At 42.1% G+C, this 122,526-nt stretch overlaps 1 protein-coding gene across 1 annotated transcript; it reads right to left on the reverse strand.

The window, feature by feature from the left end:
• Positions 1-18,292: 18,292 nt before the first annotated feature.
• Positions 18,293-103,410, reverse strand: GXYLT2 (glucoside xylosyltransferase 2). Its single transcript, XM_070359055.1, has 7 exons — positions 102,968-103,410; positions 79,886-80,078; positions 73,865-73,996; positions 40,748-40,999; positions 39,533-39,656; positions 27,956-28,128; positions 18,293-23,126 (listed from the first exon to the last, which is right to left on the reverse strand). The coding sequence occupies exons 1-7, from the start codon at positions 103,240-103,242 to the stop codon at positions 22,944-22,946; spliced, it is 1,332 nt and encodes a 443-aa protein (XP_070215156.1). The 5' UTR covers positions 103,243-103,410; the 3' UTR covers positions 18,293-22,943.
• Between the last annotated feature and the right edge of the window lie 19,116 nt (positions 103,411-122,526).

Here is a 122,526-nt window from a genome sequence, read left to right on the forward strand (position 1 = left end):
CTTGAGCTATTTAATCAGTCCCTCTGAGCCTCCCTTTCCCCGTCTGTACAATGATGGGAGTAGTATGAACCACTCATTACGGTTGCTGTGAAAACTAATTGAGACTGTATACACACAGAACACGCATTAAAAAAAAAAAAAAAAAAAACTCAATATCGCTAGTAATCGTGGCAAAATTAACTCCCTGCCTGAACCCAAAGCACCTCAATGGCCCAGCTTAGAAAAGGAGTAAACGCAGCAAAAGCATGAGAAGTTTAAGCAGTGGAACCAACTGAATTTAAAGTCCAACGCAACTATTTATTACTACTACTTGTGTGACCTAGTTGCTTAAACTCACATAGCTTCTGTTTTCTCATCCACAAAATGGAAGTTGGTGAAACTGCGACGATAAACCATTGAGCACATGTGGTGCCTAGAACATAAGCACTCAAGTTCATGTGGCTGCTGTTTTTATTATTATGGTTTTGATTACATTACATAAGCGCCCAGGAAGTTAGGGCGGAGACCTCAGAAGTCCTCTCCCAGCCCTGACATCTCACAAATGGGATAGCTGAGGCATAGAGACATAGACTAGCAAAACAGGAGAACCTAGAACCTCTGGCAACCAGCTAGTGTGTGAACGTTTTTATTACTCTCCCTTGTCTGTGAGCTTTTCAAGAAAAGTTACTGACTTGTTCCACCATCGCTTCTCAAAGCCTAACACAAAGGAAGGAAGGGAGAGAGGGAGGCAGGGAGGACAGAAAGCTAATTCTTGACTGGTGTTAGAAAGTGCAAATTTAGATACAGCCATCACAAGTGTTGACCCTCTTAAAAGATAGTGGCTTTGACCCTGACCGTAGGTGGCAGACGTAGGGAAAACCCCCACTACAAAAAAATAATTTCTTCAATTTTGCCATCAGAGAACTAGTCCCTAGTATCTTTAGACCCTTTCACTGTTCTAAGCATCCTGTTCAGTTACAAAGAGCCTTGTAGATGTATTAGAGTGGTGTCTTCACAGTGGGCCAGTGCTTTAAATGCGCCCATGCTTGTGTTTGGTTGCTTCAGTCTTGTCTGACTCTGCAACACTCTGGACTAAAGCCGACCAGGCTCCTCTGTCCATGGGATTTTCCCAGCAAGAGTATTGGAGTAGGTTGCCACGCCCTCCTCCAGGGGACCTTCCCCACCCAGGGATTGAACTCACATCTCCTGCATCACAGGTGGATTGATTATGGCTGAGCCACCAGGGAAGCGGGTTAAATACACTGGATTTAGTTTATTGTCCCCTGGAGAAGGAAATGGCAACCCATTCCAGTATTCTTGCCTGAAGAATTCCAAGGACAGAGGAGCCCTTCCAGTCTGAAGGGGCCTGTCCTCTACACAGCAAAGCTTAGCCTCCCTCTCTGCCACCCTGGACTGTCTTTAAGCAGGGGTCTTCTGGTAAGACCTGTGTGGAACAATACAGTCACCACTAGCCATGTGTAGGTATTTAAACTTAAATTAAATAAAATTTAAATTCAACTCTTGAGTTGCTCAATATAATTCCTCAGTCACGCTAGCCACATTTCCTGTGTTCAGAAGCCCCACGAGGCTAGTGACCTTTGCATTGTACAGCAGAGAAAGAAAATTCCATGATCGCCTAAAGTTCTGGAACTTTCTGGTAAAGAACTTACCTTGCTAATTTCTTACACCTTGCTCTGTCCCTTTTCATCAGCTGTTCCCCTCACTTGGAGATGCCTCCAAAGCAACTTCTAAAAACTGGATAAGGTCCATGAAAGGAGATAAAGTACACACAGCAGCCACAGCCTAAGGGAATCAGGAAAAGCTTTCCCTAGAGGAAGTAGTTGTGTTTAAGCTGAGAGCTGAATTTTGAAAGGAAAGTAGCCCTAGTGAAGTGGAGAGGAGAAGCTTTCAAAGAGAAAAACTGTAGATGTGCACAGGCCTTGAAATGAGATCGAGGAGTGAGGTAGTTTGAGTCTGGCTAAAGCTGAGAGTGCAATGGAGGGAGAAGCAAGGGATAAGGCTGAGGAAATATTTTATTTAGTTCCTTTCTTCCTTCTTCCTGGGAACTTTTCTCTAGCCAGCAGTCATCTCACTGTCTGCGATTGCTAGAGCCTCCTATTGGTACTCACCCACTTAGAGCAAAACAAAACGTGGTGTCCAGCCTCTCCGATTGCCCCCCAAGATCCTTGCTTCCTGGAGTTCATGCCCTGGTGTAGTCCCCTCCCAGGTGAATCAGAGCACGTCTGTGAACGGTAAGTGTGGTGGAAGGGATGGTATTTGACTTCTGAGGCTAGGTCATAAACTGTTCTCTCTAGAAGAAGCCAGCTGCCATGTCACCAGAACATCAGAGCAGCCTGTTTAAATGCCTGAATGGAGAAGACTGATGGCTTTAACTTGAGTCTTCCCACCCCAGGTAATCTGCATAATCTGCAGCCCCAGCTGGGATCTGGACCACAGCCTTGTGAAGGATCCCAAGCCAGAACCACCCAGCTAAACTGTGCCTCAAGTCCTGATCCACAGAAACTATGAAAGATGAAAAATGTTTCTAATTGTTCTCAGCTTCTAAATTCTGAGATAATTTAATTACATAGCACTAGATAACTAATGCAACAAAGGAGAATATTAATAGTAACTAATAATAATAGTAATTAATATTAATAGGCTAACATGGAGAAGGCAACGGCAACCCACTCCAGTACTCTTGCCTGGAAAATCCCATGGATGGAGGAGCCTGGTAGGCTGCAGTCCATGGGGTCTCAAAGAGTAGGACACGACTGAGCGACTTCACTTTCACTTTTCACTTTCATGCACTGGAGAAGCAAATGGCAACCCACTCCAGTGTTCTTGCCTGGAGAATCCCAGGGACCGGGGAGCCTGGTGGGCTGCCATCTATGGGGTCACAGAGTCAGACACGACTGAAGTGACTTAAGAGCAGTAGCAGCAGCAGCAGCAACAGCAGCAGGCTAACATTAAGTATTCTCTATGTGTCTAACATTCTTCTAAGCACTTGAGAAAAATATTTAATTTAATCCTTGCAAAAATCCTATAAATGAGATTATGACCCCCACTAAAGAAACTGAGGTATAAAAAAGTAAACTAACTTGTCCAAGGTGATACAACTACCAGGCAAGTGACTGACCCATGATTCAAACCTGGACTGATTTCAGAGCCTGAGACTCTCTGTTGTACTCAAGAAGGTTGCAAACGACCAGGGGAAATAAGACAGAAGTATAGACTCTGGTGCAAAGTAGAAGGCAAACACGCAAATCAAATGGTCAGAGGCCAGTAACATCTCTTCCAGGCAAGGATAGAAGTTACGTTTTGGAAGAGACTAACTTAACAATGGGAAAATATTTGTACCACAAGAGAAGAGACTTGCAGGCAAAGGGGATGGTATTAACCAGGCAAACAGTCCGTGAGGGCTTCCTCTGTGTTGCAGAGAAAACGTGTGGAATTTCTTCCTTGCACAGAGACTAGGTATAATAGAGATGTCCCTTCAATAAGTGTGAATATGCAAGAAGATTAGCCCGTTCCTCTGGGGGTACACAAGAGGGAAAAAGCCTGACAACACAGAGGAGGAGGTGGAAGATGGAGACAAAAGAATGGGAAAGAGAAAACAGCTGGGACTGTGTCAGAAAAACATGTGCAAGGATCTTTTTGTAACCCCAGAGAGAATGACTTGAGTTTGGGCCATCCCTCTGAGATGATCCTGTGGAAAGCGAGAAGAGGGGATTGAGGAAAAGTATAGAGAATTCCACACACCATCTACAAAGCCGGAAGGGCACAGAACAGGCTGGATTAAAATGTCAAAAGAGAGACTTGGAGGCTCTTTGATGTTCATGGTCTTTTATTCATGCTTTTTAGTCCTTATTTGTAGATCACAGTGGGTTCCAGAATGAAGCTGAGGTAGGGGAAGGTGGACAGTAAGGGTGAATCCAGTTTTCCAAACAAATAAGAGAAAGTGTCACGTATCATCAAGGTTAACTTTTTCCCAGAGACTTTCAAAACCTAAATTCAAAAAACGTTTTATTTTATAATGAAATATCAGATCAGATCAGATCAGTCGCTCAGTCGTGTCCGACTCTTCGCGACCACATGAATCGCAGCACGCCAGGACTCCCTGTCCATCACCAACTCCCGGAGTTCACGGAGACTCACGGCCATTGAGTCAGGGATGCCATCCAGCCATCTCATCCTCTGTCGTCCCCAGGGTGATTGTTTCGGGTGCACAGCAGAGTGACTCAGCCATACATATACATGTATCCATTCTCCCCCTAACTCCCCTCCCATACAGAGTTCCGTGTTCTATACAGTAGGTCCTTGTTGGTTATCCATTTTAAATACAAAGATTGTGTTTTTTTAAACATTAGAAACAAGTGCAACAAAAAGTCTGTTCTAAAAGAACCAGGGTTGTTTTCTGTGATGCCACAATGGTGTGGTGGCAGCTGGTGGCCACGCTGGGGTGAAGACCAGAGTTAGGAGAACAGACTGGCAGGTACTGTCTGGGTGGCTGGCTTCATGAAGTTTGCTGCAATCCTGGGGGTACACTTCAAACTGTGTGAATGAAATGGGAATTTATGAGGAGGGAAGGGCACTCCATTGGGCTTCCTTGGTGGGTCAGTGGTAAAGAATCCGCCTGCCAGTGATAAGATGCTGGTTCAATCTCTAGGTAGGGAAGATCTCCTGGAGAAGGGAATGGCTGCCCACTTCAGTATTCTTGCTTGGAAAATCCCATGGACAGAGGAGCCTGGTGGGTTACAGTCCATGGGGTCACAGAGTTGGACACGTCTTAGCAACTAAACAAAAACAAGGGTAGTCCATAGGATCCAGGACACTTAGTTCTGGAGAACAGGAGTCTGAGATCAGGATGTAAGAAGGCCCATGATCCCTCTGCAGGCTCCACAGAAGAGTCAGTTCTTTTGCCTCGCCCAGCTTCTGCCAACTGTCAGCATTCCTAGACATGTGACTGCATGCATCGCTCCCATCTTTGCCCCTGTGGTCATGTTGCCTCTTGTGTCTATCACATCTCTCTTGACCTTACTCTTAAAAGGACACTAGTTATTGGATTAAGAGCCCATCTGGATAATCTCGGCTGATCTCCTTAGCTCAAGATTTTTAAATTACATCTACAAACACTCTTTTTAACAGGAAGGTAACAATCACAGGTTCCAGAGATTAGGATGTGGACATATCATTTTGGGGGCTACTATTAAGCCCATGATAGTAATTTAAATTGTTTTGTGAGAACTGTGAAACTTTGCAAATATCCCATTTCTCATCAGATTTTTCACTCTCAAGTTTTCACCTCCATTGATGTTACTTGACTGAACTAATTATTATGTGCATGCTTTTAGGCTAGGTTGCTACAATGATGGAGAATTTCCTTGTAGTCCAGTGGTTAGGACTCTGAACTTTCACTGCAGAAGGCCTGGGTTCAGTCCCTGGTCGGGGAAGTAAGATTCTATGAAGCCACATGGCAAGACCAAAAGGGAAAAAAAAAAAAAAAAAATCACTATGCTGGTTGCCAAATGGTAGTTTTCTAACTCCATTATTCTTTTTACATTTATCAGTTGGATTCCTACCATAAGCAAAGAGTCATCTCCTCTCATTTATTCATTTTTTTAGTTATAATAATTTTGACTCACTGATTCCTATTTTATCCAGTGGGTTAGTTCACTGCTATCATTAATTGATACCTAAATTGGTCTAGACTTGGCCAATGAGACCTTCTTCAAGCTGGCTCCTGCATCCTTTTGACATGTCTCCATCATTCTTGGAGCACTTCTTTATTTTCTGGTACAAAAAGGTATTTGAGGCTCTTCTTGCATCTCCCTTTCCCAGCCCTGGAAGTAAGCATTTCTCCAAGAAGTCCCAATTCCTTTTGGTGGAGAATGCTACTTAGGAATGTAGCTGAGGTTGCTAGGGTGTTCACGGCCATTGGGATGTCATTGCCGGGCCCTCTTGGACCCAGATAGATCCATATGTTTATTTATTTCTATATCAATATCTATAAAACTAGGAGTTCACAGCTTCCAATTCCAACCTAACACTGGAGGATTCATTTTAGTTTTCTCCTTTTCTATACACATCACTGACCAACAGTAAACCTGGTTGCCATTCTCCTCAGTATATTCTTTTTTTTTCTTTGTAGGTTAAGAACTTAATTAAACTACAACAAGGTCAAGGGCAAGAATTGCAAATCCATGTTTTCTGAACTTCAGAGATTTACACCAAGCTACCCTTTTAAATTAATACTGGTTTACTGTCCCAATGCATAAGAAATTCACTGACTCCATAGACATTTGTTTGTATACTGAAGCCATGTCAGGACAGATCAAAATCAAATATTCAGGTGCCTGCTGCTGCTGCCGCTGCTGCTAAGTCACTTCAGTCATGTCCGACTCTGTGCGACCCCATGGACTGCAGCCTACCAGGCTTCTCCTACCATGGGATTCTCCAGGCAAGAACACTGGAGTGGGTTGCCATTTCCTTCTCCAATGCATGAAAGTGGAAAGTGAAAGTGAAGTCGCTCAGTCATGTCCTACTCTTCGTGACCCCGTGGACTGCAGCCTACCAGGCTCCTCCATCCATGGGATTTTCCAGGCAACAGTACTGGAGTGGGATGCCATTGCCTTCTCCATTCAGGTGCCTACTATGTGCCAAATCCTGAGTGAGATACTTCATGGGCTTTTCCCACATTAAAGGCTTATAATAGCCTCAAAAATGATTTTTGACAAACTCATTCTTCACTCTCAGTATATTCATTTTTTCTATCAATCTCCCTAGAACTCAACTGACCAATCACCAGTCCCTGTAACAGGTTCCTTTCTCACTTCCCTTGGGCTCTGACACCCTGCACCAGGCTACTTTCCCCCAGCCCCTGGCAGATACCTACTTTTCTTGGCCACACTTAACTGGTTGGAGATTGAATTATTCCAGAAAAGTGAAAGTTGCTCAGTTGTGTCCAGCTCTTTGCGACCCCATGGACTGTATACAGTCCATGGAATTCTCCAGGCCAGAATACTGGAGTGGGTAGCCTTTCCCTTCTCCAGGGTATCTTCCCAACCCAGGAATCAAACCAGGGTCTCCTGCATTACAGGCGGATTCTTTACCTACTGAGCTATCAGGGAAGATTCCAGAAGGAAGGGTAAATATTATTAGTATTTATAATAATAATAGTAATTTAAAATTTTTCAAATGTCTGATAAATAGTATTTTATCAAGCAATTCAAAGACTACAGGGCAAGCAAAAAAATCTCTTAAGATGTTCTCCCCCACCCCCATACCCACCACAGCTAGGTTGAGCTTCATGAGTTTCTCGTGAATCTTTTCAGATGTTTATTATGTGTTTATATGTCTCACCTGTTGTATTACAGCTGTTCTACTGCCTTCTGTCCTGGTTGTTCAGTCACCGAGTTGTGTCTAACTCTTTTGTGACCCCACGGTCTGTAATCTGCCAGGCTCCCCTGTTCATGGGATTTCCCAGGCAAGAATACTGGAGTGGGTTGCCATTTCCTTCTCCAGGGGATCTTCCTGTCTCCTGCATTGCAGGTGGGTGCTTTACCGCTGAGTCACCAGGTACCTTCCAACAATTTATTTTCAACACAAAATTGTTAGATGCTCAGTCATGTCCGACTCTTTGCGACCCTGTGGACTGTAGCCCACCAAGCTCCTCTGTCCATGGGATTCTCCAGGCAAGAATACTAGAGTGGTTGCCCTTTCTTTTTCCAGGGAATCTTCCCGACTCAGTGGCTGAACTCGGGTCTACTCCTTGGCAGGCAGATTCTTTACCATCTGAGCCACATGGGAGCCCCATTTTTAACACAACTCCCAGGGTTTTTAATAATAAGAGCCTATCATGCTCCAATCCAACTAGTTACATTCCACTCAGAGTGAAAGCCACAGTCCTTGCCATGGGTCCTAAAAACACAATCTGCCACTCCCCTGCCTTATCTCCTACCATCACCCCTCCCCCTAGCCCTTCTTCAAGTCCTCTGGCCTCATTGACCTTCATGATGTACTCTTTAAGGAAAAAAAAAAAAAATTATATTTTTAAATTTAAGGAGAAAAGGAAAGATATAAACGTCTGAATGCAGAGTTCCAAAGAATAGCAAGAAGAGATAAGAAAGCCTTCTTCAGCGATCAATGCAAAGAAATAGAGGAAAACAACAGAATGGGAAAGACTAGGGATATCTTCAAGAAAATCAGAGAGACCAAAGGAACATTTCATGCAAAGATGGGCTCGATAAAGGACAGAAATGGTATGGACCTAACAGAAGCAGAAGATATTAAGAAGAGATGGCAAGAATACACAGAAGAACTGTACAAAAAAGATCTTCATGACCCAGATAATCACGATGGTGTGATCACTCACCTAGAGCCAGACATCCTGGAATGTGAAGTCAAGTGGGCCTTAGAAAGCATCACTACGAACAAAGCTAGTGGAGGTGATGGAATTCCAGTTGAGCTATTCCAAATCCTAAAAGATGATGCTGTGAAAGTGCTGCACTCAATATGCCAGCCAATTTGGAAAACTCAGCAGTGGCCACAGGACTGGAAAAAGTCTGTTTTCATTCCAATCCCAAAGAAAGGCAATGCCAAAGAATGCTCAAACTACCACACAATTGCACTCATCTCACACCCTAGTAAAGTAATGCTCAAAATTCTCCAAGCCAGGCTTCAGCAATATGTGAACCGTGAACTTCCTGATGTTCAAGCTGGTTTTAGAAAAGGAAGAGGAACCAGAGATCAAATTGCCAACATCTGCTGGATCATGGAAAAAGCAAGAGAGTTCCAGAAAAACATCTATTTCTGCTTTATTGACTATGCCAAAGCCTTTGACTGTGTGGATCACAATAAACTGTGGACAATTCTTCAAGAGATGGGAATACCAGAACACCTGATCTGCCTCTTGAGAAATCTGTATGCAGGTCAGGAAGCAATAGTTAGAACTGGACATGGAACAACAGACTGGTTCCAAATAGGAAAAGGAGTTCGTCAAGGCTGTATGTTGTCACCCTGCTTATTTAACTTATATGCAGAGTACATCATGAGAAACGCTGGACTGGAAGAAACACAGGCTGGAATCAAGATTGCCAGGAGAAATATCAACAGCCTCAGATATGCAGATGACACCACCCTTATGGCAGAAAGTGAAGAGGAACTCAAAAGCCTCTTGATGAAAGTGAAATTGGAGAGTGAAAAAGTTGGCTTAAAGCTCAACATTCAGAAAACGAAGATCATGGCATCTGGTCCCACCACTTCATGGGAAATAGATGGGGAAACAGTGGAAACAGTGTCAGACTTTATTTTTCTGGGCTCCAAAATCACTACAGATGGTGACTGCAGCCATGAAATTAAAAGACGCTTACTCCTTGGAAGGAAACTTATGACCAACCTAGACAGCATATTCAAAAGCAGAGACATTACTTTGCCAACAAAGGTTCATCTAGTCAAGGCTATGGTTTTTCCTGTGGTCATGTATGGATGTGAGAGTTGGACTGTGAAGAAGACTGAGCACCGAAGAATTGATGCTTTTGAACTGTGGTGCTGGAGAAGACTCTTGAGAGTCCCTTGGACTGCAAGGAGATCCAACCAGTCCATTCTGAAGGAGATCAGCCCTGGGATTTCTTTGGAAGGAATGATGCTAAAGCTGAAACTCCAGTACTTTGGCCACCTCATGGGAAGAGTTGACTTATTGGAAAAGACTCTGATGCTGGGAGGGATTGGGGGCAGGAGGAGAAGGGGATGACAGAGGATGAGATGGCTGGATGGCATCACTGACTCGATGGACGTGAGTCTGAGTGAACTCCGGGAGTTGGTGATGGCAGGGAGGCCTGGCGTGCTGCGATTCATGGGGTCGCAAAGAGTCGGACACGACTGAGCGACTGATCTGATCTTATCTGATTTTTGGCTTTGCTGGGTCTTCACTGTTGCTCAGGCTTTTCCTTAGTTGTGGCGAGCAGGGGCTACTTTCTAGTCATGGTGTGCAGGTTTCTCATCTCAGGGGCTTCTCTCGTTGCAGAGCACAGGCTCTAGGGCACAGGCTTCAGTGCTTGCAGCTCGTAGGCTCAGCAGTTGCAGCTCCCGGGCTCTAGAGCATAGGCTCAATAACTGTGACACTTGGGCTTAGCTGCTCAGCATGTGGGATCTTCCCAGATCAGAGATTGAACTTGTGTCTCCTGCATTGGCAGGTGATTCTTTACCACTGAGCCTCCAGGGAAGCCCATGATGTACTCTTAATCTGTGAGTACACTCCTTAGGAGGGTGCCCAGCTCTTCCATCTGCCTAGATCCCTCTTCCCTGGGATATCCATGTGGCCCTCTCATCCCCTTGAGTACCATCTTCTCAACAAGACCTCCTTAGGCCTTGTCACTAAGTAACATTGTACTTTCCACCTTCCCCTGAACTCCCGACCACCTCCTTTCTTCCCTTACCCCACTCTATTTCTTTTGCTCCCAGCTCTTTTCATCTCATGTCATTTCCTTTCAAAATTATGTGTATTACATTTCTCTGCATCACTAGAACATAAACACCCCAAGACAGAAAACTCTTTTGTTCACTGGTTTTTCCCAAGGTGCCTTGAAGCCTTGTGCAGCATCCATACACCATAGGATCTCAATAAATAGTTTGTTGCATAAACATACACTGAAGTAGTTCTTCTTGGCTTAAATTTCTCTTAAAAGGTAACATATTCTTCTACAATTTTTTTTTTTTTGGCTTTTTACTCAAAAATATGTCTTGGGGGTTTTCTGTTTTATTTTAGAGATACTTAAAATCTTATTTTGCTTAGTACTTTGAAGTATAGACGGAATATTATTAACTAGTCTCTATGAATCACATATACAGCTATCCAGTTTTTCTCTATTAAAAACAAGATCTTCTGTAATTCAAATCTCAGGGTCCTCCTTTAAAAAACAGAGGCAGTATTCATCTCATAAAAGACTGAGGATTAAAAGTGATCCTAGGGTAGTACCTGGCAAATCTTTTATTGTGTTTTTATAATTATTATTAGCTGTGCGGTAGCAGCTACTACCACAAGCCTCTACATGACCATTTCTCTGAAGAGCAATTTCTGGATAGGCATGTTTTTAAGCAATACTGCCAGTGGACCTCCTTGAACAGAGCTGTCACCTTCTCAAAGTATGTGACTGTCCAAGCACTTGCGGACTCAGAAATTTTCACCAGTCTGAGGACTAAGCAGAAAACCTCTGTGTTGTTTTGATTTTCGTTTCCAAGATGTATTTGTCAGTTGGAACATTTTTTCCTTTTTTCCTTTTTTTTGGCCAAGAGTATATAGTTTCATCTTTTATTCCATCTTAGTGAAGCCCACAAACTTTCCAGACAACTCTAAATCACATTGATCGGATCTATCTTCTGGGTTGACACAAGGTGTATCACCTCGGCAACGGCCTATTTGCATGTGGATTTTGTTAATGTCATCACTCAGAAATGTGGACTAGGAAGGTGGGGAAGGGGTCAGCTTCCATCATCAAAGTCACAGACTTAGACTCTAAAGCTGAGCCCAGGAAATTCTTTGAGTATTTTAGGCCAGGAACTGGTCTGTAGAGTTAGTGGTGAGCCATGCACACAGGATCTTTGCCCTCCTGGATCTTATTGTCTAGTGGGACAGAGAAACATGAAGGAAGTAGACAACCAAGTAAAGGCCCAGGATTTATAGATTGTAGTAAGTTCTAAGAAGGAAATATACAGGATAATATGGTATGAAAGCCATGTAGGGAAGCCACGTTGAGTGAGGTGATTAGAAGTCTTTGAAAAGACAATGGTTCAGTTGAGACTTGAAAATGAGACTTTGTACATACCTTTAACATAGGAGCATGAAAACTTTTTTTAACCAAAATCAGAAGGAAAAATTCATTTTATATGGCAACCCAGTAAACATACACTGATATACTACATAAAATATGATTACATCAAATCAATAAAACATATGACTTTGTAAAATAATACCTATCTTAATATGTACTCTGATATTATATTTTTTTAAAGCTGGCTGTGACTTTTTAAATTGTTTGTAGTATGAAACACACAGCTTTGGCTCATATTTCTCATATGAAATTGCAATTATTTTTATATTTATCTTCTCAGCTAAAGTGTAAACTATGTGTAGATTGGGGTTGGATCTTATGAATCATGTGTCTCCAAAGCTTACTAGGGCACTTAATAAGACAGTCAGTAGATATTTATTGAATGAATAAATGAATACAAGGGCCTATAGCTTTTGATTCTCCTTTTCCAATATTGATCCAAACATTAATATTTAGCTAAACACAAGTCACTTGGGTAAATTGTTGAATCAACTGGATGCCTGAATGGAAATTGATGAGGCTTAACTCTCTCCATACCTAAAACTTAATTCAAAATACATAATGCATCCTCACGTGACTGAGAGAGCAATAGTGTTTCTTGTGTTTCTTCTTAAAAAGGCATTAATCTACTCTAATGACCTAATTGCCTCCCAAAGTTTTAACACCTTCACATGGGGTTTAGGATTTCAACATATGAATTTGGACTGGGACATAAGTATTTAGTCCATAACAGTATAAAACTTAGAACTATAAAATTTCTGGTATAATACACAGGAGAAAAATCTTTGCAACTTGGGACAGGCAATCATTTTGCACCACACAAAACATAAAACAAAAAAGAAAAAGCTGAGAAACTGAACTTTACCAACATAAAGTCTTTTGCTCTTATGAAGACAAATTGAGAAAATAAAAAGACATGACACAGGCTAACAAAAAATATTTGGGACATGTGTATCAAAGATTTGTATCCAGAATATGTAAAGAATCCCAAAACTTCAGATTAAGACATGAAAAACCAAATTTTTAAAAAATGGACAAAAGGTTTGAACAGAATTTTTTACCAGTGAAAACATCTGAATGTTAAGCAAACACAGGAAAGGATGCTAAACATCATTGCGTGCGTGCGTGCTAAATGGCTTCAGTCATATCCAACTCTTTGTGGCTGGAAAATGCAACTTAAAATGAGGGACTACCCTGGTGGTCCACTGGTTTTCTAAGACTCTGTGCTCCCAATGCACAGGGAATGCTCAGCCCCTGGTCAGGGAACTAAGATCCCACATGCCTCGTGGCACAGCCAAGACAAACAAACAACAATGACAACAAAAAAGAAAACCACAATGAGATACTTATACTCACTAGACTGGCTAAACTTAAACAGACTGTCCACACAATCTTGGCAAGAAACTTGGAGAAACAGGAACTGCTAGTGAAAATGTAAGTGGTACAAGCAACTTGCAAAACAGTTAAGCAGTTTATTGAAAAGTTAAACCTACATTTACCATGGAACTCAGACATTCTAGTCCTAAATTTTACCTGGCAGAAATGGAAAAATAGGTCCAAAGACATTTTCATGACTTGTTCACTTGTTCGTGTCCGTAACAGCTTTATTTGTAATAGTCAAAAACTGGAGACAAGCAAACCCATCGATAGGAGGATAAAATAAAAAGGAATGAACCAGGGATACATGCAACAATATGGATGAATCTCAGTTACGCTGAGTGAAAAAGGCCAAGCAAAATAGAGTACATAATGTATGATTCCATTTCGGGCTTCTCAGGTGACGCTAGTCGTAAGGAATCTGCCTGCCAATGCAAGAGCACAGGAGACACGGGTTCGATCCCTGGGTTGGGAAGATACCCTGGATTAAAAAAAATGGCAACCCACTGCAGTATTCTTGCCTGAAAAATCCCATGGACAGAGGAGGCTGGCAGGCTACAGTCCATGGGGTCGCAAAGAGTTGGACATGACTGAGCATGCACGATTATTATTAGTCACGGTTCCATTTATGCAAAATCTAAGAACCTTATAAGTAGCTATCGTTTTAAACATTTAATACACCAAAGTTGATATACGTCTTTTTATTTTTTTTCAACTCTGTGTGTTTGCAATCATTTCTTTTTTTTTCTTTTGGCCACATTCCCTGACGAGGGATGGAATCTTGCCCTCCACAGAGAAAGCATGGAGTAATAACCACCACTAGACTGCCAGGAAATTCCACCCCCCTCTTTTTTTTTTTTTTTTAAACTCTTGTTTTCTATTTTTTTTTTTGCAATTATTTCTATCAATAGTCATTTAGATACAAGAGAACTCAACTTCCTAATGTGACGTTTAGACTCATTTTTTCACTACAGCCAAAGCAGATATCCTGAAAAAGGAGGTGCTATTATTTGGATAAGATCTAAATGCTCAGTAAAGAGACAGGCACGAGTATTCCTAGGAGTCTCCTTATAGTCACAGCCTAAGAAGACACACTTATGTGTTGCCTGGTCGCCTCCACAAGTCTATGGGAACCTCGGCAGTGAGGAATGGGTGGTAAAGCACTCTTGCCCAACAGTTAATGAGATTGTATCGTCCTTTCTCCACTTCCTACCCCCTACTCCAACTCATTCACTCATATTGGATTGCCGAATCATTTCTGGTATGAAGGCTTTATTTGCTTAATGGCAGTTCTCAATGAGGGAGGGTGGGGTTTGAAGGAAGGATGATGCATTCTCATTAACCATTTGGCAAGTGCTTTACCATCATTCCTCACCTCAGTTACTTTACAATATACACCAAGAGAACAATTTTCTTGATATTTTGACCCATGTTGACAATATTGTTTTTCAGTTGGACATAGAGACCATGTATTTTTCCACAGTTGAAATGATTCTATTGGAATGACATGAAAATTTTATGGCTGGAATCCTAGAAGGATGTATGGTTTTCAATAAAATATTAATGAAAAAAGCACTGTTAGAGTCACACATTTCCCTTGGATCATTTAAGCCTTTGAATCCAGAGCTATTTCTGGGTTTTTCACTCACATGAGCCAATGCATTCCCTCTCCCTCTCTCCCCCTGTACCAATTTGAGTTGTATTTGCTGTCACTTGCAATTTAAAAAGTTTTTAACAATACAGAAATTGGCACCAGGAGTGGGGTTGTTTCTAGGCAGTCAAAATCCCACAAACGTCCAAAACAGAGACATAAAAGAGAGATTATGGAAACGCAGAACATTCAAGTAGAAAGGAACTCAAACATCATCTGACCTGACCATGTCATTTTATGGACAAGTAAATAAATTTCCAAGGAATTAAATAAATCACTATACTTTCAGTGAATGAGACTTTAAAAGACAGGTTATTACAAATTGACACCCTGAGCATTTGTAGGAGAGATAGCAATAGTTGTTGAAAACAACACTTAAAATAAATATAGTGTGTTTTATAGCTTCACTGATAGGAACTGGTCCCAGTTCATGGTGCAGCAGAATCACTTATTTTCATTTAATATTCTTGGAGCACGAGAAATGCATTAGCTATTAAAGTAGGTAATGCAGAGCAGGGAACAAGATCAGCAAGGACTGTACCCTCACAGAACTTTGTATCTAGTGCAGGAAGACAGAATATTAACTCAGAGTTTTACCCAAATAAGTGCTGTTGCTGTGATAATACATACTGCAGAGAAAAAGTCCAGGATTCTATGAGGGAATATAAGAGGGAGAACGGCCTTTATGTGGGGGATCCAAGGAAACTTCCACAAAGAAAGGAAATTTAAACTGAAGGATAGTAGAATTTGCAAGGTGAAATTTTAGGGTAAATGATTCCAAGCATGTGTAAAGCCCCTTGATGGGAAAGAGCTTGGCTTCCTAAAGGAACAGAAAAACAAATGTGCATTAGTGAACATGTTTAGTGTTCATTAGTGAAACATTAGTGAAAACTCAGAGTTAATTAGTGGAGTGAGAAAGAACTCAAATGTAGCCAGGGAGATAGGTAGGAGGTAGATGTGCAGAGACTTTCTGACAGCTTTGGAAAGGAGCTTGGACGTTATTCCAGGAGCAAAGGGGGATAACACGGAGCAGCTTTTCGCAGGATGGGGGTGGTTTATGGTTTGGAAAGTTCCGGACCGAATTCAGAGCAATAAAAAAAGGCATTAGGACAACAATCCAGGTCAGAGAGAACAGAAATCCAGGAAGCTACAGTTTGAGTAGAGACAACAACAAAAAGAGAGGAAGTTGACTCAGTGACTGTTCTGGAGGTAGAAGCGTACACCTTTTTTTGTACTAGTTTAGGTTGTTCGTACTATCACTTGCAATTGGAAGAGACGCACAAAAATTGGTTACCACGAGTGGGGTGCTTCAGTGGGGACATGAGGATTTAGTGATGAGGGAGATATGAAATCAGAGAGGGAAGAAACAAGAGTGATGAGCAGGTTTCTAGGATAAAGTATGGGGGCGGGGGGTAGATGTTGGTGACATTGACAGACTTAGGGAATAATGAAGGTGGAGAAGGATGCAGGACATTATGACATCATGAACAACGTTAGAAAGGCTACCTGTGAGTTATGTAAGGGCTAAAGGGTGTGATAGGAACAGAAACAGCATAGCTTTGGGAATGGTAAAAGCACTGATAGTGAAAGTCGCTCAGTCGTTCCAACTCTTTATGACACGATGGACTGTAGTCCATGCAATTCTCCATCCCAGAATACTGGAGTGGGTAGCCTTTCGCTTCTCCAGGGGATCTTCCCAACCCAGGAATCAAACCCAGGTCTCCTGCATTGCAGGCAGCTTCTTTACCAGCTGAGCCAGGGAAACCCAAGAATACTGGAGTGGGTAGCCTATCCCTTCTCCAGCAGATCTTCCCGATCCAGGAATCAAACCGGGGTCTCCTGCACTGCAGGGGAAGTCAGAGATATTTAAGCTTTTCCACCCATGTTCCTCTAAAAAGACAAGAAAGGCAGAACTTCAGCATGTGGACCCTCTGGTGAGTAAACATCTAATCCCATGGCAGATTAATACATAAAAATGCCATTTTTTTCAATCTGATATTCTTTAAAAATCCATCCACCATTTGTTTACTGGAGGCAAGGGAGCCACAATGAATTTTGGGAATTTTGAAATTTTGTGTTTGTTCCTCACAACAATCCATGAGGAACCACTGGCCCTGTTCTAGTGCGTGGGAAGTTTGAAGCACTAAGACAGTCAAAAAGTTTGCCTAGGAACTTCCCTGGCTGCCCAGTGGTTAGGACTCTGTGCTTTAAATGCAGCGGGCGCGGGTTCAATCCCTGGCTGAGGAACTGGGATCCCGGATGCTGCGTGGCTTGGACAAAACAAAGTTGTCTAGGTCACAAACAGTCAGAAAATGACTGAACTAGGATTTAAACTCAATGCTGTCTAAGTATAGAGCCTGACTCTCATATCTAACATAATTATTTGATGTGGGGTCCCAGTTATTCCAGAAAACCTTATCATATCCAGATACCTTAGCATTTTTAAATGTTTTAAAATATGAGGAGGAAATTCACGAAATGAACAAAATACCTTCTGACTTTTAAGAGTCTAAGGATTAGAGGAAAAAAAATACTTTATACAGACTCGAAACTCTTGGTACATTATTTTTTCATTATGTTTCTAGCTAATAAGTCAGATTCAGTTTTTGCAAAATAAAATGTAAGAACATGAGAACTATTTTCACATTTTCTGATTTTTCTTCATTGTATATCAAACACCAAGCACCTTTAAAATCCAAATAACATAACTTCCAGTGTGGTATTTTATAAACAAAGAAGATTTTTAATGATTTTTTTTTAAAAAGGCAAACTACACGCTAAACCAAATTTGTTTAATAGCTGAAAGGACTTAAGTATTACTATTTAATATTATCTTACAAAAGAAAAGAAACACACTTCCAAAATAACACCAAAAGACAAGACTTTTTTTTAAAAAAGTTTTTAATTAAAAAAAGTAAAACAGGAAATGGCATTTAAAAATGACAAGATAGGAAGTCATGTATCAGTCCTTTTAATTTGCTGTAATAATTCCTTTTCTATTGGAGTGTTCTTTATTATGCTCATTTTGTCCCAAAGAAAAATCACTAAAAATAAGTTTTCCAACATAAAAAATGCATTCAGGTTCTCCTTGGGAGCAATAAACAACGGGTGCACTTTTCAGTGACAACACAAACACGTAAAAGTGATGAAGCAGAAATTGCATCGGATTCTTACACGTCCGTGCATATGATGATACAAACACAAGTGCCTATATCTTGAAGACTCAAGAGAATATTTCCAGTTTTGACTTGTGAAAATTTCTGCAGTTGCCAGAGAAATCTCATTAGCTTTATTGGGTTGGACAAAAAGTTCGTTCAGCTGTTTTTTGGGTTTTTTTTTGGGAGGGGGGGCGGTTAACCCAATAAATGCCAGCGCAGCAACTGTGAAATGATTTCAGCTCAGGTGTCACTATCATTGATTCTTCAATTCGCAGAGTGCAACAAATGCTGGGTCTTTCTTTAAAAAACATGTGAGGTGCGTGTGTGTACATATTGTGCAATTTTTAAAAAGTTTTTGTAAAATTGTCACGGTAAAGATTTGATTTTAGGATTAGAACTTAGTTCTGTCCGTACAGGGATTCCCCAAGTGCTGTGGCTCTGCATCTTGGTCCCACTGAGAAGCTAACATCGAAGACAGGAAGGGAAAGGCAAAAATGAAAAAGAGGAAGATGAAAAAGCAGGAGAGAAATGGAAAGACATAAAAGCGATTGCTTCCCATACTAATAAACGAAGATATCACGATTTATACTCTTATGACATTAAATATAATTCTGAATTCAATCATGAAATCATGTTCATGTTGGTTTATCCAACACATGAGATTCATCTTTTTTGTATAAGTATTAAGCAGTATTATATCTAATCCTAAGTTTGTATGTATGTTGTACCATCTTCAGGGTGAGTTGGAATGATTACTCCATTATTAGATCACTATTCTGTGACTGTGAATAAGGTTTTGTATGGCTTGCTTGTTTTATAAACACCATAACTGCAATGAAATAAATACAAACCTCTACAAGTCCATATAAATATCCATGTCGACAACAAATTCAGGAAAAGTCACAACCATTTGGAGTGGAAGCACTGAATACGGAATAGACATTTCAAATAAATAGTTAAGCTTGGAGCAATATATCCTAAATACTAAATTGTTGTTTTGGAAGTTGAAAGAAAACTTAGATTTTCTAGCCAATTTTTCAAATATTGGAATTTCTAATGTAAGTCACAATTCCAGAGATTTATATTGGGAAAAGAAAAACTCAGCAAGAAAAATATGGTCGGAATTTCTAGTGATTTGCTATTGAAAGTCTCAATATCCATGCACACAAAAATATTACATTTTGCTATTAAAAAGTGTTCTTGCATTCTCCAATGGTACTCTGCAGTCATGCATTAAGCAGAATTTTAAAGGAAACCAGGAAAGGACAGGTCAAGATAGGAGGGTAGAAAGAACCCAGTCTCAAGCTCATCCCACAGATGAGCAATGTGCCAGATGGGACAGTGTCACTTTTTGGCAGGCTTCAGACCACAAGTTTCAGGAGTTCGCTGTATTAAAATCTGTGGTTATCATATTTCAAAGGCGTTAATGCAGTAGTTTCATGGGAATTATCAAAAGTAGAGAAAATACTGCCACACGGGTAACATGCTAACTATAGAAAATAATTCGCATTTTTAGGCAGGGGGGTTGGAAGATCAGTTTTTCTAAATTCTCCACCAAACTCATCTAACATTTTTCAGAATACAGCAAAGGAATTTCAAAGCAGAAAACCACACTAAATTCTAAGGATTCATGGTCTCATAATGCATCATTCTAGAATGTTCTAGAGTCTTATCACTGATCTTTGCTGGAAACCCTATTGTGTATCTTTAGACTAGAACCAATAATTGAAAGTTGTGGGTAAACCTGGCTCATGCAGGAAAATGCATCGCTGTATTTCAGGTCTTTACAAGCAGATGTTTTTGTGGGGCTTGCCAAGAGAGGAAAGAAACTACTTCAGGTCTATGCTGCTGCTGCTGCTGCTGCTAAGTCGCTTCAGTCGTGTCCGACTCTGTGCGACCCCAGAGACGGCAGCCCACCAGGCTCCACCGTCCCTGGGATTCTCCAGGCAAGAACACTAGACTATAAGCCACCAACAAATCTGAACAGCATCGGTGGGGGTTAGAGGCCATATTGAACAAGCAGGAAGAAAACTTGAATGGAAGTCAGGGAATCATCTCACATCCTGGCTCTTTGACCAAAACTCCATTTGTGGGTACACAGGATACATTTTCCCCATCCAAAAACAATCCAGAAATTCTCCCACAGGCTTTAGAAATCAAATAATGCATGATGTCACCTTTAGTGGTAAAATGAGGAAACATAAAATACAACAGCAAAGATAGAGTTTCACATCATAATGGTAATTTCCCTTAACATAAATAACAAACCACAGGCCATCCAACTTGTCAAAAGGAAAGTATGGGTTATTACTCAACCATTTTAGATTTAAATTTGTTACTACTGTACACTGCTACAGTAGTGTTGATGATCCTAATGTTGATTGATCCTGATACATTCTTTGGTAGTGCTGAGGTTTTTGTAGTTTTTTTTTTTCATGGTAAGACTTTTTCTGCTGTTATAGAACCCATCATTCAGTTGTGTCCAACTCTTTGTGACCCCATGGACCGTAGCCTACCAGGCTTCTCCATCCATGGGATTTTCCAGGCAAGTGTACTGGAGTGGGTTGTCATTTCCTTCTCCAGGGGATCTTCCCAACCCAGGGATCAAACCCGGGTCTCCCGCATTGTAGGCAGACGCTTTACCATCTGAGCCACCAAGGAAGCCCTATGATATCCTACTGCCTTCCAATATATAGGATATCTATCATATTTGCATTACCAAAACAAAACATTTTCCTTTTAAACCTTCAGATAGCTGTCTGTGATGAAAAATAAAAATTTTTGTTCCTCAAAATTTCTCTGTAAAACAGGATGTATCTTATACATATCTATGCATCTTATAGAACAGTAATGACATTGGATATGTTTCCTTGTATTACAATTTCCTTATTTGCCCAGTGGAGATGATGCAGGTCCCTACCAAGTTCATTAGGCTGTTGCAAACATCAAGGAGATCAATTATGCACATGTTTGGAGAGATAATAAAGCATTATGCAAAATGCCCTTATGCTAATAGCAGCCACTAGGGATTAAGTTAGATCCCTTTGGGTAAAGAATATAGAACTTCCTGTACTGTAGCTAGGTGATAAGACCTGCCTGGTTCCTTGGCTCACAGCTAGATAACCCTAGAGAAGGAAAAAAAAAAAAAACAACTGAGATCTTTCTAAGGCTGGCAGGAAGACGAATTTTCTTGCCAGTGGAATCCATTGAACTGTTTATTTGTACACATTATATTCCAACTTGGCCTTTAATTTCCACCTATTGCCCAAGAGTTTAAAGAGACACAGCCACACCTACCAAAGTAGAGATAAAATGCTTTTGTTTGGCTCAGACGGTAAAGCGTCTGTCTATGATGCAGGAGACCCAGGTTTGATCCCTGGGTCGGGAAGATCCCCTGGAGAAGGAAATGGCAATCCACTCCAGTACTATTGCCTGGGAAATCCCGTGGACAGAGGAGCCTGGTAGGCTACAGTCCCTGGGGTCGCAGAGAGTCAGACACAACTGAGCGACTTCACGTTCACTTTCACTTTCAAACACAAAATCACATCTCTGCTAAACAGACTGCTTAGGTTTAACATCACTACTGAATTTCTCCTTTCAGAGGCTGAATAGACATGTCTTATGACTGGGGAAAAGATGCTTGGATAGAATCACTGACTCAATGGACAGGAGTTTGAGCAAACTCCGGGAGATAGTGAAGGGCAGGGAAGCCTGGCATGCTGCAGTCCTTGGGGTCTCAAAGAGTTGAACACAACTTGGTGACTAAACAACAACAAACAATTTTTCTTAAAAAAAAAAAAACCCAGATAGGCTTCACCCTTTATCACTGCCCAATTAGCTAAAATTGAATGCTCCTCCCATATTATTTTTTAAGTAGAAAAGGATAGCTTTATTACTTTGCCAGGCAAAGGGGGACATAGTTGGCTCCTGCCTGAAAACTAAGTGCCTCAACCTTAAAGAATTGATGAGGGGTTGACCTGGGTTCGATCCCTGGGTCGGGAAGATCCTCTGGAGAAGGAAATGGCAACCCACTCCAATACTCTTGCCTGGAAAATCCCATGGACAGAGAAGCATGGTGGGCTATAGTCCATGGGGTTGAAAAGAGTGGACTGAGCGACTTCACTTTCACTTTCTTTATAACAATGGTTCAATGGTGGGATCTCTGACAAACCTAGGGTGTGTGCACAGCTTGTACTCCCTTAATCTCATCTCAAGCGGTCTCCTAATCTTGATGAGCTTCTCTGTCCCAGACACATTTTAAATAAAGCACTGTAAACATAATCATTTTGTCTAAATTTTTAGTCTCCTACATAATAAATCTCAGCATAGGGTTCAAGTTTTACTTAGACTACCTGTTTTAGATACGTTATATGATGAAAAAGACAAGCAGCAAATAAATACAGAAGTAGGGGGAAAAAGGCTAGATGAGACTACACTAAAAAATCTTTTCCCTAGTTGATAGGATTATGGCTAATCTCATCTTGATTTTGGTCCACTGACCTATAGACCCTCTAAAATTTTTTAAAGTTTGTTTGCTTTATAATAAGCATGTATTACTTTTATAACAAGAAGTGGGGGGGGGAACCAATTGCATAGAAAGAGTCTCAAGAAAATTGGATAAAATACACCACAACAGATGTCACTGCCATTGTCTCTTGACACTCGGGAACTGGAGGGCTCACGAGAGTTCCTTTTCACAGCTAGCTCAACCTGCTTCAACAATGTTAAGTGAGCAATAATACCACTAAAAAAAAACAACAGAGAGATAAATAGCATATTAGGAAAAACCTAAAGCATATTTCCTTTTAGGGGCAACTAATTTAGCAATATTTAACAAGGCTTTTAAAACTCAATTGTCATAGAGCACCATGAAATATTCACATAAAAGAGATCCAGGCAGCTTGAAGATGAATGTTTCCTTGTTCATGAGATGCCTAATTGACTTGTGACTCAGTGCATCTGGTTGGGGCCAACATGGATGATGACGTGTTTCTCATAGGCCCTTTTCATTGTTTTCTCAATTTGCTTCAGAAAAACTTGTGGAATTCGTCCACATAAAGTGTGCACAGTCTCCAAAAACTTCAGCTGAAGAGGGTAATACATGGATTGAAAGAGATTGTCTTGAAAGGGAAACTGAAAGATGAGTGGGAAAAAAAAAGGAAAAGTTTATTTTAGTTACTCAAATGCCATTTAAAAAGGAAATAACTTACTGGGAAATGACACAGGGAATTACTGGAAACACGCAGTCACAGTTGGTATGTTTTTAGATACAGTGGAAAGGACCTCCCAGGACCAAAGTTCAAACCCCGATTCAATCCTGTGCAACCCCAGGCCATCATTTACCCTTTTGGGAGCTCAGTGTCTTTACTTTTTTTTTTTTTTTAAAGATGATTTATTTGTGTTCTAAAAGCTCTTAAAATTTAAGAGTCAAATATTGGGTTGACAAAAAGTTCGTTTGGGCTTTTTCCATACCATCTTATGGAAAAGCCCAAAGGAACCTTCTGACCATCCCAATGTATTTCCCAGAACAGGATATTCGATATACCATGCTCTTGCTGAGTAGATCAAGATTTGAGTATAAACAACAAGATCTTAACTGTACAGCACAGGGAATTATATTCAATATTCTGTGACAAACCATAATGGAAAAGAATAAGAAAAAAAAACACGTATGTATAACTGAATTACTTTGCTGTACAGAAGAACACAACATTGTAATCAACTATATTTCAATAAAATTGAAAAAAAATTCAAGTATATACTTGAAATCTACTACAATAAAACACTGAATTCTTCATATTTCTTTGCCTTTATAGCAATCTTAATAAAGGAACTATAGTGATCTCATGAAGTCGAGTTTAACAACTACTAGTGAAATGTATCATCAGTGAACTGAATATTTGTTGTTGGTTTTATCTCACTTCATACTTTAAAAAGATTATCCTGCTTTCCTATGGAATATGTCTGTATTCTCCCAAACAAATCTTTCAGACTACCTAATCATAAGCATGAGTCAAAGTTTTATTACAATCTCAGCAAAAGGGAAAAGGCCTCCCATTAGGTCAAGTCAAAGATTCACTGTTGGAAAGGACATTTTAAACAAAAAGACTAGAGAAAGAAAAAAAAAAAGGAAAACAAGAATGATGAAAAGTCAGAATACTATTGCCTGACAGCAGAGTGGGTGGGTGTGTAGTTTCCCAAAACAAGTTTTAATCCATTAAAGTTTATCAGAAATATTGCTTAACCGAGTTTATCAGAAATGTGATTTTCTTCCCAAAAGGAGGTTAAGGTTCTGTCCGAGACTATGTTTGGAACACTTTTTCTTTCACAAAACAATTTAGACCACTGAGAGACTTCTTCTGCAGTTTCCCAGATGGCTCAGCAGTAAAGAATCTACCTGCAGATGCAGGCAATGCAGGAGACGCAGAAGCCGGTTTGATCTCTGGGTCGGGAATCCCCTGGAATAGGAAATGGCATCCCACTCCAGTATTCTTGCTGGGACAATCCCGTGGACAGAGGAGCCTGTCGGGCTACAGTCCATGGAATCACAAAGAGTCAGATACATTTAGCATGAATGAAAACTTTCCACTACTGTCTCCCCCAGTGATAGGAAAAGAGGTCGAAACAATGGATTCATCTCTGATTCCTCTCTTTCCCCATATCCTTCATCTAGTCCATCAGCAAGTGCTGTCAACTCTGTCTCCGCAACGTATGTGGAATCCGGCCCCTTCCTCCCATCCTCCTAATACCGCACAAGTACCTGCTGGCCCCCTCTCTCACCTGGATGGTTGTAATCAGCCTCATAAGGAGCCTTTGAGTCTTCACTGTTGCAGCCCTTCCACCAGTTACCAAGCAGGTATTTTTAAAGCATAAATCAGAGCACATCATTTTCTTGCAGGGGCTTCCCACTGCAATTAGAATAAGATTCAAACTCCTCTCTTTCCCCAGATGTTCAATGAGATCTGGAACTCTCTATGCTCATCTCCTGCTCATTCCCCTTTTCTGGTCATTCTGGTTACTGCAGCCTCTTCCCACAAACTTATTCCTGCCTCAGGGACTTTTCCGCATTATTTCTTCTACTTGGCAGGATCTCTCCCTAGATTTCCCCAGGGCTGCCCCCAGGGATCAAGGCTCAGGCTGGGCAGAGGCATCCCTGAGGACCTGAGCTTGTGAATCCTCCTCTCCATCCAGGATAGCCATTACCCTGCTCTGGTCACCTTTTAATCTCTCACTGTCTGAAAGGACTTTTATTATTTCTTGGTTTATACGAATATTGTCTGGCTTCATCCACCCAGAACATATGCTTCATGAGAAGCAGGTTTTATCGTTTTTGGTCTTGTTGATTTCTGAGTTTCCTAGAACCTAGACTGTTCCTACATTAAACAGGCTCTTCACAGATGATTGTTGAAAAAGTCACTGGCAGGATGTCTGCTTGGTACCTAACTTTCCTTGGGTCATAGTGCGAGCAGATCATACTTCCCCTTCACAGAAACATACACCCAGGGTTAGGGTATGTGAACATGAGTTGAGGGGAGAAAAGGGGAGGGGATGGGATGGTATAGGAGGAGGGAAAGAAAGAGAAGGGAAGGAAAGAAGGAAGAGGGAGGAGAGGGGGATATTTTCAGAGAAGAAGAAAGAAAGGAAAAAACGTAGAGTGAGAGGTAAGAAAAAAAAAGTGTGACCCTGTTATCAGGCAAACAACTTCTACTAACTGTTGAACACAACTCTACATCAGGCACTGTACTGAAAAGTGTAAACACCATCATTATGTTGAATTCTAACAACACCTTTTAGAAAATATTATCTCCATTTCACAGATGAGGAAACTGAGGCCCAGTAAGGCAAGAAGAGGATTCCCTGGTGGCTGAGTGGTAAAGAATCTGCCTGCCAATACAGGAGATGTGGGTTTGATCCTTGGTCCAGGAAAACTCCCCTGGAAAAGGAAATGGCAACCCACTCAAGTACTCTTGCCTGGAGAATCCCATAGAGTCTAGAGTACTATAGTCCATGGGGTCGGAAAGAGTTGGACATGACTTACATACTGAACAATAACAGCAAAAGGCAAGAACAGAGAGCTAGTAACTAAGCAGCAGAAAGTGATAATATTGGGATCTGAACCCAGGTCTACTGATGCCCTGACCGGATTGCACTATAGTACACAGTGGTGGAGTGAAGAAATATGTCTTTTATGATGAAGTCTGTCCATCTTTACTCGAGTTTCAGGATGGAGTTAGTGACAGTCCTGATTGAAATGAATGAGAATTGAAGAATTGTCTTTTTAGGCCCAACTGAGGAAACTCAGTTAGTGTATTAGCCAGGCTCCTTTATGAAACATTTATTTGGCCTATTTTCTGATCCACCCAGAAAACAAACAAGACAGATTGTAATTCTAGAAGCACAGTTGCTCAATCCCAGACCAGGGCTGACAGATCACAGAACAACCGAAGGCGTGGTTCTGATGTCCACGTCTGCAGCAGCTTTCTTTAACTTCCATGTGTACTCCTGAATGGGTTTGCATCTGGAGTCAGTGTCTGAATACCGAAATGTGATATACTAAGTACAGAACACATTTTCTATGTAATTAAATCAGCAGGAACCTGGGGAAGAAAGAATATTAGCTGATAGGTATGTGAAATATTTTCCCTCCATAGAAGACAATTCTGGGGATTCTAGAATTGGAATTCTCTGGGATTCTCTTTGCATGCATGCGTGTTAAGTGGCTTTAGTTGCGTCCGACTCTTTGTGACCCTATGGACTGTAGCCCACCAGGCTCCTCTGTCCATGGAATTCTCCAGACAAAAATACTGGAGTGGGTTGCCATGCCCTCCTCCAGGGGATCTTCCCGACCCAGGGATTGAATCAGTGGTCTCTTATGTCTTGCTTATTGGCAGCTTTGCAAAATGCCTATTTTCATACATGCAAAAATGTATGAAATATTACTATATTGCAGGGCTCACTCCCACTTCACCCCTACCAAGCCCGTTCATGAATCATGAGGGTTCTTGGAAACCCAAGAAAAAAACCCTCTAATAAAATCTATAGGCTATATGTCAGGGATTGGCAATTTTTTGCTGTAAAGGGCTAGACAATAAATGTTTCAGATTCTGTGGGTCATACAGTCTATCACAGTGACTCATTTCTGCTTCTGCAGCATAAAAGTGGCCACAGACAATACATACATGAATGGTTGTCACTATGCTCTGACACGACTCTATTTATGAATGAAGAAATTTGAATTTCACAAAACTTTCTTATGTCACAAACTATTCTTCTGTTCATTTTTTCCCAACTCTTTAAGAACCATTCTTACCCCACATGTCTTACAAAAACAGACCAGATTTGGCCCAATAATTGGCCCAAGTTGGATGACCCCTATAGTCCTGTTTTTTGGAATGAAAGTTTCAAAAGAGAAATCTCTGAAAGTAGCTGTTGCTGGTTTTCCCCCAGCAACTTCAAGGTGAAAGGCAATGTGGAAAGCTGCATTTCCAAAGTATGTGAGTTATAGCAGGCAGGACTTGACTGTTACTTCGGTTTGGCTCCTTGCCTAACTGACCACCTTGACACTTGTTCATTCAACAGGCTGGAGCTGGCAACCAGGCAACATGCTTAGCTTGAGTTGAATAATATAATTTTATTTTTATTGTATTAATATTATGTTTACCCTAACCTATGATCCTTCATTATGGCCAATGGCACAGGGTTTCTCTTTCTGATAGGACATTTCCACCTTCAGCAAACTTATTTCAGGGGAAAAAATGAGTGACTTACTTGGAAATAGTAAGTCAAGAGTGAGTAAGGTACAGTATCAGGTAGCAAGAGGCGTAATGTGACTGACGTTGGGGAAAACTGGTGTAATTCAGTGCTTCTGAGGAATTATTTGACCTTCAAAGTGATGGGTGACCAAAGTGCATGCACTGCATCACACTGATAAGCCTGCTGAACGGGGACGGGAACACACTTACGTCTCGGATTGCCTCATAGAGTGCTTTGAAAGTTGGCTGCTTCTCGTCATGGTAGACACCTCGATTCCCATGCAGGACAGACACACCTTCCCGCTCCGCCTCTCTGCAATTGCTTCCATACATGCAGTGATCAGGACGGTAGTTCCACTGGCAGGGGAACACGTAGAGACACTCTGGAGGTGACAAGAGAAAGACACAATCAGTGCCAGTGATGAAACCAACATTTCCATAAACTGCACACCACACAGGATTTCAAAGCACGTGAGTGAGTGGTAACTCATAGCCCAGGTTTTGCCATGTTTGTTAACAGTCTGAGTTCAGGAATTGAAGGGTCATGCATTAGTGATGTTGGGGGCCTTACCCCAAAGAGGAGGGTAATACAGCGTCTTGGACAAGAAGGCAAACAATGGCAGCAGACAGCCTGGGAGAGAAACCCAACTCTGTAGATCAAAAACAGTGCAGCCCAGGTCCAGTGACTTAATCACCTGTGTTTCAGTTTCCTCATCCACAAGATGGATGTAATAGGATTGCCCTATTATTGATGATTCAGTTTTTTAAAAGCTCGTGTAAAATGCCAAGCATTCATCTGTGGCCTATGGTGTTAGCAGTTACAATCAACTCTTTGAAAAGGTTTTGTGAAATGGACCAACCCGAAAAATTAGAGTCAAGAGTGAAGCAAAGGTTCCTCTTCAGATTAAAAGGCAAGCAACCAATAGAAACAAAATGAAGGGAAACAAACAAACAAAACACTACAATAGCAAAACAAAAAACAACCCATCCAACGAAAAAGCAAACCAAGAAGAGTTCTCCAACCCTCCCCCAAAAATGAAGTCCCATGTCCCGGTGACTATGTACACTGTGGGTGAGCATGTCATGTCCGTTGTGTACTTGTGTGTCTGCATCTCTAAGTCACAGGTTCTTAGCCAGGGGTGATGCTACTCCAGTCTCTCAGGGCCATCTGGCAGTGTCTGGAGGGAGACACTGGTCATCACAGGGTGAGGCTGCTATTGGTGTCTAGTGCGTTGACACTACGGATGCTCTAAACATCCTCAATGAACAACACAGCCCCCACCACAGTAGCAGTGCCAAGGTCAAGAAACTCAGCTCTGATCCTGTTGGACTCAGTAAATTTCCTCTTGGTGACTAGGATTATAAAATTAGCAAAAAGTTCATAACCCTCAAGCTTCCTGGCTCCTCCTTCCTGTGCCTTTAAGGGCTGGGCCTAGAGGAGGATGAATCAAAGTTCTCTGCAAACATGCGTCACTCATCATGAGAAAGACCTTGTGTGAGAACACAGGAGGCTTGGAACAAATCAATTACCCATGTCAGAAAAGCATTATAAAGATGTGTTGTTGGTTAGGTTGATGGTATTTCCTTCTTATGGAAAGGACTGCTGCTTAGAGGTTATTTACAGAAAGCTTCAACATGGAAAGCAAAGAATGACCCATCACTATACATCCCCCCTGGCAGACGGCGTGTAGTATTTCCACCTCAGAATTTACAGGCCACTGTGGAATTCCCTGGCAGTCCAGTGTTTAGTACTTGGAACTTGCACTGCCAAGGGTGCAGGTTTAATCCTTGGTCCGGGAACTAAGATCCTACAAGCTGCATGGGGCAGCCAAAAAACAAAACAAAATGAAAAACTTACAGACCACTTTGACACCGAAGCACCTTCTAATCCCTAACTGTTCACAAAACACTGTGAGATTTTCCTTTTCTTGGGAGAACTCCATCCCACCATGATGCTTCTCTTACTTGCATTCACCTCCATGCTTGCACGTATGTAATCCACACCTGGGGGAGAGTGGTGCTCATCCTGAAATCATACTATCAGGATGTGAATCCCAATTCCTTTATTAGCTGTGTGACTTCCCTGTACTTGAGTGCAGAGGTTGGATGTGAGGATGGTGGGAGTGAAAATATCTAAATGTACTTTTGTGCTTCTGAACTGCAGCCTGACGCCAGCACAACAGCTGCCCCTTATAACCCAAAGAGTCACTTCACTCCTTTCTGATACCTCCCTAGTCTTTTGGATTTGCAGCCCCTGCTTAAGCACCTGTCAATAATCTCTGCTGAATGAACTGCCCTAGACCCTATCTCTGATTTGGTAAACACATGGGTTGATGGAATCAACACATATTTATTGAATGCTTGCTATGTGTACAGGTCCTGCCTTCATGGAGTTTAAGGTTGGTGATGAATGTTTTTGCCTCCTCCTAAGTAGTGAAAGGATTCTACTACTCCTACACACACACACACACACACACACTCACACACACTCACACAACCCCCCAAACAAACAAACAAAAATCCCCAAATTTTTCCTCTCTTTGCAGCCTTAGAAGACCAAGCCCATTTAGGGCATTGTTCAAAGGCAAAACACAAACTCCCGGAGGCTAAACAATATGTTACTAAATAACCAATGAATCACTGAAGAAATTAGGAGGAAATTAAAAAATACCAAGAGACAAATGACAATGAAAACACAACAATCCAAAACCTATGGGACACAGCAAAAGCAGTTCTAAGAGGTAAGTTTATACTAATACAATCTTACCTCAACAAACAATAAAAGTCTCAAATAAATGACCTAATCTTACACCTAAAGCAACTAGAGAAAGAACAAACAAAGCCCAAACTTAGTAGAAGGAAAGGAATCATAAAGATCAGAGCAGAAATAAATGAAGTGGAGATGAAGAAAACAATAGCAAAGACCAACAAGACTAAAAGTTGGTTCTCTGAAGATAAAAACAAAACTGATAAACCATAAGCCAGATTCATCAAGAAAAAAAGGGAGAGGATTCAAATCAATAAAATTAGAAATTAAAAAGGAGACGTTGCAATGAACACCACAGAAATACAAAGGATCATAAGCAACTACTATGAGCAACTGTATGTCAATAAAATGGACAACCTAGAAGAAACGGAGAAATTCTCAGAAAGGTACAACCTTCTAGGACTGAACCAGAAAGAAATAGGAAATATGAACAGACCAATCCCAAGTAGTGAAATGCAAACTGTGATTAACAATCTTCCAACAAAGTCCAGGACTAGATGGCTTCATAGGCGAATTCTATTAAACATTTAGTGAAGAATTAAAATCTACCCTTCTGAAACTTCCAAAAGGATTTGAGGTGAGACAGATTCATACATTCAGTAGGTTCAAAATGGACTTCTACCATCTTCTAGCTCTAAAACCTTGGGTGATTTGCTGAAAAGCTTGACTTCAGTTTAGGAGCACTTGTTTAGTTGCTAAGTCATGTCTGACTCTTTTGCAACCCCAGGGACTGTATCCCTCCAAACTCCTCGGTCCGTGGGATTTCCCAGACCAGAAAACTAGAGTGGGTTGCCACATCCTTCTGCAGGGGATCTTCCCCACCCAGGGACTGAACCCTCGTCTCCTGCATTGACAGGCGGATTCTTTGCCACTGAGCCACCAGGGAAGCCCTTATCATGTGTCACTCACAACCTAACAGCAGAGAGGCTGAGAGCAAGTTCTGGAGTCAATCTGTTAAGACTGAACACCAGCACTCTGCCATGAGTTGCATGAACTCAAGCAAATTACACAATTTTTTCTGGGCCTCAGCTTCATCATCTGTGAAAGGGGGAAGAATTGTACATATCACTTGTAGGATTTGAGGGCGTATTAAATGAGTTCATGTCTAGAAGTACTTGGAACAGTGCTCAGCACATAGGAGGCACACCAGTCATGTAAGCTGCAATCATTACTATTAACACTGTTATTGCTATAACAAGTACTACCTCATTAGGCTGCTAGAAGGATAAAACAAGATAACTTACACGGAAGGAGCCTAGCCCCTAGCATAGTTCCTGACACAGAGTACGTGGTTGGTAAATGTTTTTCAGCAATTGCCTCTAGACCCGCAGGTGGCCAGGCTTTTGTAACCTTTTAGGAGTCGCAGACCTCTCTGGGAATCTCATGAAGGCTTTAGATTCTGCCTTTGGAAAAATATACGAAGAATATTTGCTTACAAGTTTAGGGTTGTGTAGATCTCCTAAAGACCAGCTAAGAATCCCAGCTATTGAAAGCCACATGTGAAATTTGGCCCCAGACAGAATTCAATTAACCTGTTTACCTTCCCTTCAGAACGTTCCAGGGAAAGAAACACAAAACACATTGAGAACAGAATTGAAACACAGATTTGTTCACCACAATGCAAGGCACTGGTGTCAGTGGGTGATAAGGCGCTGCCTCTGCCCTTGGGGAATTTATTCTCTTGTAAGGGAGATAGTATAGAAATGAACACGTTTTATCAGAGTTCATAGAAAGGAAGGCATTTCAGTAAAGCTTTATTTAAACTCAGACATATAGTAAGGATAGGATTCTGACAGAAATAGAAGCCTGGAAGATTTTTTAAGGAGGAGAAAATAGCCTGATGATGGTGAAGAGTTGGGACATCAGAGTGTGTTTTAGAAAAGATAAGGCATTTAATTTTTCAGAGCAACTCAATTTCTGCAAAAGGGTAAGCTAATGGTAGGATCGTTGTCATATAAATAGACTTCTTTGACCTAAGATAGTCAAGAAATATAAATCTATGTATTAGGTTGCAAGTAACCAACTGTAATTCTAACTTGTGAGGCAAAATAATTTTTTTCCTTTGGAAAGAGAGGAGATAGCTCATTTAAAAAAAAAAAAAAATTGGTTTCCCTGGTGTCTCAGATGGTAAAGGATCCACTTGCAATGCGGGAGACCTGGGTTCGATCCCTAGGTTGGGAAGATCCCCTGGAGGAGGGTGTGGCAACCCACTCCAGTATTCTTGCCTGGAGAATCACCATGGACAGAGGAGCCTGGTGGGCTACAGTCCGTGGGGTTGCAAAGGGCGGACACGATTGAGCAGCTAAGCACACACAGCACAGCTCCTCAAATCAGAGAGAAAGCTGGACCAGGGCAGTAAATGGGGCAGCTCCCGGGATCCAAGACTAATGAATGTCAGCTTCTCAGCACTGCTGTCAGGATGAACCAGCCTTGCCTACATTCTGCTCTTGGAGTCCCAGACTCAGGTTCCCAGGAGATGGTCTGATGGTTTAGTGCAAGTCAGGGCCGGGCAGGCTCTAAGACTGCATGGGATGGGGAAAGAGTTCCCTGAGAAATTCCCCTGAGAAAACCGGGTGCTGTTAGTAAAAGAAAGGGCAATCAAGTGTGCACAGGCAAAAATAACAGATGTGCGGCCTGGGTGGGAGGGGAGTTTGGGGGAGTATGGCTGAGTCCCTTAGCTGTTCATCTGAAACAATCACAACATTGTTAATCAGCTATGCATACGAAGTCACTTCAGTCATGTCCGACTCTTTTGCGACTCTATGGACTGTAGACCACTGGGGTCCTCTGTCCGTGGGATTCTCCAGGCAAGAGTACTGCAATGGGCTGCCATGACCTCCTCCAGGGGATGTTTCCAACCTATGGATCGAACCAGTGTTTCTTACGTCTCCTGCATTGGCAGGTGGATTCTTTATCATTAGCATCACCCGAGAAGCCCATAATGAGCTATATTCCAGTATAAAATAAAAAGTTGAAAAAAAAAAAACAGATGTGCTTTTTTATTCACAGATATATTTGATGTGGGTTACACTGTGAAACCTCCAAGTAGTTAATGTGTGAAGGAGGAGGAGAAGGGGTACACCAGCATCCTGGGGTGGGTTGAAGATGGTAAACTTCTAAGATCAGCTGATGAACATGTCGTATGGATTACTCATGGTAATTTGGCACATAATCAATAACTATCCCAAAATGAATCTAGTTTAAGCAAGATTATCACAGCTGTCAAAACCTAATGTTTAAAAAATGACAGCACCATGAAATGTGCAAGTTATTTTTTTTTCCACTGTTGAGGAAATAATCGGAGAAGGCAGTGGCACCCCACTCCAGTTCTCTTGCCTGGAAAATCCCATGGACGGAGGAGCCTGGTAGGCTGCAGTCCATGGGGTAGCTACGAGTCGGACACGACTAAGCAACTTCACTTTCAATTTTCACTTTCATGCATTGGAGGAGGAAATGGCAACCCACTCCAGTATTCTTGCCTGGAGAATCCCAGGGACGGCAGAGCCTGGTGGGCTGCTGTCTATGGGGTCGCACAGAGTCAGACACGGCTGAAGCGACTTAGCAGCAGCAGCAGAGGAAATAATACAGTGAATGGTTTTTAAATTCCAAATCCCCAGTGCTTTAAACTGCTGCAATTTATTAAAAAAAAATTTCCAGCTAATCTCTCTGGGTCTTTGCTATTTTTTCTCTCCATTATATATAGATAAAGCAGGTCATTAATTGATTATTTATGAGATTAAAACACCTTAGTGATCCCTTCAGGAGTCTACATTTATTTCCACAGCCTTCTAACTATTTGTAAAGGACTATGTGAATTGATCACTCCTTAAATTTCTGATCATTTCCTACTCTTGGAGTCTCTAAGATGATTGAAAAGTTTGATCATTTTTAACTTCCTGGTGAAATAAGCTTGCTACTTACTATATTCTATCAACAGATCGGAGGCTGTTTGCACTCCTCAGAGCAATTTGTTGTTTTGTTTTTTAATGTCTTATTCTGAAACTAAGCTTTCCCAGCCTCCTCTTCTTCCTTCTTCCAAAATGCACATTGTTCGAGAAAAGGGCAATTCGTTCCTCCATGAAGTAACCTTTGATCACACAATCTGAAGAAGCAACCCTTTCTCTCCAGCCCTGACAGTAGCTCACTCAACCCCACACTTGTTTCCTTCACAGTACTGATCACAGTTGGTGATTCTGAATGACTCGTTTCTATTCTGTGCAAGTCAATCTCTCCCAATAAAAGGTTGCTGTTGCTGCTGCTGCTAAGTCACTTCAGTTGTGTCCAACTCTGCAACCCCATAGACAGCAGCCCACCAGGCTCCCCCGTCCCTGGGATTCTCCAGGCAAGAATACTGGAGTGGGTTGCCATTTCCTTCTCCAATGCATGAAAGTGAAAAGTCAAAGTGAAGTCACTCAGTCGTGTCCGACTCTTAGCGACCCCATGGACTGTAGCCCATCAGGCTCCTCCGTCCATGGGATTTTCCAGGCAAGAGTACTGGAGTGGGGCGCCATTGCCTTCTCCAGTAAAAGGTAGGTTTCGTAAAAAGAGGAACTCTGTGCCCTCTGTTTGCTGCCATACGCCCACTGCCTAGCCCTGGTGCTGGCACCCAGTAGGTACTCAAAAGATAGCTGCTGAATGGGAGAACAAAAGCTTATACCTTCCTCTAGCCTCTGTATCTCTCCCCTTTCTCTGCTTTCTTCCTCTCCTTTCTCTTCCCACCATCCCTTCCTTTCACATTCCTGACTGTGCTCTTTCTCTTTGATTTCCTTCCCTCTTTAACTTCAGTCTATTAATCCCATTCCTCCAACCAGTCAATACACCTCTGAAGACCAACTCCATTTGGTCTTTGAAGCGCCATTTAAGGTGCTAAGACTCGCACTGCAATCACTTGATGAAGACAAAGTAGACACAACGCTCTCTCACAAGGACCCAACAATCTTCATTCTTGCACTTCAGATCAGAGTTCATGAACTTCCCAGATAATGATCTGTTATCAGTTTCCAGGACAGGCCTAAAACCAAATAACTGGGCCTGTCCACTCCAAAACACACGCATAACTGCCAGCTGTTGGGTGTTTTTGGTGGGTGAGTAAATAGTGTGGCTGTCCACCAGGTGCTAAACCCCAGTGACCCAGACAGGATGAGAGAACAAGGCCTGACTGGGCCTCTGAAGAAGCTTGTTCCATGTGACTGGGTGTCTTGCTCCCTGTGGCCCCAGAAAATCCTCCTGACTCCTTTGTATCAGATTCAACTCATGGACGATCTACGTACATACTCCCCTTGTGTTTCAGCTCCTCTCTCTCTTCCGGGACAGAACCCTACCGCTTCTACTGTGGTGGGATGTCCTGCCTTGTCATCTGTACTTAGCTGGTTTCATTTCCTCTCCTGCCCACACGCACTGTTCTAGAAACTGTTTCTGAAGAAGGGACAGATCCAGGTAGTCATGTTTGAGAGAGGAGAAAGGCACGTTCTTGTTCCTCTGGCCCCTCATGACCGGAACAAGGGCAGTCTCCTCATCCGAAAAAATAAAACTGGTTTAGAGCTGGCTGAGAATCAGCTGATAGGCTGGACCAGAACAATCTCCCTCTCTGTCTTTCTCTCCTTCAAGAATCTAAGACATAAAAAAGAAAAAAAAAAAAAAAAACCCTATTATCACTGGTATGGACTTGTAAGGTTCTGTTGACCTGATGTTGGGCCATGTACAAGCAAAGAATATTGCTGGAGAGATGGAATGGAATCAGATGAGCAGAAGCAATAAGACAGATATCCCGAGGCCTCTGAGGGATGAAGAAATCAGCTTTGGTCCTGAGCAGCTGCCCAGAGATGGTTCTCATGAAGTATGGTATGATTTGACCCATGTGTTCATGGGACTGGCACCTGGACCCCTACTTAGTTGGTCTGAGTAGAATTTTATTCCCTGAAACCTAAGTATATTTGAATCTAAGCACATCTTTCTAAATAGGGTTCTCTGTGAGCTCTTGTCAAATTTACCCTTTCTACAGAACTCTGCTCTTGACTCAAATTCACCTATAAAGATGTGAGTTCAGTCTTCCATTTCTTGATGAAACTGCCTCGGCTCACTGCCAGGAAAAGTCCCATGGGATGAGTTACCTGTGTATCTCCCATGGGCTTCAGCTGTCGCCTCGTGAGTCAGTTCAGTACTCAGCATGACAATTACACACCCACAGGCATTTACTATCTAACTATAGCAAGAGTTTCAAAACATTTTTAAGCTAATGACTTGTAGACCTGTTTTAGTGATATGATTGGCTACAGAAAGCTATAAGAATGAAAATATTCTAGATATGGGCTCAGGTTTTGTGTGTATTGCTTCACCCATAGCAACCCAGAGAATCATAACAATAAGCATGTTTATTTCCTGAGTCATGGCCAATTTTCTCTTCCTCTCTCCTTTCCGGGATAAAGGTAACACCTTTTTTTTTTCTCTTCAAATACTGTTTGTTCTGGTTTACAGAAAGTGCTTCCAATCAATATAAACAAAGAAAAACCTTTAATATGATGGATATCACTGGATTTCAGGTCAAACAGCTCATGTTTGATAAAGGATCTGAATAAAGCATGAAAGATCAAAGGCAAGCCATACAAAAGAACGCTCAAAGAGACACCTAATACTTATTGACCTAAAGTTAGGAAACTCAGTTATTTACTTGCTACTGCTCAGACTCAGGATTCAGAACAACTTCCTAATTATTTTATAAAATCCTGTACTCAATGGATCTAAGATGGGCAGTGGGGCACCATTAAATTCAGCTGGTTTTCAGATTAATTAAAGACAAGGGTCTTGGTCTAATGGCAGAGCTGCTTGTGACCACCTTTGAGGATTATTTACTCACTGATCATATCCTCAAATACTCTGCAACAGGCTAAGAAGATATCTGGGGAGGCAACTGCGCAGATCTTTTGAATTCCTCAGTTTGGGAATATGGACAGATAGGCTATGGAAGAGAGTTTAAGCCACACAACAGAGAGGGAAAATGCAATAAAGCAGTGGTCCCCAACCTTTTTGGCACCAGAGACCAGTTTTGTGGAAGACAATTCTTCCATGGACCAGGCTTGCGGGGGTGTGGTTTTGGGATGATTCAGGCACATTACACTTATTGTGCACTTTATTTCCATTATTATTACATCAGCTCCACCTGAGAACATCAGGCATTAGATCCTAGAGACTGGGGACCCCTGAAATACAGGACAAAATAATGCAGGAGAGAGACACATTTGGGGAAAACTGCACAGCTCTTTAGACACCCCCCCTCAACTAGGGGACCTTCCCCTCCCCCTAAAGGCATGGGGCTGGAGTTGGAAAGGCCTGGGCTTGTACCCCTGCTCTGGCATTCATTAGCTTACGCCACAAATTATTTAACTCTCTTTCATTTGGTACCATTGTCTGTAAAATGGGGGTTCTATCATAGTTCCTATGAAAATTAAATAAGAAAATGCTCAGAACTACACCTGACACGCAGTAAATAATCAACATCAGTCGTTATTCCTTAGCTTCAGGCTCCTGGCCAACATGCTGCCAACATCTGCTTCCTCCCCCCCAGGAATTTGGAAGTGGGATGAAGTTAGTCTTTCCTTGTGGCTGGACCTGGAGAGTGAAACTGTGGTACTGTGCTATGAGCACAGAATGAGAACCTTCGAAGAGAGGAATGCACAGCCTCAGTGGGAGAAGGGAAGTCCTGCCTGGGCTGCTTAGCCTTTTCCCTTGCCTGTTTCAGGTCTTCCTGTTCTAGGTTTCTACAGAACACCAGTTTGCTTATTAAAAAAAGTACCCTTTGTGTTTAGACTAACTCCAGGGGCCTTTTATTTGTAGCCAAGAGTCCTACTCACTATAACTAGACCTAGAAAAAAAAAGATGGAATCTGCTTAAGAAGAAAAAGGAGGAGGGGCTGACTTTAAAGTCCCTGTTGCCATCAGAGTGAAATGGATTAAAACACACCACAAACCAACAGCCAACACACCCCCTTCATCACAAGAGTTAGTATCGGGAATCTTTCCCGGAAATGAAGTCCATTATGTATCAACCTGCTTTTTCTCTTTTCCAGGATTTGCTCCTTTTTGATTCAAAGACATATGAGATTAGGCTTTGTTTCAGAATTTTATAAAAAACCAAATACAGGTACATACAGAGACAGAAGTCTTAGAAAACAGGAGCCTCTATTTCAGGATTTTTTTTTTGTTTTTTGGTCACATCGCATGGCTTATGGGACCTTAGTTTCCGAATGGGGATCAAACCCTGGTTCAGGGTGGTGAAAGTCCAAGTCTTAACCACTGGACCACCAGGAAATTCTCTATTTCAAGATTTTTAAAGACCAAGGAGAGTCCTAAGTAGGTTATGGTGAGAAGTGATTTTTTTTCCCCAGAGATCTTTCTCAAAGAGAAAACATGGTTTCGATTTCAATCACATTAAGTAAGAGTGTAGTAAAGATGAAAGAAAACAAGGAAATGTTCAGCTTTAGGCGTCAATATAAAAACACAGACCAGAAACTTACATCCCCCTTCCTTCCCCAAGTCCACCAAATCACTGACTTGAAAAATTTCTTTGCTCCAGGTGGAAAGAAAGAGGGATATGTATTCTTGGTCCCTCTTCTACATTGTTTTAACCCTGAACAAGTCCCTTCACTGTCAGGATCCCAAGAATCAAGTCTCTTCAATCTAGCAATTGTTCAGGCTATAGAGGGCCTTGCACTTAGATTATAATGTTTTCATTTAGGTCTGTGCCACTCACTTATTTTGCCTGTACTTCTTCAAAGCATGGCATGGAAAAACCCAAAAGATATTTTTGAAAAATGGAGCCCAGTGTTGGAGGTTTCAACATTTGACCTTTTGTGCTGGCAGCGAGAGGACGACCCACGTGAGACCCCAAGGGCGGATGAAAAGGCCCCCTTTGCAGGGGACACAGGCACAATTCAGGCTCCGCCAACACAGCCCAGGCTGGAATGTGTTCTGTGGGGTGAGGTGGGCGAACTCCTCCATGAACCACGTTCTCAAAAGAGAACCTACCTGGGTTGAAGTAAAAAATAATATTTAATAAGTCCTGGTCTCCCCACGTGATGGCATTCTTGTACTTCTGGTAGAGAGGGTACAACATGTCCTCCCAAGCCAAGCCTGTTGAAATCATGCTGTTCTGGAAAAGACAAAACCATCACAGTGGCTACGGTATGACAAATACATCTGATCTGCTGAGTATCGGTGTACAGGGACAAGTTCTGCCCTGTACTCTCTGCCCCCCAGAGTGAAAATGACATCAACAGAGGAAGCGTCCTGCTGGCCTCAAGGCATAGGACAAAGCAGAATTAGGACTGGAGTGCGTACACACGGATGGCAGACGGACCCGGAACTAGAAGCAGGCCTATGGCTTCTCAGAAAAGCAGGCCCCGGATCAAACCCTTCTTTGTTACACTGAATTCTTGCCTCTGAAGTGAAGGAACAAAATACAGATACCATAATTAAGGTATCTTAAGGAAAAATACCTTTTCCTTATCTCACAACAATTATTTATTTTTAAGACAAAAGCAACGTATTCACACTAAATATTCAGACAGCACACAAAGATGTAAAAAGTAAAGATATTTTTCCTTCTGCTTCCTACAATTCACATTCCCACTTTGTCTAGATGGAGCCACAATTAATGGCCAGTTTCTTAGGTATTCTTCTGGAAATTTCTAAGGCATAAAAGGAATCACACCCTATGGTACCATGTTTTGTTGCATTTAAATTTTTTCACTTAATGTTTTTTTAGAAATCTTGCTTATCTTACTTATAGATTTGACCTAATCCTTTTTAGTAGGAGGATAATTCTTTTTGACTTGTTCTCTATTGATGTTCACTTAGGTTCTTCCAGTTCTTTGCCAAGATAAAAGCTGAGGCCTTCTTCATTTATCTCTGTATATTTGTGTAAATTTATCCCTAGGGTAATTCCAAGAAGTTCTCCAAAGTTTTGGAAGGCTGAGATACACACAGGGTTTAAAGATGGAATTCAGAAATGCAACATAATGTTCCCGAATAGTAACTCTGTTGAAGAGCTTTAAATTCCATAATCACCTGGGATTTTCCTAAACCAACAAATATTCTGTAACTTTCCAAATGCCTTTCTCTTCCCTGGCTTTTTCTACAAGCCATTTACTTCTAAAGTCAATACACTGACACTCCAGGAACATCACGCTGAAAAGACAAAGCCTTGATGTTTAAAAAAGGAAATATAAACTACTTTCTTACCTTGAACTGGGCACTTCTTATCCGAGTTAAATTCATTAGCATGACTCCTGAGTTAACCCCCGCGGAGCCATAGAAAGGATGCCGGGCAAAGCGGCTGTACCAGCCAATCTTGGGGATTTCATGCTCGGGGGCCATGGCTGCAAGCTGCGTGGAATTAAATTGCCTCAGAAGCTTCCAGATGTCATCAACAGGTCTCAGAAAGAGAACATCGGTGTCCACGTAGAGAAGGGAGTCCACGTCCCTTAAAATTACCTTTGTATGTATTGGGTGAGGAGGGAAAACATGACAAGTCAGAAACAAAGGAAGTGGCCCGAGAGGTCAACATTGACACTGATTTCATTGATGAACGCTAATCCTACAAAGGGTATCACTCTTAGCTCCCATTCCTTTCTTCTCCTTGGACTTCAGGGAGAAGTGTCAATCAAAGCCTAGACGCTCAAGGAAAGATCAATCTTGAACCGGATTGGTGCAGTTCCAGGACCCTTGACTATATTTGGTAAGGGTTAAACTTCCCAGGGAGTGAGAATATCAGCAAATGACTACTTTATTCTTCTTCTTCCATCCTCCAGTAAGGCCATCTGTCTTTCTCTTTTAGTTTTTTCTTGGAAAATCTAGGGCAGGCATTAGAAACTTGAAGCTGGACAACTAGGCTAGTTCATGCCAGGCTTTAGGGTAAATCCTCTGTCTCTGGATCCATTTCTTCCACTGTTGGTGGGTATGGCTCTGCATCTTTTCGAAATGATATTTTCAACTAAGGTTTAGACTTGGGAATAGGCAAAGCAAGTCATTGGCCAGCTTTGTCTGCAGGGACTGGCAAATGCTTTTCTCTACATGGCTAGGGAATAATATTTTAGGCTCTGTTGCAGCTTCTCAACTCTGTTGTAGGATAAAAGCAGCCATGGACAATATATAAACAAATGGGCATGGGTGATTCCAGTAATACTTTACTTGGGAACACTTAAATTCAAATTACATATAATCTTTAGATGTCACAAAACCTTCTTCTTATGTTTCTTTTGTCAACCATTTGAAACATAAAAGACGTTCTTGACTCAAGGGCTCTGGTTTTTCCACCTCTGTTGTAGATCATTCAAGTCAGCCACCTTAAGTAAATAAGTTCTCCTTTGCTAAATGCTTATTTGCTTACCAGAATTGTGCCCTGGGGTCTGAGACTTCAGAGCCATTGTTATTATCGTAATGGGGTTATTTACCTTGTTTTGTTATTGTCCCGCCAAATTTAGAGGTAGCTTAACCAAAGAAGGATCATCACCCTAAAACTATAACAACACTTGTTATGGCCTGAAAGAGTCTTTCTAAAATGCATATGTTGAAGCTCTAACACTCAATGTGATGGTATTTAGAGATGGGGGTCTTTGGGAGGTAATTACACTTACTTGAGGTCCTGAGGGTAGAACCTTCAAGATGGGATGTGTGTGTGCGTGCTCAATCATGCCACCAGGCTTCTCTATGGGATTCTCCAGGCAAGAATACTGGAGTGGGTTGCCATTTCCTTCTCCAGCAAGACAGGATCCGTGTCCTCATTAAAAGAGACATCAGACAGCTTGTGTCTCTCTCTTGCTCACTTGCTCTTGCACTCATCTCACTCTCGCTCGCTCTCTTCCTGCCATGTGAGAACATAGTGAGAAGGGCAGCAGTCTGCATGCCAGAGAGAGGGTTCTCACCCTGATCTCAGACTTCCAGCTTCTAGAACTATAAGAAAATACATTTCTGTGGTTCAAGTCACCCAGTTATGGTATTTTGTTGGCAAGTTAAGACATTCCACTGAGATCCTAATATTTAAAATTGATGAACATGGGCACCATATGACACAGCCATCATAGAGATTTCAGTTTTGAATAATTTTAAAACTTACATGATTAGTTGTAACATTTATCTTTCCTTCCTCATGTAGTAGAGGAATAGAATTTACATGTCAATAAAATGAAATAAAAAACAATGATCATCTACCATGTCACAACAGATTATCCAAATTAAAAAAAAAAACATGTAACCTTGTTAAATACTTTGTAAATACATTAATCATTGCTGGGAATTCCAGCACTTATCCCAGGAAAAGTTCTGTTAGTAACAATACTGCTGCTGCTGCTGCTGCTAAGTCGCTTGAGTCGTGTCTGACTCTGTGTGACCCCATAGACGGCAGCTCACCAGGCTCCCCCGTCCCTGGGATTCTCCAGGCAAGAACACTGAAGTGGGTTGCCATTTCCTTCTCCAATGCATGAAAGTGAAAAGTCAAAGTGAAGTCACTCAGTCGTGTCCGACTCTTAGCGACCCCATGGACTGCAGCCCACCAGGCTCCTCCATCCATGGGATTTTCCAGGCAAGAGTACTGGAGTGGGGTGCCATTAAATTAGAGAATTTAAAAAAAAACTGAACTGAGATATTCAGTGATAGATATACAAGAGATTTTAAAGACATATTAAGGACATTAAAAAGCATGTCAAACATCTCATTATGATTTTATAATGATTATAGGTTGAAATGATAAAATTTTGGATATACTGAATTAAAATGTTATTAAAATTAGTTTCATGTTTTTTTCTTTTTCAACATAAATACTACCGACTGAAAAATTACATAGCTGTGAAGATACAATTTCCTTTTACACTACAAATGGTAGCAGAGCACAAACAATGTCTCCAGTCTTCTTGCTTTCTTTTTATTTTGTATTGGGGTATAGCCAGTTAACAACGCTGTGACCGTTGCAGGTGAACATCAAAGGGACTCAGCCATACATGTACATGTCTCCATTCCTCCTCAAACTCTCCACCCACCCAGGCTGCCACATGACATTGTTGCTTGCCTTTTTATTAACCAAAACAATACATGTAGGAGGGCTTTCCATTCAGTACACAGAGATTTTATCTACTTATTTTTATGTATAGCGTTCTATTGTGTGGATCTACCATAATTTTTTTAATCATCTAAATAGAACATTTAGATTCTTCTCAAGCTTTTGTTATCATAAACAAGGTCACAATGAAAAAAAAAACCCTCATCTTAATTCAAGTGTACAACACTTTGGTGGGCTCTTTTGGGTATACAGATCATATTTCAAAATAGACATCTAAAAGTAGACTAATGATACATCTCAGGGACAGCACAGCGGATAGTCCTTAGGAATCTTGACTCTGGCATTCCTGAGTTCAAATCCTGGCATCATGAGCCCTGTGGCTCTGGATGAATTCCTTGGTCTTTCCAGGCCCCCGTTCCCCATCTGTAAAAAGCAGAAAGCAAGACCTCTACCACTACCACCCCTGTCCCCGGATTGTCACAATCATCCAGTGAGTAAAAGACACAAGGAACTTGGTACACAGTAAGTACTCAATAAATAGCCACACAGCCTGGATGGAAGGCAGTTCGGGGGGAGAATGCATACATGTATATGTATGGCTGAGTCCCTTCACCGTTCACCAGAAATTATCTTGTTAACAATCAATTATACCCCAATACAAAATAAAAACTCAATAAATAAATAAATAGCCACACTGCTACTATAAGAAGTCTCTGTGCTTTTTCTTTGAAAATGTTGACTTAAAAAAAAAACTCGCAACCTAAAAGTTGAGAGTTATGTTTTATTCGGCAGAAATTTCTAGGACTGAAGCCCAGGAGGTAGCATCTCAAGTAGCCCTGAGAGAACTGCTTCAGAGAAGGTGGGAGGATGCAACGGGGCGGGGGCGGGTGAGGGTGGGGTGGGCAGGAAGGAACCAGGTTATACAGAAGTTTGCAACAAAGGCCATGCGGTTTGAATATCAAAAGAATTTTTGTGATTTAAAGAAAACCAAGTATCTCAAGTTAAGGAATTTAGCGCTTTTCTATGTATGCTGCTGCTGCTGCTACTAAGTTGCTTCAGTCGCGTCCAACTCTGTGTGACCCCATGGACTGAAGCCTACCAGGCTTCTCCGTCCATGGGATTCTCTAGGCATAGGAAGATGCAAGAGTCTGGCTCACTGAAATCATTCCTTTCATATGCATCTCAGTTATCTGGGGCCAGTATCCTGAGTTTTTCCCATTCTGAGATCCTCAGTGCTCACCTTAGGGAGTGGTTGCAACCTGAGGGTTGCCTAATCTCTCAGGTACTCTCCTTCCTGAATGCCCATGCTGCTGCTGCTGCTGCTGCTAAGTTGCTTCAGTCGTGTCCGACTCTGTGTGACCCCATAGATGGCAGCCCATCAGGCTCCTCCATCCCTGGGATTCTCCAGGCAAGAACACTGGAGTGGGTTGCCATTTCCTTCTCCAATGCATGAAAGTGAAAAGTGAAAGTGAAGTCTCTCAGTCGTGTCTGACTCCTAGTGACCCCATGGACTGTGGCCCACCAGGCTCCTCCGTCCATGGGATTTTCCAGGCAAGAGTACTGGAGTGGGGTGCCATTGCCTTCTCCTCCTGAATGCCCATAGAGCTCAGAAATTCACATTTGGAGGGCTGGAATGGCTGATGACTCTGGCATCCTTGCTTACTGATATGGCAGGAAATATTCCATTTCTCAAAAACTTCAAATGTAGTTAGTTACCATTTGCATCAGTGGCCATAGTACTTCAAAGCATGTGTTGACCATAAAGTGTTTTTTAAACAGGCAAAGTCTCGTAGAGAAAAAAATGGAAGTTTTTGAACCTTTCTAATAGAATCCACTTATTACTTTGACTGAAAACAAGAGCACAAAGGTCTCTTTACTCTTTATCTGAGAAAAAAAAAACAAAAACAAAACAGGAGAAAAACCCAACTCCTTCTATAACACTGCGTCTCCTGAGGCTAATTCTGCAGCAATTATTGGTGGTATTAATTTGAAGAGGATCACTGTGGCCACGTTTTAATGGTCAGAGGAATACAAAAGGGTATAAAATCAGCCATTCTAATTCTCTTATGGAAATTAGCACTAGAAATGAGGCCTTTGGTTTCTAAGAGAAGGGCAAAAAGAGGCATAGGCACAGACAATAGCTATTTGTATACAAAGCTGCTCTGGTTCCATTCATCATCCCAACCTGGGCAGCTGCCTCGGGGAACCCTGCTGGCTCTCTGTGCTAAGTAAGGATCAAAGGCTGGCCATGGGCAGCAAGATTATCAGGGGCCACTGGCTCTCATTCAAGTTCATTATCTGCTCCAACCTTACTCTGACTTTGACAGCACAACTCTGTGGCAGGAAGTTTTGGCTTTGAAATCTAATTACTTGTGTTCAGATTCTGTTTCTACTACTAACTGTGGTCTTGAGCAAGCTGGTTCGAGCCTTCTAAGCCTTATTTTCCTTATCTTGTAGGTGGGATCGGTCACTCACTTTAGAGTGTTGTTGGGATGATTAAATGAGATAATGCATGTGAAGCCCCTGGCACACACACAATGCGGACTTAAATGCTGTGTGATAGTCTTACTGTCTCACTCTCAGGAGGGCTAGTTCCTTGATTCACAGCCCATAACTGGCTGCCATAGTGGTAGCAGTAGCAGCAGTAGCAGTAGTAGTAAAAGAATGAGGCATATTATCTGTTCTCAAGGAAGTTTAGTTGGGAAGGCAGATAAAGCAAAGAAAGATGTGCTAATGGTAGGGGTAGCACAGAAGCACAAATAAGGTCCCCCTAAACCAGTTTGGAGTGAAAACAAGGAAGGCTTACCAGATGAAGTGACATCTAAGCCAAGAGATTAGTAGTGAAGAACAGGGCAAAGAGTGTTAAATAGAACAGCATGTGAAAAGACCCAGTAACCAGGAGAGAACAACACATAGGCAAGTTGGCTGATGGGCCTGAAGCTTAAAGCAGGAGAGCCAGGAGCCAGGGGTGGGGAGAGATTAGGCTGGTCAAGTGGGCAGGGGCCTGATCAGGACCTACGCAGACAAATTTGAACTTGACCCTGAGAGCAATGGGGAGATGTGAAATAATTTGAACCAAGGCAATGGCACCCCACTCTAGTACTCTTGCCTGGAAAATCCCATGGACAGAGGAGCCCAGTAGGCTGCAGTCCATGGAGTCGCTAAGAGTCAGACACGACTGAGTGACTTCACTTTCACTTTTCACTTTCATGCATTGGAGAAGGAAATGGCAACCCACTCCAGTGTTCTTGCCTGGAGAACCCCAGGGACGGGGGAGCCTGGTGGGCTGCCGTCTATGGGGTTGCACAGAGTCAGACACAACTCAAGCGACTTAGCAGCGGCAGCAGCAGCAGCTTCCTCTCCTACCCTCATCGTTCACATCCAATTCTCAGCAACTCTCATGCACTCTTCCTCCAAAATACACCTGAATTTGCCCATCTCTCTTTCTTTCCGCTGCCTCACCCTCAGTCCAAGGCACCATTATAGCTCTCCTAGAATTCTGGAAAGGTCCATTCACTGGCATTCCTCCTCCGATCTATTCCTAACAGAGTAGCCAGAACAATTTTTTAAACTCCAGTGTCATTTCTTCTTGGACCCATGGGTTATCTACAAGGCGGGGGGGTGCTAATTTCCAAATATTTGGGATTTTCCAGGTACCTTTTTACTGTTTGTTTCTAATTTAACTTCCTTATACTCAGGAAGCATACTCTGCATGATTTCAATCCTGTCCCTTTCACTGAGACTTGTTTTATGGCCCAGCATTTGGTGAATGCTGAATGTTTATCCTGCAGTTGTTGGGTGGAGCATTCTATAAATTCTATAGCTACTGATTAGGTCAGCTGGTTGATAGTGTTGTCAAGGATTTCTAGGTCCTAACTGATTTTCTGTTTACTTATTTTAACCACAGGAGCTCTACGGAGTTCTATCTTCAGACACAAAGAGAGGAGAAATATGAAATTACTGCAAGTTCATTTACGTCAACAGATATGATCTGGGAGCCATTGTTAATTTTCACACTAACAAACAATTACCAAAAACAAAGAGTGCTGAAGTCTCCCACACTAACTGTGGATTTTTGTAGTTCTCCATTTCTCTAAGCATGGTTTTGCTTTCTACAGCTAGAAGCTCTGTTATTAGGCTTTTAGGTGCATACTCATTTAGAGTGGAAGTGAAAGTATAGAGTGAAAAAGTTGGCTTAAAGCTTAACATTCAGAAAACGAAGATCATGGCATCTGGTCCCACCACTTCATGGGAAATAGATGGGGAAACAGTGGAAACAGTGTCAGACTTTATTTTTCTGGGCTCCAAAATCACTACAGATGGTGACTGCAGCCATGAAATTAAAAGATGCTTACTCCTTGGAAGGAAAGTTATGACCAACCTAGATAGCCTATTGAAAAGCAGAGACATTACTTTGCCAACAAAGGTTCGTCTAGTCAAGGCTATGGTTTTTCCTGTGGTCATGTATGGATGTGAGAGTTGGACTGTGAAGAAGACTGAGCACCGAAGAATTGATGCTTTTGAACTGTGGTGTTGGAGAAGACTCAAGTCCCTTGGACTGCAAGGAGATCCAACCACTCCATTCTGAAGGAGATCAGCCCTGGGACTTCTTTGGAAGAAATGATGCTAAAGCTGAAACTCCAGTACTTTGGCCACCTCATGCGAAGAGCAGACTCATTGGAAAAGACTCTGATGCTGGGAGGGATTGGGGGCAGGAGCAGAAGGGGACGACAGAGGATGAGATGGCTGGATGGCATCACTGACTCAATGGACGTGAGTCTGAGTGAACTCCAGCAGTTGGTGAGGGACAGGGAGGCCTGGCGTGCTTCGATTCATGGGGTCGCAAAGAGTCGGACACGACTGAGCGACTGATCTGATCTGATCTGATGCTCCTGATGGATTGAGCCTCATATCATTATGAAAGATCCAGAGGGCTTTTTAAAAAACATATTAGATGATACCACTTTCATCTTTAAACCTCTTCAAGAGTTTTCACTGCACTTTCGTTACTCATGAACCATGGTCCCTAAAAGATAGACATACTCTGTGACCCTAGGGGGCACCGAGTTCTTATCAGTGGTGATCTTTCACCTCCTAGCACAACTCTGGCTTTAAGACCTTCAGCTTTTCATTATGGCTCAATTACTGTCAAAGTCAACACAGGGTAGGGAGCAAAACAGACTTAATAGGAAGCCAAAAACTTCCACTTCTCTTCCTGCCTATATATAGCCAGAGTTTCCACTGTCAGAGACACACTTACACCTTTGCTTAGTTAGAAACTAACACATAAGTCCCCCATGTTCAAAAAGAACACATAAAGTAGAAACTATCCCATTTAACAAAGGAATTATCTTTTGGAAAAGGATTTGTTTGTTTTTTGGTTTGTTGTGCTTTGTTTTTGGCCGTGCAGCATGGCTTGTGCGATCTTAGATCCCTTATGAGGGATGGAACCTGGGCCACAGAGCCCTAACCACTGGACAGCCAAGGAATTCCCAGGAATCATCTTTTGATCTCTCTAATGATCTCTCTCACTTTATTCCCTAAATTCAAAGCACCCAAGGTGAAGGAGATAAGGTGCTCAAATCTGCTGAAAAACAGTGCATCTATAATTTATGAAATACATGTGCAGCTCTGATGCTTTAGTTAGTTTCAAGGTTTGTGAGCTCTTGTTTTAGACAATTGCCTAAAGTATCAAAACTGTGATTAGTGTGAAATTAATGATGCCCCCAAATCATATCTGTTGATATAAATCAGTTAACAGTAACTTCACATTTCTCTCCCTTTCCTTGGCTCTCGAGATTAAGCTCTAGGGAGCATCTGTGATTTAGGATAAATGTCATCCCCAGCCTGTGAGCAAAGTGCTACTAACAGATTGCCACATGTGAGGCAGAGCTTTCCACTTACCATTTTTGAATGCCCAGCTCCAACTCAGCCTGCAGGTATGAGCTCAGGTGTGACCTCCTCAGAAATGCTTACCCAAGAGCCTCCTTCCTCTTGCCTTCCAGCCTCTCCATCACCCCACTATACTACCTCTGTCCACAACCAAATTATTTTCTCATCTCATTGCCTTCCCCAATTAGAATAGAAGTTCCATGAGGGCAGGGACCTTCTAGGTCTAGTGAACTTCTAAAGTTTGTGGGCCTAGTGTAATGCCTAGTAGACATATTAGGCAGCAATAAATATTTACCCAAAGTAATGACTTCAATCACTGAGCTGTCTCAAAACCATTGTAACTTTAAATATCCTTCAAGGCTGATTGCAGAAAAAAGGAGAGGTCCTGAGAAATGAGAAGGTCTGTGAATAGCTGAGGAATAAAAGAACCACGTTCCTGAAGAGAAAACCAACACAACACCTACTGTGCTGAATATCATTCTTTTGCTGGTGTGGTCCAGTGTATCACCCTCCAAGTCTCTGTTAATGGGGCAGCTAAGTTGCTAAATATGTATAATATCCCATTTCCTTACCGCTCCAGGATTTTAAAAAGACCCTAAGAACTGAAGGAATCAAAAGGGAGCTGAAGGAGGCTAAATGGAGCAGGAAACTATGGTTCTTGCCCCCTGTGACCTCTGCCTGCCTTCTGTCTGTGAAAAGAGTTTAGCTAAAGAATAAGTTTAATCCGAGAAGTGAGAAAATGCAGAAACAAAGGAAAACAGTCCGATGAGATGAAATAATCGTTTCGTCACTAGGTATAATTAAGGATCTTTAGTTCCTTCTCAAGGCCTATAGATAATATTTTGAGCTATATCCTGTGAGCTGTCTTCCAGACACTGAAACCTCCACCAGGTGGGAGAAGTTAACTACATGATGACCAGACCGTAGCCACGACATCCGCTGCCACAGTTCTTAGAGATGGCCTCAAGGAAATGGGAACAGACCGGAAAACTAAAGATAAACTGTACTTCAAACAATCAAGGTGATACTGGTCAGACCACTGATCACCAATTTCATGATGACTGTCAGACCAGACTGTGCAGTTTCTGCACCCCCCTCCTCTCTGTCTATAAAAGCCTCCCCCTCCCCCCAGCCCACCATTGCTGGCATCCAAAATAAAGCAAACTTTCCTATTGGCTTTTGAGTGGCCAACTGTGGGACTCCCCATTGCTGGTTACAAAGGGAAAGGGCAGAACAGAAGCAAAAGCAAAAAAAAGCCATGTAGATTTCAGCAGAACTGAATTCCAAAGGGGGGATCTTCGGTAAATGATGTTAGTGATAATCAGGATAGGGTTAAAGAGAGTTAAAGGAGAAGATGGAAACAGAAGAGAGGAAAAGACATCTCAAGAAGCAAAAAAGAAACACATCTTTTATTCTAACCAATGGAAGACATCTACATTTATAAAAAACAGAGACTTGAATATAATTAAAATAGCAACAATTCATTTGTACAGTCTACAAGTCACAGTCTCCATATACAACGTTAGATCATGACTAAACGGATGATGGTCTCCATGGAAACACAGAAGAAGAGCAGACATTGTTTAACTCTGGGAAGATGAAAAAGTTCTGGAGATGGTGATGGTTTGCACAATGTACTGAATGCCACAGACCTGTACCTTAAAAATGGTTAGTTAAAACATTTTACATTATATGTACCTTGCTGTGTGCTTAGTTGCCCAGTTGTGTCTGCTTCTTTGTGACCCCATGGACTGTAGCCCGCCAGGCTCCTCTATCCATGGGATTCTCCAGGCAAGAATAGTGGAGTAGGTTGCCATTTCCTTCTCCAGGGTTCTTCCTGACCTGGGGATTGAACCGGAGTCTCTCACGTCTCCTGCATTGGCAGGCAGATTCTTTACCACTAGTGCTACCTGGGAAGGGGTTAGATTCTGGGACAAATGTTTATAGTCCCCAAGCCCTTCTCATTCTACAAAAAGACAAACTGGATAGAAGAGGATTTCTGGGGCTATTTGGACTTTTTCCTCTGGAACCAAAATTCCTGTTTCCAAATAAAACTCAGAACAAAAAGAAAATCTTACATTTCAATACATATATGCAACTTGATCAAAATTAATTCCTTTTTCTTCCACCATTCTATCATATCCTTTTTCAAAAAACTTACACGGACCTATCTTGAAACTATTACAGAGAAAATAAATTTGGGTGAAACGGAGAAAGACAGGTAATGACAAAGATGTCCATTGATGGCTGGGTAACCTCTGAGAGATCCTCTAGTAAATAGAGGTGGCAATCTAAGAGAAGAATTTATGATTTGGAATAATGCTGAAAAGTTAAGAAGTGAACTCGTTCAGAATGCAAAGGGCCCTGAAAAACCATGCTGAGGGGTTGTCCCGACTTGATCCTATAAGACAACAGGAACTCTGGGCTGAGAATCCACATGAGAATATCATTCAAAAACTAAAAAATCTATGAGTGGCATGCAGGAGGGAAGGGACACTGATGGCAGGGAGACAAGTAAATAGATCAGTACAATCATCATTTTCTCTATTATAATTGTAGCATTTATTGTTTGTTTTAATGTAAATACACCCAGAACCAGAATACCTGGTCAGAAAGAGGCAAGCAACTTCTGTGATCCTCTGTAATTCTGGCATGTCTGTATATCCTTGCAAATGTGAATAAAAAGTTTCCATACATTATGAAAATTATTTTTTTCTATTTCTTACTGGTTTGCCATTTTAAAAACTGGGTAAATTATACAAACTCATGCTTGTATATTATAAAAGTATGGACAATTCAGCAATCCACAGAATAAGAAATTCAAATAGTTCTTTTTCTGCCTCTCCCCAGCATCCCATCACTCCATGCTCTTATACCCTTTCTTCTTTTTTAGAATTAACTAACCATAACAGTTCAGTGAACTTCACCCCACCTCAGGCAGTTTCTACATATTTAAATATATATACAAAAATAACCTTTTCAGGGCTTTCCTGGCAGCTCAGTATAAAGAATCCACCTGCAATGCAGGAGACGCAGAAGACTTGGGTTTGATTCCTGGATCAGGAAGATTCCTGGAGGTGGGCATGGCAACACACTCCAGTATTGTTGCCTGGAGAATCCTCTGGACAGAAGACCCTGGTGGGCTACAGTCTATAGTGTGGCAAAGAGTCAGACACGACTGAAGCAACTGAGCACGCATGCACATGACCTTTTCAAGGCCAGGAATTCAAATCTCAGCCCAACTGCGACCTCCTCAGACAGCCCCACTCCCCAACATTCCTAAAATGCTTTAATTTTTTCTCATTATTCTTAATACTATCTGAAATTAGTTTGGGTTTTGTAAGTATTGTTGAATGAATGCTTTTATATATGATGCACATAGTTTTGGAGTTTTCAGAATTAAAGTAGGGTTGATTTACAACGTTGCGTCTTACTGGTGTACAACACAGAGTGATTCAAATACATATATACACACACAGTCTTTTTGATGTTCTTTCCCATTATAGTTTATTATAAGACATTGAGCACAGTTCCTGTGCTGGAGAGTAGGACCTTGTTGCTTATCTACTTTGCATACAGTAGTTTGTATCTGCTAATCTCAACCTCCTAATTTATCCCTTCCCACCTCTTTCCCTTTTGATAACTAACCATATGTGTGTTTCCTATGTCTGTCTGTTTTGTAAATCATTTCATTTGTATCGTATTTTAGATTTCACATATAAGAGACACCATATGATATTCGTCTTTCTCTGACTTGCTTCATACAGTATGATAATCTCTAGGTCTATCCATGTTGCTGTAAATGGCATTGTTTCATTCTTTTTTACGACTGAGTAATATTCCATTATATATATGTACCATATCCTCATCCACTCATTTGTCAATGGACACTAAAGTTGTTTCCATGTCTTGGCTCTTGTAAATAGTGCTGCTATGAACATCAGGGTGCATGCATTTTTTCAGATTAGAATTTTCTCCATATATATTCCCAGGAGTCAGATTGCTGGATCTTATGGCAACTCTGCTTTTAGTTTTTTAAGGGACCTCTATCCTGTTTTTCACAGTGGCTGCACTAATTTATATTTCCACCAACACATACTTTGTAATTATCTACTTTGAGATATTTCCCCTTAGTTTTAGATGTGCAGAGAGCAAAGAACTTTCTGTTTGATGCTATATGTTCTCAAATATCCTTTATACTGTTAAAATAGTTTAAGATAGGGGAGAGAATTATGAACACTTGGAAAGTATCACTCCTCTATAGTGCTCTTTTGTCCTGTTTCATTGCAAATCTGTACAAAAATAAATATCCACTCGATTAAATAGTGATTCACCACTTACACTGTTTTGAGATTTTAAAAGAGGATCACTAAACTGCTAGCTTAAAATGCACAGGAGATCAGCTGGGTGCTCTGTGATGACTTAGATGGGTGTGATGGTGGGTGGGGGGTGTGGAAGGTAGGTCCAAGAGGGAAGGGATATGTGTATAGGATACACTTCCCTGTACAGGAGACACTAACACAACACTGTAAAGCAACTGTACTCCAAGGGGGAAAAAAAAAAGAAAGCATTATAATGCCCTCATTCTGAAAAAAACAAAAACAAACAAACAAACAAAAACAATAACTTATGTACCAAAGAGGTCGTTGTGCTTGTCTGAAAGTGACAAAAATGTTTTAAAGGTGTCATGCCAATAAATAAATAAAGCGTACAGGAGAAAATTAAAGTATAGCAATTTTTATTTTTGCTTCTGTTGTGCCCTCTTGTGGAATGACATATAACTTGCATATTCATTTTTGTGAAGTTTTAACAAAGAGCAGATTGTATCCGTGTCCTTGCTACATTTACACATGTTCCTGTTAGGTAGTTAGAAAAAGGAGTCCAAGCTGGTGTCTGGAAGAATCACGTAGAAGGCAAACAAAAGAAAAAGCCCAAGAAAGAGGAAGTCAAGAACCAGAGTGAGAAGTGTATGTCTATTTGCATTCCCTTCCCTGATTGGTGGCTGGTACAAGCCCTATTTAGAATAAGGCTGGACCAATCAGGCTCCAGGGGGAGGTGACAGAAAGTATGAAAGAGGAAAGCTAACAGAGATGGAGGCCACTCTTTTGGGATCAGCCTGTTTCCTTTGGGGTCAGCCCAGTCTCATGTCTCAAGGGTGTACTATATGCTGCCTGTTTAACAAAATTCTGCCTGCTTGAGCTGTAGCTAGTCTGTTGTTTCACATCATTGCTACAAGGAGATAAGAATTGAAGGAGAGAAATAAACTGACTTGATGTTCCCATCAATGAAGTAGACTCTTCCAATCAGTGTAATCTTTGATCACCATACAAACAAGATTCAGACTGCCTCTGAGTTGAGCAAATCAAAGATGGCTTTGTTCAGGATGGTTCTCCTAAAATTCTGACTTGTCAAGCTTGTGTTTGGTCTTCGATTTCATCATCTCAGCTGTGGGGCCAACTGTTCTAACCGCATGCAGGCCGTGTTGCACAGGCCTTGCATTCCTGAAGGTGTCTGGTTTCTCTGGCGTGCTCCGAGATACTGGCTCTCTCAGCTCTTTCATCTGCTCCCATCATCCCTTTGGCTTGCTTCCTCTTCTTACCAGGTGTTGCAATCCCAGCCAGCAAGTACTTACTATCTTCTCTTGCTCGCTGCAGACATCCTGTTAGCCATGGCAACTGTCCTTTAAAGCAGAGTCCAGTGTCTGAGTCAGATGGTGCCTTCTTTGAGACTCTCCCCTCTGCTAGGGAGTTGCTGGAAACAGGATCATTGGGTTGCAAGCAACTATAGTTTTCCACTTGAATTGGACTGGTTTTCAAAGGATATTTTCCTTTTCCTTGTATATGAGAATGAAATTCAATTAACATTTACTGAATATTTACGGGGTTCAAGTCTGGGCACTTAATAAGCACTGAATCTTCAAATCCTCTCTAGGACCCTTTGATGAACTTGGTAAAGCCCTGCCCACTCATTCATGCATCCAATCATCCAGCTTCCCTCCTTCCCTCTCTTTCCTCTATCCTTCCTTCCTGCTTTCCTACCTACCTTCCTTCTCATCCATACCTTCCAAACAGTTTTACTGAGTGCCTTCTGTTAATATGTACAGTGCACTATCTGTTGGAGATCAAAGACTTTTCCCCTGGTAGGACTTAGATGCCAGTGAGAGAAAGCAAAAAATAAAACAAGTAAAGTATAGATGAAACTTTGAAGATAGTAGCAGAGAAGGAAAAACAGAGTGAGGGAGAGGAGCAATTTTAAATACAATGGCCTCACTGAACAAGTGAGTCTGAACAAAGACATGTGTACTATTTTTATACCCAGTTAACAGATGACGATGGAAGATTCATGGGAATCTTCCAAAGGAGGTAGTTTGGAATATCCTGGGAATCTTTTCTATAAATACAGAAGAAAAATTTGGCATTTAGAGATTGCAGGAAGTCAGACAGAATGACTACACTACGGGATAAACTTGGGCTTCAATCCAGGCTCTAAGATATAGCCCAGGAAAAAAATAAGGTAAACTTCCCTTAACTTCAGTTTCCTCCGTAGAAAAAAATGTTACAAATCAGTACATTCCTCACAGAGCTGAGAAGAATTGACAAAATCATCAGTCCGAGGATCTTTCATGCGTTTGTGTAACAGTCACTGTGTGGTCTTTGTGGACCAACTATAGAGTCCCCTCCCTTCAGTGGCACATCCTGAAGACCTATCTTAAAGCCTCATTTCTCAAAGTATTTTCAATTGTACCCCACAGTAAGAAAGGCATCTATATCCCAATACTAGAATGTGCACACACAAATACATAAAACAGAAACATTTTCAAAAATATTATTTGTCTTACTATAGTAATGCATGTCCCTTACTCAATTCTACTCTTACTTATTTAATTTTTAAAAGAGCTGATTATTATCTACAAAATTGATTTCAGGAATTACTAGTGGGGGACTTTCCTGGCAGTCCAGTGGTTAAAACTCCAAGCTCCCATTGCAGGGGGCATGGGTTTGACCTCCTGGTCAGGGAACTAAGATCCCATACACCAGGCAGCATGCTCCAAAAAACCCCCACACAAAGAGTTCAGTTCAGTTCAGCCGCTCAGTCGTGTCCGACTCTTTGCGACCCCATGAATCGCAGCACGCCAGGCCTCCCTGTCCATCACCAACTCCTGGAGTTCACTCAGACTCACGTCCACTGAGTCAGTGATACCATCCAGCCATCTCATCCTCTGTCGTCCCCTTCTGCTCCTGCCCCCAATCCCTCCCAGCATCAGAGTCTTTTCCAATGAGTCAACTCTTCGCATGAGATGGCCAAAGTACTGGAGTTTCAGCTTTAGCATCATTCCTTCCAAAGAAATCCTAGGGCTGATCTCCTTCAGAATGGAGTGGTTGGACTTCCTTGCAGTCCAAGGGACTCTCAAGAGTCTTCTCTAACACCACAGTTCAAAAGCATCAATTCTTTGGCGCTCAGCCTTCTTCACAGTCCAACTCTTACATCCATACATGACCACAGGAAAAACCATAGCCTTGACTAGACGAACCTTTGTTGGCAAAGTAATGTCTCTGCTTTTGAATATGCTATCTAGGTTGGTCATAACCTTCCCTCCAAGAAGTAAGCGTCTTTTAATTTCATGGCTGCAGTCACCATCTGCAGTGATTTTGGAGCCCCCAAAAATAAAGTCTGACACTTTTTCAGTGGGTAATTTTCTTAGTTCCCTGACCAGAGCCCTCAGCAGTGAAAGCACAGAGTCCTAACCATTGAACCAGCAGGGAATTCTGTAGTGGATACATTTCTTCTAGAATCACAGGGGTTGAGCAGTTAATGAAGGCTTCGTAAGTAATTAAATACAGACAGACAGACATACACAAATAAATAAAAAATAATTTTCCTGCCACATTTCCTCCTCCTCACACCAAACAACCAATTTCAATTCTTTGAGTATGTACCTTCATGTCTCTGAATAACACACTAAAAGAAAAAACTTAATTCTTTGAATTCACAGCACTTCTGACACCAAATGTACGAGGCTTTTCTCCACACCAACTAATTTCCCAGCGCTTCCTTTGGACACCAGCTGAGCATCCTACAATTCAATTATGATACTATCTGAATTAGTAAGAACTACCACAGTTAGTTACCAAAGGTTAAGGGCCCAGTCCCACAAGAATGCCGGCCCCCTTCAGACGCTAATCATAAGTAGTGGTCCCCAGGTTGCTACACTTCTGTCTGACTTGACTACAAATCAGAGGTTCCCATGAGCCCCTCCTCAACTCTGATGACTTGGTGTAATGGCTCACAGAATTCAGTGAAACACTTATTTTTATGGCTTGTTATACAGAATATAAAAAAGGATACAGATGAGCAGCCAGAAGAAAAGGTACATAAGGGGAGGTCCAGAAAGGTCCTGAGCCCAGGAGCTTCTGTCTCCATGAAGTTTGCCCCACTGTCCCAGAACATGGATGTCTTCATCAACCCAAAATCTCCCTGAACCTCCTTGTTTACAGATTTTTATGAAGGCTTCATCACACAGGCATGATCAATGATTAACTCAATCTCCAATCGCCCTCTCCCTTTCCTAGAGAAAGGGGGTAGGGTTGGAAGTTCTAAGCTTCTAATCACGGCTTGGCCTTTCTAGTCATCAGCCCCTATCCAGAAGCCCACCAAGTCATTTCACTAAGACAAAAAGACATGCCTATTACCCAGGAAATTCCAAGGGACTTTAGGAGCTCTAGGAAGATATTTCTTACTATGTCAGATACGTCTCATCTACTGACTTCCTACTTTAGAAGAGAATTCAGGTCCTTTTCACAAAAACTATCAACTCCATAACACTGCTCACATACATACCTCATCTCCCAATTTAGCAACATCAAAATATCATTTTCATCAACACACAATGTTATTTTATGATGATTATTTAACATGATTTCCAATTAAGCCATGGAGCAAACCATGTGACTTTCCCTTTCTGAATAACTTTTTTTTCCCTGAAAGTAATAACTGTGTTTTTTTTTTTTTTTTTCCCTCTGTTGTGAGTTTGCTTAGTTGTCTATACTTTAGGCAAAGTTTCTTCCACAGCTTCCTGATTTGCTCTGATCAGGATGCTCTGCATCTCCCTTCCCCTGAGACTCCTCTCATGCCTCCTTTGTGTGGGATTGTCTGCTTCCTGGATCTCGCATCTTTATCTTTCTGAATGTACTCCTTCATTTTGGTGGAACACATTATTCAGAGAGAAGACTGAAGGGGGTAAATATTTTGAAACTATGCACATCTAAAAATGTCTTGATTCTACCCACATGCTTGATTTGTAGCTTGTCTGGTAGGGAAACTAGGTTAGACATAAAACTGCCTCTGAATTTAAAGGCATTGCTCCAATATTTTAGCACTTCCCCCACTGCTGCTGACAAGTTTGAAGCCTTTCTGATTCCTGATCTTTTGATGTGAACATCCCCCACCCTCCACCTTGCTGCTAAGTCGCTTCAGTCGTGTCCGACTCTGTGCAACCCCATAGACGGCAGCCCACCAGGCTCCGCTGTCCCTGGGATTCTCCAGGCAAGAACACTGGAGTGGGTTGCCATTTCCTTCTCCAATGCATGAAAGTGAAAAGTAAAAGTGAAGTCGCTCAGTCATGTCCGACTCTTAGCGACCCAATGGACTGCAGCCTACCAGGCTCCTCCGTCCATGGGATTTGCCAGGCAAGAATATTGGAGTGGGCTGCCATTGCCTTCTCCACCCTCCACCTTACTGACACCTAATACATTCTTCTTTTTCTCACTACTGATCTGAAAATTCAAGTTTTTTGTTTCACTCGATCTAGTCTGCTGTTGAACCCCTCCATTGAATTTTTCAGCCCAGTTATTGTATTCTTCAGCTCTGTGAGTTCCATTTGGTACTTTCTTATATTTTTCCTTTTGGTTTAAAGTCTCACTTTGTTCATGCATTGCTCTCCAACCTTGGTGAGCATCTTTATGACTATTACCTTAAACTCTTAAATCAGGTTAATTACTTATCTCCATTTCATTAAGGTCTGTTTCTGGAGTTTTACCTTTTCCTTTTGTTCGGAGCACATGGCTCTGTGTCTTCACTTTCTTTGACTCTCTGTGCTGGTTTCTGTGCATTAGATGAAACAGCCATCTCTCCAACTTTTTTGTTTTTAATATATATTTATTTATCTGGCTGTACCGGGTTTATAATGTTGTTCAAGTCTTTTATTCCCTTGTTGATGTTTTGCATACTGCTTAATCCATTACTGAACGTGGGGCATTGAAATCGCCTAATACTATTGGTGAATTGCCTATTTCTTCCTCTAATTCTGTCATTTTTTGCTTCAAGTACTCTGGGGGCTTTTACATTTTACATAAATGCAAAAACAGTGCATAAATGTTTACAACTGTTCTATTTTCTTAGTGGATTAACACTTGCATCATGGCAAAATATGCCTGTTTTTCTCTACTAATGTTGCTTTTTAAATTCTACCTTATCTGATACTAGTATAGCCAGTCCAGCTTCCTTGTGGTTGCTGTTTGATTGACATATCTTTTCCAACTTATTTGCATTTTGAACCTGAGGTATGTCTCCTGTAAACAGAAATAGTTGGATTGTATTCTTTATCATCTATCTCTGGCAATTTCTATCTTTTGATTGGACTTCTACCCATTTTTATTTAATGTGATTATAGACAGAGCTGAATTTATGTCTCCTATTTTTGTTTTCAATATGTATCATGTCTTTTTTATTATTCTAGTCTTACTGTTTTCTTTTGCACTGAGTATTTTTTAATGCAGCATTTTAATACATTTCTTTTCACCATGCTTTTTGAGATGTTTCCTTGGTGGTTGCTCTAGAGATTATCATATATGTCTTATCAGAATACACCTCAGATTTACACTACATTCCAGTGAGATACACAAATGTCAGTCATATATAACTCTATTTCCTCTTCTTCATTTTATAACATCATTGTTATACATATTACATCAATACTGTTATAAGCCCAACAGTATAATTGCTACTCCATATAATTTTACATGTTTTAAAGAAGCTGAGAGAAGAAGAAGAACAAGTATATATTTATGGTGTTTGTTATATTAACTTTTTCATATGCCATTTTTAATTTTTTTCATTTGTTCCTGTGGAATCAAGTTACTATCTGCTGTCATTTTTTTATTCCATATAATTTTTCATCTAACTTTGTGCTATTATTATTTAATATATTTTAACAGTACAAATCCAAAATATAAACATAATGTTTTACACAATCATTTTTAAAATCAATCACGAGAATAAAAGGTAAGAAATACTCATTTATATTTTCTTTTGCATTAATGCCTTTGTTATACTCTTTTTTTAACACGATTTTTTAATCACTGTCTGGAGTCATTTGCTTTCAGACTGAAGAACTTCCTTTATTCTTGCGGTTCTGCTGTAAATGAATTATCTCAGATTTTGTTTATCTGGGAATGACTTTATTTCACCTTCAACTTAAAAACTATTTTGCGGGATATAAAGTTTTTGGTTGACAGTTCTCCCCATCTTTTGGCACTTCAAATAATGTTATCTCATGGTCTCAGGGTATCCACAGATTTTGTTTTTTCCCTTTATGGCCGCACCATGAGGCATGTGGAATCTTGGTTCCCAGTGCGTGAGTGCTAAGTCATTTCAGTTGTTTCTGATTTTGTGCGACCCTTTGGGCTGTAGCCCCCCAGGCCCCTCTGTCTGAGGGATTCTCCAGGCAAGAATACTGGAGTGGGATGCCATACCCTTCTCCAGGGAATCTTCCCAAACCAGTGATCAAACCCAGGTCTCCTGCATTGCAGGGCGATTCTTCATCGTTTGAGCCACCAGGGAAGCCCGAGAATACTGGAGTGGGTATCCCCTTCTCCAGGGGATCTTCCCAAGCCAAGAATTGATGGTAATTCAGCTGGTAAAGAATCGCCCTGCAATGCTGGAGACCTGGGTTTGATTTCTGGGTTGGGAAGATCTCCTGCAGGAGGGATAGGCTACCCATTCCAGTACACTTGGGGCTTCCCTGGTGGCTCAGATGCAGTACCAGAGAAGTCCCCACAATTTCTAATGAGAAGTCAGCTATTAATCTTATTGGAGTTGCCTTACATGTGACAACTATTTTTCTTTTGCAGCTCATAAGACTTTGTTTTTGTCTTTCAGGGTTTTTACCATGATTTGTGTGCGGATCTCTTTGAGTTTATCTTACTTGGAGTTGATTTTCCATGTGTAAATAGATTTTCATCAAATTTACAAGTTTACAACCATTATTTTTTCAAAACTTTTTTCTATTCTTTTCTCTCTCTCCTTTCCTTCTGATGCTCCCATCATACATGTCCTGGTGGCTCCAATGGTACTTCACATCTCCAAGTCTCTGCTCAATTTTATTTGTTATTTTTGCCTGTTATTCAGGTTGTACAACCTTAATATTTGATTATTTTCAAGTTTACTGATTCTTTCTACTTTAAGTTCAAATCAATAGCTGATTTTTTCACTTCAGTTATTTTCAACTTGTCAACTCTAGAACTTTTAGGTGGCTCTTTTAAAAAAATTAAATTTCTTTATTGACAGTCTCAATTTTACAAAACATCATCATATCATATTTTACTTTTTTAAGCACAGGTTCCTTTTGTATCTTGAATACATTTATAATGGCTTCTCTGAAGTCTTTTTCTACTAAATCTGACAGCTGGGTCTTCTCACCAGTCAGTTTCTGTTGCCTGCATTTTTTTCCTGTGAATGAGTCACACTTTCTTGTTTATTTGCCTGCCTTATATTATTTTGTTGAAAAAAATTTAGATGATATTTTTAGCATGTTAATATATTTTAGCATGATAATACATTTTAGGATGCTTTAGCAACTTTGGATAACTCTCCCCTGCCCATGCTACACCTCACCCCAAAAAGTGCAGGGCTTGTTGATATTGTTTATTTGTTTGGTATCTTAACTGGACTATTTCAGTGCAGTCCACTTCATCTTGTGTGTGAAATCTATAACGTTTTTCCTCAGAGGATGCAGCCTGTACGTACCCACGGTCACCCAGGATGACAGTGGTTTTTCTCAGGGCTCTTTTTGATTAACTATTCCTCTAATCTTTCTCATAAGTTGTTCACCACTGTTGGAATTATACCCACTGTTCAGTGCAGTTCAGTCGCTCAGTGACCCCATGAATTGCAGCACACCAGGCCTCCCTGTCCATCACCAACTCCCGGAGTTTACCCAAACTCATGTCCATTGAGTCGGTGATGCCATCCAGTCATCTCATCCTCTGTCATCCCCTTCTCCTCCTGCCCTCAATACCTCCCAGCATCAGGGTCTTTTCCAGTGAGTCAGCTCTTCGCATGAGGTGGCCAAAGTACTGGAGTTTCAGCGTCAGCATCAGTCCTTCCAATGAACACCCAGGACTGGTCTCCTTTAGGATGGAGTGGTTGGATCTCCTTGCAGTCCAAGGGACTCTCAAGAGCCTTCTCCAACACCACAGTTCAAAAGCATCAATTCTTTGTTGCTCAGCTTTCTTCACATCCATACATGACCACTGGAAAAACAATAGCCTTGACTAGATGAACCTTTGTTGGCAAAGTAATCTCTCTGCTTTTCAATATGCTGTCTAGGTTGGTCATAACTTTCCTTCCAAGGAGTAAGCGTCTTTTAATTTCATGGCTGCAATCACCATCTGCAGTGATTTTGGAGCCCCCCAAAATAAAGTCTGACACTGTTTCCACTGTTTCCCCATCTATTTCCCATGAAGTGATGGGACCAGATGCCATCTACGATCTTAGTCTTCTGAATGTTGAGCTTTAAGCCAACTTTTTCACTCTCCTCTTTCACTTTCATCAAGAGCCTTTTTAGTTCTTCTTAACTTTCTGCCATAATGGTGGTATCATCTGCATATCTGAGGTTATTGATATTTCTCCCGGCAATCTTGATTCCAGCCTGTGCTTTTTCCAGCCCAGTGTTTCTCATGATGTAGTCTGCATATAAGTTAAATAAGCAGGGTGACAATATATTTGGAACCAGTCTGTTGTTCCATGTCCAGTTCTAACTGTTCTTCCTGACCTGCATACAGGTTTCTCAAGAGGCAGGTCAGGTGGTCTGGTATTCCCACCTCTTTCAGAATTTTCCACAGTTTATTGTGATCCACACAGTGAAAGGCTTTGGCATAGTCAATAAAGCAGAAATAGATGTTTTTCTGGAACTCTCTTGCTTTATCGATGACACAGCTGTTAGCCTTCACTAATTGCAGCTGATTGCTCTTCTATTTTTGACAATGGCCTGAGCATGAGTTGCTCTGCAGGATGATCCATTAAATTCAGGCACATCTGAGGGGACAGTTTTAGAAGCTGATCTTTGAACTTTGTTCTGACCAGAAGGGCACTTTTTATATTTTTTCCCCTGGTTCTCCCTTGTAAACTAACTGGCCTATAGTTTATTTAGCTTCTTGCTCTCATGAAGCTTTCTCTTAAGGAAGGGGGCCTCTGAAACCTTGGCCATTTTTGCCTGGAATTTAAGCTTCTGTAAGACACTGCTGGTAGAGATGAGAAATGCTGATGACCTCCCCACCCCGTGCACCCAAGAAAATACCATATCCCTCAACTGGGAGCTGTGGAGGAAAGGATTCCTATGTTCTTGACTGAACTGAGTTGGGTTTCCACCATGCTGAGCTAGAAGGGGAGAGGGAAGGACTGGGTCATGGCTCAATTCGCACAAATTCTCACTCTTTCTTATTAAGTTTTAGTAGATTTCCTTGAGTAAGAAATCTGTTTTTTCATTTGCTTAGGCCATTAGGACAGTTTCCAAAGATTCTAGATAGTTGTTTTAAAAATAATGTTCTGGGACTCCCCTCAGGTCTAATGCTTAAGACTTTGCCTTCCAATGAAGGGAAGGTCTCACAGGCCCCAGGGTCAGAAAACCAGAACACAAACAAAAGAAGCAATATTGCAACAAATTTTTTAAAAATGGTCCACATAAAAAGTCTTTATATATGTGTATATATATATATAATCAGTTATGTTTGGACATCCAACCAGTCCATTCTGAAGGAGATCAGCCCTGGGATTTCTTTGGAAGGAATGATGCTAAAGCTGAAACTCCAGTACTTTGGCCACCTCATGTGAAGAGTTGACTCATTGGAAAAGACTCTGATGCTGGGAGGGATTGGGGGCAGGAGGAGAAGGGGATGACAGAGGATGAGATGGCTGGATGGCATCACTGACTCGATGGACGTGAGTCTGGGTGAACTCCGGGAGTTGGTGATGGACTGGGAGGCCTGGCGTGCTGCGATTCATGGGGTCGCAAAGAGTTGGACATGACTGAGCGACTGAACTGACTGATGCTTGTTTCACTGGGGAGCAGTTTCCAGAACTCTCCTGCTGACATTTCAGATGTCAGGCTGCCAGGCTTTTTTTCCACTGCAGCAGCTAAGCTTCTAGAACATAATTCTCAGGCTGCTTCAATCAATCATCATTCTCACGATGTGAGCCTAGCAAAGGACTACGAGAGACAGAGTCCTGGTAACATTATAGCAGCCTTTGGATCTAGTTGTGCTTGAGATCAGTCCTCTGATCTGGACTCCACAGTCAGATAAGTGAATAAACTGCCTTTTCTGCTTCAGTTCAGTTCAGTCACTCAGTCATGTCTGACTCTTTGCAACCCCGTGGACTACAGCATACGAGGCTCCCCTGTCCATCACCAACTCCCAGTTTACTCAAACTCATGACCATTGAGTTCGTGATGCCGTCCAACCATCTGGTCCTCTGTCGTCCCCTTCTCCTCCTGCCTTCAATCTTTCCCAGGATCAGGGTCGTTTCAAATGAGTCAGTTCTTCGCATCAGGTGGCCAAAGTATTGCAGTTTCAGCTTCAGCATGGGTCCCTCCAATAAACAGTCAGGATTGATTTCCTTTAGGATGGACTGGTTGGATCTCCTTGCAGTCCAAGGGACTCTCAAGAGTCTTCTCCAACACCACAGTTCAAAAGCATCAATTCTTCGGCACTCAGCTTTCTTTATAGTCCAACTCTCACTTCCATACATAACTACTGGAGAAACCATAGCCTTGACTAGACGGCAAAGAAAGGCAATGCCAAAGAATGCTCAAACTACCGTACAATTGCACTCATCTCACACGCCAGTAAAGTAATGCTCAAAATTCTCCAAGCCAGGCTTCAGCAATATGAGAACCATGAACTTCCAGATGTTCAAGCTGGTTTTAGAAAAGGCAGAAGAACCAGAGATCAAATTGCCAACATCCGCTGGATCATGGAAAAAGCAAGAGCATTCCAGAAAAACATCTATCTGCTTTATTGACTATGGCAAAGCCTTTAATTGTGTGGATCACAATAAACTGTGGAAAATTCTGAAGAGGCGGGAATACCAGAACACCTGACCTGCCTCTTGAAAAACCTGTATGCAGGTCAGGAAGAACAGTTAGAACTGGACATGGAACAACAGACTGGTTCCAAATAGGAAAAGGAGTACGTCAAGGCTGTATATTGTCACCCTGCTTATTTAACTTATATGCAGAGTACATCATGAGAAACACTGGGCTGGAAAAAGCACAGGCTGGAATCAAGACTGCCGGGAGAAATATCAATAACCTCAGATATGCAGATGATACCACCATTATGGCAGAAAGTTAAGAAGAACTAAAAAGGCTCTTGATGAAAGTGAAAGAGGAGAGTGAAAAAGTTGGCTTAAAGCTCAACATTCAGAAAACGAAGATCATGGCATCTGGTCCCATCACTTCATGGGAAATAGATGGGGAAACAGTGGAAACAGTGTCAGACTTTATTTTGGGGGGCTCCAAAATCACTGCAGATGGTGATTGCAGCCATGAAATTAAAAGACGCTTACTCCTTGGAAGGAAAGTTATGACCAACCTAGACAGCATATTCAAAAGCAGAGACATTTCTTTGCCAACAAAGGTTCATCTAGTCAAGGCTGTGGTTTTTCCTGTGGTCATGTATGGATGTGAGAGTTGGACTGTGAAGAAGGCTGAGCACCGAAGAATTGATGCCTTTGAACTGTGGTGTTGGAGAAGGCTCTTGAGAGTCCCTTGGACTGCAAGGAGATCCAACCAGTCCATTCTGAAGGAGATCAGCCCTGGGATTTCTTTGGAAGAAATGATGCTAAAGCTGAAACTCCAGTACTTTGGCCACCTCATGTGAAGAGTTGACTCATTGGAAAAGACTCTGATGCTGGGAGGGACTGGGGGCAGGAGGAGAAGGGGATGAAGAGGATGAGATGGCTGGTGGCATTACCGACTCGATGGACGTGAGTCTGGGTGAACTCCGGGAATTGGTGATGGACAGGGAGGCCTGGTGTGCTGCGATTCATGGGGTCGCAAAGAGTCGGACACGACTGAGCGACTGAACTGAACTGAAAATTTGGAAGGAAAGTTATGACCAACCTAGACAGCATATTAAAAAGGAGAGACATTACTTAACCAACAAAGGTCCGTCTAGTGAAGGCTATGGTGTTTCCAGTAGTCATGTTTGGATGTGAGTGTTGGACTATAAAGAAAGCTGGGCCCCAAAGAATGATACTTTTGAACTGTGGTGTTGGAGAAGACTCTTGAGGGTCCCTTGGACTGCAAGGAGATCCAACCAGTCCATCCTAAAGGAGATCAGTCCTGGGTGTTCATTGGTAGGACTGATGTTGAAGCTGAAACTCCAATACTTTGGCCACCTGATGGGAAGTGCTGACTCATTGGAAAAGACCCTGGGAAAGATTGAGGGCAGGAGGAGAAGGGGATGACAGAGGATGAGATGGCTGGATGGCATCACCGACTCAATGGACATGAGTTTGGGTAAACTCCGGGAGTTGGTGATGGATAGGGAGGCCTGGCGTGCTGTGGTTCATGGGGTCGCAAAGAGTCAGACACGATTGAGCGACTGAACTGAACTGAACTGACTAGACGGACCTTTGCTGGCAAAGTAATATCTCTGCTTTTTAATATGCTGTCTAGGTTCATCATAGATTTTCTTTCAAGGAGCAAACACCTTTTAATTTTATGGCTGCAGGCACCATCTGCAGTGATTTTGAAGCCCAAGAAAATAAAGTCTGTCACTGTTTCCATTGTTTTCCCATCTATTTGCCATGAAGTTATGGGACCAGATGCCATGATCTTAGTTTTTTGAATGTTGAGTTTTAAGCCAACTTTTTTTTCTTTTTCCAGTTTATTTATTTTACTTTTCAATATTGTATTGGTTTTGCCATACGTTGACATGAATCCGCCATGGGTGTACATGTGTTCCCCATCCCGAACCCCCTCCCACCTCCCTCCCCATCCCATCCCTCTGGGTCATCCCAGTGCACCAGCCCCGAGCACCCTGTATCATGCATCAAACCTGGACTGGCGATTCTTTTCACATGTGATAATTTACATGTTTCAATGCCATTCTCCCAAATCATCCCACCCTCACCCTCTCCCACAGAGTCCAAAAGACTGTTCTATACATCTGTGTCTCTTTTGCTGTCTTGCATTCAGGGTTATTGTTACCATCTTTCTGAATTCCATATATATGCATTAGTATACTGTATGGTGTTTTTCTTTCTGGCTTACTTCACTCTGTATAATAGGCTCCAGTTTCATCTACCTCATTAGAACTGATTCAAATATATTGTTTTTAATGGCTGATTAATATTCCATTGTGTATATGTATCACAGCTTTCTTATCCATTCGTCTGCTGATGGACATCTAGGTTGCTTCCATGTCCTGGAGTTTTAAGCCAATTTTTTAATTCTCCTCTTTCACTTTCTCTGCTTAGCTATTCATAGCTGAAATTGAGTTTCTCTCACAGGTAACCAAGAGTTGTAACTAATATCCTAAATGTCAAATGTTTAATAATGTGTGAGTAAATGTGGAAAACTTGTTGAACAAAATTGGTGTCTAGGGTCATTTTCATGCAATCTTTTAGGTAGTTAACTTCATCCTGATCATATAAGGCCTCTTAGGGCTTGATGAAATATACAGACATCATTTATGATGATGCGAACTGATGTTCCTCTTAATAAGGCTTTTTAATATATTCCTATTTGCCTGTCAATGTTTGTTGAAATACAAAAGGTTCTTTCCAAGAAAGTCTCAATGTTAATTGCTAATTTTGAAACATATTATTGATAATACAAAAACCTTACCTTAATTATAAAAAGTTATAATAAAACAAGGTTCTAATAAGCCAAGTAAACCTCTCTTTTCCCTCAACATATGGCAGACGCATTAGAACATTCTCCTAGTGGGCATTAAGTTTTCCAAATACTGGAACCAGATAAAGACCTCTTTAACAAACTATAAGTGCAAAAAGGGAAGGTTATATGTTGTTGCTCTTGATGTTACATAGAAAATCTAGGTAATTAAGATTTTTATTTGGCATGGTATTACTTTGAAATATTAAAGAATGGGAGAAGTTCGTTGGAAATACAGTTAAAAAATTCTCAGGACATATTTATGTTTTGTGAATTCACATCACCTTTTCTTTCTTTAATAGGAATTAGTGAGAGTTTATGGGCTTCCCTGGTAGCTTAGCTGGTAAAGAATCCGCCTGCAATGTGGCAGACCCCGGTTCCATTCCTGGGTTGGGAAGATCCCCTGGAGAAATAAATAGCAACCCAGCCCAGTATTCTTGCCTGGAGAATTCCATGAACAGAGGAGCCTAGATAACTAACAGGGACTGAAACTGAGTCTCAGGTCTCCTGCATTGGCAGGCAGGTTCTTACTATTAGTGCTACCTGGGAAGCCCAGGATCTGCAGAGAGGAACATTATTGAGGAGATAGGTCTTTATAATCAAACAGGCACGTTGTGTAACAAAATGTGGAGATTCAGTATAAAATCTCACTAATTCCTATTAAATAAAGAAAAGGTGATGTGAATTCACAAAACAGTTGTTCTTACAAAAGTAAAGGCTTTTTTTGGCTTTTACTAAGCAAAAAGGGAACAGTCCTCCAGGATCAATTTGAAAGGAGAGATTTGACTTATCTGTGGTTGGCATATTGTTTTAAATACTTTGAGCTTCATGCAGCCTAGGGAGCTTCATCAAGTCACCTGTTAGCTTGCACTGATAATGATCCTTAGATCCACTGCTCACAGAAACAGAAAAGTTAATGACCATTGATTGATTTAGGACTTCATAAATCTTGAATTGGTGGGATCTGAATTCCAGTGATTGTTCTTGAGACTCTAATAGGTTTGACTTGCAAAGGTTCATGCTCTGATTAGTAAAATCTTACCTGAGAAAAGGGCTTCCCTGATAGCTCATTTGGTAAAGAATTCTCCTGTAATGCAGGACACCCTGGTTCAATTCCTGGATTGGAAAGATCCCCTGGAGAAGGGATAGGCTACCCATTCCAGTACTCTCGGGCTTCCCTTGTGCCTCAGTTGGTAAAGAAGCCTTCTGCAATGTGGGAGAACTGGGTTTGATCCCTGGGTTGGGAAGATCCCCTGGAGAAGGGAAAAACTACCGACTCCAGTATTCTGGCCTGGAGAATTCCATGGACTGTAGAGTCCATAGGGTTGCAAAAAGTCGGACACAACTGAGCTACTTTCACTTTCACTTACCTGAGAAAAGGTTTCATCTACAGACGACACCCCCTCAGAAAAAAGGTAAGACTGCTTCTCAGTATTTGACTGACCAGGGCCAGAATGTTTGCACTTTAGAATCTCCATCTCCTCTGCACTGACTGAGCAGCACCCTTGATTTGGTTTTATAGAGACAAATTCCAAGGAAAACATCACCCAGACTTTATTTCAAATTACCATGAAGATCAATATATCTCACTGATGTCCAGAAAAGCCATGTTTATAATCTTCTGTTATGATATACAACTCAGGGAAAGTAACTGTTCTGTCAACCACAATCTCTATTATTTTTAAGAAGGGCTAGTTTCCATTATCAAAAGCAGATAAGGAATTCCAGCACTCATTTGTCATTCAAAATGGAATAGACTTGTTCAGCGGGGAATGAATGAAAACCATCGTGTGGTAGGTTTGTTTTTTTAGTAGTGGCAGTAAAGTCACAATTCAAGGTCAGGGAAAATTCAAATGTCTTCTACTGGGTTGTTATATTTTTTTGGTACGTTGGGGAGACAATTTTCCAATAATTACTTGGGATTTCTAATATTTTTCCCCTAAAACAGTTAAGCAGAAGCTTGAGATTTTTTTCTTGTCTTCTCAAATAGTTTTCATAACACCAACCCACAGATTTTAGTTCTGATTTAGGGTAGTTGCTTCTTGAAGTGAAAGTGTTAGTCGCTCAGTTGTCTCTGACTTTTTGAGACCCCTGGACTGTAACCCTCCAGGCTCCTCTGTCCATGGGATTCTCCAGGCAAGAATACAAGAATGGGTTGCCATTCCCTTCTCCAGGGGATCTTCCACACCCAGGGATCAAATCTGGGTCTCCTACACTGTGGGTGGATTCTTTACCATCTGAGCCACTTCTTACTTTGTTTCATAAAGTGAATCCCATTTCAACCTGTACTAAAGGCTGTACCACGTGAAAGACAGGTCATTTAGTAGTCAGTGAACTTGTGCAGCAAATCTCCACCAATAGTACATCCAGCTTGTATTTCTTTTTCACGGGTTCTGAGTAGGAAACGCTAGAAATGCCATTTGCCATTTGGGGTTTCAGACCAACAGATGGTAAGGCCTCCTTGTGTGGGTGTTTCCAAGGTACCTCAAAATCAAAATATGATCCCAATTAAACTAATCTTCTCTCTTACAAATAATGGTATTTCTTTATAGCCTTTTCCATCTCTAAGTTTTGTTTTTACATTTTTTGTTTTTTTTTTGGCCCCACCATGTAGCGTATGGACTCTTAGGTTCCCAACCAGGGACTGAACCCCCGCCCCCTATGGTGGAAGCACAGAGTCTTCACCACTGGATCGCCAGGCAAGTCCCCTTTTCCATCTCTAAATAGCACTACTATTATACACTCCCAAGTGACCAAGTGGTGAAGAGTCTGCTGCCAATGCAGGAGACACAAGAGATGTGTGTTTGATCCTTGGGTCGGGAAGATCCTCTGGAGAAGGAAATGGCAACCCACTCCAGTATTCTTGCCTGGAAAATTGCATGGACAGAGGAGTCCAGCAGGCTTCAATCCATGGAGTCGCAGAGAGTTGGACACAACTGAGCTCACACATACACACACATACACTGTATAGGTTGAACTAAAAGAAACAGCGTTTTTTGTAGGTTATAAATAGCTGAATACTGGCAATTTCAAACAGATCAACTTTAAAAGCTTTTCAGATCAGAAACCTTGGTGAAATCTTGATCACCCCCACTTCAGCTGTCACAGCCAGCTACTCATAGGGATGGAGGCATGGTCTGTATCCATCTCTAAGGCGACCAACTGCCATAGCTGAAGTCAGTATTAATCGGTCTCAGCAATTCTACTATCCATACTGTAATGAACAAGCGAATCCTTTTTTTTCCCTCTAAGTATGTATTTATTTATTTGGCTGTGCCAGATCTTAGTTGTGGCATGTGGAATCTAGTTCCCTGACCAGGGATTGAACCCAGTCCCCTGCATCGGAGCATGAAGTCTTAGCCACTGAACCACCAGGGAAATCCCTGAATCCTCTTCAAGACCCAAGTCAGATCATCTCACTTCCAAGCTAAGAATTGTTCAGTGGCGTCTCACTGTCCTGAACACAAAGATCGGACATTCCAACACGGCTTATAGAGTCTGCAAGCTCCAGACCCTGTCAACCCCTTCTATTCCACCACACTCTGTTTTCAGTTACTGGAATCTTCTATCTTCTCAAACATGTGCCTTCCTACTTTTGTAGTAGGGCCCGTATACCTACTATTCCATTTACCTGGAACCTTTTTCTCTCATTACTTCTCAGACTCTAGGCACCCAGTGACCACCGCCTGCTACTACTCCCTCTTCCACATTTCAGCATAAAAGCCATTCCTCAACAGAACTGTCTAGATATCCCCCAGATCAAAGAACCATCTAGATATCCCCCAGATCAAAGTGTAACCCTATGTTACATGAGACTCTGTTCTCCATCTCAGCATGGATCACATTTCTAAGTTCTTGTTCATCTCCATGCTAGACTCAAACTCCAAGGGGGCAAGACCAATAAATAATTATTAAGGATTTGCTGTACAGCACAGGGAGCTCTACTAAATACTCCATAATGACCTGTATGGGAAAAGAATCTAAAAAAGACTGGATATATGTTAGCTATAACCGACTCACTTCGCTGTCCAGCAGAAAGTAACACAACATTGTAAATCAACCATACTTCAATAAAAATTTAAAAAAAATAAAAAGACCACAGATGTCTTGTTCACTGCCATATCACCGTCACTAAGCCAGAGCTTAGCACCTAATGAGCACTCAATAAATGTTTACTGAAAGCATGACCTTCACAAATGTCAAGGCTGCAATTCACAAGTCAAAGCTGCCATTTTATTCAGTGATATTGTCAGTTTTGGTATATCTTTGGTGCTTTTCTATTTAGGAATTTTTTTTTTTTTTTTTTTCAGGCCGAAGGGGTGCGGGGCGGGCAGCCCTCGGGGCCCGGGCAGAGCAGAGTCTCACAGAAGACCGAGGAGAAGCCGAGGCAAGGGCGAAGCTGGGCTGACGGCCGCCCGAGGCCACCAGGTCACCCGCTGCCCGCACTCACCGGCTCGTCGCCGCCTCCCACCGCTGCGCTCGCGCGCGACTTAGGATTTTTTTTAAAGGAAACAAAGACTTTCAACTTGAACACTCCAGATGGAAAAGGTGAACTGGAACTCTGGACCTTCTCTGAATTATTCCCTAGCAAAGTTTCAGCTGGGCTTCCCTGGTGGCTCAGTGGTAAAGAATTTGCCTGCCAATCTCAGAGATGTGGGTTCAACCCCCGAGTCAGGAAGATACTCTGGAGAAGGAAATGGCAACCCACTCCAGTATTCTTGCCTGGAAAATCCCATGAACAGAGGAGCCTGGCAGCTACAGTTCATGCGGTCGCAAGAGTCAGACATGACTTAGTGACCAAAGCAACAACAGCAACAGAGTGACATCCGGTAGTAGTTCTTATTCTAAGAGAAATAATGAAAATCTAAAATTACATTTATTGAGCAGCAACTATGTGCCAAGCTTATGGAGCAAAGTGAGGCTTAGAGAAGTTTAGAGATTTAGTGAGGTCCACAGAGCTAGTAAATGTGGATCCATAGTCACAAAGACTCATAATCAAGAATGCTCTGGATATTCTCAGTCCCTCAATCTTTGAGAAAGACAATTTCTCAACCACAGGGACCTTCTCTGAACACCCTGATCATTAAGAGCATCAACTACAAAATCTAAGAGGAACATATTTTCCGCTGTAACCACTGTAATTAAAATGTTTCTAAACAAACGCTAGTTAATTCCATGATGTTTCCAAATGCAATTCTCTCCCAAGCAGCATCTTATTAAAAGCAGGTGTTCCTACCGGAAGAAAGAGTCTCTGGGCAGCACAGGGTTTGAATAATTTCTTCCATTCCTGAGGGTTTCCAGCCGAAAATGTGATGGGGTAGATTCTGTGCTCAAACTTCTTTGTATATGAATCAGGCCACTGTCGGAGCTGAAAAAGACAGCAGGTAAGGGGAGGGTGATTAGACCCCAGAAATATGAAAAACACCTAAAACTTCTAAGTAGCAACGTATAAATTATTCAGGTAGCATGCATAGAAAGTTTAACTTTATCACCGTAACTTGTGCTCACCGAATAGACCATTGTCAAGATTTTAAAAAACAGCATCCAGAGTTGGCAAGAATGATGGGAAACTCGCACCTAAACGCCGGAAGGGTAAATTATGAAAAAACTTCCAAGAGGGCAATTTAGAAAGTGGTAATAACAAACCCCAAGATAGAGGTCCAAGGACTTGCACCAAAATATAGTTTTTAGAAAAAAATAAAAAAAACAAAACAAAAAAATCCCCTTGGGAACAAATTAAATACTCAATAATAAGGAACTGGGAAAATGCATTATGATGGAACTACACAGTGGATATTGTAAAGGGTAAGTACAGGTGGCACCAGTGGTAAAGAACTCGCCTGCCAATGCAGGAGATGCAACAGACGTGGGTTTGATCCCTGGATTGGGAAGATTCCCTGGAGGAGGACGTGGCAACCCACTGCAGTATTCTTGCCTGGAGAATCCCATGGACAGAGTAGCCTGGCAGGCTACATACAGTCCATGGGGTCGCAAAGAGTTGGACACAACTGAAATGACTTAGCACGCAGGCATATGTGCCATTATGAAAAAATAGTTACAATATATAGTTAGGTTTTAGAAAAAGCAAAGTTCAAAAAGAAATTTATAATATGGTTCCATCACACAGGGGAAAATACATGCGTGTATTTTACATGTAGAGAAAAATCTGAACAGACATGCACCGAACTGTTAAAAGTGGGTACCTATGGAAGTGGGGGTGTCATTTTCTATGTTTATATTTCTGTATTCTTTAAAACTTTTATAGGGAGTGTATATTACTTTTTCTGCTTATATTAATCTTATAATAAAATTATTTTAATCAATAGACTTTATTTTTCAGAGCAGCTTTATGTTTACAGAAAAATTGACCAGGAAGTACACAGAGTTCCCATATATCCTCTTTCCTTCCCTTCCCCCTCTCATAGTTTCCTCATCATTAACATCTTGCACAAATGTGGCACATTTGTTACAAGTGATGACCCAGTATCCCAGTATCAATACATTATCAAGTAAAGCCCATAGTCTACATGAGGACTCATTCTTTGTATCACCCAATTTTATGGGTTTTGACAACTGCATGATGCTCTACGTCTACCATTACAGAATGGCAATGTCTCATGCACCCCACCAGAATGGGCTGGGGGCTGTCCCCACTTCTGTGTCCTTCTATTTTCTGGTTCTGAGTCTGGGGCAAAGGTAAATTGCATATTTGATTGTGAACTGCCTGAAGAGGTTAAGAAACCAACCAGCTGACATTTTCAACTTTTATATTATGAGGTGACAAAAATAAATGAAACTTTCAAATATTCAATATCAACAATGTAGATGATAAACACCAATATCTACAGCTTAAAAAAACTCTAGTTCTTAAACAGCTTAAAAAAAAAAAACAAAAAAAACTAGTTCAATAAAACAGCACTTGCCCACAATGCAGTTTCCAGAGGGATCATGATGGCAATTAGCATTTTGTTTTGTTTTGACGCTGGGGTATGTGTTCCTGAGCCTCCCAGAAAGTTATCACAAGACACTCTGGATATTCCCACGATGCCTCAGTGTTGAAACTAACTGACAACCCTGAGAAGGATGCGATAACCTGCCCCTCCACACCAGCATCTCACATAGCTGGGCAGAAACCAACTGCTGCTGATCTACAGTTTTAGGGCTAATACAGTACCCACCAGACAGAAACATTTCAAGGAATCTGTAGAATCTGATATGGCCTCACACTTATACTCCACAACAAGCAAAGCAAGAATCATTTGTCCCTTCTGTGGATCTATGATAGATTTTTGTTTGATACAAATGAAGAAATTGAAGCTGAGACACATTCTGTGACTTATGAAAAAGCCAATGTTTTACATCTAAACTGGCACCATAATCTCAGCATGGAAAAAAAAGGGGCCATATGTCCTGCTGTGATTTTTAACACCCTATTATAATTTCCTTTGCAACTGGGCTTCACTGATGTAACAAAGACCTGAGGAAATAAGCCATCAAAGGGATAAAGTCATCTGAGCAAGGCAAAACATAACACAACTGCACAAGTAGCTACAAAATTTTCCCATACAATAGTGCCTAATTTATAACGTCCCAGGAGAAGGCAATGGCACCCCACTCCAGTACTCTTGCCTGGAAAATCCCATAGACAGAGGAGCATGGTAGGTTGCAGTTCATGAGGTCACTAGGAGTCGGACACATCTGAGTGACTTCACTTTCATGCATTGGAAAAGGAAATGGCAACCCACTCCACTGATCTTGCCTGGAGAATCCCAGGGACGGGGGAGCCTTGTGGGCTGCCATCTCTGGGGTCGCACAGAGTCGGACACAACTGAAGCGACTTAGCAGCAGCAGCAGCAGGTACTATGACTCAGAACAAATTACTCCAAAACTTAGTAGTACAAAACAACCATTTATTATGCTCATAGATTCCAAGGATCAAAAAAATCAGACAAGGCACAGACGGGACGGCTTGACTTTGCTTCACAATGTCTGGGGCCTCAACTACTACTGAGGCTGGGGGCTGGAATCATCTAACGGCTTGTTCTCACATGTCTGGTGGTGGAGGTTGGTTACCAGCTGGGGACCTGACTTCTCTCTGTGTGGGCTTCTTCCTATAGGTGAATTTGGACTTTCTCACTGCATGGTGGCGAGGTTCCAGGGCCAGGCATCCCAAGAGATAGCCAGGCAGAAGCTGTATCCTTTTTCTGACCCAGCCTCAGATGTCACATAGCAGGACATCTGGCATACTCTACGTTATGTACACGTACATATTATGTGCTCGTGCTCAGTCACTCAGTCGTCTCTGACTTTCGTTTCCCAGGTAGCACAGTGCTAAACCATCTGCCTGCCAGTGCATGAGATGCAAGAGACGCAGGTCCAATCCCTGGGTTGGGAAGATCCCTGGAAAAGGAAATGACAACCCACTCCAGTATTCTTGCCTGGAAAATTCCATGGACAGAGGAGCCTGGTGGGCTACCGAGCATCCATGCACACACATATTATGTATGTAGATATATCTGTATCACCTCTTGCCTTATAACAAATGACCCTAAAACTTAGTAGCTTAAAACCACAAACATTCATTATCTCACATTATTTCTTAAGGTCAGGAATCTGTGAGCTGGGTTGCTCTGGATGAGGAGCCCTCCTGAGGGTGAGTCATCTGAAGGCTGGATGGGGTTAGAAGTCCTGTCTCCAAGTTCATGTGCATGAATGTCAGCAAGAAGTCTTCATGCCTTAATGCATGGTCTCCTGCAAGGGCTGCTCTGATACAAAAGCTGGCCTCCAAGAGAGAAAGAGCACAACCAGGATGGAAGGTGCACTGCCTTTTTAGATCTAATCTCAGAAGTGACATAGCGTCACTTCTTCCCTATGCTACTGGTCATGCAGGCCAGCCCTGGGACAGTACAGGAGGAAAATACATACAGGTGTGAACAGTAGGAGGCAGGATCAGGGGGGCCCTTCAGAAAACACAACCTGTTACACATCTGTAATTATATATATACATCTTCCTTCTCTTTTTAAAATTTAAGTCTGCATTCTGTTCTGTTCCATTCTCATGCCCCAACTTCTAGCATGTAGTAGGTACTCAATAAACACTTGTTCAATGGATACTGTACGTGACCCGACTAGTGTTGGCCCATAGCCACTTTTGCTCCATTCCTGCACAGAGCATACTTCTCAGCCCCTTTGGAGTTGGGTGGGTCTTGTGACCGGCTGCTGCTGGACAGTTAAATAGGAACAGAAATGTCAGTGTCAAGCGGAGGGAGTGAAAGGCACCGTGGGGATCTGATAGTCCCTGTCTTTCCTTTAGTGGCATCTCAAGAACTGCAGAGGCCAAATGTTCCAACAGGTGCCAGCTACATGCAAGAATGGTCTCTGTTAACTCTGGTCCCAGGCTGAGAGGGCCGTGTGGAGAGGCTCTCTGAGACATGTAGCAGGCATGTGGAAAGTCTCTGAGCTTTCCGGAAGTTGTTGGCGCAGCCTGACCTAGCCTGTCTTGGGTACAGATAAGCATCTCTTTTTATCACTCCTACTGGTCCCAAGTTGCAGAGGGGGAAGTTCAGATCAGTCGCTCAGTCGTGTCTGACTCTTTGTGACCCTGTGAATTGCAGCATGCCAGGCCTCCCTGCCATCACCAACTCCCGGAGTTCACTCAGACTCACGTCCATCGAGTCAGTGATGCCATCCAGCCATGTCATCCTCTGTCGTCCCCTTCTCCTCCTGCCCCCAATCCCTCCCAGCATCAGAGTCTTTTCCAATGAGTCAAGTCTTCTCATGAGGTGGCCAAAGTACTGGAGTTTCAGCTTTAGCATCATTCCTTCCAAAGAACACCCAGGACTGATCTCCTTTAGAATGGACTAGTGAAGCCCAAAAAAAGCCCCCAAGACTTGCCCAAGATCAGGTAGCAGGTGAATAGTGGAGCTGAGTTTTGAATCTGAGTTTTCTGTCTACTAGTTTGAGAACTAGTCGAGTTAAGTTTATGGATATTTGGGTCAGAAACCTTGAACTGACATCAGATGAGTTAATCACTGAGACTCACTAAGCCTCAATGATCTCAGTTAGTAAAATACGGATATTTTATTAGTTAGTAAACTACGGATATGGTTATTAACTTTTTCAAAGGATTGCTATGAGGATTAAATAATAGTAAATCATAAATCATAAGCCCTTGATAAAGGCTATTCTATTTTTGAAATCCTGATTACTATTATTATTATTAATTATAATTCCCGTTATACCACAGCTTCAGAGAAGCTTCCTACATGTGTTTCAATGTTTTTGCTTGCCCCTTCCCCTGATGCAGATCTTTCTCAAGGTATTTGCCAATCAGTTTCAAGTTCCAAGGCAGTTTCTTCCCTGGCTTCTCTAGGAGAGGATGTCAAAGTGATTTTTTTTTTTTTTCTTTAGAAATCATAATACATTCTCTAGCTTTCAGTTATTAGTCTTTAGTTACTCAACATTCTGCTTTGGCCTTTCTCATCAGTGTGGCTACCCAGATGGCAGGATGTAGCCCTGGTGACACAAGTTGGTAGATACAAAACAAAACAGCTGTTCTCTCTGCCAGCACTCAACAACTCACTGCAAGAGAAGCCTCGCCAGGAAAACAAAGCTTGGTTTATAGTCACACATGCGACAAGCCCAGAGAAAATAGGTATTTCCAAAGCGCTCCTGTACTGGGAGGAAACAGTTACTTGTTCCTCAATACAGGAAGAGTACACACACATACATGTATACACATATACATACTCAATCTCTCAGATACATAAATACACATACACACACCTGGATGTGAAAAAAATACGGAAGAATTACTCAAAAGTGTTGACTCTGATAGTTTCTTGTGTGGGGAACAAGGGTAGCAAGGACTTCTACCTTTTACATTTATAACACCCTGTTTGAATTTATTTTGACGAGCACATATATTTGTCATTCAATAAATATATATACACACAGATAAAAATAACGCTACGTGACTCCCACTGAGAACAGTGTCAGTAACACCAGGAGGGGTGGAGCTCTGGGTCAAGTGCTTCAAGTGCATCATCTCATTTGATCCTCATTTAATCCTCCCCATCTCTCTCTAAGGGGGTGTAATTATCCCTATATTATAGATGACAACTTTAAGGCTCAGAGTCAAGTGTTCGTGTGCACACAGCTGAGTATTCAGTAAAATACATTAGGAAACAGGATATGCATGTCCCACAGTGCACTCTGTCTACACTCAGTAAATACTGGGCCATTTCTGCACAATCACCTGCTTATCAAACTCAGGCTTCAGAGATTCCTCGGTGAAGATGTGAAATTGCATCTTCCTGTGGCTAAAGAGCACAGCAGATTTGAGCATGACAAGCGTCTCCTCCAGCCGATTGCCACAGGCCACTACCGCCAAGTGGATCCAGAGCTCAGGCGGCAACACAGCTTGGAAACTCCTGAGTTCTCCAGGCCTCCTAGAAAGAAGAAAAATAGGTGAAAGCCATTATTAAACTCATCAAAGAAAAATAAAAGCTAGTGGAGGGTTAGAACATTTCAAAACATGAACAGGCACAATCTGTTATACTTTATAAAGTGATAAGCATTTTGACAATTCTTCCTGCTTAGAGAAAAATACCCTTTATTCCCATATTTATCCTGGCAATAGCAGGATGAGTCACTGTTTGGACTGCTATAGGTGTCTGAGGCTTTTTTCCGCCAGCATTCAGCTGTCTAGTGCCTGCTGGCTGCCTACTGGCCCATGTTTGGAAATGGTATTGCTAAACTCTGACAGCTGACACAGGGCTGTGGTGCTCACACTCACATGGGCCATGGAAATTAGATTTGAATGCAATTTGAACAAGACGAGGGTGGACAGTGGCTTTCCCATGTGAAACGAGCAACATGATACTCCTATCATCTGGAGGGTTTTAGCTGAAGTGGAAGGCATGACCACCGGACCAAAGGAAAATCATGCAAACCCAGGAGGTAAGCAAAGAAAACAACGCATGGGGCCTCATGACATCTTGGGAGAGTCTTACAGAAACAGGTGTTAATCTTAATTGTCTCGCTCAAGACTGCTGAGCTGGTAGGTATGAAATTCAGCTTCCAGCGTGAAATGCTTAGTAATGAGAAGCAGGCAGGAGAGAGGACAGGTTAAGCTGAAAATTACCAAGGTATCAAATACCCAGTCAACAGCTGAGAGGGGAACAGAGTCCAAGAGTCCAGAATCATCTTCCAGCTATTTCCTCGTAATAAAAGATTTGTTCCAGACAAGGAGACACAGCCAAGCCTCAAACACACCACTGAGAAACATTTGCAGGCAAGCTGGAAGAAGTTGGCCTGGAAAAAGGTGCCCTGAGACAAATGAAACTAATTTACTTGCACAAAAGATCTGGAGACCAGGGGAGCTTGGATGTGGAATGCTACCTTCCTTCCAAAAACTTCGAGTTCAATCAGCGTGCTGCTCCATTATTCACTGCTCGCTCAAATAAAGGCAGCCGTGCTCCAGATTTCTTTCACCAAGAGGAAAGTTGAAGATGTGGGTGGAACATTTTGGAAGACTTTCCAGTTTGATTACTTAAGAGCATGCTGAGTAGAAGCATGGCCTCCTGGCTTAGTGAGGTCCAGATGCATAGACTTACTCATATTCCACTGATTTTGGGGATCAGAGGAGAGGACAGTAGAGATGTATCTTCTGAGACTGTTCACGTCTCTTCAGCTCCCTGCTGCTACCTGATGAGGCATCATCTTCCCTCACCAAGATCACTGTGACTCCCCCTAGATGGTCCACCTGCCTCCAATCCGATCCTTAACCCCATCTATGATTTCTCCTTGTTGGTGTCAGAGTCACGTTCTTCTAAAATGCAAATAGGATTGTGTTACTCCCTTGATAAAAGTCACGTAAAGGCTCCCTACTGCCTTGAAGATCAAGTTCAAACCGCTGATTGTGGCTTTTACTTAGGTCTCTTGTATCTGCCTCCAGCACCTGGAGCCTGGGTGGGCAGCCATTCATAATCACAGTCACACTTAGGCTGCAGCTCTCCATCTCATTTCTAGTCATCTTCAGATCCTAGCACATGTGCTGTCTCTCAGAAATGCTCTTTTCTGCTCTCTTTTCTTTGCTTACTCCATCCCATTACTCCATAAATCTATATGAAGTGCCTACTATGTGCCAGACACCCTTCTGGGTACCAGAACAATACAGATCAAATGCCTGCCCTTGCTGAAGTTACATTCTACAGGTGGTAGGCGAAAGACAAAGAAAGAATAACAGTCAAAGCAAATAATAATAAGTAACTCACAAAGAAAGTTATCCAGCAAGCAGGAAATACACGGTGGAACCATGAGGGATACAGGAGTGTCTGATGGTTTGGAACATACTATACATTGCAAAGTCAGGGAAATAAGTCTTCACTGAAAAGGCAAGATCCGATGACAATCTGATAGTGGGGAGGGAAGGAGTCACATGCTTTTGTGGGTGAGGAGGATTCCAGGCAAAGGGGACAGTCAGAGCAAAGGTACTAAATCAGAAGCATGCCTGGTGAACCAAGAATCCTTGCCTTCAGGACTCAGATGTCTTCTCTCCCTCAGCTTCATGGATGCATACCTGCTATTAAAGTCAACTCCCAACTAAGTTATGTAAAGGGATGGGAAGGATATGTCACAGATAATGCCAAAATCAGTCAATTAAGAAAAAGTCAAAATACCAGCCAATATGCTACAAAAAAACATTTAATGCATACTCATTTGCTTAAAATTATGCTCAATATTTAAAAACACAAGTATCCACAGGTACTAGAATAGTAAATGCAACAGCTTAGCTGTCTTAAATATGAGCCATTACCCCACCTCCAAAGAGAACAACTCCACCTAGTTTAGCTTTACACTTTGGACTTCTACATGAATAAAATGTCTTAACCTCAGTAATCAGGAAAATACTAATTCAAACAATAAGGAGAGTCTATGTTGTTTTGGACTGGTGAAACTTAAACAATAAAAGTTGAACCATATATGTTTCAGAGTGGATACGGAGGTGGGGGACAGCTCAGATGCTGCTGGGGCAATTTAGGTTGACCTAAACACCTTAGAAGGAGAAGGCAATGACAACCCACTCCAGTACTCTTGCCTGGAAAATCCCAGGGATGGAGGAGCCTCGTGGGCTGTAGTCCATGCGGTTGCTAGGAGTTGGACACGACTAAGCGACTTCACTTTCACTTTTCACTTTCATGCATTGGAGAAGGAAATGGCAACCCACTCCAGTGTTCTTGCCTGGAGAATCCCAGGGATGGGGGAGCCTGGTGGGCTGCCGTCTATGGGGTCACACAGAGTCGGACACGACTGAAGCGACTCAGCAGCAGCAGCAGCAGCAAACACCTTGGAAAGCCTTTTGGTCACATCTGTCAGGAGTGAAGATATATATACACCCTCACTCTTCTGATTCCACACCTGCATATGAGACCTGAAGAAACTCTTGCACATTTGCATAGGACCCATGCAAGAATGCTCACAACAGTCCTATTTATAATACTGAAAAGTTGGAAATAACTTTCCTGTCCATGCACAGGAGAATCATGAATATATTTGACAAGTGTAAGTGGAATACTGCACAGCAGTGAAAATAAACCACTCAGAAGGTCATGTACAAACATAAGGACAAAGAGGAAAAAGAGCAATTAGGTAGCAGGATAGCGGTAGAATGAGACAGTTTGGATGAAGCTGAAAAACCAGCAAACAATATTGCGTGTTGTTCACAGACGTATGGAGTAAAAGTCATCATGTTATGAGGATGAGAAACATCAAAGACAAGGCAGTGGTTACTTCCGGGCACTTAAGTTTTTATTTCTTAAGATGAGAGCAGGGTACACAGAAATGCATGATGTAATTGTCTGTATTATTCATGTGCCCAAACTATGTGACAAATACTTAATTTTCTTCTTGATTAAAAAAAGCTTGCACTTCCCTGCAGCACAGCAGGCCACTTTTCTTTGCAGGCTTCAGTGATTTGGGCCTGCATGGTACACAGAGCAGGAGCTGGGGCCTGCAGTCCTTTTTGGTGTCTGGTGACAGGTACTAAAAAAGACAAATAAAGCTTCTCCTGGTGGCAGTTCAAGTATCAGAGGCTGGGATTTAATGAGACCTTTGCTGCCCCCTACTCTGTTACCTCTCATGTTACGTTAAAAATTGCAGGCTTCAGGTAATAAGTGTTTGTGTTCTGTGGCCACAAGGAATAATCAAGTTTAAGGGTGCTGAAATGGTGTGCCTTCCACCAAATCTTACCAGTGGGACACAAGCCCCTCTCAAATGTCACCTGAAGACCTGCAAGGGTCAAGGGATGTCCAGGCTAGGACCTCAGACTTCTAAACCTCCTGAGTTGCCAGGTGTTGGTGGGGAATGGGAGATGGGAATCGTACTTGAACTGCTCTGACTGATGGTTAACTATGTCCTTCTTTACACTTTATAAAAGAAGACTTGAGTAGACATTGGCTGTCCAGGAGTTTTACAGGCCTGCTGCTGAGGCTGAAGCTGATGGCAATCAACTCAGCTACCGCACTGGTAGAGCCTGGATGGGAGTCAACAGGGTGGAAAGCAGAGCCAAAAGGAGGCAGGTCAGATGTCAAATGGCATAACTTGGGCACCTGAATCCAGGTGTATGGCTTTAACCCTGCAAGGTCATGGATCAAGCCAACAAATTTTCTTCCCTTTAAGTCAGTTTGAAACGAACTTACAACTTAGCAATCAAAAGAGTCTACATAGGTCTTAGAAATAGGTTTCAGATTGCCTTAGACTCACTCTGCTTCTCTTCTCAACCTTGAGTCATCCTTTGAATGCTCTATGAATCCATCCCCTCTCTGAGGCTCACTGGTTGGATGACATCAACTCAATGGACATTAGTTTGAGCAGGCTCCAGGAGTTGGTGATGGACAGGGAAGCCTGGCGTGCTGCAGTCCATAGGGTTGCAAAGAGTCGGATATGACTGAGCGACTGAACTGAGGCCCTTCATCCAAATTTTCATTGTTCTACCAGTTTCATAGGTGGAAGAGATACCAGATACCATCTCAAGCAGGGGATTCCCAGCCTGACTGCGTATCATCATCACAGGAGGTGTCTGTTAATATTATAATTTCCACCCCAGAGAGATTCTGATTCCGTGGTTCTGGGGTGAGATCCCAGAGTTTGCATATTAATACACTTGGACTACAAGCATCCAGAGTCCATCTCCACCTAGGAACTCATCACCTGAGTTGACCTCTCACCTCCCCTCTCTCTCCCTAACTCTTCCCCTCACCTTCAGGAATGAAGCTCTTTCCTCTGCCTTTTCTCTGGGTCTTCTCTTCACCTCTTGCCTTAATGAAAACATGCCGCCTTGCGAGGATGCCACCTCCCCAGTCAACCCCGCGAGCGCAGCTCTTCTTCCTGCCCTGTCCCAGGAGCCTCAGAGGTTTCCTCCCTGCTCCTCCCTAACACGTCCAGACACTGTGTCTCCACGGTGAAGTCTGTGGATGCAACTATTCCATCTTCCTTGTTGGTGTCATCTCTCAGCTGTCTGGTCACTCCTCTTCGTTCCCTGAACAGTGGAGCTTCTTGCCCACAGTACGTATCCCCACCACGGTCCTTGTCAACATTCTTGTTGTTGTCTAGTTGCTAAGTCGTGTCCTACTCATTTTGACCCTCATAGGTTCTTAGGGACTTCAATGGCTCTTTAAAAAATGGTTTCTGCATCCTGATCCTTCAGTTTTGTGAGCTGAATACCCTCCACCTTTTCCTTTTCATGTCCTGAGACACCTGGTGCTGTGCTTACATCCTGGACCTTCATATACACTGTTGCTTCTGGAATGTTCTTCCCTAGGGCTTCCCTGGTGGCTCAGTGGTAAAGAATCTACCTGCCAATGCAGAGACTCGAGTTCAGTTCCTGGGTCAGGAAGATCCCCTGGAGAAGGAAATAGCAACCCACTCCAGTATTCTTGCCTGGGAAATCCCGTGGACAGAGGAGCCTGGCGGGCTACAGTCCATGGGGTTGCAAAGAGTAGGACATGACTGAGGTGACAGCACAGCACAGCTCTTTGCAAAACCACCTCCTTTTCTTTTGACAGCAGAATCACGCTTTCCTGACCACCTCATTGAAGGAGCACCTTCCCTTTTCTTTTCTATCGGGGTCTTTATTTCATTCCAAAAACCTACCTTGTTTGGTGATTACTTACTCTCTCATTGTAATTTACAGCAAGCACACAATATTATTTACAGTCAACATAAGGCAATGTAAATTTTAAAAATCCTTAGAAAAAAGGTTGGAATAAAACACACAATGTATAGTTTCAATTTTTAAAATATAAAACATTATGTGTTGAAATAGTAAAGTTGGTACATGAAAAAAATTCCTTGCCCCATAAAATTTTTTTTGCATGTTACAGTCTGGTCTTTACTCCACCAAATAAAATACATACTAATGGTGTACATACAATTTTATATTCCACTTTTTTCATCTGATTCTTTTATTTTTCCTGTTACTTTTTAAGTCTTCATGACCATCATTTTAACTGGTTATCTGACTAAAACACCATGGCTTACCATTTCTTTGATGGTGGTTGTTCTCAATTTTTCTCAAATATACATACATATATATATATATATATATGTACATATAAAATCTTGCACTAAACATGTATAGGTCAATAGATTTTTTTTCCCTTTTTTGCATTATTTCCTTACACTACATTCCCGGGAAGGGATTTACTGGGTTAACAGCTATTATCCTATCAAGGATGTAGTAATTTTGAGTTTCTCAAATTTACCCAAGAGTTCTTAGAAAACATCCAGACTATGAGAAGGAAAACAAAAAACATAACAAACATTAGACCATCCACCTCTGAGCTCCTTGTATGAGGTAACCGTGCAGCTGACAGCTGAAACAAGATGGAACATGCTTGCCCATGACATCAGTGCCTCCAAATTCCTTGTGTTCTGAAGAGGTGATGCATAGATTGTAGTTATCGTTTAGACACTGCATCAAATAACATTGAGTCTCACAGTAAGAAGTTATTCCATTTTTAGTTATTTTTCAACAGTGCTAATATGTCTTTCTAACATTGCCTAATTCTCCTTTTCAACTGAGAAGACAGCAGGCCTCAGCTAGAGATCCTTCAGCAGGCACGAGCACCAAGTTAGAAATGAAAAGCTGTCTTGTTTTCTTAGTGTTTGACTTGACAATCCCCTTCTATTTATGTTATTGCTAACAATTTATGTCAGTGCTATAAAGTTTTCTTTACGAACAAATACACTAAGAATGTGGAGAAATCAGCACCCTCAAGCAGGACTGGTGAGACTGCAAAATAGTGCAACTGCTTTGGAAAACAGTTCCTCAAAATTTTAACTATAGAACTACCATCAGTCAGTTCAGTTCAGTTACTCAGTCATGTCCAACTCTTTGCGACCCCATGGACTGCAGCACGCCAAGCTTCTCTGTCCATCACCAACTCCTAGAGCTTGCTCAAACTCATGTCCATTGAGTCAGTGATGCCATCCAACCATCTCATCCTCTGTCATCCCCTTCTCCTCCCGCCTTCAATCTTTCCCAGCATCAGGGTCTTTTCCAACGAGTCAGTTCTTCGCATCAAGTGGCCAAAGTCTTGGTATATCAGGTGGTAGTATAGAACTACCATATGACCCAGTAATTCTACTGCTAGGTATCCACCCAAGAGGAATGAAAACAACTGTCCTCACAAAAACAGGTACATTTGTAAATGTTCCTAGTAGCATTATTTACAATAGCCAAAAAGTCCAACCCAAGTGTCCATCAACTGATGAATGAATAAACAAAATGTGGTATACTCATATAAAGGAATATTACGTGGCACTAAAAAGGAATGGAGCACTGATGCACCTGTCAACATATTAGAACCTTTAAAATAGTTTGTGAAAATACAAAAGACTACATGTTGCATGATTCCAAATGTACAAAAAGTCCAGGATAGGAAAATCCATAGAGACATAAGGCAGGTTAGTGGTGACCAGGGACTCACAGAAGGGGCAAAGGGGGAGTGACTATTTCATGGGTATAGGGTTTCTTTTCCAAATGATGAAACTGTTCTGAAACTGGATAGCAGGGATGGTTGCACAACTCTGTGAGTAAACTAAAAATCTCCACATTGTACACCTTTTAAGGGTATTTGAATTATATTGCAATAAAGCTGCTATTAAATAAATACACAAAGGCACACATTTATAACAAGGATAGATTTAAGTTTTTTTCTTTTCAAGTTAGCATACAGTAGTATAGTCTTAAAAATCATGATGCTGATGTAGGAATGACTGAGGTTTGGAAAACGCCACCCTCCTTGTCCTGGTTTATGCCTGCCCTGTGATCCAATGAAAAATGATGCTCAGAACAACAGAGAAGGCTCAACCACCACCTCTGCACTGCTGGAGACGAGCATCTCCTTAATTGCTTAAAAGTCTCAAGCGTGTGACTTAATTAAACTTCAATTTCTGGAGTGTATAAATAATGAAATACAGCATTTATGTGTAGTGCTATGTACTTGGGAGCCTATTACTGCAAAACACACTGAATTATTAACGCAAGTAATTGCTTCTACTCAGACCCTCTTTTCTGCTGTCTCCTGCTACCCCTGTTATCAGGGCTTCTTAACTGACAGGCTAAATTAACTCAGGTAAACCTGATGCTATGATATGGGCTGGCAGTGTGAGCTGGACAGAAAATCACAGCCTGAACCAGTACTGTTGGTGTCTAGTTTTAATAGGGAAGGAAACCCAGAAATTTGAGGGGGGACGTGGGAAGGAAGGGAAACAGACAAATTTTAAGATTTGAGTTGAATATGCTCACCCTAGGGAAGACCTGACTTGTAGAATGCTCTTCCTCCCGACCCCTGTCCCAGTGGAATCTCTTTTAAGATGAAGCCATGGCTATTTGAACATGGAGATTTGCAAATGAGGTCACAGTGGCAGTTGAAAAAAGTGGAAATACCTTGATTTAGCTCCTAGCAAAAGAGTCTGGTGATGGGTGATTATATCCATGTTAAGTGTTGGCAGCCAGAGACATAATGAAGTTCCTTGCAAACTACAGGTCTGGGAACACATAAAACCCCTGACAAAAAATTTCCACACTGGAGCTGTGAGTAGAGTCTTTACTTAGCAACCCAGACATGACGCCCAGGACTGTGCTAACAGTTAAATCACTTTTAATGACCCATGGTTTGGAGTTAAATCAACAGTCTTTAATCTTCCAAGACAGACACAAAAGCTGACATTTGCCTTGAAGTCCCTGGATTACATGAGCAGTGTTGAAACAATGCAAAAATATCTGCTATGAGGGGGAGACTTAATAAAATCATTTGATAAGTGAATCCAATGATTAATAATTCATATTTTGCTTGGATCACAACATTTGAAACATGGCTGTGTTCCTAAACAAAGTCTAGCTCTAAAGAACAATAGGTGTCAATCCCCAAAGTTGGTGGTTTTGTATGTGTGTGTGTCTGGTTTTAGCCATCATTGTACACATATACATGGCTTATGATTAGGAAGCAGAGTCAGGATTCAAACTCAAGACTTAAGAAGCCTTGCTTTTCATTATGATACTGAATATGGGACCACATACAAGTGAGTCAGAAAAGAAGCCCCCTCTAGGCACATAAAGCCTTTATCTTTACTTTGAGCTCCTGATTCAGGGATCTGAAGGTGAACTGGATTTCAGCGCCCACTAGAGCCCCGCCAGGTGTGACTCCCATAGCATACCTGCACCATCTCTTCCTCCGCAATCTATCCACTCGCCCTTTGTTGTTGCTCAGTCACGTCCAATTCTTTGCAACCCCAAGGACTGCAGCACACCAGGCTTCCCTGTCCTTCACCATCTCCCAGAGCTTGCTCAAACTCATGTCCATTGAGTCGGTGATGCCATCTGACCATATCACCCTCTGTCATCCCCTTTTCTTCCTACCTTCAGTCTTTCACAACATCAGGATCCATTCTAATGAGTCAGCTCTTCACATCAGGTGGCCAAAGTATTGGAGCTTCAGATTCAGAATCAGTCCTTCCAATGAATATTGAGGACTGATTTCCTTTAGGTTTGACTGGTTGGTTCTCCTTGCAGTCCAAGGAACTTTCAAGAGTCTTCTCCAACACCACAGTTCAAAAGCATCAATCCTTTGGTGTTCAGCCTTCTTTATGGTCCAACTCTCACATCCATACATGACTACTGGAAAAACCATAACTTTGACCATACAGACCTTTGTTGGCAAAGGAATGTCTCTGCTTTTGAATATGCTGTCTACATTCGCCACTCGTCCTTAGCTGAGGCTGTACACAATTGAGTTCATAATTCTTCTTCCAAAATTTTAGGACGCTGCCTGGACTAATTCTCGCTTCAGTTTTCCCCCTTATGATTGTTCCTGACACACAGGGAATTCTATTTCTCCATCTCCCTTTTCTTTTCAAATTAAGATGCTATTGAGATTTTTAAAATATGAACCAGAGCGCTGGTTTGAAATAAATGTCTGGTGACATATGAGGGGGAAGAGTGTGGATTATATATTCCATGAATGGGCACCTCTATTTCATTCCCCAAAACAGAGCATGAAGGACCTACCAACCTAAAGGGAGGAAAAGTAGTTTCCCCAACTAATTTCCATCTTCTTATGCCTCAGGCCAATAAGGGATTTTTTATTTTTATGATAACTAATATACTTTAAATTGTTTTATCAATATGCAAGTAATCCATATATTTAGCATAGAAAAATGCAAAATATAGACAAGCAAAAGAAGGGGTACCCAATTTGATAACCTCTGTTAACATTCTGGTATACCACTTTCTGGGTGGTGCAGTAATAAAGAATCCGCCTGCCAATGCAGGACACGCAAGAGACACGGGTCCAATCCCTGGGTCAGGAAGATCCCCTGGAAGAGGAAATGGTGACCCACCCTAGTATTCTTGCCTAGAAAATTCCATGGACATAGGCGCCTGGCAGGCTACAGTCCATGGGGTTGCAAAGAGTTGGACATGACTGAGCACACAGGCAGATACCACCTTCCAGAGATATAACCAATATATGTGGGTATGTGTTTATACATACATAAATATATAGAAAGCATTAAAAATGAGATAACTTTTATAATCTGTTTTTTCCCTTATAAATATAAACAATTTTCAAAGTTAAAAAAAGAGAGAGATTTCATTAAAGGTATCTTCTTCAAAGGGATTCTGGAAAGCAAGCAAACAGTTCAAATACAGTGTGGTTGTAAGTGTTCTCAAATACAGTGTGGTTGTAAGTAAAGATCAAATCATGTCTGAAGCTAGTATATCCACTGGACTTTTAAGGTATGTGAACCAATAAATACCCTCCCTTGATAAAGTTTTTTTTTTTAAAGCAATATAGATCTAGTTTCACATAGACCTGGCTTCAAATTCTAGGTCTGTGACTTGGCTGTTCCATCTCTTGGGCCAACACTTTCACCATCTCTAACCCTCAGGTTTTCCATCTGTAAAATGGGCTTATTGATTCCAGTGGTTCTCTGCTTTTGGTTTTGGTGTTTCTTACTAGCATCCATTTCCAGGTGTTTCTGCTAAAGACACCTCAGTTTTCTTTGGGGGGAACCTCAGTTCTCAGTCCACGAGGTTGGGATGGGCTGAAATATCCTCCCCACCAGGTGAGGCCATCAGGGATTGGGTGTGCATGGGATCCAAGCCAGAGCAGTGGAGGCAGCCCTGGGACTCGCTGGATGAAATCTTTTCCTTCAAGGTTACTAAAGGAGGAACACACAAGTCCAGATCTGTTGGAACTATCACACAGAAAAAAAAACTGACCTACAAGTGTGGCCCACACAGAAGGAAGCAGAGCTAAAAAAATAGAGGCAAGATGATCACATGGGCTTCCCGGATGGCTCAGTGGATAAAGAATCTGCCTGCCACGCAGGAGACACAGGAAATATGGGTTCCATCCCTGGGCTGGGAAGATCCCCTGGAGCAGGAAATGGCAACCCACTCCAATATTCTTGCCTGAAAAAATCCCATGGACAGAGGAGCCTGGGCTATACTCCAAAGGGCCACCAAGAGTCAGACACGACTGAGTGACTAAACAAGCAAGGCAAGACAGACATCCTGGATACATTTGTGACTGAAGCTTGATCTCCTTTGGAGTTTTAACTGACTTCACAGTTTTATGAGCTAGTAAATCCCTTTTTATGACTAAGTGATATGATTATGATTAAGCTGAGGAGCTGAGATTCCATCACTTCTAACGAAAAAGAATATTGCCTATCCAATATCAGTACCCATCTCTTAGATTGTTATTAAGATTATATGAAATAATGTGGCAAAATGCTTTCTATAGTACCTGGAATGTTTTAAGTCATCAATAAATATTAGTTATCATCATCATTATTATTAAATATTAACTTAGATGCATCAGAAGCCTTCATTTTCCTCCAAATCCTTTATACCCATGCCCAAAATGGGCAAGGCAGAGCAGCAAAACACTTAAGTGTCAATACTCAATTATTGCAAATCAGGTTTGTAGTGTTTGCACTTTTTAAACTTCTCATACTTTAACAGCAAAGTTCATTACCCCATTTCTCCTGAGGGATGATACTTGATACTTGAACACTAAGGCCTGTTACTTTGGAGCAGCGGTCAAACAATTGGCTCCTTGTAATTCCCACAAAATTGAGAGGAGAAGAAAGCAGAGCAAGGGTTCAAGCCCAAGCAGAGACACAGGCTCCTGAAGAGCAGTGTCTGTGGACAAAATCCTGCATTTTGGTTCCTAAAGACACTGCTTAATTCCTGCAAACTCCTCACTTACCCTCAGCTTTTCTAGGATCAGAAACAATAGTTTTTCTGTCCTTGAGCAGAAGTCAAAGCTATAGATGGCCAGACTTTGGGGTTCTCAAACTCTCCAGAAAAATCGCCCAACTCTACCAGAGACAGTGAAAAGGGTCCTGTCCCATGTATTTCCCCAGCTTTTACTAAGGACCAGGTCACTGGGTTAGGATAGCATTCGCTATACACAGAGGCTGTCTGCATTTCCTCAAGACACAACCCAGCGAAAAGCCTGCCTGAGTCCACATCTTAGCTCTGGTTAACATTTGCTGAGAGCCTCTCGGGTTGCACGTTCCGTGCCAGCATTTGACTCACATTGTTTCATTTCCTCCTTGAACTTAGGAGAAAGCCTAGATTTGCTGAGGAGCATTGACTCATTCAAAGCCACACAGCCAGTCAGCTGGATCTAGTTAGGATTCAGTTTCTAAACAATAAAGCAACCAGGATGAGAATAGTACCCAGAACAGCATGTCACACGCTGAGGGATCACCATGAGCTAGCCTGCGCTTGGTGCTTTAGTGCATTACTATTATTTTAGCTTTTTGGACCTCAGTTTTCTCTCATATAAAAGGAAATTGCATTTTAAATTACGTGTTCTCTATTGCCTCCTGCTTATGGAAAGCTTGGACTCTAAATTGTACGGCTTTGAATATTTATCAGAAGATGACAGTCTTCTGTGTTGCTAAAAGAGGTTGGGGGGAAGCGGGCATCTAAAGATCACCCTCAAACACACCACAGCCGCTCTTGGCTACCAAAATAGCATGGAATCCAAATAAAGGCATCAAATCAAGAAACTCTTCTTTCTGGGGCAGTTGTCAAAATTTCATGATATAAAATATATCAAGTGCTGGGCAAGTTCTGGAGAGGAACATGAATTCCATCTTCAAGTCTGCCTCTTATTTTCTTTTTTGAAAAAGCATTTTAAATGGTGATAAGAGGTGGTGCTGGTGGCAAAGAATCTGTCTGCCAATGCAGGAGATGAAAGAGATGCGAGCTCAATCCCTGGGTTTGGAAGATCCCCTGGAATAGGAAATGGCAACCCACTCCAGTATTCTTGCCTGGAGAATTCCATGGACAGAGGAGCCCACGGGCTACAGTCCATGGGGTCACAAAGAGTCAGACATGATGGGCCAGAACAGCCAGCAGAAGGCAGAAGCTGGCCTTGGGAAATATGTCAGCACCCACCCAACCCCACCCCAGTTGCTTGGCATTGCTTCTCAACCCTCCTTGTCATCCTGGGTCCATGAACTCCCCAGCTTTCTCCATGCCAGAGACAAACCTGCCAGTCCCTGAGTTTCCTATCATACAGTTCCAGCCACTAGAAATATTTTTCCCTTATCCTGTCTCTCTGATTGCAATTTTTTAAATCCTCCACCCCCCAAAGGCTTTAATTTGGCTTAGGAACATATTCCAGAATCACCTGCTGCCTGAGACAAGGTCAAGGACACAGGATGGCAGCTCCAGGGTGTAACGGACCTTCATTTCCTGGGTGGCCCTATAGCTGTTGCCTTTTTTCATCATCAATAGCACTTAGGTTTTGATGTAAAGAACCATCTGCTGCTGCTACTGCTTCTGCTGCTAAGTCCCTTCAGTCGTGTCCGACTTTGTGCAACCCCAGAAATGGAGGCCCACTAGGCTCCCCCGTCCCTGGGATTCTCCAGGCAAGAACACTGGAGTGGGTTGCCATTTCCTTCTCCAATGCATGAAAGTGAAAAGTGAAAGTGAAGTTGCTCAGTCTTGTCCAACTCTTAGCGACCCCATGGACTGCAGCCTACCAGGCTCCTCCATCCATGGGATTTTCCAGGCAAGAGTACTGAAGTGGGTTGCCATTGCCTTCTCCGAAAGAACCATCTAGTTCCATTAAAAGGAGTTTAGGGGCTTCCCTGGCAGTCCAGTGGTTAAGACTCTGCACTTCCAGTGCAGGGTATGCAGGTTTGATCCCTGGTCAGGGAAGCAGGATACCGCATATGGCACATCATGGCAGGGCGCGAGAGGATTTTGGTGGCAAATAACGGAAATCTCAACTGCAGTATGGAACAGGAGGGTTCAAGATGGGTCAGGCCTCCAAAGCTGTGGTTCTCAGGGTTCAGCACTGCCCACAAGGATCCACAGTCTCCATCTTTCTCTACTGCCCAGAGTGGTGACTTCAGTCAAGGCTGGTTTTCTGAGGATGGCAGTGACAGCTAGGACTGTTTATTTTCTTGTTCGCGTCCAGACGATAAAGTCTTTTGTCCACTAACATAAAATAAGCTCTTCTCTTCTGGCTGATCAGGCCAGCATGGGTCATGTAACACCTGTAAAACCAGTAACTATTGCCAGAGAAATGAAATTATACCTTGGTCCTGGATATACAAAGATTACACTATGGCATGGATGGGGATGTCACGGTAGGTTTAGACCATTGCCTGGAGGTACACCTCACTGCCAAACTGGGGGTGGGATGGGAAAATAGAGGTCAGGAACCAACCACAACGTCTATTACTTTATCTCCACCCCATGGTTCAGGCATATTTGGCCTCATCCCTAACTTAAGTGGCGAACCTCGCTTGGTTTACATCAATTAGCGGATCCCATCTCACCCCTCTATTCCTTTCCATTTCCTCATCCACACTGTAGGCATGTAAACCAAACAAAGCCAATAGATGGGAGAAAACTTTCGCTGGGGCTTCTAGGAAATAAAAACACTCCCTCTCCCAGAGAATCAAGGAAAAGAGGTTAGAATGATCCATGTGGTAGCAGATTACAGTTGGAGACATTAAGTATAAATCCATGTTTAACTTACACAGAGATGGTCATACATGGAAAAATTTATAAGTACATGTACATACATAGGTTAGTACACACATATGTGTTTTGCTCTCTGGGCTGTGAGGGCTAAACCAAATGACACCCCAATAGCAACAAACATATTGAGTATCCAAATCTTGGCTTTTAACACCATTTTCCAATGAGCGAAATCAGGTCTCCTGGAAGAAATGATTGATTTTATGACTGAAGCAGGAAACACAGGAGGTGAGCCTGCAGCCTCTTATAGTGCCAGAGAGTAAGAAAGTGCCCAGAAAGACAAGACTGAAAACAAAAAACCAAAGCACAGGGATGGGAGTATGTCTAAAGGGCATAGCAGCCAACTGTAAGAGCTACTAATGACTTGAACTGAAACAATTTCAACAACAAAATAGTCATGTTGCATTGTAACTCAAAGTATAAAATATCTATGATTCTATACTGATTTATGACTGAATAAATTAACAAATGGGGGGGAGAAGAAACACAATATCTCCCACACAAAAGAATTTCAAATAAATTATATACAGATATTCCATACTCCCTGGAGAAGGAAATGGCAATCCACGCCAGTACTCTTGCCTGGGGAATCCCATCCAGAGGAGCCTGCTGGGCTACAGTCCATGGGGTCACTAAGACTTGAACATGGCTGAGTGATTAAGCACGCTCCATCCTCAAGGAGGGGGAACATAACTCCCCACTCCTTACGTGGCAGCTGTGTACAGTGTCTTCCTTCTAAAGAGTACGGTATGGAGACAGGGAAAGAGTAAGTCTAGAAACACTATCTCAGCCAGGTGACCAAGGCCAACATTCACGTTGATAGTATATACACTTGATATGATGTGATGAAATGGCGCTGTATCTCTATGGTTTTTCTCCTGATAATTCATAACCCCGGAGTCACCCTGAGTAAAATATCAGACACCTTCCAATAGTGAAGCATCTTACAAAATACCTGACTAGTGCTCTTCAGAACTCTCAAGGTCATCAACAAAGAAGGAAAGTCTGAGAAACTGCCACAGCCCAGAGGAGCTCAAAGAGATGTGACAACTAAATGTAATGTGATGTCATAGATAAAATCCTGGAACTGAAAAAGAGCACTAAGTAAAAACTGCTGCTGCTGCTGCTGCTAAGTCACTTCAGTCGTGTCCGACTCTGTGCGACCCCATAGACGGCAGCCCACCAGGCTCCCCGGTCCCTGGGATTCTCCAGGCAAGAACACTGGAGTGGGTTGCCATTTCCTTCTCCAATGCAGCAAAGTGAAAAGTGTGAAGTCGCTCAGTCGTGTCCGACTCTTAGCGACCCCATGGACCGCAGCCCGCCAGGCTCCTTCATCCATGGGATTTTCCAGGCAAGAGTACTGGAGTGGGGTGCCATTGCCTTCTCCAAAGTAAAAACTAAGGTGATCTAAATACACCAAACATTAGTAATAATGTATTGCTATTATTTGGTAAATTACAACAAATGTATCATACCAGTGTAAGATTTTAATCAGAGAGGAAACTGGGTACAAGATACACGGGAAACCTCTGGAGTACATACTCCCCAGTTTTTCCACAAATGTCGCTAAGTCGTGTCCAACTCTTGGACCCCCAAGGACTATGGCCCGACAGGCTCCTCTGTCCATGGAATTCTCCAGGCAAGAATACTGGAGTAGGTTGCCATTTCCTTCTCCAGGGGATCCTCCCAACCCAGGAATTGAACCCGAGTTTCCTGCATTGCAGGACAGAAGAAAATGGCTCAGACGGTAAAGCGTCTGCCTACAGTGCAGGAGACCTTGGTTCGATCCTTGGGTTGGGAAGATCCCCTGGAGAAGAAAATGGCAACCCACTCCAGTACTCTTGCCTGGAGAAATCCATGGATAGAGGAGCCTGGTGGGCTACAGTCCATGGGCCCGCAAAGAGTCGGACACGACTGAGCGACTTCACTTTCACTTTCTCCTGCATTGCAGGCAGATGATTTACCAACTGAGCTATGAGGGAAGCCCTCTAAAAAAATTAAAACCTATTAAAAGAAAAATATTCCCTTTCTTGAAAGGATGTTACTATTAGAGATCCTCCCTAAAAGGTGTAAGATTGTTTTGAATATTATTAAGTCATATGCAATTTTATAATAGAAGCAAAGTCTTAGTATAGTGCTGGCATAAAGGGGGTGCTGCATTCATTCACTCATTAGTTCACTCAGCCAATATTTACTGAGTACCTACTGAGAGCTTATCTCTGTTCTAGGTGCCAGCTGTAAATTGATTAACAAGACATGAAGCGTGCATGAAGGGGGAAGGAGCAAAGTAGTATTTTCATATAATGATGAGTGCTATTTAAAAAAATAAATAAATAAGAGCAAGGAGTTAGAGGATGATCGGCAGGGTCCCAGCTGGGAAGACTCCTCTGAGGCGAAAACCTGAAAGCATAAACCTGAGAGAAATGAGGAAGCTAGCCACACAAGGACAGTAGCAAAGAACATTTCAGCATAGGAAAAAGTAAGCAGTGCTGGCCAGAGTGGTTGAAGCAGAGTGAGTGAAGTGGGGAAGGATAGGAGATGAGGTCAGAGAGCTAAATGGGCCTGAAATAGGGTTCAAAGGCCACACTAAGAAACTGAATTTTACTGTGTATGATGTGAAGTTAGTGACTGGAACCAGCAAACTTTCTGTCATATTAAAGATTATTTCAGCAGCTGCATAGAAAATGGACTGTAGAGGGCGCTAGAGTGGACACCCCAAGTCAAAGAGAAGCTACTGTAGTTCAGTTCAGTTCAGTTCAGTTCAGTCGCTCACTGTGTCCGACTCTTTGCAACCCCATGAATCGCAGCACCCCAGGCCTCCCTGTCCATCACCAACTCCCGGAGTTCACTCAAACTCACGTCCATCGAGTCGGTGATGCCATTCAGCCATCTCATCCTCTGTCGTCCCCTTCTCCTGCCCCCAATGCCTCCCAGCATCAGAGTCTTTTCCAATGAGTCAAGTCTTCTCATGAGGTGGCCAAAGTACTGGAGTTTCAGCCTCAGCATCATTCCTTCCAAAGAACACCCAGGACTGATCTCCTTTAGAATGGACTAGTTGGATCTCCTTGCAGTCCAAGGGACTCTCAAGAGTCTTCTCTAACACCACAGTTCAAAAGCATCAATTCTTTGGCACTCAGCCTTCTTCACAGTCCAACTCTCACATCCATACATGACCACAGGAAAAACCATAGCCTTGACTAGACGAACCTTTGTTGGCAAAGTAATGTCTCTGCTTTTCAATATGCTGTCTACGTTGGTCATAACTTTCCTTCCAAGGAGTAAGCATCTTTTAATTTCCTGGCTGCAATCACCATCTGCGGTGATTTTGGAGCCCCCAAAAATAAAGTCTGCCACTGTTTCCACTGTTTCCCCATCTATTTCCCATGAAGTGATGGGACCAGATGCCATGATCTTCGTTTTCTGAATGTTGAGCTTTAAGCCAACTTTTTCACTTTCCTCTTTCACTTTCATTAAGAGGCTTTTTAGTTCCTCTTCACTAAGCGAAAAGCAAAGGAAAAAAGTAAAGATATAAGCATCTGAATGCAGAGTTCCAAAGAATAGCAAGAAGAGATAAGAAAGCTACTGCAGTGGTCCATGCCAAACCATGGTGTTCAGGAGCTGGGTGGCAACCATGAAAGTAGTAGAAATGGTGGGACTGGGGTTATACTTTGAGATAAAACCAAGAGGACTTACTAAATGAATACACGGAGAGGGTGAAAGAGGGGACTCATGGAGCAATCAACAAAAATGAATGTGAAACTAGAATCTGCACTCACAGTGACCAAGTATCACAGATGGTCCTCAAGATCTGGAGATCTGTAATGTGCTCTGGGGTGACCAGTTAATTATAGGTTGGCCACAGACCTGGCATTTTGCTGTATAACATAATCCCTCTTTAGTGAGACCTTTATTCAGGTTTGAACCCTCTGAGAGACTTCTCTCAGAGACCAAAGGGAACTGCAGAAAGTGCTGTGTCTTGATGAGCAAATATGCTCGCCTCCTCTCACTGGGGCAGCTGTGAAGGCTGTCAAATATGTAGTGTGTTTTTGTGTTGTCATCCGTCTTCCAAACTCCACCTACCATTGCACAATGAGTACCTGGCTCAGGACACATGTGCAATAAACATCTGCTGAATGACTGTGGTACAAAATCACAGAGGGGCTTAGAAGTAGCCCAAGTCTCCCTTAGAAGCCATATTTTTATGGCTTCTAGAGAAAACAGCACTATCCAGGCTAAATCAAAAGACAAAGAATAGAAGTTCAGGAGAGGGTGGAGGCTGACTAATCAGCAGGAGTTCTAGGTTACGGCCAATAAATGAGAAACAGAGTGATTTTGCAAGACACAACAAAAAGGGCTAAGCAACATTCCTTGCTGGGATTTTGCAGCTGAACTTGATGATCTCATCACAGGACGGTCAAATGGCAGAGCTGAAAGAGATCTTAGAAAATTTGTGGATCGACTCTCATTTGACACATATAGAAATTAGGGTGAAATGGTTCCAGAGTAGAACCCAATCCTCTGGACTCCAGATGACAAATTCTTTTTCCTATTACACTGATGGGCAGTTATATTAAACTTCCTCTTCTGTAGGCAGGCTCAAAGGGTATTCAGAAGCAAGCTGGAGAGACAGTCTTCTGAAATCAAATCTAATGTAAAGTTCTCATTTTAGGATTCAGTTGCATGAAAAAAAAAATGATCCCTCTTGATAAACTTTTCCTCTTATCATTCAAAGAAAATAACACAGCCCATCATGGTTCCCTTTTTGACATGGCTGCCAGGAAGCTTAGAGCTAAATTGAACACTTAATCCTCACAACAATAGTGGCCTTAGTTTTAGACAAACAGTACTTATTTCCCACCTCCTCTTTATGACTTTTCATGTTTCGTAAGTATTTCAATGGCCTTATTGTATATGTGTTAGTTACTGTTAGTCGTCTCAAATTTGTTTTGGAAGTCAGCCAGGTCTAAATCACCAAAAAAAAAAGAAGGAAGATTTCATTTCTCTTGTGCCCTGGAACCACTACTTAAAGAGTGTGGTGTCCGTTTTCAGATTCCACCCTTGACTTAAAAGCTCAGACCTCACCTCCTGGCTTTATATTTATGGAAAGCGGAGCCCACCACAGGACAGATTGCATACAAATGACTACTTATAAAATTGTAGGGTCTGCCTGCTAACTAGGCAAATCCCTGGAAACGTCTCTGAAATGAAAACAAGATGTGGAAGGAGAATGCCATGCTTGCTGTGCTGACGTGGCAGGAGTTCATTTACACCACGACCCTGCAGGGAGCAGTAGAGCCCTGGAAGGATGGTCAGCAGGTGGTGGACTGGGTCTCATCCAGCCCCACCATTTCTGCTGACTACTCCCCAGGCCTGAGATACCGGATCACGCATGTAGCCTCCATCTCTTCTGGATTCTAGCCACATCGAGAGATTAAAGCACTCATTTTCTGAAAATACGAGGCTTACTTTTCCCTCCCTAAAATGAAATTCCTCCTAAACCACAAAAATTTAACCCAGGCAGGATTAGGAAAGCAACAAAGGCATCCTTGCAAAGATCTTTCCTCCTGCTGCCTTACTGCTTCTGTCACCATTCCTGTCCAGGTAGCAAGAGAAACCTTAAGAAGTCCCCCAAAACGTCAACTTTGCCAGAGGGCTTTCACATTTATGCATTTGAGCCTGAGACTTCCTGTGGCGTTTTTGTTTTTCACTCTTTCCTGACTTTAAAAATTTTGTTCTTTATTCTTATGGTGTTGGCCATGATTTCCACGATAATCTACCAGATATGTTCGGAAGAAAAATGACTTCAGGAGGTGCTGTTGCTCATGGAAATAGTCCTTCCTGAAAACATCCATTTGGATTCTGCTCGTGATCTCTTCTGAGTCAGAGCCAATTTGTTCAGATAGAGACAAGAAGATACTGCCCCAGTGTTCCCAACACCTTGAAGGATGAAGACAGTTCCAAAAATTGGTCACATTTCTTTAGAAAAAATCTCAGGAAAATGATGAATGCAGGCAAGCCTCATGTATGACATGTGCACTGGTACTAAATGGCTCAACCTGGACCCAGACTGTTGGGATATTTAACCTCACCTTGGAAACGGAGACAAATTGCTAAACCTTGTGTACTATTTTCCTCATCTGTAAAATGGGGATAATATTAGTGCTTGATTAGTGCTTACTTAGAGCAGGCTCTCAAAGTTTGGTGTGCATCAGAAACAAGAGGAGGGCTTATTAAAACACAGATTACTGACCTCATCCTCCTGATTTCTTACTCAGAAGGTCTAGGGGTGGGGTGGAAGAGGGGAGGGGTAAGACTGCATTTCTAACAAAGCCCCAGGTAAAGCTGGTGCTGCTGGTTCAAAGAGCCCTCTGGGAGAACCACTATCATAGGGTTATGGTACTGATGGTATAATTAAGAATCATAACCTGCATTAACAATGACTTTTAACATACTGAGGTTAACACTATGCCTCGTAAAAAGTTAGCCATGACAAATGGTTTCCAATCTTATTACCTTCCAAGTTGTCCCATCAACTTACAAATCACGGCAAACTTGTAGTTAAACTGTATTAGAACCCATTACAAAAAACCTTAGTACCTAGAAGGGAAAACCCTATTTAGTTCCTAACAGAAATATCCTTACGGAGCAAATACATTCATAAGAGGTTATAAATGTTTCCAAGTACTCAAAAACAATTCTATAGATCATTGGGTATTTTGCTCCTAAAACTCATCCCTACTCATTTGTACATCTCTTACCAGGCAGGAGAGAATGCTGACACAGCTACTTTCTGAGGTCTCCTGACTTTTCTCTCATAGTAAAAACGTCAAACCAGATTTAGTCACTATGGTCAAAAAGAAGTCTTCCAGTCGTTTCAAGTCTTTAGGGAGCCCAGCAAACGTGGACGTTGCAACTGGCAGTTAGAAACATCAACAGCCTCAAAAGGGTAGAGGAAACAGACGGTTACAAGACGGGGATTGTTAAAAAGCTCTCTCCACAACAAAGGAAATGAACGCAAATCCCTAACCTGCAGGCGTTCCAGCGACCCTAAGGCCAAGATAAAACTCTCTGATGAAAAGCTGTGGCGGGTTAAGCTCTGTGTAAAGAAAGAGGATATCAAATAGAATATTGATGGCTAAGACGTTTTCCTTGCAGGACTCTGACCATAGAGTAGTCTGAAAAAGAAGGAATAACAAGGAACCCCCCACTGTCTTTCCCGTGCCACGCATCACTCCTTCCTAGGAGAACACTTCTTTTTAACACCCTCAGGTAGAGTGCCTCTTCTGTTCTAAGCACAGGGCAATTCGAGGTTCAATAAGAAACAGCCAGTACTTAGCAAAAATCTACCTTTTCCAACTCAGTCAGATCTAAGTTTTTGGTTTTAAAAAAAATCTCCAGTGAAATATGAGAGTTAGATAAAGCATTCTTGCATCGCGATGGCTTTTGAGAAATTAAACAAAGGGCGCAAGTTTGGAAAAATGAAAATATACGCTTTTGCCCGGGGAAGTTAAGAATGCAACATGCCAATCATTTCCCCTGACACTTCCCTTTCCAAAAGGTACGTGATGACTGCGCTGTTAACAGGATTCCAAGAAGACGATTTTTCATTTCTAGCAGGGTAAGACATAAAAGTGGGCAGCCCGTGGGTGAACTTGGAGTTTGTCCCTCCAGCCCACAGCCTCCCTTGGACTTGACACGGGTGGAGGGAGGGAGACACGGGTCCACAGATGGGATTCTGGGGCTGCCACGACTCACCTCGCCGACTTCCTCAGGCTCACGGCGCCCCGACGGCCGGCTCGGGGGCGCAGACGCGGAGGCCGGCGCCGACGAGCGCTCAGGCCGGCCCCCGGGAGGGCGCTCCAGCCAGGGAGGCGCGCGGGGGCCGGCGCGGCGCGGCGCGGCGGGGTGGATGCGGGGCGCGAGAGGGGCGCTGGGGGTGCGGCGCGGCCGGCGCGCAGGGACAGAAGCGCCAGCAGGAGCGCGGCCAGCGCGAGCAGGAGCAGCGCCGCCGCCTTGTTGCGGAGCTTCATGGTGCGGCGCGGCGGCGGCGGCCCCCGGGCGACCGGGCCCCTCTGAGCATCGCGCCGCCCCGGGCGGCGGGGCGAGGGCAGCGGCGCGCGGCGGCCGCCTCCTCCGCCCGCCCGCCGGGGACTGGGGTCCCGGCGGCCGACGGGCGGGCGGGCGGGCGGGCGCGCGATGGAGGAGGAAGAGGAGGGAGGGAGAGAGGGGGAGGCGTGAGCCGGCCCGAGGAGGGGCAGCCCGCGCCTACCGTACTGTGTGGAGTAGCTGCCCGTTTGCCCACCCGCCGGCAGCGAGGCGCTCGGTCTTCTGGTAGGGCCGCCTCAAAACCCCTTACTCCTCCATCCATCCATCCATCCATTCACCCATTCTCTCCCACTCCGTTCCATTCCCTCGTTTACTTCCTTATTTCACTCATTCAGGTACTCTTCCATTCCATCCCCTGTTCATTATATTCCCTCATTATCCCATGCATTTCCCCCGTCATTTATTTTTATCCATCTAACCGCTCACTCGAGCACCTATCCACACGTCCAATCAGGCCGGAACATCCCTGTCCCCCTTGGCCTTGTAGGGCCTGGCACTTGGTAGATGGCTGTACGATAACATGACTCCAGCTCCATATAGCCTAAACAAGTTACAGAGCGAATTTTAGAGTCTGGGTTTGAAATCTGACTCTACACCTCACTGACTAGGTGATCTTGGGGAACTTGCGCAGCTATCTTGAGCCTTTATTTCCCTTCATGCAAACTGGGATTGTATTGCTCTTCTCCACAGGGGTGTTGAGTGGGCTTTTCTTAAACAAAGCATTCGAAGAAACTCACACAGTGCTTAGCTCACAACTGGTGCTCAATAAAACTTATGTGATAATTAGTACAACAAAACAGAGCTTGTCATATATACATAAATGCACGCTTTCTGACATAGATTTGAGATAGAGTAATAAGTTCACAACCCAGTGTAGAAATGCATTCTTCTGAGACTTTAACAGCCAAAATTATCAGACCAAGTTTCTGGAAGTTTCTAACTCTTCTTCCAGGGCATTCCATCATAAACCTGTACCATGAGGACTCCTCCTCTTACTATTTATCGTGAACTGCTAGCCAGTGTTCTATTAACTTTCTTTTCAGCTTGGCCATGGAACAAAGAACACTAGTTATGGCAATGTCTCTGAGATTCTACAGGATTCCATGTTGCCTTCTAAATCACCTAAAATTCAATTATATTCCAAATGGTTCTCATATTAGCATTACATTTTAATTCTTTGAGAGATTCTGTTGTATTGAAAGTTCTAGGAATGAGAACATACAAACACCTGGAACCTCTGGTCAAGCAGGCACCTGGGAGATGGCAGGATGCAGGCTCAGGGTGTGTGTGGCAGATGTTGCAGCTGAGTGAGCACAAAAAATTCATAGATTCTCACCGAGAGTGAGGTGCTGTCTCAGTAAGATGCATTTTGGAACTATGGAAAGGATGTTTTGTGTCTCAATAACTGGAAGATTCTACTGGCACATGCTAAACCTCCTACAATGCTAGGACACTCCAGTAACACAAAAAATCATTCTGGGTTGGGACTTCTTTGGTGGCCCAGTGGTTAAGACTCTGTGCTTCCACTGCAGAGGGCAGGGATTTCATCCTTGGTCAGGGAACTAGATCCTACATGCCACAGCCAAGACCTGGTGCAGCCAAATAAATAAATAAAATATTTTTTAAGAAAAAGAAATGTTTTGGACCAACTGCCAACGTGGCGATGTTGTGGAAAAACATTGGGTTAGGCTAAGGCTTGATGTTCAGGCCTTCCAAGTTCAGAAATGACCATTATTATGTTGGTATGTGGCCAAGCAAAGCAACAATTTCCAAACTCTGTCTTGCCTCCTCTCTTCCTCAAGGAGACATGTGCAACAAGAATAAAATGAGGCCAAATCACACTTGACTAGCAGTTAAGGTTTTGGTCTCAAATACCAAAATAGAACTTGGGCAAGCTAGGTTTGAACAAACATAGGACCCTGATTTATTCAGCCTTGCTGGAACAAAGGAAAGGCCTGATTTACTTCCTTTCCCTGAGTTCAAATTCATGTTTTGGTTACTGCTCTGACATCTAATGTCATGGAAAAAGGGTTCCAGATACATTGTCTAGGATTTACCCAATTTTTCACCTGGATGTCTAATATACCAAATGCTTTTTTAATTTTGTCTCTCTGTCCCAGGAATCTGTTCTTCCACTGGGAATTTTGACATGTCTAGATACCCATTTGCTCAAGCCAGAAATTAGGTAGGAAGCATCCTTGGTTTCTCTGCTTACCTCACACTTGTATTAGTTATCTATTGTTGCATAACAAACCCCCAAATTTGGTGGCTTAATACACATACAGGGACTTCCCTGGTGGTCCAGTGGTTAAGACTCCACCTTCCAATGCAGGGGATGTGGGTTTGATCTCTGGTCAGGAAACTAAGATTCCACATACAACTCAGCTCACATGGTGCAACTAAGCCCACATGCCTCAACTAAGACTAGGCACAGCTAAATAAATAAGTATTTTTTAAAAAGATATTATACACATACAATCTCATGCTTTCTGTGGGTAAGAATCCAGCAGAGTATAGCTGGGTTCTCTGCTTCACAGGCTCTCAAAAGGCTGTAATCAAAGTGTTGGCCCAGGTGTGGTAGTCTCAACTGAAGGCTCAACTGGGAAAGGATCTGCTTCTAAAATTCACATGGTTGTTGAAGGGGGTGGTTTCTTTCAGGTCATTGTATTGAGAATTTCAGGTCATTGTTTCTTTCAGGTCATTGTTTTGATGACTCTTTGCCAGAGACTGCCCTACATGCCTTGCCAGGTGGCTCTCTCTATCAGGGTAAGGACATCAGAAGAGCTAGAGAGAGAACACAGAAGTGACAGTCTTATTATCTATTTTAGGAAGTGACATTCCATCGCAATGCTGTGTTCTTCTTATTGGAAACACGGCATTAAACCCATTCTACCCTTAAGTGGCTTCCCTGGTGGCTTAGACGGTAAAGCGTCTGCCTGCAATGTGGGAGACCCGGGTTCGATTCCTGGGTTGGGAAGATCCCCTGGAGAAGGAAATGGCAATCTACTCCAGCACTCTTGCACTCTTGCCTGGAAAATCCCATGGACAGAGGAGCCTGATAGGCTACAGTCCATGGAGTCGCAAAGAGACTCCAAAGAGTTGGACACGACTAAGCGACTTCACTTTCACTTTCACCCTTAAGTGGAGAGGATCACACGAGAGCCTGAATACCAGGATTACTGGGAAGTGTTTTAGAAGGCTGCCTCCCTTACCTCCCATATCTGAAAGTCAGCAAGTTCTGTCAACTCTGCCTCCAAGCTGCAGTTGGCATCTGTCCACTTTTCTCCTGAGTTGTCAATAAGGATTATTTGACAAGACCAAACCTTGCCCAGTTCCTCATGGTCTTGTTCTCATTGTATTTCATATAAATTATTCCCACTCCACCCCTCGCTACTTTAAATTATATGATGTAGCTCTTTTGTGGCCTAGAAACCTCCTGGCTTTTCCCCATGCCTTCTTCCAATCCTTAAACCAGAATAATTTTTAAAAAATATATACTGAGTCCTATTTCTCCTCTTGGGCTTCCCTGGTGACTCAGCTGGTAAAGAGTCCACCTGCAATGCAGGAGACCTGGGTTCGATCCCTGGCTTGGGAAGATACCCTGGAGAAGGGAACAACTACCCACTCCAGTATTCTGGCCTGGAGAATTCCGTGGACTGTATAGTCAGTCCACAGAGTTGCAAAGAGTCAGACATGCCTGAGTGACTTTCACTTTCCCTTTCACCTCTGCTTATAACTCTTCAGGGATGGCAACAAATTATTAGAAATAATGCCAAAGGCACAATCCATGAAAGAAATTATTGATAAGCTAGATTTTATTATAATTAAAAACTTCTGTGAAAGACAAATGCAAGAGAATTGGAAGATAAGCTACAGACTGAAAGAAAAGATTTGCAAAAGACATATCTGACAAAGGACTGTTATTCAAAACATGCAAAGAGCTCTTAAAACTCAGCAATAAGAGAAACAACCTGATTTAAAAATGGGCTGAAGACCTTAATGGACACTTCATCACAGGTGATATACAGATAGCAAGTAAATGAATGAAAAGATGCTCCACATTCTGTCACTGCTGCTGCTGCTGCTAAGTCGCATCAAGTTGTGTCTGACTCTGTGCCACCCCATGGACAGCAGCCCAGCAGGCTCCTCTGTCCACAGGATTCTCCAGGCAAGAATACTGGAGTGGGTTATTCTGTCACTGCTGCTGCTGCGTCTCTTCAGTTGTGTCCGACTGTATGCGACCCCATAGACAGCAGCCCACCAGGCTCCCCCTTCCCTGGGATTCTCCAGGCAAGATCACTGGAGTGGGTTGCCACTGGGGAAATGCAAATTAAAACAATGAGATATGACTACACACCTATTAGAATGGCCAAAATCTGGCACGACCAAATGCACATGTCTGGAACGACTGACATGACCAAATGCACGTGTATGGCATGCCCGACACGACGAAATGCTAACGGGGATGTAGACCAAGAGGGACACTCGTGCACTTCTGGTGGGAATGTGAAATGATACAGCTTCTTTGGAAGACAGTTACAAAATTAAACATACCCTTACCATACAATCCAGCAGTCTTGCTCCTTGGTATTTATTTAACTTATGTCTGTACAATAACCTGCACTTGAGTGCAGGTTATTAGTAAATTAGTAATAGCGGCTTTATTAGTAACTGTGAGAACTTAGAGGCAACCAAAATGTCCCTCAGCAGGTGATGGACAAATAAACTGTGGTGCATCCATCACTTTGGGTGATGATGGTGTGCCAGTGTGTCTTCATCAGGTGAAAGCATGTACCCTCTGGTGCTGAGATGTTGGTGGAGAGAAGGCTGTGTATGTGAGGAAGCAGTAAGTGTGTCAGAATTCTCTGTACTTCCCCTTCAATTTTACAGTGAACCCAAAAATATTGCTCTTAAAAAATCTATTTTTCTTTTTAAAAAACAAGCAGGTAAAGGATTTTTCATGCAAGTGCTCTGACTCTACTGCCTGTGTTGTTAACCCCTCCACCCCCTGCCCCAGAGGATAATGTATATATGTAGCTTGAGCAAAGAGAAGGGTGTAAAGTGATCTGTACAAGATGGTAGCCAATAAGTACCTCAGTGGAGAAGAGAGGAGGCTTAGGGTCATGTCTATATCAGTCAGAAGGAGCAAAAGAGAATCTGACTAACTATGGCTTTTCAAGCTTTAATGGGTGGACACATTATCTGGAGCTCTTGTTAAATGTAGATATCAATGTCGTATATCTGAGCCATGACCCGAGAGTCTGTATTTCTAATAAGCTGTTAAACATTGCTCCTGCTGCTGGTGGTGATTCAACATTTTGAGCAAAGGCTTGAATAATAAAGATATCTCTATCTTATGGAGTAAGAAACCCAGAACAGATGGAGGACAGGGTTGGAAGGAAATGTTTTCACTGAAAACCTGCTGTGAACATTCTTGTATTTGTCCTCTGGTGAGCACGGGAATATGTGTGTGTTGGATATATATATTAGGAGGTAAATTGCTGTGTTGCAAGGTAGGCATAAGCTTAGCTTTAATGAATGCTACCCAACAGTTTTTCCTTGTGATTGTATCAACTGACACACACCTACCCGAAACACGTGAGAGTTCCTTCTGCTAAACATTCTCTCCAAGTGTTTTGTTTTTTTCATTTTAACCACTCTGGAGACTGTGTAGTGGTATTTCAATGTGGTTTTAATTTGCATTTCCCTGAGCACTAATGAAGTTAGCATCTTTTCATGTATGCACTGGCCAATTAGACCTCTTATTTTATGAAATTTCTGGTCCAGTCTTTTGCTCATTTTTCTGTTGAGTTGCCTTTGATTGATTTGTGCTGGTGCTGGTGCTAAGTCACTTCAGTCGTGTGCGACCCCATAGACGGCAGCCCACGAGGCTCTGCCATCCCTGGGATTCTCCAGGCAAGAACACTGGAGTGGGTTGACATTTCCTTCTCCAATGCAGGAAAGTGAAAAGTGAAAGTGAAGTCGCTCAGTTGTGTCAGACTCGTAGCGACCCCATGGACTGCAGCCTACCAGGCTCCTCCATCCATGGGATTTTCCAGGCAAGAGTACTGGAGTGGGAATCTGCATAAACAAACCTTATCAATAAATATAGTTTCATTTTAAAATGTAAATCTTTGGCTCCCTTGGCATTTATTCTGGGTGAGTTTGGGCCCAACCTTATTTTGTCTTCATATGGTTTTCTCAACACTTAAACTGCACAGTCCCTCTTTCCCCATCAATTCTAGATGCCACCTTGGTCATGTGCTGCATCCCTAGGTGTATTTTTGGATATCTTGGAATTTTCTATCCCATTCTGCTTCTCTGTCTCCCATGTTAGCATGCAGTTTTATTTCCTCAGAATGATGACACGTTTACATATTTAGCAGGATGAGTTCCATTGTTTTAGAGCTTCCCACGCCATTCTTATTTATTTTTCCATATGAACTCAGAACTAGCTTTCTCATTCTAAAATTCAAAAAAAGCTTTATTGGTATTAATAAAAATTTATAAATTAACTTACAATGAATTAACATTTCCACGATGTTGTTTTCCTAGTGGAGTATAATTAAATGTCCCTTATTGGTTCAGTTGCTCCCCTGGAGAAGGGAACAGCTACCCACTTCAGTATTCTGGCCTGGAGAAATCCATGAACTGTATAGTCCATGGGGTTGAAAAGAGTCGGACATGACTGAGTGACTTTCACTTTGTTATTGGTTCAAATGTTATTTGGTATCCTTTGAGGATGCATAGACTTCTCTTGATATGTGTCACTGACCTGGTGGGAAAACAAGGAAAATCTCTGAAGCCAAGAAACTGTAAGAAGGTAAGAAACCCAAGAGATTATTCAGCATTGTAGTGAAATTTTTCTTTGGATGGGAAATAAAACCTAGAACCTAAACAAGTTGTGAAGTTAGAATGGCGACATTTGAATAAACTGGGTTCCCCAAAGAATGACTCTGGGACTCTTAACAGTCAAAGCTATATAAGGCAACACTCAACTGAGTGATAGTGTTCTATCAGGTGCATCCCTAGAATTCTCAGGGTCTGGGGTGAGACTAAAATCAGAGAACCACCATTATAGCACAGGGAACTCTACTCAACATTCTGTGATAACCTATTTGGAAAAGAATTTGAAAAAGAATAGATGCATGTATATGTATAACTGATTCACTTTGCTATACACCTGAAACTAACACAATATTGTTAATCAACCAGCATTACTGTTTAGTCACTAAGTTGTGCCTGACTCTTTTGCAACCCCATGGACTGTAGCCCGCTGGGCTCCTCTGTCCATGGGATTTTCCAGGCAAGAACACTGGAGTGGGTTGCCATTTCCTTCTCAAGGAGATCTTCCCAACCCAGGTATCAAACCACATCTCCTGCATTGCAGGCATATTCTTTACTGCTGAGTCACCTGGGAATCCCACACTCCAATATAATATAAAAGTTAAAAAAAAAAAAAATGGAGACCCACCTATCCTTTGCTTAAATATTTACAGGTCAAACTAACCACTGTCAAATAGCATATGTTCTATGCTCCTGCATGGCAAATGTGTTTCGATAGCAACCTTCAAGTCCAGGAGGAACTTCAAGATTTCTACACATATGCTTGGAGGTGGCGGAGTGCAAGTCCCTAGCCCCAGTCTTGAGCTCATCCCCTCTTCCCTCCACCTGTACCCAAATGCCCAAGCTTCATCCACTCTCCTGCAAATACCTGCCTTTTGGCCACCCTCAAGCCTAAGGGCATGTATGCTAGGGGCAGTTTGTCTTCAGGAGGACCACTCAACAAAGAGGCCTGCACCAAGATAGGTCTCAGGACCCTTTAGATAGGGAATTGCAGAGTCTTGGATATCCAGGGTATATTCCAGGCCGAGGAGGAGCCAGGGCTCTGGATGGGCTCTGCCTGAGAAGGGCCAGAGTGGGACCCAATAAAACAGGGGGCCTAGCAGGAGCCATTAGACCCGAGGTTTGAGGATAGTAGAGGTCTGTCTACTAGGAATGTCTTAGCAGAAACTGGAACAGACTGTACAGCTATGACATAAGACTTTGGATGTCTCAGTAGATACTAGTGTGGAGAGACAACTGTGTCTGAGGACCATGCGGGACTGGACAACTGTGTGTATCTGAACAGACACAACTCCAAGGTTCAGATGCTTCCTCAGGCCCACCCCACTCTACTCAGTTCTGTGATTCTTGGAAAACTTCCTAGAGGTAAAATGACACCTTGGGGTGAATTAGGGAGGTAGAGAAAAACCTGAAGCCCTTGAGTCTACTCCAAAGAGATTAAGGAAAAACTCTGAAGTGACTGGGTTGGCCACAGATTGATTTGGCAAACTGCTGCTAGACAATGAAATTAAATTCAGACAAGGAAGAATCAAAGTTACATTTTTTCACACCTGAGTTGTGTGCATTGAAAGTTCATACCTAATACAGCTTGTACTGGTGCTTCTTGGGTTCACTAGGGTTTTAAGATCCATCTAATTTTTTTTAATTAATTTTTATTGCAGTATAGTTGCTTTACAATGTTATGTTAGTTTCTTCTGTACAGCAAAATGAATCAGTCATACATATACATATATTCCCCTCTCTTTTGGATTTCTTTCCCATTCAGGTCACTGCAGTGCATTAAGTAGAGTTTCCTGTGCTATACAGGATGTTCTTACTAGTTACCTATATTTTATACATACTATCAATAATGTGAGAGTGAAAGTCGCTCAGCCGTGTCTGACTCTTTGCAACGCCATGGACTATAGGGTCCATGGAATTCTCCAGGCCAGAATACTGGAGTGGGTAGCTTTTCCTTTCTCCAGGGGATCTTCCCAACCCAGGGATCACACCGGCTGAGCCACGAGGAAAGCCCATCAGTAGTGTGTATATGTCAATCCCAATCTCCCAATTCCTCCCACTTCCCCCTTCCTCCCTTGGTATACAAATATTTGTTCTCTACATCTGTGTCTCTATTTCTGCTTGCAAATAAGGTCATCTATACCATTTTATACTCTGGCCACCTGATGCGAAGAACTGACTCATTGGAAAAGATCCCAGTGCTGGGAAAGATTGAAGACAGGAGGAGAAGGGGATGACAGAGGATGAGATGGTTGATTGGCATCACTGACTGGATGGATATGAGTTTGAGCAAGCTCCGGGAGTTCGTGATGGACAGGGAAGCCTGGCATGCTGCAGTCCATGGGGTTGCAGATTCGGACACAACTGAGCCACTGAACTGAACTGATACCATTTTTTTCTAGATTGCACACATATGCATTAATATACAATATTTGTTTTTCTCTGACTTCACTCTATAGATAGTCTCTAGGTCTGTCCATGACTTTACAAATAACCCAAGATCCATCTACTTTTTAGGACAACCTGACTCACAGTTCATGCCCCTCTCACCACAGGAACAGGGGAAGAAGCTCAGAACTCTGGTCTGAATAGAACGTGGTGGTCCTGTGGGGGATTGCATGATGACTGACAACATGGGACCAGAGGGGACTATTGATATATGGATTACAAATAAGTCACTTCAAGGTCACTTCGACCAGTAGTTCTCTTGGTGAAATCAGAAAAAAATTTTGCTATTTAAGTATGTGAATTTTATCCAAATTTTCAGTGTATACATATTAAATAAAGTTAGACTTCCGAGAATTTTTGCTGTGAAACTGGACAGTACCAAACAAGATAATGTTGAAGGAAGACAGCCTGAGGCCAGGGGCGGTGGCCGGGAGGACCAACCCCACGCCGTGGCTTACGGGCACAGGAGGGCGTAGAGGAGCTATCCCACATTGAAGGTCAGGAAGGGCGGTGGTGAGGAGATACCCCTTGTCCAAGGTAAGGAGCATTGGCTGCGCTTTGCTGGAGCAGCCGTGAAGAGATACCCCATGCCCAAGGTAAGAGAAACCCAAGTAAGATGGTAGATTTTGCAAGAGGGCATCAGAGGGCAGACACACTGAAACCATACTCACAGAAAACTAGTCAATCTAATCACACTAGGACCACAGCCTTGTCTAACTCAAAGAAACTAAGCCATGCCTGTGGGGCAACCCAAGACGGGCAGGTCATGGTGGAGAGATCTGACAGAATGTGGTCCACTGGAGAAGGGAATGGCAAACCACTTCAGTATTCTTGCCTTGAGAACCCCCCATGAACAGTATGAAAAGGCAAAATGATAGGATACTGAAAGAGAAACTCCCCAGGTCAGTAGGGGCCCAATATGCTACTGGAGATCAGTGGAGAAATAACTCCAGAAAGAATGAAAGGATGGAGCTAAAGCAAAAACAATACCCAGCTGTGGATGTGACTGGTGATAGAAGCAAGGTCCGATGCTGTAAAGAGCAATATCGCATAGGAACCTGGAATGTCAGGTCCATGAATCAAGGCAAATTGGAAGTGGTCAGACAAGAGATGGCAAGAGTGAATGTTGACATTCTAGGAATCAGCGAACTCAAATGGACTGGAATGGGTGAATTTAACTCAGATGACCATTATATCTACTACTGTGGGCAGGAATCCCTCAGAAGAAATGGAGTAGCCATCATGGTCAACGAAAGAGTTTGAAATGCAGTACTTGGATGCAATCTCAAAAACGACAGAATGCTCTGTTTGTTTCCAAGGCAAACCATTCAATATCACAATAATCCAAGTCTATGCCCCAACCAGTAACACTGAAGAAGCTGAAGTTGAACAGTTCTATGAAGACCTACAAGACCTATTAGAACTAACACCCAAAAAAGATGTCCTTTTCATTATAGGAGACTGGAATGCAAAAGTAGGAGGTCAAGAAACACCTGGAGTAATAGGCAAATTTAGCCTTGGAATACGGAATGAAGCAGGGCAAAGACTAATAGAGTTTTGCCAAGAAAATGCACTGGTCATAACAAACACCCTCTTCCAACAACACAAGGGAACACTCTATACATGGACATCACCAGATGGTCAACACCGAAATCAGATTGATTATATTCTTTGCAGCCAAAGATGGAGAAGTTCTATACAGTCAGCAAAAACAAGACCAGGAGCTGACTGTGGCTCAGACCATGAACTCCTTATTGCCAAATTCAGACTTAAATTGAAAAAAGTAGGGAAAACCACTAGACCATTCAGGTATGACCTAAATCAAATCCCTTATGATTATACAGTGGAAGTGAGAAATAGATCTAAGGGCCTAGATCTGATAGATAGAGTGCCTGATGAACTATGGAATGAGGTTCATGACATTGTACAGGAGACAGGGATAAGACCATCCCCATGGAAAAGAAATGCAACAAAGCAAAATGGCTGTCTGGGGAGGCCTTACAAATAGCTGTGAAAAGAAGAGAAGTGAAAAGCAAAGGAGCAAAGGAAAGACATAAGCATCTGAATGCAGAGTTCCAAAGAATAGCAAGAAGAGATAAGAAAGCCTTCCTCAGCGATCAATGCAAAGAAATAGAGGAAAACAACAGAATGGGAAAGACTAGGGATATCTTCAAGAAAATCAGAGAGACCAAAGGAACATTTCATGCAAAGATGGGCTCGATAAAGGACAGAAATGGTATGGACCTAACAGAAGCAGAAGATATTAAGAAGAGATGGCAGGAATACACAGAAGAACTGTACAAAAAAGATCTTCATGACCAAGATAATCACGATGGTGTGATCACTCACCTAGAGCCAGACATCCTGGAATGTGAAGTCAAATGGGCCTTAGAAAGCATCACTACGAACAAAGCTAGCGGAGGTGATAGAATTCCAGTTGAGCTATTCCAAATCCTGAAAGATGATGCTGTGAAAGTGCTGTACTCAATATGCCAGCAAATTTGGAAAACTCAGCGGTGGCCACAGGACTGGAAAAGGTCAGTTTTCATTCCAATCCCAAAGAAAGGCAATGCCAAAGAATGCTCAAACTACCACACAATTGTACTCATCTCACACGCTAGTAAAGTAATGCTTAAAATTCTCCAAGCCAGGCTTCAGCAATATGTGAACCGTGAACTTCCTGATGTTCAAGCTGGATTTAGAAAAGGCAGAGGAACCAGAGATCAAATTGCCAACATCCACTGGATCATCGAAAAAGCAAGAAAGTCCCAGAAAAACATCTATTTCTGCTTTATTGACTATGCCAAAGCCTTTGACTGTGTGGATCACAATAAACTGTGGAAAATTCTGAAAGAGATGGGAATACCAGACCACCCGATCTGCCTCTTGAGAAATTTGTATATAGGTCAGGAAGCAACAGTTAGAACTGGACTTGGAACAACAGACTGGTTCCAAATAGGAAAAGGAGTTCTTCAAGGCTGTATATTGTCACCCTGTTTATTTAACTTATATGCAGAGTACATCATGAGAAACGCTGGACTGGAAGAAACACAAGCTGGAATCAAGATTGCCAGGAGAAATATCAATAACCTCAGATATGCAGATGACACCACCCTCATGGCAGAAAGTGAAGAGGAACTCAAAAGCCTCTTGATGAAAGTGAAAGAGGAGAGTGAAAAAGTTGGCTTAAAGCTCAACATTCAGAAAACGAAGATCATGGCATCCGGTCCCACCACTTCATGGCAAATAGATGGGGAAACAGTGGAAACAGTGGCAGACTTTATTTTTCTGGGCTCCAAAATCACTGCAGATGGTGACTGCAGCCATGAAATTAAAAGACGCTTACTCCTTGGAAGGAAAGTTATGACCAACCTAGATAGCATATTCAAAAGCAGAGACATTACTTTGCCAACAAAGGTTCGTCTAGTCAAGGCTATGGTTTTTCCTGTGGTCATGTATGGATGTGAGAGTTGGACTTAAAGCTGAGCGCCAAAGAATTGATGCTTTTGAACTGTGGTGTTGGAGAAGATTCTTGAGAGTCCCTTGGACTGCAAGGAGATCCAACCAGTCCATTCTGAAGGAGATCAGCCCTGGGATTTCTTTGGAAGGAATGATGCTAAAGCTGAAACTCCAGTACTTTGGCCACCTCATGTGAAGAGTTGACTCATTGGAAAAGACTGTGATGCTGGGAGGGATTGAGGGCAAGAGGAGAAGGGGATGACAGAGGATGAGATGGCTGGATGGCATCACTGACTCGATGGACATGAGTCTGGGTGAACTCCGGGAGTTGGTGATGGACAGGGAAGCCTGATGTGCTGCGATTCATGGGGTTGCAAAGAGTCGGACACGACTGAGCGATGATGTGATCTGATCTGATCTGAATGCTGCTCTGTGTTATCATGCTCCAGTCAGTTCTGATTACAGCAAGATGGTACTGGCACTTGAAGTCATGTGATGACATAGAGTAGAAACCTAAGAAATGATTCTGGACAGTGTTCATCTGTACTGTGAATTAAATAATGCTTTTTGAGTCAGTGTGGAAGGATGGCTTCGGTGTAAACAAGTGCCAAAATACTTTCAGAATGGACTACAAAGTTGAATATAAACAATCAACCATAAAGAGCTGAAAGAAAACAGAAGTAAATAGTTTCATGAATTTAGTTTGAAGACAGCTTTTGTGAGCATAGCCAAAGTCATTCTTGTTTATAGTGGCCAAGAAATTGGATGCAACTGAATTATATAATCACTGGAATAAAATTTTTATCAAATCAGATAAATAATGATACATTGATTCAATATAATGTAGTCACATAGAAAGGTTTTTCATGACATAATTAGTTTTAAAATGAGCTATCAAAAAAGTATGTACTGTTTAACTTTATTATAAGAAAAAACTATACATAATACTTAGCTAAAAAGTGTAGAACATTAATACTCTGGTTATCTCTCACTGGTTAATTTATATTTTTCCTGTTTTTCTGTATTTTCTTATTTAAATAAACAATCTCCACAAAACTCCCAAAACTTCTGTGAGACTTCTCTCTACTAACCAATCTTTACTATTTTTAAATTTAAAATTAGTGGGAGCAGAATTATTCACAGTAGTCAAAAAGTTGAACCAAGCCAAATGTCCACTCTAATAGATAAACTAAGACGGTATATCCATACGATGGAATACTATTCAGCAATAAAAAGGAATTAGCTACTGATTCACATTATGGGATGGATGAACTTCAAAAATATGCTATGTGAAGGAAGCCAGACACAAAGGGCCACTTAATGTATGGTCTTATTTACCTGAAATATCCAGAAAGGCAAATCTATAGAGACAAAAGTAAATTATTTCTGATCTGCAGCTCCAGGCAGGAAGAAGGGTTAACTGTAAATGCACAGAGAGATTTTGTTGCAGGGAACAGAAATATTCCGGAAGTGGATTAAGGTGATGATTGCTCAACTCAGTAATAAAAAACGCTGACTGGTACACTGAAAACAGAGTGAATTTCATGAAATGTAATTTATGCCTCAAAAAAGTTTTTTAAAAAAACTTAATGGAAAATTTGGTGAAAGTTCAGAAACTAAAAGATTTAGAGGTTTTGTTGTATTCTGGTGTTAACATGAAAGAAGAGGATGAAGAAAGAATGATTAGAGACTTCACAACTGCAAAAGAGAGAATCTGGCTTTATACACCGTGGTTATCTGTCCAGATATTTGGGATGGATATGGTTTTTTGTTTTGATGCCAGGGAAGAAAGCTTATCTAGATTTAGACACAATGAATCATGATTCTATTTCCTTAACCAACTGTGGGTTCCTGGAGAAAAGAAACTAAGTCCTAGCCTTGAGTATTAACTTTTGCCACCAATCTGCTATGTGACCTTCTCCCAATCACTTCATTTTTCTGAATTTCAGTTTCTTAATCTTACAGAAGTGTGAGTTGTACTAAATGGTTCTTATAGCCCTGTTCAGCTGCAGAATTCTTTTCCTGGACATTCACCCCTCCCAAGGATTGCCCTAGACTCTTATCTAGTCCTAATGCTTGTTGCTTCAGTTTCTGTATCCTCCACATCAGATAAAGTGACCTGGTTCCACCCCATTTATCTGTATTTTTTCCCCTGGGAGCCTTTGCTCAGGCCCCAGGTTTATCAGAAATGAGATTTTTCTAATTGTTCACCCCCCTACACATTTCTCTATCTCTGGATCTCTCTCACTGGATTTCTACACTTGATTGTCTTTCATTGCTATTCTGTTTATGCCCTGCTGCATTGCAAAACCTCCCTCAAACCTAACAATTTGAAACAACAATCATTTTCTTAGGCTGACAATTTTGTGAGTCAGAATTAGGGCAGGCAAAGTGGGGATGGCTTGTCTCTCTTCTGATGTAACTGGGGCCTCAGCTAGGGTGGCTCAAATCCTAGAGGTGGCTGGGATGGGACTGTAAGCTTCGAGCTGTGTTTCTGGCTAACAGCAAGATTTCTCTGTTCTTCTTCATGTGGTATCTGCTGAGGCTTAGATGTCCAAGATGGCTTCTTCACTCTTGAAAATGGTACCTGGGCTGGGATGGCAGAGGCAGTCACTGCTGGCCACACAGCTTCTCCAAGTGGCAGGTTGGGCTTCCCCACAGCATGGTGATCTTAGGGGTAGCTAGATTTCTTGCTCGGTGGCTGGCTTCCTTTAGAGCATGTGTTTCAATAGTCTGGTTGGAAGTGGCAAGGTTTTTTTATGACCTGGCTTTCCAAGGTGACACCTGGCAGTGTCACCACTGGTACCACAGGGCCAACCCAGCTTCACACTCAGGGGTGGGAAGATGCAGCTTTGGAAACTGGCTACTGCAATTGCTAATTCTTCTGTGTTTCATTTTCACAACTAGAGTCTAAATTATTTGAAGTTAGAGATCATTTCTTTCATCTTGTATTATCTCTTCTCTCTCTTCCTCCTAGATCACCAAGAACAGAAACATGTGTTTTATAGATGGTGGACTAAAGGTGGGATAAACTCAGAGGTCCCAATCCTGACTGTGTTACTTATAAGCCATGAGACCCAGAAAGTCACTCAACCTCTTTAAGTCCAAGTTTTCTCATGAATAAAATGAAGGCACTGGTAATATAAAGTCTGTTTCCTCCCAGAGCTGAAATAATGACATTGTTTGCAAAACACTTAGAAAAATGGCTCATATAAGCAACCAATAATTTTATTGTTGATTAAATTTATACCATAAGTTTATGATAACTTGGGGGCAGTATTACCTAGAGGCAAAGAAAAGAGCATAAGCATTATTTTCCAGGATGAAAAAAAAATTCCATAAGCTGTGATAATGAAGGCAACAGGTTCTGTTCTCACTGGCTGGAGACCTCTGATGCCATGAAGACAGAAATTTAAATTTTCTTATTTCTTCATGTTTTATATAAAGAGAGAAGGCACTTAACTGGCTACAAATTATGATTTTCAAAAATCACCATAAAAATGTTGTTAACTACTGAAGTAACAAAGCAAGATGAGTGTAAATAAACAAAACCCATAAGGAAAAATATTGATTTGAAGCAGAGAAAATGTCAATGTAGGAAAAATAAGTGTAAGTAGAAATTGAGGGATGAATGAACACTTAGAAATGTTGCAAAAACCGGAGTGCAGAATGGAGAAAAGCCAAGGGAGAAGATTGGGAGAAGGTTTCAAGGCTATGTCTTGATTATGCACCATTGACAATGACATAATTACTACCTACATTCCAAATGCCATGGCCTCTGGTTGAAAAGGGTGTACTTTTATTTAGGAAAAAGATAATTAACATAAACTCCCCTGGGAAAATAACATAAAATTATCCAGTTATGCTACTTCAACTTTACAGAGAAATACTTATATCAACTTCATAGAGAAGTACTTATAAAGAATTTACAATAGACATAATCAACAGAAATTGTTTCAAATTGCAGGGGACCTATTTTCCTCCTCCTTAGAGCTCATAGTTTAGCTTAGTGTTTTCTTCAGAAGGTTAGTTTTCTTCTGAGTGACTGCAATAATCAAAAGGCATTCAGGAAGAAAGAGAGTCTTGGCAACAGTTTTTAAAAAATATTGGCAAATTCATGGCTTCCAGACCCCTTGGTGAAGGAACACCAGGAAATGACACTGCAGAAAAATCAAGGAGGCTGTTGAGTTAATTTTAAGAATGTTGATATTGAAAGTAAAGTGGGCACTCCAGTCTATTTGGAAGAGTAGACCTGTGGCACGAACAGCATCTTATACTAGGGCTCCTGGGAACAGACTCTAAGAAGGACCACTGAGTGCAGATGGTTTTGGAGGGGGTGCTCTTTGGAGACCCACCTGCAAAGAGAAAGAGGCACAGGACAGAGGCCCACAGTGCCACTGCAACCAAGGCCTCTGCCAATTCTGCAGGGAGCTCTGGAGCCGGGATGGCTTTCAGTTACTTCTCCCATCTGAGGTAGGGAACCCAGGACCTTTATATCCTGCATTAGCCTCATGGAAGTGAGTAATTTTGGACGAGGCACTACTCTGCAATCAAGGACAATGCCCTCTGAAGGACATGACTGTGAGCCATCAGCAGTCTATATTCCCAGCATCCAGGCATGAGTCATCACTTCTGATCGTTTTCTAGTCATGCACAGGATTTATTTTATTATATATTGATAAATTTCATACAGTAAGTTGCTTAATCTTATATATGTGTATGGCTCTCTGAATTTTCCATCTGTATATATATCCACATAATTCTCAGCCAAATCAAGCTATAGATTAAATATTCAGCACCCAGCAGGCTTTCTCACACCTCCTCCTAGTCAGTAACCGTCCCCTCAAAAGTAATAACTGTTCTCACATCTATGATCATGGATTAAGTTTTGCCTGTTTTGAACTTCCTATAAATGGAAATATCTAGTACGAACTCTTTTGATTCTAGTCTTTTTTCCCCTGACATATAAATGTTCTTTAATAACTCTCTTATCTGCTTGATTTTATTACTTAAAAAGGCAGAGGGTATCTGTTTTTTGGATTTTTTAAACTTTTCACCTTTTTAAAAAATTGAAATTTTATTGATTTACAGTACTGTGTTAGTTTCAGGTGTATAGCAAAGTGGTTCGTATATATTTGTTCTTTTTTCAGATTTGTTTCCATTTTAGATTATTACAAGATATTGAATATAGTTGCTATACAGTAGATCCTTGTTGTTTACCTATTTTATACATACAAGTGTGTATCCATTAGTTCCAAATGGTTTCAAATGGTTCCTAATTTATCTCCCTTCTTTTACTTTTCAGTAACCCTGTTTGTTTTCTATGTCTGTGAGTCTACTTCTGTTTTGTGAATAAGTTCATTCATGTCATTATTTTTTAGTTTCCACATATAAGTGATGCCACATATTTGTCTTTATCTTACTTAGTATGAAAATCCCTAGGTCCAATCATGTTGTTGCAAATGGCTTTATTTTATGGTTTTGCTGTGGGTCAGCGGTAAAGAATCCGCCTGCCAATGTAGGAGATGCAGGTTTGATCCCTGGGTGGAGGTGATCCCTTGGAAAAGGAAATGGAAACCCACTCTGGTATTCTTGCCTGGGAAATCCCATGGGCAGAGAAGCCTGGCAGGTTACAGTCCATGGGATCTCAAAAGAGTTAGATACAACTTTGTGACTAAATAACAATACTCCATCTTCTTTTGGATCTGGTCTTTTTAACTTAACATGCCTACGTGATTCTACATGTTGTGTATAGCTATAGTCCATTCTTTCTTATTTCTGTTTAGCAATACTGAGTAAGTATACCACAATTTGTCTACTCTTGATGGGCACTTGAATTGTATCTAGTGTAGCATGTAATGGATAATACATCTCTGAACTTTCCTGTGCCTGTCTCTTAATGGACAATTACCACTCATTTCTGTTATGTATCAAAGAGAGGAATTGTAGGGTGCTAGGGCATACATATGTTTAGTTCTAGTAATACTGCCAAACAATTTTTTCAGGTTCACTTCAGTTCAGTTCAGTTGCTCAGGCGTGTCCGACTCTTTGCAACCCCATGGACTGCAGCACGCCAGGTCTCCCTGTCCATTAACAACTCCTGGAGTTTACTCAAACTCATGTCCATAGAGCTGGTGATGCCATCCAACCACCTCATCCTCTGTCGTCCCCTTCTCCTCCCGCCTTCAATCTTTTCCAGCATCAGGGTCTTTTCAAATGAGTCAGCTCTTTGCATCAGGTGGCCAAAGTATTGGAGTTTCAGCTTCAGCATCAGTCCTTCCAATGCATATTCAGGACTGATTTCCTTTAGAATGGACTGGTTGGATCTCCTTGCTGTTCAAGGGACTCTTGTCCAAGGTAGTTGTACAAATTTACAATCCCATCACAGTCTTTGCTGCCAAAAGAGGTACATTTAAATGATTTCTGCATGAAGGACTAAAAACACGTTCTCTGTG

The sequence above is a fragment of the Bos mutus genome, chromosome 22 (genome assembly GCF_027580195.1).
Source record: "Bos mutus isolate GX-2022 chromosome 22, NWIPB_WYAK_1.1, whole genome shotgun sequence".
Taxonomy (NCBI): Eukaryota; Metazoa; Chordata; class Mammalia; order Artiodactyla; family Bovidae; genus Bos; species Bos mutus.

Bases quoted from the DNA above. Each gene is read 5' to 3' on its own strand.
- GXYLT2 (XM_070359055.1), bottom strand. From the start codon at position 103,242: ATGAAGCTCCGCAACAAGGCGGCGGCGCTGCTCCTGCTCGCGCTGGCC. The intron at 41,000-73,864 runs GTAGGAACACCT...ATACATACAAAG, and splicing joins CCCAGAGACTCTTTCTTCCG to GTAATTTTAAGGGACGTGGA. The intron at 39,657-40,747 runs GTAAGAAAGTAG...TGTCTTTTCCAG, and splicing joins TAAGAAGTGCCCAGTTCAAG to AACAGCATGATTTCAACAGG.